This window comes from Symphalangus syndactylus, chromosome 14 (genome assembly GCF_028878055.3).
Source record: "Symphalangus syndactylus isolate Jambi chromosome 14, NHGRI_mSymSyn1-v2.1_pri, whole genome shotgun sequence".
In the NCBI taxonomy this organism is placed as follows: Eukaryota; Metazoa; Chordata; class Mammalia; order Primates; family Hylobatidae; genus Symphalangus; species Symphalangus syndactylus.
The window spans coordinates 108,232,137-108,334,171 of NC_072436.2; the positions used below are offsets into that span (position 1 = coordinate 108,232,137).

Sequence of the window (102,035 nt, forward strand, 5' to 3'; positions counted from 1 at the left end):
TACTATGTTTGTAAACTTTGTGATATTTTTCATAATATCCTCAGGAGATATTACTCCTAATGTTACAGTGGGTGTACACCACGTGTTTACATTCTGTGATACTATTCATAATATCCTACGGTGAAATAACTTCTAAGATCATAGTGGGTGCACAACATGTGTGTATACCCTGTGATATTATTTGTAATATCCTAGAAAGATATTATTCCTAAAAGCACAGTGGGTGTACACCCTGTGATGTTATTTGTAATATCCTAGACAGATATTACTCCTAATATCATAGTAGGTGTACACCCTGTGATATTATTCATAATATCCTCCAGAGATATTACTCCTATCACAGTGGGTATACACCATGTGTGTACACTTTGTGATATTATTTGTAATGTCCTTGGGAGATACTATGCCTAATACTACAGTGTGTGTACACCATGTGTGTACTCCTTGTGATATTATTCGTGATACCCTAGAGTGATATTACTCCTAATATAACAGTGGGTGTGCACTGTGTGTATATCCTGTGATATTATTTGTAATATCCTAGGGAGATATTACTCCTAATAGCACATGGGGTATGCACAGTGTGATATTATTTGTAATATCCTAGGGAGATATTATCCCTTATATCATAGTGGGTGTACACCTTGTGATGTTATTCTGAATATCGAGAGATATTACTCATAATATCACAGTGGGTGTACACCCTTTGATATTATTCATTATATGCTTGGGACACATTACTCCTAATATCACAGTGTGTGTACATCCTGTGATATTATTTGTAATATCCTAGGGGGATATTACTCCTAGTATCACAGTGGGTGTACATTATGTGTGTGTCCCCTGTGATATTATTTGTGATAATATTACTCCAATTATCGTGACATGTACACCACATGAAATATTATCTTACCTGTAGGCTCATTTATTTCACTAACAGCAGTAATATTAATAATTTTTATAATCTGAGAAGGAAAGTTCTAACAATTAAACAATTATCTACCAATCTAGAGTGACTTTACGGCTGTCCACCACCTCATTATACACTTGAAGAACCAGCTTGCGTAAAAACCTAAATGAAAAAGGAAGGAATCGAATCTCCAGAGACTGCTTTCAAGCCAATCCCATAACCTCTATGACTTTCTCGATAAGATATTAGTAAAATCATTACATAACTTTGTCAAAGTTAAGTTATAGGTTAATACCTGTGTATCTTAATGGCTCATCTAGTTCAGTTAGGCCTTCAAGATGCTTCATCCCCTATTATAGAAGAACTGCTCACTTTCCATGATCACGCTCTTATAATTATTTTCCTAATTAGTTCCCTGGTCCTATATATTATTTCCCCAATACTCAAAACAAAACTAACTCATACTAGCACCATAGATGCCCAAGAAATTAAGACTGTTTGAACTATCTTACCTGCTATTATCTTAGTTTTAATTGTCCTCCCATCCCTAAGTATTCTATATTTAACAGATGAAATTAACAATCCTTCACTTACCATTAAAACTATTGGCCATCAATGATATTGAAGCTATGAATATATAGACTGCAAAGAATTAGCCTTCGATTCTTATATAGTCTCAACAGCTGACTTAAAACCGGGGGTTTTCGACTCCTCACAGTCGATAACCAAACAATTCTCCCAGCAGAGATTCCCATCCATATATTAATTACATCTGTAGACGTCCTGACCTCATGAACTATCCCCTCGTTACGTCTCAAAAGAGACGCAATCTCCGGACACCTAAATCAATCTGCCTTAACTGCCACACCATCAGGCCTTTACTACGGACAGTGTTCAGAAATTTGTGATTCTAATCAGAGTTTTATACCTATTGTCCTAGAACTAGTTCCCTTAAAAGACTTCGAAATCTGATCTACATCCACACTATAGTAATCACTGTAAAGCTGCCTAAGCTGCCTTGCATTAACTTTTTTTTTTTTGGGGGGAGGGGTGGGGGACTGACTCTAGCTCTGTCACCCAGGCTGGAATGCAATGGTATGATCTTGGCTCACTGTAACCTCCGCCTCCCGGGTTCAAGCAATTCTCCTGCCTCAGCCTCCTCAGTGGCTGGGACTACAGGTGCGTGCCACCACACCTGGCTAATTTTTTTTGTGTATTTTTAGTAAAGACGGGGTTTCACCGTGTTAGCCAGGATGGTCTCGATCTCCTGACCTCGTGATCTGCCACCTCGGCCTCCCAAAGTGCTGAGATTACAGGCGTGAGCCACTGTGTGCGGCCTGCATTAACCTTTTAAGTTAAAGATTGAGAGGATCTATGCCTCTCTAAGGTGAATGCCACAACTGCATACTTCCACATGATTCACTGTTATCCTGTCAATAATTATAACTTTATTCTCCATCATTCGGTTAAAATTATCAAGTTTCATTTATTATATATTCCCTACACCAAAAATAATCAAAACGCAAAAGCATAAAACCCCCTGAGAATTAAAGTGAATGAAAATCTATTCACCTTTTTTACTACCCCGACAATCGTATGTCTACTCGTAGTAGTGTTAATTATTTTATTTCCCACCATGCTATTTCCAACCTCAAATCACCTAATCAGTAATCGATTGATTTCCATCCAACAATGATTAGTTCGACTTGTACCAAAACAAATAACAATGACCCATAACATTAAAGGACAAACCTGATCCCTTATGCTGATATCCCTAATTCTCTTTATTGCTTCAACCAGTCTCCTCAGACTTCTACCCCATTCATTTACACCAACTACACAACTATAAATAAATCTAGGTATAACAATCCCCTTATGAGCAGAAACAGTAATCACTTGCTTTCACTTTAAAACCAAAATATCCTTAGCTCACTTTTTACCACAAGGCACAGCTATGCCGCTTATCTCTATATTAGTCTTCATTGAAACTATTAGCCTATTTATTCAACAAATAGCGTTGGCTGTGCGATTAACAGCCAACATTACAGCTGGTCACCTACTAATACACTTAATAGGAGATGCCACACTAGTACTGTCAACTATTAGTGTCCCCACAGCTTCAATATCTCTCATTATTCTAATCCTACTGAGTATTCTCGAGTTTGCCGTAGCCCTTATTCAGGCTTATGTCTTCACACTACTAGTAAGCCTTTATTTATATGATAACACGTAATGACCCACCAAACACATGCCTACCATATAGTTAATCTCAGCCTCTGACCACTAACAGGAGCTCTCTTGGGTCTCCTAATAACATCTGGCCTGGCCATATGATTTCACTTTAATTCTATTACTCTTTTAACCCTAAACCTAGTAACCGGCACACTAACTATATATCAATGATGACGTGGTGTTGTCCGAGAAAGTACATTTCAACGCCACCACATGACAATTGTCCAAAAAGGCCTCTGATATGGAATGCTTCTATTTATTATCTCAGAGGTGTTTTTCTTTGCCGGTCTTTTCTGGGCATTCTACCACTCTAGCTTAGCACCAACTCCAGAATTAGGGGGACGTTGACCTCCAACAGACATTCTTCCCCTTAATCCTTTAGAAGTACCTCTCCTCAGTGCATCTGTGTTTACTTGCATCTTACTTGCATCCGGAGTTTCAATTACTTGAGTTCACCACAGCCTGACAGAAGGTAGTCGAAAGCAAATAATTCAAGCATTATCCGTCATGATTACCTTAGGTAGCTGCTTCACCCCTCTACAAATCTCAGAATATTTCGAGACCTCTTTTACTATTTCCGATGGAATTTATGGCTTAACATTCTTTATAGCCACAGGCTTCCACGGACTTCACATTATTATTGGATCAACATTTCTCACTATCTACCTCCTCCGCCAATTAAAATATCACTTTACATCCAACCATCACTTTGACTTTGAAGCCGCCACCTGATATCGACACTTCGTAGATGTACTGTGATTATTCTTATATGTCTCTATCTACTGATGAGGGTCCTACTCTTTTAGTATAAGCAGTAGTACCATTGACTTCCAATCAATTAGTTTCGATAAGATCTGAAAAAGAGTATTAACCTGACACTAGCCCTAGCAACCAACACTTTACTGGCCCTATTACTAATAATAGTTACATTTTGACTTTCACAACTTAATATTTATATAGAAAAATCCAGCCCTTATGAATGTGGATTTGATCCACTAGCCTCTGCTCACCCCTCCTTCTCCATAAAATTCTTCCTAGTAGCCATCACATTTCTCCTGTTCGGCTTAGAAGTCACTGTACTACTAGCCCTGCCATTGAGCCCTTCAAACAAACAACCTAACACTAATAATTAGTACAGCCCTTGTATTAGTTATCATTTTAATCCTAGGCTTAATTTATGAATGAATCCAAAAAGGATTAGATTGAGTTGAATTGATAAATAGTTTAAGTTAAAATAAATGATTTTGACTCATTAGATTATGATAGACCATATTTACTAAATGCCTTTTATTTATATTAACATATTAGCATATACCATAGCACTGCTGGGAATATTAATCTATTGATCCCACTTAATATCATCCTTATTATGCTTAGAAGGCATAATATTATCAATATTTATCATAAGTACTCTTGTAACTTTAAATATACATTTTTTTCTAGCATCCATAATGCCCATTATCCTCCTAGTATTTACTGCCTGCGAAGCCGCAGTTGGCCTTGCCTTACTAGTTTCAATCTCCAACACACACGGCCTAGATTACATACAAAAGTTAAATTTACTCTAATGCTAAAAGTTATTATTCCAACAATTATACTGTTACCAATAACATGACTCTCAGAAAACTCTATAATCTGAATTAACGTAACTATTCAGAGTATATTCATCAGCCTCATTACTCTACTATTTTTTAACCAGTTAAACAATAATTCATCTAACTTCTTATTAACCTTCTCTCCTGACCCGCTAACGTTACCCCTTCTGATCTTAACAGCCTGACTATTATATCTTATAATGCTAGCAAGCCAATATCACATGTCCAATGAATCACTTCTACGAAAAAAACTCTACATTTCCATATTAATTTCCCTATAAATTTTTTAATTATAGCATTCACAGCCACAGAACTAATTATATTTTATATCCTCTTTGAAACTATACTTATTCCTACCCTAATTATTATCACCTGCTGAGGTAACCAAACAGAACTCCTCAATGCAAGCTCATGTTTCTTATTCTATACACTAGTGGGATGCCTTCCCCTACTTGTCACACTTATCTATACTCAAAATGTCTCAGGTTCACCAAGTATGCTAATAATGATGTTTACCACCGAAGAACTATTAAATGCCTGATCTAATAACATTATATGACTAGCATGTATCTTGGCTTTTATAGTAAAAATAGCTCTATATGGACTTCACCTATGACTTCCCAAAGCCCACGCAGAAGCTCCTATTGCCGCCTCAATAGTACTTGCAGCGGTACTCCTAAAACTAGGCGGCTACAGTATCATATGGCTTACCCTTATCCTCAGCCTTCTAACAGAATATATAGCCTACCCTTTCCTCATATTATCCTTATGAGGGATAGTCATGACAAGCTCAATATCTCTACCACAAACCGATTTAAAATCACTTATCACTTACTCCTTCATAAGCCATATAGCACTTGTTATTACAGCTATCCTCATTCAAACCTCTTGAAGCTTTACAGGTGCAGTCACCCTTATAATTACCCATGGACTCACTTCATCCTTACTATTCTGCCTAGCAAACTGGAACTATGAACGAGTCCATAGCCGAATTATACTACTTACCCAAGGCCTTCAAAGATTGCTTCCACTAATAGCTCCCTGATGACTTCTAGCAAATCTTACTAACCTTGCCTTACCCCTGAATATTAATCTAGTAGGAGAACTCTTCATCACTATGGTTTCATTCTCCTGATCAAACATCACCATTATGCTTATAGGGCTTACTATGCTAATCACAGCCCTTTTACTCCCTGTGTGTGCTAACCACGACACAATGAGAAACACTTGCATTTTACATTAACAGTATTAAACCCTCCTTTACACGAGAAAATACACTAATACTTATACACCTTGCACCTATTTTCGTATTATACTTAAACTCTAAAATTATTATGGGATTTGCATGCTGTAAATATAGTTTAACCAAAACATTAGACTATGAATCTAACAATAGAAGCCCGCAACTTCTTATCTACCGAGAAAGTATGCAAGAACTGCTAACTCATTCCCTGGGTCTAACAACATGGCTTTCTCAACTTTTAAAGGATAAGAGTTATCCATTGGTCTCAGGAACCAAAAACATGGGTGCAACTCCAAACAAAAGTAATAAACATGTACTTTTCCACTAGAATTAAGGGAATTCTAATTCCCTTAATCTTACCAATTATTATTACCTTAGCCAACTCCTGCAAAAAAGATTCATACCCATACTATGTAAAAATATCTATTGCATGTGCCTTCATCATTAGCCTCATCCCTACGGCAATATTTATATAAACAGACCATGAAATAATGATCTCAAACTGACATTGAATAACAATCCAAACTCTTAAACTCTCACTAAGCTTCAAACTAGGTTACTTAGCCACAATCTTTCTCCCTGTAGCAGTATTTGTTACTTGATCTATTATAGAATTCTCAATATGATAAACTCAGACCCTAACATTAATCAATTTTTCAAATACTCATTTTCCTCATCACAATATTAATTCTAGTTACTGCCAATAACCTCTTTCAACTTTTTATCGGATGATAAGTTATAGAAATCATGTCCTTCTTATTAATTGGCTGATGATATGGCCGAGCAGATAGTAATACAGCAACCCTCCAAGCAGTTCTGTATAACCACATCGATGACATTGGCTTCATTTTAGCTATAGCATGATTCCTCTTGTCCTCCCACACATGGGAGCTTCAACAAGCATTTATTATAGATTCTGCCTCCAATTCCCTTCCGTTAATTAGTCTTCTCCTAGCAGCAGTAGGAAAGTCAGCTCAATTCAGCCTTCATCCCTGACTTCCTTCTGCCATGGAAGGCCCAACCCCACTCTCAGCCCTACTCCACTCCAGCACTATAGTGTAGCAGGACTTTCCCTGCTCATCTGCTTCTACCCTTTAATAGAAAATAAACTATTAGTGCAAACCTTCACATTAGGCTTAGGGGCTATGACCACCTTATTTACAGCAATCTGTGCTCCAACACAAAATGGCATCAAAAAAAGCGTAGTGTTCTCCACCTCAAGCCAACTAGGCCTTATAATAGTCACAGTTGGCATTAATCAACCACACCTAGCATTTCTTCACATCTGCACCCATGCCTTTTTTTTAAAGCTGTATTATTTATATGTTCAGGATCCATGATCCATAACCTTATTGATGAACAAGACATCCGAAAAACAGGAGATCTATTCAAGACTTTACTCCTCACTTCCTCCTCCCTAATTATTGGTAGCCTCACACTTACAGATATGCCTTTCCTCAGAGGCTTTTATTCTAAAGATCTTATTATCAAAACCGCAAACACATCATATACCAATGGCTGAGCCCTCTGTGTTACTCTTATTGCAACCTCCCTAACAGCTGTCTATAGTATCCGAATTATTTTCTTCGCTCTGGTAGGACAACCCCGCTTTACAACCCTGATCATTATTAACGAAAATAACCCCTTCCTAATTAACTCAGTTAAATGCCTAGTAATTGGCAGTATCTTCGCTGGATTCCTTATCACCAACAGTATTATTCGTACTTCATTCCCCCAGACAACTGTACTGTGTCACCTAAAACTGACAGCACTAGGTGTAACCACCCAAATAAATTGAAAACACTATTAACCCCACGAAAGCCCCACGAAAGTTCAGCACAATACGACAACCTACAGCACCACTAACAATTAACCCTAAACCCCCATAAATAGGAGAAGGTTTCAAAGAAAAACCTACAAACACTATAACCAAAAGAATACTTAATGAAAATAAAGCATATGCCATTATTCCTACATGGACTGTAACGATGACTAATGGTATGAAAAACTGTCATTGTACTTCAACTATAAAAACACTAATGACCAAAATACACAAAACACACCCACTAATAAAAATTATTAACCATTCATTCATTGATTCCCCATACCATCCAACATTTCCACATGAGGAAACTTGGGCTCACTTCTTGGTGCCTGGCTAATTCTCCAGATTATCATGGGATTATTTCTAGCCATACACTATACATCAGATACCTCAACTGCTTTCTCTTCAGTCGCCCACATCAGCCGAGATGTAAATTATGGTTGAATAATCCGCTATTTTCATGCTAATGGCGCCTCAATATTCTTCATCTGCCTCTTCCTACACATTGGCCGAGGCTTATACTATGGTTCATTTATATTTCTAGAAACCTGAAATATTGGTATTATCCTCCTACTCACAACCATAGCAACAGCATTTCTAAGCTACATACTTCCATGAGGCCAAATATCATTCTGAGGTGCTACAGTAATTACAAACCTAATATCAGCCGTTTCATGTATTGGAACTGACCTTGTACAATTAATCTGAGGTGGATTCTCAGTTGACAAAGCCACCGTTACATGATTTTTCGCCTTCCATTTCATCTTACCTTTCATCATTACAGCTCTAGCAACTGTTTACCGTTTATTCTTACATGAAACAGGATCTAACAACCCTTCAGGAGTCTCATCAGACCCAGACAAAATCACTTTCCACCCCTACTGCACGATCAAAGATATTCTAGGTTTAATTTTTCTCCTCTTCCTCCTAGTAACTCTAACACTATTTTCACCTGACCTTCTAAGCAACCCAGGTAATTACACTTTGGCCAACCCCCTAAATATCCCACCCCACATTAAGCCAGAGTGACATTTTTTGTTTGCATATGCAATTCTACGATCCATCCCTAACAAACCAGGAGGTGTACTAGGCCTTATATCCTCCCTTCTCATTCTAGCAATTATCCCATACTTCACACGTCTAAACAACAAAGCATAATATTCCGTCCATTAAGTCAATGCCTATTCTGAATCTTAGTAGCTGACCTGCTCACCCTCACATGAATCGGAGGACAGCCAGTCCACTACCGTTTCATTATTATTGGACAATGAGCATCCATTATGTATTTCTCCACTCTACTCACCCTTATGCCACTCACTGCCCTAATTGAAAATAAGCTACTTAAATTAAACTACCGTTGCAGTATAATTCAATACTCTGGTCTTGTAAACCAGAAATGGAGAATTCCCTCCACAGGACAACTCAGGGAAAAAGCATTCCCACTTCACCGTCAACACCTAAAGCTGAAATTATAATTAAACTATTCCATGTACCTTTCTCAGCACACATTTTAGCTACCATGTCAGTATTAATAAACTAGCACTAATACATTAGTGCTTCTATGTACTTCGTGCATTACTGTTAGTCCCCAAGAATAATATATTGTACTATACATGCTTAATCGCACATAGTACATTCATATATTAAAATATATAAAAAAGTTAGCCCACATACATATAAACACGTATCAAAATTTCTTAATCAACTATAGAGCTTATATTATTAACTGTACAATAAGATCTCGCCAACACGAATATTCATCCATATGAAAAACCCTTAATATTACATAGGAATATTACCCCATGATATGGTTTGCAATATCCAGGAGGTAAGGGGGGGTGATATTACTCCTCATATTGGGGGAGGTGTTCACCCACCCGCCATATGGTTCGTAATATCCAGAGGCGGAGGTGGGGAGATATTACTCCCCATATCACAGGAGGGTGGTCATCACCCCATGATATGGTTTGTAATATCCAGGGGGGGAGGGGGTGATATTACTCCCCATATCACAGAGGGTGTGATATGTTTCATAATATCCAGGGGTGGGGAGAGGAGGGTGATATTACTGTCCATATCATGGGGGGTGTGATACAGTTCGAAATATCCAGGGAGGGAGAGGGGGGTGATATTACTCCCCACATCACAGAAAGTGTTCACCCCTCTGCGATGTGGTTGGTAATATCTTGGGGAAAGGGGGAGAGGGCGGTGATATTACTCCCCATATCGCAGGGGGTGTGATATGGTTCATAATATTCAGGGGGGGAGAGGGTGATATTACTCCCCATATAGCAGGGGGTACACCTTCTTGTGATGTTTGTAGTATCCAGGATGAGAGATGATAATATTACTCCCCATATTGCCTGGATGTACAATGTCTTGTGATATGGCTTTTAATATCCAGAGGGGGAGGGGATGGCAGTTCTCACCATAGCGCAGGATGTACACTTTCATGTGATATGGTTCATAATATCCAGGGGCGGAAAGGATGATGTTGCTACTCATATCATAGGGGGTGTACCCCTCTCGCAATATTGTCCATAACATTCAGGAGGGAAGAGGATAATGTTACTCTCCATATCGCAGTAGGTGTACAGTCCCCTACAATATTGTCTGTAATATCCAGGGTGGAAGAATGTATTGCAGAATATATACACCCCCTTGTGACATATTTCATAATATCCAGGGGTGAAGAGGGTGATATTACTCCCCATACTGCAAGGGATATACACCCCCCTGTGCCACTGTTCATAACATCCATGGAGGGAGAGGATGATATTACACCCGATATCGCAGAAAGTATACACCTTGCTGTGATATATTTCATAATATCCAGGGGTGAAGAGGATGATATTACTCCCCATACCGCAGGGGTTGTACACTCTCCTGTGTTATTTTTCATAATGTCAAGGGAGAAAGAGGATAATATTACTCCCAGTATCGCAGGGGATGTACACTCCCCTGTGATATTGTTCGTAAAATCCAGGAAGGGAGAAGATGATATTATTCCCCATATCACAGTAGGTGAACACCCCCCTGCGATATGTTCATAATATCCAGGGGGTGAGTGGATGATATTACTCTGCATATCGCAGGGGATGTACACCCCTAGCGATATTATCCGTAGTATCCAGGTGAAGAAAGGATAATGTTACTCCCCATATCGCAGGGGGTGTCTGCGATATAGTCCCTAATAGCCAGCATAGCCAGCAAGGAAAAGGATGATGTTACTCCCCATATCGCAGGGAAATACTATTCTCCTGATATCACAGTGGATGTACATACCATGCGTACACCCAGAAATATTATTCGTAATATTCTGGGAAGATATTACTCTCCTAATAACACAGGGAGTGTACAGTGTGTGTGTACACCTTGGGGTTTTATTCGTAATATCCTGAGGAAATATCCTGAGGAAATTCATAATATCCTGTGTACACCCACTGTGATATTATTCATAATATCTGAGAGAGATATTACTGCTAATACTACAGCTGGTGTACACCATATGTATACATCCTGTGATATTAGGAGTAAAATCCTAGGGAGATATTACTCCTAACATCACAGTAAATGTACATCATGTGCATACACTCTGTGATATTATTTGTAATATCCTGGGGAGATATTACTCCTACTAGCACAGTGTGTGTACAACATGTATGTACACTGTGCAATATAATTCATAATATCCTTCAAAGATATTACTCTATATATCACAGTGGGTGCACACCCTGTGATATTATTCATAATATTCATAATATATGGTGATATATTACTTGTAATATCACCATGAGTGTATACCCTGTGATATTCATAATATCCTCAGGAGATATTACTTTTAATATCCCAGTGGGTGTACACCATGTGTGTATGCTCTGTGATATTATTCATAATATCCTGTGGAGATATTACTCTAAATATAAAAGTGAGTGTACACAGTGTGTGTACACTCTGCACTACTATTTGTAATATCCTTGGGAGATATTTAATATCGCAATGGGTGTACACCATGTGTGTACACTCTGCGATATAATTCGTAATATCCTCCAATGATATTACTGCAAATATCATAATGGGTGTATACCATGTGTGTGCACACCGTGATATTACTTGTAATATCGTCGGGAGATGATATTACTCCTAATATCATAGTGAGTGGCGTGTAAAGCCTGTGATATTATTGATAATATCCTCAGGAGATATTACTTCCAATATCACAGTGAGTGTACACCCTGTGATATTCTTCGTGGTATCCTAAGGAGATATTACCCCTAATATCACAGTGGGTGTACACCATATTTGTGTATTATTTATAATATTATTCATAATATCCTCAGAAGATTTACTTTTAATGTTACAGTGGGTGTACACAATGTGTGTACACCCTGTGATAGTATTTGTAATATCCTAGGGTGATATTACTCTTAATATCAAAGTGAGTGTACAACATATGTGTATACCCTGTGATATTATTTGTAATATCCTAGGGAGTTATTACTCCTAATAGGTCAGTAGTTGTACACTTTGTGATATTATTTATAATATCTAGAAAGATATTACTCCTAATATCAAAGTGGGTGTACAGTGTGTGATATTATTCATAATATCCTAGCGAGATATTACTCCCAATATCCAGGTGGGTGTACACCCTGTGATACTGATTGTAACATCCAAGGGAAATATTACTCCTAATATCACTGTGGTTGTACACCCTAGGATATTATTTGTAATATCCTAGGGAGATCTTCCCTTTAATATCACAGTGGGTGTACACCATGTGTCTACACCCACTGTGATATTACTGGTAACATCCTAGGGTGATATTACTCCTAATATCACAGTGGGTGTACACCCAGTGATATTATTTGTAATATACTAGGAAGATATTACTCCTAATAGCACAGTGGGTGTACACCTTGTGATATTATTCATAATATCCTAGGCAGATATTACTCCTAATATCACAGTGGGTGTGCACCATGTGTGAACACCCTGTGATATTATTAATAATATCCTAGGGAGATATTACTCCTAATATTACAGTATGTGGACAGCCTGTGATAATATTATTCATATTATCCTAGGGAGATATTACTCCTAGTATCATGGTGGGTGTACATTCTTTGATATTATTCATAATATCTTAGGCAGATATTAATCCTAATATCACAGAGGGTGTACACCCTGTGTTATTATTTGTAATATCCTAGGGAAATGTTATTCATCATATCTTGGGGAGATATTACTCCTAATATTACAGTAGAGGTACACCCTGTGATATTATTCATGATATCTCAGGGATGTATAATTTCTACGATCATGGTGAGTGTACATTCTGTGATATAATTTGTTATACCTTAGAAAGGTATTACTCCTAATATTACATTGGGTGTAAACCTGTGATATTATTCATGGTATCTTAGAGGGATATTACTTTTAACATCATAGTGGGTGTACAACCTTTTACAGTATTTGTGATATCTTAGGGAGATATTACTATAAATATCACAGTGAATGTACACCCCATCATATTATTCATGCTATGTTAGGAAGATATTACTCCTAATATCACAGGGGGTGTACGCCCTTTGAAAAGATTCGTGATATCTTAAGGATATATTACTCCTAATACCATGATGGGTTTAATCGCTGTGATATTATTTGTGATATCTGCGGGAGATATTACACTTAATATCACTGTGAGTGTACACCTAGTGATATTATTCATGATGTCTTAGGCATATATTACTTTGAATTTCACAGTGGGTGTATACCTTGTAATATTGTTTGTAATATCTTAGAGAGATATTACTCCTAATATCACAGTGGATGTTTACTCTGTAATATTCCTGATATCTTAGAGATATATTATGGCTAATATCACAGTAGGTGTACACCATGTGTGTACACCCTGTAATGCCATTCATAATATCTTAGGAAAATATTACTCCTAGTATCACAGTGAGTGTACATTATCAGCCTGTGATATTATTTGTAACATCTTAGGGAGATTATACTCCTGCTATCACAGTGGGTGAATACAATGTGTGTACACCATGTGATATTCAAAATATCTTAGGAAGATATTTCTCCTAATATCATAGTGGGTGAACACCATGTGTGTACACCTGTGATATTATTCGTAATGTCTTAGGGAGATATTACACCTAATATCACAGTGGGTGTACACCCTGTGATATTATTCGTAGTAGCTTAGAGAGATATTATTACTCATATCATAGTGGGTGTACACCATATGATATTATTCGTAGTATAATGGGGAGATGTTACTCCTAATATCAAAGTGGATGCACACCCTGTGATATTATTTGTAGTGTCTTAGGGAGATATTACTTCTAATATCACAGTGGGTGTATACCTTGTGATATTATTTGTAGTATCTTAGGGAGCTATTCCTCCTAATATCACAGTGCATGTACACCCTGTGATATTATTCATAGTATGTTATGGAGATATTACTCCTAATATTACAGTGGGTATACACCCTGTGATAGTATTCATAGTACTTTAGAAAGATATTATTCCTAATATCACAGTGGGTAGACAGCCTGTGATATTATTCATAGTATCTTAGAAAGATATTACTCATAATATCACAGTGGGCGTACAGCCTGTGATATTATTTGTAGTATCTTAGGGAGAAAGTACTTGTAATATCACAGTCGGTGTGCAGCCTAGGATATTATTTGTAGTATCTAAGAAAGATATTACTCCTTATATCACAATGGCTGTACACCCTGTGTCATTATTTGTAATATCCTAGGGAGATATTACTCTTAATATCACAGTGGATGTACACCCTGTGATAGTATTCGTAATATGATTACGAATATTAGGACAATATTAGTAATATCCTAAGGAGATATTACTCCTGATTTCACAGTGAGTGTACACCCTGTGATATTATTTGTTGTATCTAAGAAAGATATAACTCCTAATATCACAGTAGGTGTTCATCTTTGACATTATTTGTAATATTTTAGGTAGATATTGCTCCTAATATCACAGTGGGTGTACACCACTTCTGTGAAATTGTTCCTAATATTCAAAGGTGAAGAGGATAATATTTTTCCCAATATCACAGGGGGGTGTACCCCCTGTGATATTGTTCCTAATATTTAAAGAATAGAGGCTGAAATTACTCCCAATATCACAGGGGGTGTACACTTTCCCTGTAATATTGTTCATAATATCTAGTAAGGAGAGGATGATATTACTTGTAATATCACAGGGGGTGTGCACTCCCCCTGTGATATTATTTATATCCGGGGGAGAGAAGATGATATTACTCCCAATATGGCAGGGAGTATACACTTTCCCTGTAATATTGTTCATAATATTCAGGGAGAAAGAGGACGATGTTACTTACAATATCACAGAGAGTGTACACCTTCTCGTGATATTGTTCCGAATATCCAGGAAGGGAGAGGATGCTATTACTCACAGAATTGCGGGGGGTGTACGCCCCTTCTGTGATATTGGTCCTAATATCCACGGGGAGAGAGGATGATATTACTGTCAATATTGGATGGGGTATATGCCCCCCGATGGTATTATTTCTCATATCCAGTGGCAGAGAGTATGACATTACTCCCAATATCACAGGAGGTGTACACCCGCCCTTGTAATATTGTTTCTAATATCTAGGCATGGGGAGAGGATGTTATTACTCCCAATATCGCAGATAGTGCACACCACCCCTGTGATATTGTTTATAATATTTAGGGAGTGAGAGGGTGATATTACTTCCAATTTTGCAGGAGGATGTTCACATTTTCTGTGATATTATTCTTAATATCCACGGGAGGAAAGGATGGTCTTACTCCCAATATCGCAGGGGGTGTAGGCCTCCCTGCTGACATTGTTTCTTATATCCAGGGGAGCAGAGGATGATATTGCTCACAATGTCGCAGTGGGTGTACGCCCCTGCTGCGATACTGTTTTTAATATCCAAGGGAGAGAGGATAATAGTACTCCCAATACCGCAAGGAATGTACACCCCCCTGTGATATTGTTCCTAATATCCAGGAAGGGAGGGTGATATTGCTCCCAATATCACAGCACGTGTACACCCTCCCCCTTTGATATTGTTTATAATATCCGGAGGGGAGAGGATGATATTACCTCTAATATCTCAGGGGGTGTACACTCCCTCTGTGATATTGTAATATCCTAATATCCAGTTGAAAAGAGGATGATATTACTCCCAATATTGTAGGGTGTGTGCACCCCCCATGATATTGCTTTTTTGTTTGTTTGTTTGTTTTGTTTTAAGACAAGAGTTCCGCTCTGTCACCCAGGCTGGAGTGCAGTGGCGCTATCTCAGCTCACTGCAAGCTCCGCCTCCTGGGTTCATGCCGTTCCCCTGCCTCAGCCTCCCAAGTAGCTGGGACTACAGACACCCGCCACCACACCCGGCTAATTTTTTTTTTTTTTTTTTTTTTTTTTTTTTTTTTTAGTAGTGACAGGGTTTCACCGCGTTAGCCAGGGTGATCTCGATCTCCTGACCTCGCAATCCACCCATCTCAACCTCCCAAAGTGCTGGGATTACAGGCATGAGCCACTGTGCCTGGCCGATATTGTTCTTAATATCCAGAGGGCGAGAGGATGATATGACTCCCAACATCGCAGCTGGTGTGCATCTTTCCTGAGACATTGTTCCCAATATCTAGGCGGGGAGGGAGAGGATAATATTACTTTCAATATCTCGGGGGTGTATACCCCCTTGTGATATAGTTTCTAATATCCAGGGAGGAAAGGGATAATATTACTGCCAATGTTGTAGAGGGTGTACACACCCTCTTTTGATATTGTTCCTAATATTCAGGGAAAAAGAGGATAATATTACTCCCAATATCTTAGAGGGTATACACCCCTGTGTGATATTGTCACTTATATCCAGTGGAGGGGAGGGTGATGTGTCTCCCAATACCGCAAGGGGTGTACACACTCCCTGTGATATTGTTTATAATATCCAAAGATATGAGAGGATGATATTACTCCCCAAATCGCTGGAGGTGTACACCCTCCCTATGATATTGTTCCTAACATCCAGGGGTGGGAAAGGATGATATAACTCTTAATATCCAGGTGGTGTACACCCCCCCCGTCATATTGTTTATAAAATCCAGGGATGGAGAGAATAATATTATGCCCGATATCGCTGGGGTTGTACATTCCCTTGTGATATTGTTCATGATAATAACCCATTATTATTATTGTGATATTCAGTGGGTGACAGGATGATACTACTTTGAATATCGCGGAAAGTGTACACCCCTCTGTAATATTATTTTTAATATCCAAGGAAATGAAGATGATATTACTCCCAATATAGAGGGAGTTGTACAACAGCCTGATATACTGTATGTAATATCCAGGGAGAGAGAGGATGATGTGACTCCCACTATCGTAGGGGGTGTACTTCCCCCTGTGATATTGTTCGTAATATTCAGGGGAAAGAAAATGATATTTTTCAAAAAATTGCATGGGGTGTACATCCCCCTGTGATATGGTTCGTAATATCCAGAAGGGGAGAAAATGGTATTACTTTCAATATCTCAGGGGGTGTACACTCTCTGTGATATTGTTTGTAATATTTAGAAGGGCAGAGGATGATAGTATTCCCACTATTTCAGGAGGTGTACACCCCTCCATAGTATGTTTCTAATATCCAAGGGGGAAGAGGATACTGTTACTTTCCGTATCTCAGAAGGGTGTACACTACCCCCTCCCCGTGATATTGTTTCTCATATCCAGGGGGTGAGTGGATGATATTAGTCCCAATATTGCAGGGAAAATGTACACCCCTTCTGTAATATTGTTCCTAATATCCGGGGAGGGGGGAAGGATGATATTACTCCCAATATCGCAGGCTGTGTACACACCCCTGTGACATTATTCATAATATGCAGTGTAAATAGGAAGATATTACCACCAATATCGCAGGAAGTGTGCAGGATTTCTGTGATATAGTTCCTAATATCCAAAGGTGGAGAGAATAACATTACTCCTAATTTCGCAGGGGTTGTACACCTCCCCTGTGATATTGTTCTCAATATCCAGGGAAGGAGAATATGATATTACTTCCCTTACTGCAGGGAGTGTAGAGCTGCCTGTGATATTCTTCCTATATCCAGGAAGGGAGAGGATATTACTCACAGTATTGCAGGAAGTATACACCCCTCCTGTGACATGGTTCCTAATTTCCAGGGGAGAGGAAGGTGATATTAGTGTCAATATTGCAGGAGTTTATACACCCCTGTGATGTGGTTCCTACTATGCAAAGAAGGAAAGGATGATATTACTCTCAAAATCGCAGGGCATGTACACACACCTGTGACATTGTTCATAACGTCCAGGGTGGAGAGGAAGATATTACAACCAATATCCCAGAAAGTGTACAGCACTTCTGTGATATTGTTCCTAATTTCCAGGGGAGGAGAAGGTGATATGACTGTCAAAATTGCAGGAAGGGTATACCTCTCTGTGATGTGGTTCCTAATATCCAAGAGTGGAAAAAAAGATATTATTTCCATTATCTCAGGGGGTGTAAACCCCCTCCTGGTGATATTGTTCATAATATCCAGTGAGGGAAAAATGATATTAAACCCAGTATCGCAAGAGGTATATACGCCCCTGTGATATTGCTACTAACACCCAGGAAAGAAGAGGGTGATATTACTCCTAATACCTCAGCTGGTGTACAAATCCTTGTGTTATTCTTCCTAATATCCAGAAAGGAGAGAATGATACCTCCCTTTATATCGCAGGGGGTGCAGACTCCTCTGTTATATGGGCCATAATACACATGGAAGAGATTATATTTCTTCCAATGTCGAAAACACGGTGAACGAGAGGGGCAAACAGCCATGGCTCCTAACAGCCAGGAGGGGAGGGGAGAGGGGGGTGCTGTTAGTCCCCATATCGCAGGGGTCGTTTGCCCCTCTGCAATGTGGTTTGTAATATCCAAGAAGAAACTGTGTAATATTACTCTTTGTGTCGTGCGGGCTGTACACCCTCGTGATATGACTGATCATATTCGGTTTGGATTTGGTGATGTTACTCCCCATATCGCTGTTCACCCCCCTGTGATATAATTTATAATTTCCAGGGTTGGATAGGGTGATACTACTTTTTATATTGCGGTGGATGTTCCATCCTCTGTGATGTGGTCCTTAATATCCAAGAGGAAAATATATACTACTACTCCTTATATTGCGCGGTATGTACACCTTTTCTGTGACATTGTTCATAATATCCGGTGGGGAATTAGTGATAGTACTCCCCATATCATTCACCTGTGATATGGTTCGTCACATCCATAGAGGGAGATGGTGATATTTACTACCCATATAGCGGGGGGTGTACATTCACCTGTGATGTGGTTCGTCACATACAGAAGGGGAGAGGGTGGTATTTACTACCCGTATAGCGGGGGGTGTACACTTTTTTATGATGTTGTTTTTAATATCCAGGACGAGAGACGATACTATTGCTCTCCGTATCGCTGGGGGTATAAAACGTCCTGTGATATGGTTTTTTAATATTCAGAGGGGTCGTGGATGATATTTCTCACCATACCTCATGGTGTACACCTTCATATGATATTGTTCATAATATCCAGGGGTGGAGAGGCTGATGTTGCTACCCATATTACAGGGGGTGTAACCTCCTTGCGATATTGTTGGTAATATTCGGGTGGAGAGAATGTTACTCCCCACATTGCAGTGGGTGTACAACATCCTGCTATATTATCCTTAACATCCAGGGAACAGAGGATGATGTCACTCACCATATCATAGGAGGTGTACACCCCCCTGCGATATTGTCTGTAATATCCAGGGTGGAAGAGGTGATATTTCTCCCAATATCACAGAAAGTATACACCCCATTGTGCTATATTTCATAATATCCAGGAGTGAAGAGAATGATATTACTCCCCATACCGCAGGGTGTGTACACCTCCCTGTGCTATTGTTCATAACATCCAGGGAGGGAGAGGATGATGTTACACCCAATATCGCAGGAAGTATACACCTTGCTATGACATATTTCATAATATGCAGGGATGAAGAAGATGATATTACTCCCCCTACCGCAGGGGGCGTACACCCCCCGTTTTATTTTTCATAATATCCAGGAAGGGAGAGGATGATATTATTACCAATATCTCAGGGGATGTACACCCCACTGTGATGTTGTTCCCAATATCCAGGAAGACAGAAGATGATATTACTCCCCATATCACAGTAGGTGAACACCCCCCTGTGATATTGTTGATAATATCCAGGAGGTGAGTGGATGATATTACTCTGCATATTGCAGGGGTTGTACACCCCCCTGAGATATTGTTCAGAGTATCCAGGTGAAGAAAGGATAATATTACTTCCCATATCACAGGGGGTGTATATATTCCCTAATATCCAGCGGGGAAAAGGATGATGTTACACCCCATATCACAGGGAAATATTATTCTCCTAATATCACAAGGGTGTACACATGGTGTGTACACCCAGAAATATCCATAATATCCTAAGGAGATATTACTCTCCTAATAACTTAGTGGGTGTACACCATATGTGTACACCTTAAGATTATATTTGTAATATCCTGAGGAAATATTACACTTCTAATATCACAGTGAGTGTATGCCATGTTTGCCCACCCTGGGATATTATTCATGATATCCTGGGAAAATATTTCTCTTCGAAAATCACAGTGGGTGTACACCACGTGTGTGCACCCTCTGATATTATTCATAATATCCGAGGGAGATATTACTCCTAATACCACAGTGGGTGTACACCCACTGTGATATTATTTGTAATATCATAGGAAGATATTACAGCTAATATCACAGTAAATGTACACCATGTGTGTACACCCTGTGATATTATTAATAATATCCTAGGGAAATATTACCCCTAATAGCACAGTGTGTGTACGCCATGTATGTATAGCCTGTGATATTATTTGTAATATCCTAGAGAGATATTTCTCCTAGTAGCACAGTGTGTGCACCCCTTGTGATAATATTTGTAATATCCTAGGGAGATATTACTCCTAATATCTCATTGAATGTACACCCTTTGATATTATTCATAATATCTTTTGAATATATTACTTGTAATATCACAGTGAGTGTACACCTTGTGATATTATTTGTAATATCCTCTGGAGATATTACTTTTATATTACAGTGGGTGTACACCATGTGTGTACACTCTGCAATATTATTCATATTATCCTCCAAAGATATTACTCCAAATATCAAAGTGGGTGTATACCATGTGTGTACACTCTGAGATATTATTTGTAATATCCTTGGGAGATATTTCTCTTAATATCACAGTGGGTGTACACCATGTGTGTACACTCTGCACTATTATTCATAATACTCTTGGGCAATGTTATTCCTAATACCACAGTGGGCATACAGCATATGTGTGCACCCTGGGACAGTATTTGTAATATCCTTGAAAGATATTACTCCTAATATCAAAGTCTGTGTTCAACCTGTGTATACCTCCTGGGATTGAATTCATAATATGATGCAGAGATACTACTTACAGTATCACAGTGGGTGTACAGCATGTGTGTACACCCTGGGATAGCATTGGTAATATCCTGGAAAATATTACTCCTAATATCACAGTGACTTGGGGAGATATTACTCCTAATATCACAGTGCGTGTACTCCATGTGTGTACACACTGGTATAGTATTCATAACGTCCTGGGGGATATTACCCTTAATATCACAGTGGGTGTACACCATGTGTATATATCCTGTTATTGTATTCTTAATATTTTGAGGAGATATTACTCTAAATATCACAGTGGTTGTACACCATTTGTGTACACCCTGTGATAGTATTCATAATATCCTAAGAAGATATTTCTCCTAATATCACGGTGGGTGTACACGATGTGTGGGATAGTATTTGTAACATTTTCTGGAGTTACTACTCTTAATATCACACTGGGATATTATTCATAATATCCTGTTGAGATATTACTCCTAATATCACAGTGGTTGTACACCATGTGTGTACACCCTAGGATAGTATTCATAATATCCTGGGGAGATATTGCTGTTACTAGCACTGTGGGTGTACACCATGTGTGCACACCCTGGGACAGTATTTGTAATATTTTGGGGAGATATTACTTTTAGTATCATGGAATATTATTCATAAAATCCTGGGGAGATATTGCTACTAATGTCACTGTGGATGTACACCGTGTGTTTAAACCCTGAGATAGCATTCATAATATCCTGTGGAGATATTAGTTTTAATATCACAGTTAGTGTACACCATGTGTGTACACCCTTGGGAAGTGTTTGTAATATCCTGGAGCGATATTTCTACTAAAATCACAGTGAGTGTACACCATGTGTGTACACCCTGTGATAGTATAGTATTTGTAATATCCTGGGGAGCTATTACTTCTAATGTCACGGTGGGTGTACATCATGTGTGTACACCATTAGATAGTGTTTTTAATATACTGGAGAGATATTACTCGTAATATCACAGTGGTTGTACACCATATGTATAGAGCCTGGTGTAGCATTCATAATAACATTGGGTGGTATTACTGATGATATCACAGTAGTTGTGCAATATGTGTGTACATCCTGAGATAGTATTCATAATATTCTGAGGAAATATACTCCTAATATCACATACATGGTGTACACCCTGTGACAGTATCCGTAATATCCTAAACGGATATTACCCCTAATATTATGGTGGGTGTAAACCATGTGTGTGCACCCTGGGATACTATTCATAATATCCTGGAAAGATATTACTCCTAATATCACAGTGGGTGTACACCAGGTGCTTACAACCTGGGATAGTGTTCATAATATTCTGGGGATATATTACTTATAATATCACAGTGGGTGTATGTTATGTGTGTACACCATCAGGTAGTATTCATAGTATTCTTGGGTGATATTTCTTCCTTTTTCTTTTTTTTTTTTTTTTTTTTTTGAGACGGAGTCTCGCTCTGTCGCCCGGGCTGTAGTGCAGTGGCGCAATCTCGGCTCACTGCAAGCTCCGCCTCCCGGGTTCATGCCATTCTCCTGCCTCAGCCTCTCCAAGTAGCTGGGACTACAGGCACCTGTCACCATGCCCAGCTAATTTTTTGTATTTTTAGTAGAGACGGGGTTTCACTGTGGTCTCGATCTCCTGACCTCGTGATCCGCCCACCTCGGCCTCCTAAAGTGCTGGGATTACAAGCGTGAGCCACCGTGCCCTGCCGGGTGATATTTCTTCTAATATGACACTATGTATGTCTATTATTTCTTCTAATATGACACTATATGTGTACACCAGGGATAGTATTCATAATATCCTGGGCAGCTATTACTCCTAATATCACAGTGGTTGTACACCATGTGTGTACACCCTGTTTTAGTATCTATAATATTTTGGGGAGATATTCCTCCTAATATCACAGTGGGTATACATCATGTGTGTACACCCTGTACACCCTCGTATAGTATTCATAATATCCTGGGAAGATATTACTCCTAATATCATGGTGGGTGTACACGATGTGTTGGATAGTACTCAAAATGTCCTCAAGGGATACTACTCCTAATATCACAGTGGGTGTACACCATGTGTCTATACCTTGTAATAGTATTCGTAATATCCTTGGGAGATACTACTCCAAATATCACAGTGGTTGTACACCATGTGGGTACACCCTGGGAGAGTATTCGTAATATCCTGGGAAGATATTACACTTAATATCATAGTGGGTGTACACCCTAGGATAGTATTAGTAGTATCATGGGGAGATAATACTCCTAATATCTCAGTGGGTATACACACATGGTGTATACATTATTCGTAATATGCTGGGCAGATATTTCTCCTGACATCACAGTTGGTTTACATGATGTGTGTACACCCTGGGACATTATTCATAATATCCTAAAAAGATATTACTCCTAATATCACAGTTGTTGTGCACCACGTGTGTACACCCTGGGACATTATTTGTAATATCCTGGGGAGATATTACTCCTAATATCACAGTGGGTGTACCCCATGTCTGTACACCCTAGGAAATTATTGTAATATCCTGGGAAGATATTACTCCTAATATCAAAGTGGGGGTAGGTGCACCATGTGTGTACACCCTGTTATATTATTAGTAGTATCTGGGGTGATATTACTCCTAATATAACAAAGAGTGTACACCATGTGTCTACACCCTGGGATAGTAATCAAAATATCCTGGGGAGATACTACTTATAATATCACAGTTGGTGTACACCATGTGTGTATACACTGGCATAGTATTCATAATATCCTGGGGAATATTACTCTTAATATCACAGTGGGTGTCCACTATGTGTGTACACTCTGGGATAGTATTTGTAATATCCAGGGGAGATATTACTCCTAATATTACAGTGGGTGTACATGATGTGTGTACACCCTGGGATACTATTATTAATATCCTGGGGATATACTACTTTTAATATCATAGTGTGTGTACACCATGTGTGTTCACACTGGTATAGCATTTGTAATATCTTGGGGAGATATTACTCCTAATATCACAATGCTTTTACACCATGTGTGTACACCCTGGAATAGTATTAGCAATATCCTCGCAATATATTACTCCTAATATCACAGTGGGTGTACACCAGGTGTGTATACCCTGAGATAGCATTCGTAATTTCCGGGGAGATATTACTTTTAATATCACAGATGGTGTACACCATGTGTGAACACACTGGGATATTATTTGTAATATCCTGGGGATATATTATTTCTAATATCACAGTGGATGGACACCCTGGGATATTATTTGTAGTATCCTGCAGAGATATTACTCTTAATATCACAGCAGAGTGTACACCATGCGTGTACACCCTAGAACATTGTTCATAATATCCTGGGGAGATACTACTCCTAATATCACAGTGGGTGCACACCATATGTGTACACCCTGGGACAATATTCATAATATCCTGGAGAGATATTACTCCTAATATCACAGAGGATGTACATCAAGTGTGTACACCACAGGAAATTATTTGTAATATTCTGGGGAGATATTACTTCTAATATCACAGTTGGTGTATACGATGTGTGTACACCCTGGGACATTATTGGTAATATCCTGAAAAGATATTACTCCTAATATCACAGTGGGTGTACACCATGTGTATTCACCCTGGGACATTATTTGTAATATCCTGAGAAGATATTACTCCTAATATCACAGTGGGAGTACACTGTGTGCGTACACCCTGAGATATTATTAGTAATATTCTGGGGAGATATTACTCCTAATATCACAATGGGTGTACACCATGCATCTACACCCTTGTATAGTCTTCATAATATCCTATGGAGATACTACTTATAATATGACAGTGGGTGTACACTGTGTGTGTACATGCTGGTATAGTATTTGTAATATTCTGGGGTATGTTAACTTTTTTTTTTTTGAGACAGAGTCTTGCTCTATCGCCCAGGCAGTGGTGTGAACTGGGCTCACTGCAAGCTCCACCTCCTAGGTTCACGCTATTCTCCTGCCTCAGCCTCCCGAGTAGCTGGGACTACAGGCGCCCACCACCATGCCCGGCTAATTTTTTTATATTTTTATTAGAGATGGGGTTTCGCCATGTTAGCCAGGATGGTCTCGATCTCATGACCTCGTGATCCACCTGCCTCGGCCTCCCAAAGTGCTGGGATTACAGGCGTGAGCCACTGCACCGAGCCTTAATCTTAATATGACAGTGGGTGTACACCATGTGTGTACTGTTTGGGATATTACTTGTAATATCCAGAGCAGATATTGTGCCTAATATCACTGTGGGTGTGCAGGATGTGTGTTCACCCTGAGATAGCATTCGTAATAGCTTGGGGAGATATTACATCTAATAACATAGTAGGTGTACACCATGTGTGTACACCCTGGTATAGTATTCATAATATCTTGGGGAGATATTACTCCTAATATCACAGTGGGTGTACAACATGAGTGTAAACTCTGAAATAGTATTTGTAATATTCTGAGGAGATATTATTTTTAATATTACAGTGAGTGTACACCATGTGTGCAGACACTGGGATATTATTAGTAATATCCTGGAAAGATACTACCCTTAACATCACAGTGAGTGTACACCATGTGTGTACACTCTGGGATATTATTTGAAATGTCCTGAAGAGATATTTCTTCTAATATCACAGTGGGTGTACACTCTGGGAAATTATTTGTAATATCATAGAGAGACATTACTCTTAATATCACCATGGGTGTATGCCATGTGTACACCCTGGGACATTATTCATAATATTCTAAGGAGATATTACTCCAAATATCACAGTGGGTGTACACCGTGTGTGTGCACTCTGGGACATTATTTGTAATATTGTGGGGAGATATTATCATTAATGTCATAGTGAGTATACACTGTGTGTGTACACCCTGGGACATTATTCATAATACACTAGGGAGATATTACTTCTAATATCACATTGAATGAACATCCTGTGTGTACGTACTGAGACATTATTTGTAATATCCTGAGGAGTTATTACTCTTAATATCCCAGTGGATGTATACCATGTGTACATGCTGGGACATTATTCGTGATACCCAGAAAAATATAACTTTTAATATCAGAGTGGGTGTACACCATGTGTGTACACCCCGGGACATTATTTGTAATATTTTTGGGAGATATTACTGCTAATATTACAGTGGTGTGCACCGTGTGTGTACACCCTGGGAAATTATTTATAATAACATGGGGAGATATTACTCCTAATATCACAGTGGGTGTACACCCTGTGTGTACACCCTAGGACATTACCCGTAATTCCCCAGGGAGATATTACTCCTAATTTCACAGTGGGTTTGCATCGTGTGTGTACACTCTGGGACATTATTCATTATATTCTGGGGAGATATTTCTCCTAATATCACAGTGGGTGCACACCATGTGTGGTCACCCACTGTGACATTAGGAGTAATATCTACTGTGATATTATTTGTAATATCCTAGGAGGATGTTATTTCTAATGTCACAGGTTGTGTACCCCTTTTTGATACTTTCAGTAACATTTTAGGGATATGTTACTCCTAATATCATAGGGGGTGTACACCCTTTGATATTATTCTTAATATCCCAGGGGATGTTACTCCTAATGTTACAGGGTGTGTATACCCTGTTATATTATTTGTAATATTTTAGGGTGATGTTACTTCTAATATCACAGGGGATGTATACCCTGTGATATTGTTCATAATATTATAGGGGAATTTTAATCCTAATATTACAGGGGGTGTACACCCTGTGATATTATTTGTAATCTCCTAGGGGGATGTTACTCCTAACGTCACAGGGCGTGTAAACCTGTGATATTATTCTTCATATCTTAGGGGGATGTTAATTCTAATGTCACAGAGGATGTACACCCTGTGGTATTATTCCTAATATTCTAAAGAGATGTATTCCTAATTTCACAGGGGGTGTCCACCATGTGTGTACATTCCCTGTGATATTATTCCTAATATCCTCTGGGGATTTTACTCCTAGGATGTTACTCACAGGATGTACACTCTGTGGTATTATTGGTCATGTTCTAGAGAAATGTTACCCCTAATGTCACAGTGGTTGTACACCATGTGTGTACACCTTGTGATATTATTCGGCATGCCCTGGGGTATGTTACTTCTAATGTCACAGTGGGTGTACAGCACGTGTGTACTTCTTGTGATAGTATTCATAATATCCTAGGGTAGTATTACTTCTCTTGTCACAGTGGGAGTACACCATGTGATATTATTCGTAATATCTTAGGGTGATGTTACTCCTAATTTCACAATGGATGTGCATCCTGTGATATTATTATTATTATTATTTATTTTTTATTTTGAGATGGCATCTCGCTCTGTTACGCGGGCTGGGGTACAGTGGCACAATCTCAGCTCACTGCAAGTTCCACCTCCCAGGTTCACACCATTCTGCTGCCTCAGCTTCCCGAGTAGCAGGGATTACAGGCACCCACCACCATGCCTGGCTAAGTTTTTTGTGTTTTTAGTAGAGACGGGGTTTCACTGTGTTAGCCAGGATGGTATCGATCGCCTGCCCTCGTGATCCGCCCACTTAGCCTCCCAAAGTGCTGGGATTACAGGCGTAAGCCACCACACCCAGCCTGTGATATCATTTTTAATATATTAGGGAGATATTACTCCTAATGTCACACTGGGTATACACCTTGTGATATTATTCATAGTATCCTAGAAGGATATTAATCCTAATATCACAGGGGGTGTACACACTGTGACATCACTTGTAGTATTCTAGGGGGATATTACTTCTAACTTCACAGGGGATGTACACCCTGTGATATTATTTGTAATATCCTATGGAGATATTACTCCTAATGTCACAGAGGGTGTACACCGTGTGTACACCCTGTGATATTATTCCTAATATCCTAGGGAGATATCACTGCTAATGTCACAGGGGGTTTACACCATGTGTGTACACCCTGTGATATTATTCTTAATATCCTAGTGAGATATTACTCTTAATGTCACAGGGAGTGCGATATTATGGATATTTCATTAATATCCTAGTGTGTTAACACTAGATATTATAAATATCATGGATACTTTCTTAATGGCATAGTGTGTTAGCACCCTGTGATAACATCAGATTTTATGAATATCATAGATATATTATTAGTATCACATGTGTTAATACTAGATAGTATAAATATCATGGATATTTTATTAATACCATAGTGTGTTAACATTGGATATTTTATTAATGTCATAGTGTGTTAACACTAGATATTATAAATATGGAAATTTTATTAATGTCATAGTGTGTTAACACTGTGTGTAAACAGTAGATATTATAAATGTCATAGATATTTTATTAATATCATAGCATTTTAACACTAGATATTATACATATCATAGATATTTTATTAATATCATAGTGTGTTAACACTAAATATTACAAGTGCCATAGATATTTTATTAATATTATAGTGTTTTAGCACTAGATATTATAAACATCTTGGATAGTTTATTAATATACTGTGTTACCTCTAGATATTATAATTATCATGGCTATCTTAGTAATATCCATTATATTAATTTCTGAATATTATATTATGCATATTTTATTAATATCATTGTTTTACACTAGATATTATAAATATGGATATTTTATTAATAGCATAGTGTGTTAACATTTGATATTATTAATACCATGTATATTTTATTAGTATCATACTGTGTTAACACTAAATATTATAAATGTTGTAGATATTTTATTAATAGCATAGTGTGTTAACCCTGTGTGTTAAGACTATGTGTTATAAATATCATGGATATTTTATTAATATCATAGTGTGTTAACAGTGTGTATTAACACTAGCTACTATAAATATCATAGATATTTTATTAATATCTTAATGTTTTAACACTAGATATTTTCAATATCAGATATTTTTAATATTATAGATATTTAATATAGATATTATAAATATCATAGATATTTTATTAATCATTGTGTGTTTACATTAGTTATTATAAATATTGTAGATGTTTTATGAATATTATAGAGTGTTAGCACAGTGTGCTAACTTTAGATATTATAAATATCAGATATGTTATTAATATCATAATGTATTAACCCTGTGTGTTAACACTAGATATTATATTTATCATAGCTATTTTATGAATATCATAGTGTGTTTACACTGTATGTTAACACAAGATCATGTAAAAATCATACATATTTTCTTAATATCACAGTGTGTTATGACTAGATGTGATAAATATAAAGATATTTTCTTAATATCATGGTGTGTTAACACTGTAAACACTAGATATTATAAATATAGATAGTTTGTTAATATCATAGTGTGTTAACACTAGATATTATAAATATATAGATTTTATTAATATAATTGTGTGTTACACCATGTGTTAGCACTAGATATTATAAATATAGATATTTTATTAATATCACAGTGTGTTAACACTAGAATTTGTAGATGAGTTAGTTTACTAATATCACATTGTGTTAACACTAGATATTATAAATATCATGGATATTTGTTAACATCATAGTGTGGTAACACTGTGTGTTAACACTTGATACTATTATAAATATTTTAGAGATTTTATTAATATCATAGTGTGTTATATATGATACTATCTAGATATATGCTATATATGTATGAATTATCTCTGGAAAAATCTGATAATACTAGTTATATCTGAGGAAGCTACAAGAAGCCAAGGATGATGAGAAACCCTAAATTTCACTTTATACTTGTCGATGTTACACAAAAAACCTTTTTTCCCCTCGCCTCCCCCTACACTTCCTCCAAAATAATATTTTACCATAACCATTTAGTGCTTTAAAAAATACGCGAATCTTTTTCGTCCATTTCTTGGCTGCCTTCTGTGTGCAGGCCCCTCCTGTATGTGACATCTCATCTTAGAAGATCCTGAGAGGTAAGGGTTGTGAACGTCGGGAGGACCAGGGCCTACTTGCTTTTCTGATCCCACACTAGAAGATGTGGGTGTGAAGCCTTCCTTAAAGGTTTTCTGTGGAAATGAAATAAATGAGTGTATATAAAGCACAAGAACATTGAAGGTGCTTACTAAATGTTATTTATCTTCACTTTTGCTGCCTTGGTCCTCTCATACCCACTCCTGATTTTAGGCGATTGGGGGAAAATTGCTATTGAACATCACACTCTGCTAACAAAGACCATTTGAGAGTTAGATTCATCTCTTTCCCAGTTCAACAGCAGAAAGAGGCCCCACAAATCAAGCACTCGTCTTGTTCTGTACCTTGTCACTTTGTTGCTACTCTCACCAGCCAAAGAGGATGGAAAATTTCTTGGTGTAATTAGAATATTGTTATAGGCTGAGTGGTGGTGGTAGGGTGGGGGTGGGGGGCTTATGCCTGTAATCCCAGCGCTTTGGGAGGCCAAGACAGGAGGATCGCTTGAGGCCAGGAGTTTGAGACCAGGCTGGGCAACATAGAGAGACCCCCATCTCTACAAAAAAAAAAAAAAAAATTAGCCAGGCATGAAGGCATGCATCTGTAGTCACAGTTACTCAGGAGGCTGAGGCAGGAGGATCACTTGAGCCCAAGGGTTTCAGGCTGCAGTAAGCTACGATCATGCAACTGCACTCCAGCCTGGGCAACAGAGCAAGACTGTCTCTCTGAAAACAAAAAATTGTTATAGAATATAGAGTTAATAACTTTTCTGGAACAAGAAAGCTCTCATTTTAGATACCCATTCATTCACTCATTCAATAGTGTGCTGGATGCCAGGAATTTAATGATGAGCAAAATAGACATGGTCTCTGCCTCCTGATGCTCAAGATCCCTCCCTCTATTTTTAAAAATCAGGTTTACTGAAGTATAATTGATGTACAGTAAATTTTACTCTTTTTAGTGGGAACTTCTATGGTTTTCCACTAAATGTGCAACCAACACAATTAAGATCTAGAACATACTTTCTCGCCCCTCCCAATTTTCTTGTGCTCCTTTGGAGTCAACGACTCTCCCCCAACCTCTAGACCCTGGCAACCACTGGCCTGTCCTCTGTCCATATGGATTTGTCTTTTCCAGAATGTCATATACATGGACTAATACACAGTGTCATCTTTTGAGCCTAGCTGCTTCCACATAGCTTAAAATTTGAGATTCATTTGTGCTGTTTTGAGTAGTATTGCTGAGTGGTATTCCATGGTACCAATGAACCTTCTTTTTTTATTGGAGACAGTCTTGCTCTGCCACCCAGGCTGGAGTGTAGTGGTGCGATCACAGCTCACTGCAGCCTCCACCTCCTGGACTCAAGCCATCCTCCTGCATCAGCCTCCTGAGTAGCTGGGACCACAGGTGCCAGCCACTGTGCCCAGCTTGTTTTAAAATTCTTTTGTAGAGATGGGGTCTCAATAAGTTGCCCAGGCTAGTCTCCTATACTAGTAACTCCTATACTTGAGTGATCCTCTGGCCACAGCCTTCCAAATTGCTGAGATGACAGGCATGAGCTACCATGCCTCACCTCAGATGGACCGTTTTGATGCCATGTTGGGGACAAAGAAAGAAAGAAAACAACTCGCTTTGACCAAATTGTCCCTAAGCTGATTGAATTCACTGGCTAAACTACATTAATTTTCCTCCCTCCCAGTTGTAATAGGAAGATAAAATGTCACTTCTTGCAACCGAATCTGTGGATTATGAAACTCACATTCACTTTGCCAATTATTGTTTTTGTCTTTTTGTTTTGGACAATATGGCCCCAGCTGGCCTATAAGTGAGCAAAGGCCCCGCTAAGAGTCCCTCTCCCCAGGCTTTATGACACAAGTGCTGAGTCATAGAGGTTCTGCTAGTCCCCAAGAGAAGCACTTTCACCTTTCCTGGTGATGCCTTGGGCTCCTTGAGCAGAGTTTTGCCCAAGTGGGGTTCATGAGGGAGGATGGAGTTTCTTGGGACCACTCAGACCACCAGTTACTGTGGTCCCAAGAAATGCTGTGGTTTGACCTCACTGCCAGCTGTACAGGCGCCAGTGATCCAGGAGTGCTGTCAGCCCTACCACCTGCCCGGGTACCACTACCTCAATTCTCAGAGGCCTAGCCTCTTCTACAAGACAGCCAATGTCCAGACCTGCCCGGACGAGAGCACCAGTACCCTGCGGCCGCCCACCGTCCTGCCCGCGCTGCGCTCAGCACTCTTCTCTCGCTATAGCACCCACGACTGGGACCAGTCCAACCAGCTGCAGGTGCGTGGGGCCGAGGACTCCCGGCTGTGGGCCAGCCGGCTGATGGACGACTCCATGAGGCTCTTGCAGGAGAAGGACCAGCTGACGCACCAGATGCAGGAGGGCACCTCCTGGAACCTGGGCCAGAGGCTGTCAGACATCGGCTTCTGGAAGTCGGAGCTGAGCTATGAGCTGGACAGGCTTCTTACTGAGAACCAGAACTTGGAGACAGTCAAGAGGCGGCTGGAGTGCGCGGCCGGTGAGGTGAACTGCCCATTGCAGGTGAGTACAGGGGTGGTGACAGGGCTGTGGCTGTGTGATGGGGATACTGCACCCTCATTCCACTCCCCTTGACTGACGATCAAGGTGGCAGGCACCTTGCAGGTCGGTTTGAGCTGCACCATCGAATACGATCAGTAATACAGTCTTAGTCAATTCAGGATAATCCCAGTCAAATCAGGGTTTCTTGGACTGAATAGAACTTCCTTTTCACCTTGAAGCTACATCAAAGTTGCAGGGGTTTCATGAAAATATTGTGTGCATACATATGCATGCCTGAGCATGTGTGTATTCTGGTCCTTAAGGCACATACTTAAAATAACTGCCTTATTTATTTATTTATTTTTTACCCAGAGTCTCCCTCTGTCACTGAGGCTGGAGTGCAGTGGCTCGATCTTGGCTCCCTGCAACTTCTGCCTCCTGGGTTCAAGCGACTCTCGTGCCTCAGCCTCCCGAGGAGCTGGGATTACAGGCGCCCACCACCATGGCCAGCTAATTTTTGTATTTTTATTAAAGACAGGGTTTCGCTACGTTGGCCAGGCTGGTCTCGATCTGATCTGCTCGCCTTGACCTCCTAGAGTGCTGGGATTGCTGGCGTGGGCCACCGCGCCTGGCCCATAACTGCCTTATTCTTCCCCATAATACTTATCCTTAACATGCTCTATACTTGATTGAATATTAGAATACAGGACAGTCTCCATCAAGGCAGAGATTTTTGCCTGCTTTGTCACTGATGTGTTCAAGACTGCTATTCAGTGCAGGGCACCTGTATGTCTGTGTGGGTCTGTAGTGACCAATGTTGGTGCTGATTGGTCTTGTTTACACTAACGTTTTGAATGTATTCCCAGCCTAGGACAGGGCGAAGCACAGAGTAGGCATTCAATAAATACATGCTGAATAAATAAGTAAATATCGAAATGTGACTGGGCACAGTGGCTCACGCCTGTAATCCCAGCACTTTGTGAGGCTGGGGCAGGTGGATCACCTGAGGTCAGGAGTTCGAGACCAGCCTGGTCAACATGATGAAACCCCATTTCTACTAAAAATACAAAATTAGCTGGGTATGGTAGCACATGCCTGCAATCCCAGCTACTTGGGAGGCTGAAGCAGGAGAATCTCTTGAACCCAGGAGGCGGAGGTCGCAGTGAGCTGAGATCACGCCACTGCACTCCAGCCTGTGCCACAAAGCAAGACTCCATATCAAAAAACAAAACAAATAAACAAAAACTAAGTGTGGACATTCTTAACACTTCCTTGGTCTCCTTGCCTCCGGTCATCTCCCTGCTCAGTTAGGATAGCTTTTGGCTGCAAGTAACAAATACTCCACAATAGTGGTTTAGCCAAACAGGAATTTATTTTTCTGTCATAAGGAAAATTCCAGAGAGAGACAGATCAGGCGGCTGCAGCCTCAACTTGGTGCCAGAAGGGACCCAGACTCCTCTCTTTCTGCTCTGCCACCCACAGCATGTGGTTTTTGTCCTCCTGTTCCCAAGGAGGTTTCGTGTTTTATACTGCAAGTTCCTGCATGCCAGGGGCCTCTTGATATTCTCATTCGAGGCAGGAAGGCAAGGGTAGAACAAAGAGCAGACGCATCAATGGGTGCCATTGCTTTTTATCAGGTAATGTCTTTTCTAGAAGGTCCGTTGTCTGTTTCCATTTTTAGCCTATTAGCCAGCACTCACACGGACTCTCTGGATGCAAAGGGGTCTGGATAAGCGAATGTTTCTCACCACATCCAGGAGAAAATCATGGAAAGGGTTGAGTGGACACTGGGTGAGGAACCAGCAGCACCTATGGAAACTGACTTTGGCCACCTAGGAAGATGATCGGCTGCTGCCTGGAGTGTGTGGGGAGCTCAGGACCTCTTGCCTGGAAGCCTCCTGCAGCTACAGGGGTTTCTGTAGGATAGATCCTGCCTCTGGATCCCCGTGGGAGACATGGCATAGGTTTCCATCACTCTAGGATGTCCAAACCCATGGAATGCAGGGAGCAATTCCATACAACCCCAGATTCTCCCTGGGAAGGAGGATGGGCAGGGAGGCTTTTCAGAGCCCTACAGCAGCATCCCAAAACTACTGCTGTCCTCCCACTCTCTTCTCACTCCCCCATCCTGTCTGGAAAGTCCAGCTCTGCCTGGTCACATCTGGTTTTCTCTGATCAGCCATGTGGTGGCAGGGGGCCATCGACATCTCAATTCCATCTCCCAGGCTGCCCCCACAGTCCAGGCAACCTCTCCCTGCGCATTGTAAGCCACCTTCTTCCTGGTCTCCCAATTCCTGCTCCCTTCCAAACCGTTGTCCTCACAGCAGCCACTGGTTCCCTTGATGGCCTACCAGAAATTAACACCTTTTTTTTTTTTTTGAGACGGAGTCTTGCTCTGTCACCAAGGCTGGAGTGCAGTGGCGTGATCTCGGCTCACTGCAAGCTCCACCTCCCGGGTCCACACCGTTCTCCTGCCTCAGCCTCCCAAGTAGCTGGGACTGCAGGCATCCGCCACCATGCCCGGCTAATTTTTTGTATTTTTAGTAGAGATGGGGTTTTACTGTGTTAGCCAGGATGGTCTTGATCTCCTGACCCTGTGATCCACCCACCTCGACCTCCCAAAGTGCTGGGATTACAGGCGTGAGCCACCGCATCTGGCCCCCCAGAAATTAACATCTTAATTCCCGAATTCCTCCACCCCTCCCCATAACCCCTGTCCCCGATATTGCTCCAGCCTCACTTCCTCTAATCCAGTGCCAATGGCTTTCTGTCTGTTTCTCTGCTGACCTCAGGGCCTTTGCACCTGCTGTTTTCCCTTCTGGTGCATTCCTACCCAGCTCTGCATCTCTGCTTCTCATGACACAGTCCTTCTCCTCCTTAGAAAATTCTTCCCTGACCACTCCACTGGTTACTCCTCACCCACTCACCTTGCCCTGAATATTTTCCTCTTGGCCCTTCACAAGGTTGGAAATGATTGAGTTCCTGGCTTGTTAATGTTGTTTGAGACAGGGTCTTGCTCTGTTGCCCAGGCTGGAGTGCAGTGGCATGATTTTGACTCATTAGTTGACCTCTTGGAGTTAAGAGATCCTTCGACCTCAGCCTCCTGAGGAGCTGGGACTATAGGCTTGCACCACCATGGCTGGCTAATTTTTAAATTTTTTGTATAGATGGGGTCTCACTATGCTGCCCAGGCTGAGCTCAAGTAATCCTCCCACCTTGGCTTCCCAAAGTGTTGAGATTACAGGCATAAGGGAGGCACTGCACCCAGCCTGACTGAATTTCTTATGGGTGTTCTCTCCCTTAGTAGAACACAGGCTGTGTGACAGCAGGGACTCTCAGCCTGGTTCACTGTGCTATCTCCAGCACCTCAGCAGAGCATGACTCACAGAAGAGGCTCCGGAAATCCGTGTGGCACGGGTCAGTGACCCCCTCCATTTCTGAGTTCTCACATACATTTGCATCCTGACATCCAGACTTTGACGTCCTGCTTCCTTCTGCTCCTGGGCCCTTTGTGACATCACGGGCTGGTTTGCCAATCACTGCTGTTCGTCAGCTTCCTATCGTGGAGGGCCCCTGAAAAGCCCCTTGTCCTGTCCTCTCTTCTGCTCTGCCCAGGTCTGCATGAGAGTTGTAAGGCCCAGGGCTAGGTGGCAGGGTTGTCCTGACCACGTCCCCAGAATGTCCCTCCACTGGGAGATCTACAAAGAGGGGCTTTCGTGCATATTCACAGGTAATATTTATGGGCAGTGTTCTCAGTGATTTACACTTGTCAAGTCGACTTCACCTGCACAAGGAACCTGCGAGATAGGCACCAGTATGGCACCCATCTGCAGAGGAGGAAAGCATCAGAGAGGTTAAGCAGTTTGCCCAAATGCACACAATAGGAAGTGGTCAAGCCCCAATTGAAGTCAGAAGAAAAGCTACATGGAGGATGGCAGCCAACACTGTCTTATCTGAAATTTTTTTTTTTTTTTTTTTTTTTTTTTGAGACGGAGTCTCGCTCTGTCACCCAGGCTGGAGTGCAGTGGCGTGATCTTGGCTCACTGCAAGCTCCAGCTTCCGGGTTCACACCATTCTCCTGCTTCAGCCTCCCAAGTAGCTGGGACTACAGGCACCCGCCACCATGCCCGGCTAATTTTTTGTATTTTTAGTAGAGACAGGGTTTCACCGTGTTAGCCAGGATGGTCTCGATCTCCTGTCCTTGTGATCCGCCCACCTCGGCCTCCCAAAGTGCTGGGATTACAGGCGTGAGCCACTGCGCCTGGCCCTTATCTGAAATTATTATGAAGTGTTACTCTATGTATTACTGTATTTTGGGAAGGCTTGGGGCTGCTGATGCAATTATGGGAATCAAAATTGGTTCTCGCGATGCGACTTTATCCTGGTTTCTCTACATGGACCTTGCATCTCCGGACGCATTGATCATATGGCAACCCACAGCTCTCATCCGGGGAGAAGGGGAGACAGAAGCCCATCCAGTGCCCAGTAATGAGGTCACGTGAAGCACCCAGGTTTCCAGGAGAAAGAAACAGATTGTGGCAAGGGTGGATGTGAGTCCCTTCTGCTCAGGGTCTACATACAGCTGCAGGAAGAATACGCTCTTTCTGCTGGTTCCCACAGGTGGCCTTGGAGTGTCTGTACCAACGAGAGAAGAGGATGGGAATTGATTTGGTCCATGACAACGTGGAGAAAAACCTTATCCGGGTAAGGCGTCTTCTGGGTCTGCCCAGCCCCCTGAAGGAGGCAGGAAGGCCAGCAGGTCAGAGAAATTACTGAGCTACCTGTCAGAAGCAGAAGCCACACATTCACCCTGTGGAAAGCGAGGGCTCAGGAAGCATGGGTGGAGGCCTAGTTTGCAATTTAGGAAAGGGGAGAAATGGAGTTATTTGACCCTCAGTCTTTTCATCTCCAAAATGGGCATGATAATAATATACCAATAACAATAATAAAAGCTAGTATTTATTGAGCACCTACTATATGTCATAGGCTGTACCACGTCATATGCACTATTTAATGTAATGATAAAATAATCTATAAGTGAGTGCTCGGCACATAGTAGGTGCTAAATTTTCTTTTATTCTGGGAGCCTATAAAAAGAAAGTAGGGCAGAAAAAAAAGATGGAGCCTCCACAATCAACCCTTAGCTGCCTGGGCCTGGGGTCACGTGGATTGACGCAGGAGCCCCACGCTGACATTTCACGTCTTGGGATCGAGGGTGATCAGTGACAGGCGAGGGGAGAGGTCCTGGCCTGAGAGACAAGACTGTGAGGTTCTAAGAGGCACCGCTCTTTCTGACATTTTTCATTTCAGGAAGTGGATTTGCTAAAATGTTGCCAAGAACAGATGAGAAAATTAGCTCAAAGAATTGATATCCAGATGCGGTAAGGGCTTTTTTTTTTTAATTCCCTCTCCTTGGGGTTTGTTTTAGGACTCCCAGGTTTCTGGGGGACAAGCCAGATGGGCCCACTTGTCTCTGGGTGGTTCTTTTGGTCAGTGGTGTGCTGGTAAATGTTCAACAACCAGCTTTCTAGGAAAAATAAAAGAGTCCTGATCATAGGATCAGCCAGTTTCGCTGGTGTAAATGCTACCACAATGGCTGATTTTAAGCTGCTAATATGATGTTACTGAGATGTGCACAATTGACTCTCACAACGCATGCATCACTGGTTGCCCTTGTTTACAACGAGAGCCCTGGCAGGAGGCAACTGGCTTCCCTGAGGCCCCTCTTAGCCTGTGGCTTCCCCATTTGAGTTCTGAACCTTGGGAGATGACAGAGGGTGGGGGGTATCAGGTAGCAAGGCCAGTGGCTGGGCACCTCCACAAGGGAGCTGGTGGACACATTGAGCCAGGAGGCTTCAAAAGAAATCAGCTTTTTGTTCTTATAAGATTATGTAACCAGTATCCTGACAAGCCTGGGGGCCCCTTTCACAGTTAAAGGGAGACTTAAGTTTTACGGGGCTTGAGCCCCATAGTGAAGCTCTTGGCACCAGCTCCCCCTGGAAGCAGCCGCCTCACCTCCACCTGCAGCTGGCACTCACCTTTGACTGTTTCAGGGTACGCTGCTCTGCTGGTTTTTCTACTTCATTCACTCTTGACACAGAGACACAGAAAGCACGGGACAGGCTGGCAACCTGGCAGTGGCTGTCCCTCTCGCTGCCTGGTGCACATGGGCAGTTGGGGTGGATGCAGGGGGGGCGGGCAGCTTCCAAATCAGCCCTGGGAGCACACATCTTGGTTTGCTGTGCCCCAGAACCCACCTCCCCCCTCTAGGAGCTGGATGTTAGGGAGAAAGACATCTCAGGCAAGCTACCCTTAGAACAAAGAGCTTGGTCAGGGCCAGACACATTGGAGACCCCTAGAAAGACATCGGGGTGAAGGTGTACAGAGAAGATGCAAATGTAGCAGGAGGGATGCTGGCTGAAAGGACAAAAACAGAGTTGAAGTTCAATAATTTGTGTGCCCCTGCCCTAATTTCTCACAATTCCACCTATCACCGGGACTATTGTTACCTATAATTTGTCTGTAAATTGACTGGCTTAAAAAAACCTTAAGCACAATAGGGTGACTACAGTCAACAATAATTTGTTGCACATTTAAAAATAACTAAAAGAGTATAAATGGGAATGTTTGTAACACAAAGAAATGATAAATGCTGGAAGGGATGGATACCCCAGTCACCCTGATGTGATTGTTACAAATTGCATGCCTGTATCAAAAATATCTCAGGTACCCCACAAATATATACACCTACTATGTACCCGTAAAAGCTTAAAAAATAAAATAAAACTCAATTCAGTAAATAAAATCCCTTAAATGTTCATATTTATTTGTTTATTTATTTGTTTGAGACGAAGTCTCACTCTGCTGCCCAGGCTGGAAGTGCAGTGGTACGGGCTCAGCTCACTGCAACCTCCACCTCCCGGATTCATGCGTTTCTCCTGCCTCAGCCTCCCGAGTAGCTGGGATTACAGGCCCATGCCACCACACTCAGCTATTTTTTGTATTTTTAGTAGAGACAGTGTTTTGCCATGTTGGCCAGGCTGGTCTCAAACTCCTGACCTCAGGTGATCTGCTCACCTTGGGCTCCCAAAGTGCTGAGTGCTGAGATTATAGGTGTGAGTCACTGTGCCCGGCCTAAATACTTTTATTTAAACAGGCAAATTTTAACAAAGGGAGAATTGGGACAGGCCAGTGTCTTTGTTTTATTGCATTTTTCTTACACTTATTTTTTAAATTACTTATTCGTTTTTAATTGACAAAAGTGGTATAGGCTATACATATAAAACATGATGTTTTGAAATTACATGTATATTTCAAAACATGGAACTAAGTGGAACTAATTAACATATATGTTACCTCACATACTTATTTTTTGTGATGAGAACACTTAAAATCTCAGTGACTTTCAAGAACACAGTGCATTGTTATTAACTACGGTCACCAAGACTCTGGAACTTATTCCTCCTGATGAACTGAAATTTGTACCCTTTGACCAACATCTCCCCAATACCCCACCCCCAGCCTCTGGTAACCCCCATTCTACTCGGTGCTTTTATTAGTTCGCTTGTTTTAGATTCCACATGTATGTGAGATCATGAGATATTTGTCTTTCTGTGCCTGACTTATTTCACTTTACATTATGTACTATAGGCTCATCCATGTTGTCACAAATGACAGGATTTTCTTCTTTTTTTAAGGCTGAGTAGTACTCTGTTGTGTATAAATGCCACCTTTTCTTTATCCATTCATCTGTTATGAGATACTTAGGTTGATTTCATATCTTGGCTATTTTAAATTGTGCTGCAATAACTTTGCCCATTTTAAAACTGGGTTGTTTTCTTGGTATTGAGTTGTCTGAGTTCCTTACATATTTTGGATAGTAACCCCTTATCAGAAGTATAGTTTGCAAATATTTTCTCCCATGTCTTAGGTTGTCTCTTCACTCTCTTGATTGTTTCATTTGCTGTGCAGAAGCTTTTTAGTTTGATGTAATCTCATTTGTCTACTTTTGCTTTGATTTCCTGTGCTTTTGGGGTCATTGTCCAGACCAATGTCATGGAACTTTTCCCTTATGTTTTCTTCTAGTAGTTTTACAGTTTCAGGTGTTACATTTTAGTCTTTAATCTATTTTTTTTTTTTTTAAGATGGAGTCTCCCTCTGTCACCCAGGCTGGAGTGCAGTGGTGCAGTCTCGGCTCACTGCAACCTCTTCCTCCCAGGTTCAAGTGATTCTCCTGCCTCGGCCTCCTGAGTAGCTGGGGTTACATGTGCCTGCCACCATGCCCAGCTAATCTTTAATCTATTTTGAGTTGATTTTTGTCTATGGTGTGAGATAGGGCTCTAACTTAATCTTCAGCATGTACATTTCCACTTGCGTCAATACCATTTATTGAAGAGGCTGTCCTTTCTCCCTTGTATGTTCTTGGCATCTTTGCTGAAAATCAATTGACTGTAAATGCTGGATTTATTTCTGGGCTCTCTATTCTGTTCTTTCTTCTAGTTATTTTTGTGATCCATTTATGGCAAGAGAGAATGGTTTTCCATTTGTAGCTGCCATGGGATGTGACAAACTGTGGCGCTGGTGGGGACAGGAGGGCTGACTTTTGGGAGATGGGATAGTTTGAGCCGGCAGAGTGAACCAATACCAGACTTGAAGTGGGGAGCTGGACCTCAGAGGAGAAATCCTGAGACTGGGATCAGGAGGCTGCTTGTGCAACCCCAGATGATGCAACCAGAGGTGGGGGGATCTGGGAGAACCAGGAAGACTGAGACAGATGGAGACAGTCCCAGAGACTGAGAGACACAGAGACAGAGATGAGCACTGACATCAAAAGAGACAGAGAGACATGAAGAGATAAACAGAGACAGGAATGGGAAGTAGGGAGACAGAGGGACAGAGAGGCACAGAGTCAGATATGCCAGAAATATCTGGCAAGAGATGAGATAGAGAGATGAGATAGAGGCCGGGCGCGGTGGCTCACGCTTGTAATCCCAGCACTTTGGGAGGCCGAGGCGAGCAGATCACGAGGTCAGGAGATTGAGACCACGGTGAAACCCCGTCTCTACTAAAAATACAAAAAATTAGCCGGGCGTGGTGGCGGGCGCCTGTAGTCCCAGCTACTTGGAGAGGCTGAGGCAGGAGAATGGCGTGAACCTGGGAGGCGGAGCTTGCAGTGAGCCGAGATTGAGCCACTGCACTCCAACCTGGGTGACAGAGTGAGACTCCGTCTCAAAAAAAAAAAAAAAAAAAAAGGAGATGAGATAGAGACAGAGAAAGGCAAAGAGATGGAGAGAGACAGATATGGAGAAATAGGAAAAGAGGCTGGGCGCGGCGGCTCATGCCTGTAATCCCAGCACTTTCGGAGGCCGAGGTGGGTGGATCACTTGCGGTCAGGAGTTCGAGACCAGGCTGGCCAAAATGGTGAATCCCCCTCTCTACTAAAAATACAAAATTAGCTGGGTGGTGACACATGTCTCTAATCCTAGCACTCGGGGGGCTGAGGCAGGAGAATTCCTTGAACCCAGGAGGCAGAGGTTGCAGTGAGCCAAGATCGTGCCACTGCACTCCAGCTCAGGCCACAGAGCAAGACTGTCTCAAAAAAAAAAAAAAAAAAAAAAGAGAGAGAGAGACAGAAAGAGAGAGGGAGATGCTTGAGCTTGGATAGAGACAGAGAGAGATGAGAGCAACTGAGGCAGACAGCAAGAGAGAAAGCAAGCACAGAGTGAGTGAGGAAGAGGATGAGAGCAGGTCAGGGCAGCGTTTCACTTTGTGGAGACTGGAGGCTGAGCCACCCTGGATGGAGGCTGTTTGTCGCTGGGCAGTGGCTGTGTGTCAGTTGACTCCTGCCATCTCACCACTTGTGCTGCCAGAGGGATTGGGATGATACTAATTAACCGAGAGCCAGCCAGAGCCTCATTAGCCAGGCAGAGTCTGGTGTGTCCTCACCCCCTGGGGGAAGCTCCGCTGCTGACCTGCTCAGGTGGCCAACACCAGGCTGTTGGCTCATGGTTTTCTGCGAAGCCTGAGGCCTGCATCTGGGCAGGGCGGTGTCCTCGCCTCACCAGGTGAGAAAAGGCTCTTCCTGACAGAGAAGGAGCCACGTTTGGGCTTTTCCTGGTGGGCTGACAGCAGGGTGAGCTTGGCACTGGTCTGGCCCTTGGTTATGGGCCAAGTAGGGAGGACAGGACTGCCTCCTCTTTCCCCAGGCCTCATGACAAGGGCCAGGAAGCTGGACACGCAGGACTCTGAGGCCCCCAGGTTTCCCTCTAATTCTCTGACATGTTACTTTCCACATCCTGGCCTGGCTTCACCTTCCAGCTATTAGGCAGGACAGGGCCCATTTCTCCAGGTCTCTGTCAATTTGGAAACGCCAAGGGCCCCAGGACAGGGGTTCCTCCTGCTCTGACATGACCCGAGCTTCCCGACAGGTGGGAACCCCCACCACTGTGAGGATTTCACTTCCTGGCTCCTGGCCTGCTGGAAACCCCTCACCCGCAACCAACATCCACAGCAGGAAAAAAAAAAAAAAAAAAGATACAGATGGAGAGGAGGGAGGGAGAGACCCAGAGACACACAGAGGCTTAGACAGAGAGAAACCAAGAAAGAGACAAAGGTTAGAGAGCCAGAGACACAGACACAAGAAGGGAGGGAGAGAGAGAGAAAGACAGAGAGACAGATAGAGAACAGATAGAGACACTCGGTTTAGCTGGTGTCTGACATACCGTCACTTAACGGAAGTTACTCCCTTCTCTACTCTTAACAATTTTTCTAAACACCCCAAGGCAAAAGTTTCAGCCGCTGCTTATGTGTCTGTAACATCAACTGATCTCTCTTTTTTCAGCCAACAGGGAAACAGAAAAAGGTCCAGGCTTAGAACCTTCTGGAAGAAATAGATTCTAGCTAGGATTTAGTGAACGCCTAGTTAGTATTAATATTTAGGTCTGAGGTGACCTTCTATTAATGGAAAGGGTGATGGGTTTTTCTTTAAAAACAGGGATGTAAATTCTCCTTTTATCATACGTTTATTTACATTTATAAAGTGATTTTAGGCCAGGTGCCGTGGCTCACGCCTATAATTCCAGCACTTTGGGAGGCCAAGGCAGGCGGATCGCCTGAGGTCAGGAGTTCAAGACCAGCCTGGCCAACGTGATGAAACCCCGTCTCTACTAAAAAAATACAAATTTCAGCCAGGAGTGGTGGCGGGTGCCTGTAATCCCAGCTACTAGGGAGACTGAAGTAGGAGAACCCCTTGAACCCAGGAGGCGGAGGTTGCAGTGAGCTGAGATCATGCCACTGCACTCCAGCCTAGGCGACAAGAGGGAAACTCCGTCTCAAAAAAAATTAATTAATTAAATAAAAGTGATTTTAAAAAGGAAAAATAAGTAAATAGTAGAGTTTGGTATTTAACAAGAATCATGGAAGTGGTTCTCAAATGTCTGGAATTTGGCAGTAATCTTTAAGTCTAAGCTTCTTAGCCAAGATACCAACCAGCCCTCCTGGCTTAAGCCCTGGCCCTGATCCATTGTCCTCTCTTTACCTCAGCCCAGTCTCTGACCCCACCCAGCCCCAACCCTACCCAATTCCTGTCTTCACCTAGCCCCCGAGCCCACCCAGTCCGTGAACCCCCCCAATCCCTGTCTTCACCTAGCCCCTGACTCTACCCAGTTCCTGATCCTGAGGTCCCTAAACATCTGGTGTTTCTAGCTTCTCTGTGTTGGCACGTGTGATGTTCTCGGTTTGGAATTCTCATTCCCCCAGCAGCAATTCCCCCCATAAGGTCTACTCCTATTTATTGTGAAAACCCAGCTCAGACACCTCCTTGGAAAGCCTTCCCTGACCACCCTCTCACCCTCAGTTAATGGTTTCCTTCTCTGTGTTATTTCATATTTTCAAACCTGCACAATGCCTTTACCATTCTGTTCTGCATATATATATATATATATATATATATATACACATATATATATATACACACACATATATATATATATATATTTTGTATTTGTTCACACAAATCTGTGAGCAACTTGAAGGCAGTGACTAGATCGTCTTATTCGCGTCTCATCCCTTGGTGCCCAGCATAGGGTCAGACACAATGATTGATTTACAAAGTGATTTGACTTGTATCAGGCTTTGTCCAAAGTGTGGGTTGATATCTTCAAAAGTAGGTCAGCAAGCTATAGCTGGAGGGACAAATCTGGCCCACCATCTGTTTTTGTAAATAAAGTTTTATTGAGATGAAGCCACATCCATTTTTACATATCTGTCACTGCTCTCATGCACAGTTGAGTAATTACAACAGAGACCATATGACCCACAAAGCCTAAAATATTTATCATGCAACCCTTTACAGTAAATACTTACCCATCCTTCTTCTAAAGGACAACAGGGGCCAGGTGTGGTGGCTTAATGCCTATAATCTCAACACTTTGGGAAACTGAGGCAGGAGGATCACTTGAGCCTAGGAGTTCAAGACCAGCCTGCGCAACACAGCAAGACCATGTCTACAAAATATTTAAAAAGTTAGTTGGGCTTGGTGGCCTGTGCCTGTAGTCCCAGCTACTCAGGAGGCTGAGGTGGGAAGAGTGCTTGAGCCTGGGAGGTCAAGGCTGCAGTGAGCCATGACTGCACCACTGCACTCCAACCTGGGTGACAGAGTGAGACTCTGTCTGAAAAAAAAGAAAGAAAGAAAGAATAAAGGACAAATCTGTTTGGATTGGGGGGAGCCTCTGGGTATGTGGTGGGGCACCGAGGTGGGAAGAGGACTGAGAAGCTACTGGGTGGCTTCCTGGGAGTCCAGGGCTTGCAACACACACCTGCTGTGTGGCCCAGGCTGGGAACTCTGGGCAGTTGCACAGTCCAGGAATGACTCCTTTCTCCCTGCAGAGATAACCGAGATGCTCAGCACGCACTGGAGAAGGACCTCGAGGACAAAAGGTCGGCCCAGTGCATCGATGAGAAGTGCTTTAACCTGAGAAATACATCAGACTGCATCAGCTTCTTCCACGGCATGGAGAAAATTGATGGCACGTAAGTATCAGACTCCCCCTCCCCATCCCTGGCGTGTCCAACTGGAGCGAGGGCTTCTGCTCCTGCCAACGAATGGCGAAGGGGCATCGTGCACCAGTTAAGTAGGAAGTGGTGTGGTTGAACGGGGATCCTCTAGTGCAGGCGGCAGAATCTAATTCGAGTTAACTTAAGACAAAATGGAATTTACCGGAGGGGCTATGGGGGAGCCATGAACTCAAGGGGAAGGCTGGAAGGAAAGGTTGTGGCAGTGGGAGCTTTGTGGTCAGAGCGCCTTCATCTTCGCATCCTTGCCCCACTGTTCAAGATCCAAATTTCAGGAAGAGAGAGCATGCCATTGGCTTAGTGAGGGTCGCACAGCCACTGCCACCCAGCAGTTTCACCAAAAAAAAAAAAAAAAATTCCAAAACAAATGACAAGCTTGGCAGGGAGACCAACTGGGGTCGTCTGGTGCCGGTAGTGGTTTAACAGGGTGAATTCTTGCCTGGCCAGGCTTGGTGGCTTACCCCTGTAATCCCAGCCCTTTGGGAGGCCGAGGGAGGATTGCCTGAGGCCAGGAGTTCCAGGAGTTTTCCAGACCAGCCAGAGAGAAAGAGAGAGAGAGAGAGAGAGAGTGGAATCTGGAGCCAGGCTGCCTAGCTTCAAATCCCAGCCTCTACGCTAACACTGAGCAAGTCACTTCATTTCTTTGGGCCATTTCTGAATCTATACCACTGGGAGAAAATTAGTACCGACTTCCCAGGGCTGCTGTGAGTATGAAAAAGGAGGTGTGTGAAGTTTTAAGCACAGAGCCTAGTATAGAATAGTAACAGCCAACATTTATCAAGTGCTTACTGTGTGACCTCATTTTCTCATCACAGCAGCTGTGAGGTGGTGCCTTCTGTGAGCCTGTCATGATCGTGGGCATATCACAGCATTGTGAGATTTTATGCAGAATGAAAACATGCTTCCCAGTTGGTAGTATGAGGTCTGAGAGATGCTCAGGATGAGAAAGAGGGTGGAGTCTATCTTAGTTCCGCCTTCTTCTGTTAAAAAAAAAAAATCCCTAGCACATAGAATTGTGCTTGGCACATGTTGGTATGCAATAAATTTTTATTGAATAAAAGAATGAATGAAAGGGGGAAGGGAGGGAAAGAGGAAGCACAGGAAGGGAGGAAGGGAAGCGAGAAGGAAAGTGTTCCTTGGCAGTCTCCTTGGCCCAAGCCTGGGGTCACCTTCTGGATCTTACAAATGTCGAAGTGCTGAGGTGACCCTTTGGGATTTCAGGTAATGACAACTCCTGGGGACTTTCCTCCTCTTCCTCACAAGGTGCCCTCCTCCATGGCACTGGCAAGGTGAGCAGGACTTTGGGGGCTTGGCCCCCCTCATCTGCACAGGGAGTCCAGAGGGTCTCTCTTCCCAAACAGATTCCTCTCCAGAAACCTGGCAGCCCTGGAGCCTCCAATTTCCACACCCAGGAGGGACCCGCTACTTAAAGTCCCCCATCTAGAGACTCCATCTGGAGAAGAGAGCTGCCGCTTGTGGCAACTAGTGGCTCCCCAGATGTGCGAGCTTGGGGCTTTGCATTTGTGGTTTTCTTATTTATTTATTTATTTGAGACGGAGTTTCGCTCTTGTTGCCCAGGCTGGAGGGCAATTGTGCGAACTCGGCTCACCACAGCCTCCATCTCCTGAGTTCAAGCGATGTTCCTGCCTCAGTCTCCCGAGTAGCTGGGATTACAGGCATGTGCCACCACGCCCAGCTAAATTTTTTGTATTTTTAGTAGAGATGGGGTTTCTGCATGTTGGTCAGGCTGGTCTCAAACTCCTGACCTTAGGTGATACACACGCCTCGGCCTCCCAAAGTGCTGGGATTACAGTTCTCGTTACCATGGATTAACAATGATGATGATGGCAGTAGACACCTTTTTTTTTTTTTTTTTTTTTTTTTAGACAGAGTCTCCCTCTGTCACCAGGCCAGAGTGTAGTGGCATGATCTCGGCTCACTGCAACTTCTGCCTCCCAGGTTCAAGTGATTCTCCTGCCTCAGCCTCCCGAGTAACTGGGACTGCAGGCGCATGCCACCATGCCCAGCTAATTTTTGTATTTTTAGTAGAGACGAGGTTTCACCATGTTGGCCAGGAAGAGACACCTTTTACCTGGTGTTTGCTATGTGCTAGATATTGTGCTAACAGCTTCATATGCAACATCTCATGAATAATAAACATTTTTGGGGCGCTGACTCTGTCCAGTGCCATGATAAGGACTTCACATTTAAACACTCAGCAACCCTGGGGGTTGGTCCATTATTATCTCCATTTTACAATGAGGAAACTAAGACTCGGAGAGGTATGTGGATTGGCTCAAGCTCACACAGCAAGTGGCAGAGCTGTGATTCTGAATCTACATTGAATACTGAGCCTGTGTGTTTTACCAATGGTGCCTTCCTGCCTTTCCAGCAAAGCCAGCTGTCCTCTCCATCTTTAGAGGACGAAGACTCCAGAAAGCACTTCCCTCTACTGAGACACACTGCCTGCTGAGGAGCAGACTGTCTTTGGCAAATTCCTCCCCAGGGAGAATGTGATTAAGCGGGTTATTTTCTCTGGGGAGCTCAGCTGTCTGCTGCAGGGGAGGACAAGGGCTTAGAGGTTGCTGTTTATGACGTTGACACTGTCCCCCCATTCAGAGGCAACAGAGACACTCAAAGTAAATCTGCATGTTTCTCTCTGCTGTCCTTATCATCTCCTCTTTCTTCACTGTCCTGGGATGGGGTGTTGTCGTGCGGCCTTGAACAACATGCTTCACTCTCTGAGCCTCAGGTCTCGGTTGGATGAAAGCTCCGAACCTGACTTAGTGCCACTCCTATCTCCAGAAGCCCGAGATGCCTGTTTATTGCTTGATTTTTAATTCCTGCAAAAGCCAGGCAAAACAATCACACACACTATATGATTTTTAAAACTTTCTATGCACCATGCAACCTCAGTGTGCTTTAAAATGTCTGAAAAGAGGCCAAGCGCGGTGGCCCAGGGCCATAATTCCAGCACTTTGGGAGGCCGAGGTGGGCGAATCACGAGGTCAAGAGATCCAGACCATCCTGGCCAATATGGTGAAACCCCGTCTCTACTAAAGATACAAAAATTAGCCAAGCGTGGTGGTGCTCGCCTGTAGTCCCAGCTCCGTAGGAGGCTGAGGCAGGAGAATTGCTTGAACATGGGAGACAGAGGTTGCAGTGAGCCAAGATCCCGCCACTAAAGACCTTGAGAAGTTACCCAGGATCTGAAGGCAGCTCAAAGAAGTGCATGCCCTTCCTCAAAGCCTTCCCAGATGAGAAAACCCCACATGGTCCATTGGTTGCTTGTTGCAGGGATTTACATGTTCTGCCAGGAAGAAATTTACTGAGGAGTTCCTCATGTGTCACCACCTCTGAGAGGCCTTCCCTGCCTGCCTTTGCTAATGTAGCCCGTGTCCATGTCCATTGATCTCCCCAGATCCATTCTCCAGCTGCCACGCTGTGTGTCCTGCACGGCAGACTGTCCCCTGCAGACCTCCTCTCCTGGGCAGTCTGTCCTTTGGTTTCCAGATGGTTTCAGCCAGGAGGAGGGGCACAGCAGAAGACAGAGTGTGGGAGGGGAGAGGCTACGATTTCTTCTCCTGCTACCTCCCTCCCAGACACTGTGGTCGACCATGGTTCCTCCTCTTCTGGGGCTTTTGTAACACCTATTGCTTCCTTTTCTCTTGCCCTTTACAGCTGGGATAGTGACAGCTTCATGCATTTTCTTTTTACTTTTTTTGTTGGGGGGACAGGGTTTTACTCTGTTGCCCACGCTGGAGTGCAGCAGCACGATCTCAGCTCACTGCAATCTCCAACTCCCAGTTCAAGTGATTCTCCTGCCTCAGCCTTCCGAGTAGCTGGGATTACAGGTGCGTGCCACCACACCCGGCTAATTTTTGTCTTTTTAGTAGAGAGGGGATTTCACCATGTTGGCCAGACTGGTCTCGAACTCCTGACATCAAGTAATCCTCCTGCCTCGGGCTCCCAAAGTGCTGGGATTACGGCCATGAGCCATCACATTCAGCACTTCATGTATTTTCTAATCCCAGACGATCTGAACACCCTTCCGAGTATTCCATCTATTCCCGTTTACAACCCTGACCAACACATAATGACAACACTCCATTTGTCTCTTTCATCCTCCTGCTGCTGCTGCTTCTTTTGAGACAGGGTCTTGTTATGTTGCCCGGGCTGGAGTGCAGTGGTGCAATCATGGCTCACTGCAGCCCCGAACTCCTGGGCTCAAGCAATCCTCCCACCTCAGCCTCCCAAGTAGCTGGGACCACGGGCATGCACCACCACACGTAGGTACTTTTTTTTTGACATTTTTTATAGAGACGTGGGTTTCACCACATTGCCCAGGCTGGTCTGGAACTCCTGGGCTCAACTGATCTGCCTGCCTCGGCCTCCCAGCATGCTGGGATTAGAGGCATGGCTGGCCCAGTCCTCCAGTTTCTAAATCCCTTCCCAGCACATTACACAATGTGTAACTATCTCCTCACTCACTGTCAATCTCCCTCCTCTGGCACTTAACCGCCATGAGGACACGGATGTTGCCGTTCTTGTTCATGGCTATCTCTTAAGTGCCTGGAACAATGCTTGGCATGTGGTAGAAGTTGAAGAAATATTCCATGAATGAATGGCAGTGAAAGTAGCATGGCCACATTCTCATCGCAGAGTTGGGGGGTTCAGGGACCCCAATGAAGAAGCAGGCCCAAAGCCTGCTTCTTGGCTTGTCCACGTCGTGTTTCTGGTGGTGGTGGTCTGGGTGTTAGGGAAAAGAGCTCTCTGCGGGAGCCCCTCTCTTTGACCCACCCACTGAGTGCCCTTCTGCCAACCAGCTGCTCCCTTTGGGGTTCTCTTGCCTTCCCTGTAAAATGAGGGTATTGGGTCAGCACAGTGGTTCTCAGCAAGGGGTGACTACACCCTCCCATTTGGCAGGGTCATTTGGCAATGTCTGGAGCCATTTTTTGGTTGTCACAACGGGGTGGTTGGGGAGCTCCTGGCATCTAGTGGGCAGAGGCCAGAGATGCTGCTAAACATCCCAAACATCCCACAATGCACAGGACAGAGAATAATCCCGACCCAGAGGCCAAGACTGCCAAGGCGGAGAAACCGCAGATTCTGAGGTCTCCCAGGACTGCTGCAACTCACCCTTGTGCCTTTGCAGGATCTCCGTACCCGAGACCTGGGCCAAGTTCAGTAACGACAACATCAAACACTCTCAGAACATTCGGGCCAAGTCCATCCGGCTGCGGGAGGAGGCGGAGCACCTCTTTCAGACCTTGTCGGATCAGATGTGGAGGCAGTTCACAGACACCAACCTGGCCTTCAACACCCGCATCTCCGAGATGACGGATGTGAAGAATAAGCTGCAGACACAGCTGGCAAAGGTGAGCAGATCCTCCCAGGACCCCTGCCTTCTCTGCCAAGCCCTCACCCTTCTCCCGTGAATCTGAGTGTTATCTGGGCCAAGCTGGCCCTGCCCCTGGTGCCAAACCACTACCCTCCCTCCCAAGGTCTGTGGTCTTGTTCTTTCTAAAAGGGGCCAAGGGCTGAGCTTCCTGGGGGGATTTAAGCATCTATAGTCCATCCTGTCTTGCTCAGTGGAGGATGGAGCCTGGAGCTTAGCCTAGCTGTCCCCAAGAGGCTGTGACGCTCCCAGGACCCCTTATTTTCCATCTAAGACCCATGTGGCTGAGCACAACAGGTGCAGAGAACGGAGCCCGGCAGACCATTGTCTCTGCCACTCCAGCTCATCCTCTCTGCCCACAGCAGCATCTTTGGAAGTGTAATCTTTGACTTCTAAAGGCCTGAACAGTACTGTAACAGTCTAAAGGTTCCCTGCTGATGGGTGGGGTGCTTTTTGGATCTGAGGAGTCTGCAGCACTGCCCGATTCTGTCGTCTGCCTGCTATGCCCACACCAGTGTGCCCTTTAGGCGTTTTGCGTCATGCTGTTTCACACCTCCGGGTTGGCTCTTGGAGTCCTCTTTGGATGGAATTTATAGTCCCTGCTTAATGCAAATTTAGATTCCCACTGGGTGCCAGATGCTGCGCTAGGCACTAGGAATAAAATGAGGAGCCATATAAATATGGGTCCTGGCCTCTGGGGACTTGACATTCTCCTGGAAGAACAGTGGTGGCTGTGAAATTTATACACAGAAAGAACTTGGATGACGGTCAAGTCAGAGGGAACTTGCCTTGAATTTGTATTAGCAGAACAGTCCCCCTTTTTAAGGCCAGGCACAGTGGCTCACACCTGTAATCCCAGCACTTTGGGAGGCTGAGGCGGGCAGATCACTTGAGGCCAGGAATTTGAGACCAGCCTGGCCAACATGCTGAAACCCTGTCTCTACTAAAAATACAAAAAATTAGCCAGGTGTGGTGGTGCTTGCCTGTAATCCCAGCTACTTGGGGAGGCTGAGGTGGGAGAACTCACTTGAACTTGGGAGGCAGAGGCTGCAGTGAGCCAAGATCACACCACTGCACTCCAGCCTGGATGACAGAGTGAGACCCCGTATCAAAAAAAAAAAAAAAAAAAGAACTGTGCCCTTTTTTATTGTGTCTCTATCTTTGGGGGGATTAGTGGGCTGCAGGCAGGGTTTGATGGAAATTACAGGGGTAGTTTCAGCCCACCTACATCTGCCACCCTTTGGTGTGGTACTCCAAAAGAGACAATAAAATAAATAAATAAAGTTTATTTTTCTTTTCTTCTCTCTCTCTCTCTTTTTTTTTTTTCTGAGATGATCTTGCTCTGTTGCCCAGGCTGGAGCACAGTGGCACAATCACGGCTCACTGCAGCCTTGAACTCCTGGGCTCAAGCGATCCTCCCACCTCAGCCTCCCAAGTAGCTGAGACTACATGTGCGTGGCACCACACCTGGCTAAATTTTTTAGTTTTTTGTAGAGACAGGGTTTCGCTATGTTGCTTAGGCTGGTCTCAAATTCCTGGACTCAAGCAGTCCTCCCACCTCGGCCTCCCAAAGTGTTAGGATTACAGGCGTGAGCCACCATGGCTGGCCTGGAAACAGGAGTTTCCATGACATCATTGCAACACTGTTATAGGGAGAGAGCAAGGGTGGGTGAGCCAGAGATTCTCATGGGACCCACGCTGAGTGGAGCAGAGAAGCAGTGGACGTTGCCACCAAGAACAGATCAACAGGGAATTGAGCAGCCAAAAGTTGGTGGGAAGAGGATTCCGGAGAGAGCAGCAAGGGCAAAGGATGCATCCAGGATGAAGCTGGAGGAAGGGGCTGGCGGGTCTGGCTAGGCCTGGTGAAGGGTTTGGATTCCTACCTAGGAACAATGGGGAGCCTTTGAAGGTTTTAAGCAGGACGGTGTTTGGATCCAAGCTTGTCCTTTTGTTGATTTCTTTTCTGCCTGGGTGGCAGAAAGGATGCAGAGGTTAAGAATGGATGCAGGGGCCAGCCATGGTGGTTCATGCCTGTTATCCCAGCACTTTGGAAGGCAGAGGCAGGAGGATCACTTGAGGTCAGGAGTTCGAGACCAGCCTGGCCAACAAAGTGAAATTCCGTCTCTACTAAAAATACAAAAATCAGCTGGGCATAGTGGCATGCACCTGTAATCCCAGCTACTCGGGAGGATGAGGTGGGAGAATCATTTGAACCCAGGAGGCAGAGGTTGCAGTGAGCCGAGATTGCGCCACTGCACTCCAGCCTGGGGGACAGAGCAAGACTCCATCTCAAAAAAAAAAAAACCAAACAAAAAAAACTTAGCATTTTAACCACTCTTAAGTGTACAGTTCTGTGGCATTAAGTACATTCACACGTTGTGCATCCATCACCACCATCCATCTGCAGAACTTTCCCATCCTCCAAACTGAAACTCTGCACCCATTAAACACTCCCTCCCCTTTTCCATCTCCCCCCATATCCATGGTGATATGGTTTGGCTGTGTTTCCACCCAAATCTCATCTGGAACTGTAGCTCCCATAAACCCCATGTGTCAGTGGGAGGGAACTGGTGGGAGGTAATTGAATCACGGGGCAGGTTTTTCCCATGCTGTTCTTGTGATAGTGAACAAGTCTTGTGAGACCTGGTGGTTTTATCAAAGGGAGTTCCCCTGAACATTCTCTTTTGCCTGCTGCCATGTTAGACGTGCCTTTGCTCCTCCTCTGCCTTTCACCATGATTGTGAAGCCTTCCTAGCCATGTGGAACTGTGAGTCCATTAAATCTCTTTTTTGCTATAAATATCCCAGTCTTGGGTGTGTCTTTATTAGCAGCACGAGGACAGACAAATACAAGTAACTACCATTCTGCTTTCTGTCTCTGAGAATTTGACTACTCTATGGACTTCATATAAGTGGAATCATACAGTAGTTGTCCTTCTGTGACTGGTTAATTTCACTTGACATAATGTCTTCAAGGCTCATCCATGTTGTAGCATGTGTCAGAATTTCCTTCCTTTTCAAGTCAGAATAATATTCCATTGTCTGTCTATATCACATTTTCTTTATCCATTCATCCATTTATGGACACTTGCTGGCGTCCATCTTTTGGCTCTTGTGCATCTTCTTTTAATGAGGCTCTCATATGGTGGATCAAATGTAGTTCATTGTCATGTTTCATTGCCTGAAGTTTGTGGTCTGGGGATGACTTGGGAAGGCTCTTTTAGTTGGCTATTGGTACCTGGTTTCTCACTTGTGAAACAGGGATAGGAATTTCTACATGGTAACATTACTGTATTAATGAATTAATCTCTGGAGCTCTTAAAACAGTGCTTGACAAATGATAAACACTCAGTAAAAGGTAACTGTAAGTATTAATATAATTACTGATGGAGAAAGAAAGGATCTTTTGAATGGAGGTGGGGAGAGCAAAAGCTTTTCCCTTTCCAAATTCCTCTAGTGAGGATCCCTTGAGCTCAGGAGTTTGATGCTGAAGTGAGCTATGATCGCGGCACTGCACTCCAGCCTGGGTGACAGAGCAAGACCTTGTCTCTAAAAAATTAAAATTAAAATAAGTTGAAATAAATAAATAAATAATAAATAAATAAAAATAAAAATTCCTCCAGGGACGTTTTGAATTATTACTAACAACCTCATCACTGCAGACTGGAGGGTTTTTGCAACCTCATGGATTTTTATTAATAGTTATAATTTAATCACCAGCTGTTCTGCAAATAAGCTAGCACCCATCCGAAATGCACCAAACTCTAACCCTACACTATTGACATTTTCCTGAGCAAGGATTTGTCTTCTGGTTGGTGAATTTCACATGGTGTTTTTCTAAAATAATAAAGGAATTTGACGCAATGAAGATAAATATATAGCAACCATTTCACCCTTCAACAGTTTACTTTGGCTAGAGGATTTGAAATGCTGTCTTCTTTTTTCGAGATGGAGTCTCACTCTGTCACACAGGCTGCAGTGCAGTGATGAGATCTTGGCTTACTGCAACCTCTGCCTTCCAGGTTCAAGCGATTCTCCTGCCTCGGCCTCCTGAGTAGCTGGGCGGCTGCCACCATGCTCAGCTAATTTTTGTATTTTTAGTAGAGATGAGGTTTCACCATTTTGACCAGGCTGGTCTCAAACTCCTGATCCCAGGTGATCCACCCACCTTGGCCTGCCAAAGTGCTGCGATTACAGGCTTGAGCCACCGTGCCTGGACTGAAACGCTCTCTTTAAAAGTGTAACTGTTATTAGTTGAGCTCAGCCTGATTCTCCTTGGCAAAAGCCCTTTCTGGAAAATTCCAAGTGACCATCCTTACCTGTGCTGCAAGGCAGTTATTTCCCAAGTGGTCACAGGAATCCACCTTGTAAGGCCAGATCTACACGGCCCCACATGCAGACAGTGGTATGGAGCTGTACAGAAAGCCTCATCTGTTCACTGGGATGCTAGAGTTCTGTCACCTCGGCCACACCCCAAGCCTCGTAGCTTGCCCCGGGGCCTCATCCTTGCACTTTGAGGCTCCAGGTATCACTGTGTCATACTGACCACTGCTAGCAGAGGAGCTGGTGACTTCTCTGGACTAAAGAAGTTGGTGGCCACAGAGTGGGTTGCTGCCTTTGAGTGCTGATTCCTCTGAGACCCCGCGCCCTGGAAACTTCCAGAAAAACAACCCATCATTTACATGCAATTACCCAAGTGAATGTGCATTTGAGTGGGGGATCTCTTAATGTGTGGGGGGAAAAGATGCACAAATATGGTTTTTGGGGGTAGGATGTGTGGGGTCAGGGATACTTCTATGGAGAAAGTGCTTATTCTGACGTTGTGGGAACTAGACCCTGGCAGGTGAAATATTAGATGTGTTACATGGATGTAGCATTAATATCACTGAATCATACAATGAGAAGGTTATTCCTTCTTCATTGCTTCTGACCATCTCAAAAGTGCTAGTATGCCTTCCGTACCTCTCTTAACACCTGCCAATCTCCCTTTTATAATTTTTTGTTGGAGACAGGGTCTCTCTTTGTTGCCCAGGCTGGAGTGCAGTGGCGCGATCTCGGCTCACTGCAACCTCTGCCTGCCAGGTTCAAGCGATTCTCCTGCCTCGGCTTTCTGAGTAGCTGGGATTACAGGCGTGCACCACCTTGCCCAGCTATTTTTTTTTTTTGTATATTTAGTAGAGATACGGTTTAACCATGTTGGCCAGGCTGGTCTTCAGGTGATCCACCGGCCTCAGCCTCCCAAAGTGCTAGGATTACAGGAGTGAGCCACCGTGCGTGGCCTCACCTGTTGATAACCATTTGAGCTGTTTGCACTTTGGGGCTGTTACAAATAAAGCTGCTGTGAACACTCATGTACGCATAGTCGTATGCACTCTCATAGAGTTCAAAAAATATTTGGTAAAAAATGGGGATTTCACATAAACAAAATTTCAGATTTCCAGCATCTCTTGAAAAATTAGTAGCTCTAGCAATTCAGAGCTCATGTTTCTACAAGGGAACAGTGGGTAAGGGTTGAGTGGCTGCTGCCTCTCTTTGGGGTCAGGTGCTCCAATTAGCCTCAGGCCCCACCACTCCCTATTACAGCGCACTTCCCTCATTTGCATTATTTACTTGATCCTGTAGCCCTGTATTTGTGCACTCTGCTTTATATATCAGAGGAAATTCAGAGAGGCGGATAAACAAAACATCCAGGCATAGGAAGAGTTTGAACAGAACAGAGAAGGGCTATGAATTTTAACCTTGAAGGGCTTTGGTTTCATTCTGAAGTTTCTTTGGGGTTTTGACTCCCAAGCAGTCTTTGTTAGCATCAGCAAAAGCACCCCTTCCCGGGAAGGCCTGGGCAGGAAGGCCTGGCGTCTGAGGGGTGAGGGCCCCTGCTGGTGATCTGAGGCCCTGCGTGTCTACTGCCAACCCCTCCGTTTGTCCAAGGAGGTCTGGAACCCATTGTGCAGTGGGAAATGCTTTTGTGCTTTGCAGCCAATTCCTTCCAGCACTGGAGCCTGCAGCCAAGCTACTGACAGCTGGTTTCTAAAACTGGCCCAGCCCTGGGGAAGTGGAGCTGGCAGCCTGGCCCTGTGCTACCCTCCTCATGAAACACCACTGCATCCAGGGAGAAAGTCTCTCTCTTTTCTGATGGTGTCATGGGGGAAGACTCATCATGATGCCGACCTCTCTTTAACACCTATCCTTCCTTTGCCCATCTACCTTTCTAACAAAGGCATCAGGCCTCAGGCTTAGAAGCTTTGGAAAGCAATAGAACCTAGATACAATTATTAACTTCTTTTTCCAGCTGGGTTTGGTGGCTCACATCTGTAATCCCAGCACTTTGGGAAGCCGAGGCAGGCAGATCACCTGAGGTCAGGAGTTCCAGATAAGCCTGGTCAACATGGTGAAACCCCCGTCTCTACTAAAAATACAAAAATTAGCTGGGCGTGGTGGCGCATGTCTGTAGTTCCAGCTACTTGGGAGGCTGAGGCAGGAGAATGACTTGAACCTGGGAGGTGGAGGTTGCAGTGAGCCAAAAGCATGCCACTGCACTTCAGCCTGGGCGACAGAGCGAGCCTCCATCTCAAAAAAAAAAAAAAAGAATTATTAACTTATTTTTCCCATTTTCCCTATTGTTACGGTACCCTCTATTTGTGGAAAACAATAGTAGCTTTCCACTTGTGGAAATAATTTAAAGATTTCATTTCAAACACATATGTTAAAGGCTGAAACAGGCTGATTTGAAGAAAAATATTAAATGATTATGTAGATGGTATGTGGATATGGGAAATATGATGACAATGCTGCCCAGTACCTGAAATTTGGGAATGTTAAAAGAAAAACTTAAAGCAGATTAAATTTAACAGAATTTAATTGAGCAAAGAATGATTCGTGAATTGGGCAGCCCCCTGAACCAGAATGGATTCAGAGCGACCCCGAAGCTGCCAGGTGGTCGGATGATATTTACAGACGGAAAAAGGAAAGTGATGCACAGAAGACGGAAGTCAGGTACAGAAACAGCCAGATTGGTTACTGCTCATTGTTTGTTTGCCTTATTTGAACATGATTTGAAGAGTTGGCTGCCTGCGATTGGCTAAAATTCTGTGATTGGTATAGGAGTTGGTTCCAGGCTGTTCACACATCCAGTTAGGTTACAGTTCAGTGTGTACGGGAGAGACTTTTAAGATACGTAAGGAAGGAAGCCAGGCGTGGTGGCTCATGCCTGTAATCCCAGCACTTTTGGAGGCTGAGGTGGGAGGATAGCTTGAGCCCAGGAGTTTGAGACCAGCCTGGGCAACATAGTAAGATCTCGTCTCTACAAAAAACATAAAAATTAGCTGGGCATGGTGGCGTGCGCCTGTAGTCCCAGCTACTTGGGAGGCTGAAGTGGGAGGATCGCTTGAGCCCAGGAGGCTGAGGCATCGGTGAGCTGTGATTGTGCCACTGCACTCCAGCCTGTGTGACAGAGCGAGACCCTGTCTCAAAAAAAAAAAAAATAGTAAGGAGCCAGTGTTAGGCTGAATGAAGTTTAGTTCATTTCATCGGAATCCCTGGCAGAATAGTTACCCCTGCATCAATGTAGATAGTTCATATGGGCAATTGTGCCATGAAAGTGACTGCCGTGTTTTAGGAAAGCACACCCACATCAGTATTCAACTAAGGAAACAGCCGTATGTCCTGATGGAGGGATGACCAGGTTTCAAGGGCACTTTTGACCAGACACATTTTTCATGCCTTGTATTGACTTCAGAACAACACCCCATCCCTGGCTTCATAAGATGATCCGCCCATGCAGACACTCAGTAGGCAACGGCTGCTGTTCATTCCTGTGCAGGCGTTCCCCTCTCTCTGCAGTCTGCATTTTCATGTGGCCTGAGTAATTCTTCAATGCAGTGGTTGTCAGCTGAAGGCAGTTGTGTCCCCCAGAGGACACTTGAAATGTTCGGAGGCATTTTTGGTTGCTATAGTTGGGTGAGGGGGTGCTGCTGGCATCTACTGGGTAGAGGCCAGGGATACTGCTAAACATCCCTCACGCCGCAGGACAGCCCCCCACAGCAAAGAATGATTGGGCCTGAATGTCAGTAGTGCTGAGGCTGAGAAACCTTGTTTTAAAGGAATTCCAGGCACCACTGAGGAACAGGAGGGGAGGGTCTGAGGAGGTAGAAGACCTCCAGAATTCTTCAGATCTACGTGAGTCCTGAACTCACGGACTGTTGCCTGAAGAGGCCAATTGCCCTCTTATAAACTACAAGATTCCAGAAGATAGGAAGAATCTGGGTGTATAAAACCTGGACTGTGCCTACTCCCCGTGGCTTGGTGAACAGGGTGGTTCTTCAGGGCATCCACACCCTTGTATGGCTGTGCACCACCATGCCCAGCTAATGTTTGTATTTTTAGTAGAAACAAGGTTTCACCGTGTTGGCCAGGCTGGTCTCAAACTCCGAGGTCCACCAGCCTCGGCCTCCCAAAGTGCTGGGATTACAGGCCTGAGCAATCGCGCCCGGCCCCCTGTTCTGTTTAAGACTACATTCCTGTAGGTCCTGGGCTTGGTGTGAATGTGGCTTTCAGAGGCTCTGCTATCTATGGGTTTCCGGCTATCTCAGGCTGTAGCTCTCAGGAAAAGTCTCAGGGCCATATGCGTGCATAGGTAGGTCTCTACCTGATGCCCACCTTAAAACCAGGAGGAATCAAAAGTCCTTCCAGTGTCACGTGGGCTCAGGTCTCATCATAGTACGCGGGTGGTGTGTGCCTGGACGGACCCAGCATGAGGGGTCCCTGGGAGCTCAGACATGGGAAATTCTGAGAGCTGTGCCAAAAGGTGGGCTGGTCACGGGGACTGTGTCACTGGTTATCAGTTCATGGGAACACTCTGCCAAATGGGAGAGGAGCTGCTGGAATCAGGAAGGTGGAGCCAAGGTCCAGTCTGGGGAGGTAGGCGACAGATGCAGGAAGTTGGAGGGACCATGCAGGAGATGCAGAGCATGAACACGGGAGAGGGTAGCACAAATGAGGCTGTTTCTAGCTCATTTTGTGAACACCACCTATGCTCAGGGACGCTAGTACTTCCTTCTTCCCATGGCTGGCTTCAAATGGTGACAGCCAATCATATGCTTTGCCTGGAAGCCCTGGGCAGGGCAATCACTGGGATTGGTTCCTGGTGAGATGAGAAGAATATAAGGTGCAGCCTGGCTAAGGCAGAGGGTTGCGGTGGCATCTCCCGGGTAACGTTATGCCCCAGCAGTCCCCTAATTTTTTCCAAGTCATGACTGGTCCACCTTTGTGTCTTTGTCTGCTTGCTAGCATGGGACCTACTGGCTAGCCTCACCTACTCTGCAGCTTTGACATCTGCTGGCCTCCTCCTTGGTCCAGCCTCCCCTTCCATCTCCACCTTCTGTGTCCCCACAGGTAAGACCCATGGTGTATTGCAGAGGGCTGAGATCAATTCTGGTTCCAGCACTTCCTGGCTGTGTGACCAAAGTCAGGTTGCCCTACCTCTCTGTGCCTCAGTTTTTTCCTCTGTCAAATGGGAGTAATGATGATTGATAAGCAGTTGTGAGAATAACAGCAGCTATGCCCATCCCTTAGTGATCAATGACTATTAGCTATAAAAATAGTACAAAGCTATGGTCTGCTTTCTGATCTGCTGAAGTGGGAGGGACAACAAAGTAACTGAAAGAACCTGGCACCTGGTTTGAATTTTGGTATGAGTAAGAGGTCTTGAGGCAGTAACTAACCCTTCTGAATCTGTTTCCTAATCTATAAGAAAGGAACAATCCTACCAGCTGTGAGGAACAAGTGAGAAGGTGCAGGTGAGCCGCTCTCAGCCTTAGTGCCACATTGGAATCTCCCAGATGCCTGGGCCTCACTTTAGGGATTCTGATTTAATTGGCCAGGGTGTGGCCTGCAGCAGATCGTTTTAAAGCTCCCCAGGTGACTCTAATGCACAGCCCAGGACTGAGGACCAAAAGTTAGGTCTGCAGACCAGTGGTTCTTAAAGTGTGGTCCTTGCATTACCTGGGAATTTGTTAGAAATGCACGTTCTCAGGCTCCATCCAGGACGCACTGAATCAGAAAGTCTGCAAACGGGGTCTAGCAATCTGAGTTTTAACAAGCCCTCTAGGTATATCTTCCAGGTGTAGACATGCAACAATTATCTGTTGTTCCCTCCCTCCTTCTTCCTTCCCTCCCTGCAGCAAATATGTGCTTAGCCCATCCTATGTGCTAGACTGAGTTAGGCGCTGGGGATTCAACAGTGAACAACAGACAAGATCCCAGCCCTCAGGGGGCTTACATTCTAGAGGGGGAAATAGAGTTAAAAAAAAATAAGCAGACACACAATTAATTAAAAATGGTAATAAGTGTTAAGAAGGAGGCCCTCAAAGGCCTGAAATGATGAATTAACATGAATTTTTTAAGAGCATATTGGTCTCAGGCAAGAAAGCTTCTACCCATTTCTAACCTCATTCAGGACTTTCAGGACCTCTGACCTCAGACAGCCTCTCAACAGCTGATGCATGTGCTGGCCTGACATTTTCCGAAAGCAGCCGGGCCACCACTTGACAGAAACAGCTGTGAGCAGGACCTGCTCAACATTTATCTCCTGGAGTAGTGGTTCCCAACCAGGGTGAATTTGCACCCCACTGGCATTTGCCAATGTCTGGAGACATTTTTTGTTGTTGCAATGTCTGGGAGTGGAGAATGCTACTAACATCTAGTGGGTAGAGACAAGGGATGCTGTGCTAAACAGCCCCCAATGCACAGGACAGCCCCCACAGCTGAGACATATCTGGGCTCAAATGTCAAGAGTGCCAAGGGTTGAGAGTCCCAGCTCTGGGGCGTTCATGTTCTGAATCCCTGGCCGGGTCCCTGCGGAGCGCTCCTCTCCTCTTTCTCTCTCTCCTTGCTCCTGAATTTGGCTGAACTTGAAAATCTTCCACCATTTGACCAGAAAAGGATTTCAAGCTGCCTTTCCCTTTCCTGAGCCGGGGATCTGCACTGAGCCAAGCATCTCCTTGGAAACTCCTTGGCTTCATGCAATTTGGAAAACAATAAATTTGCAAGGTTGCACAAAACATCCAGAAGCCTAAAGCTGGCTGGAACTGCTAAATCCATTTTTTTCCTTCCACATCAAAAATAATTTCTTGGCGTTAGAGGCTTTCTTCACTGTCACAAGACACAGGCAGATAGTTTTACATGGTGAACAACCCTGCCAAACATATCTCTGCTTTCAGAGCTGTTGGGTGGATTTCTAGTCCAGCCAGGAATATCAGCACACTTTTCCACTGAGCCAAGGTTGGTTTTATCTGAGGCAGACCTGATAATTGCCTTTCACACCCCATGCATGGCCAGAGACCATTCCCAGTGCTGACCTCAACCCTTTCCACATTCTGGGTGCAGGGTTGAGGGTGAGTGGGTGGGTGGAGTGGAGATTTGCTTTCGGCTTCTCCTCTGCAGGGGGTGAGACTGGGTGATCGTAATTGAGTTTTCCATCCTGCTGCAAGCAGAAGGAGAAAGAAAATAATAACTTACTGTAACAACAAAAGACACATTAGCCTTACTGAGAGCTTTACTTAGGTGAGCTTATCTTTCCCTCCCACGAACAAGGGGTTATTATTAGACTTATTTTACAGATGCGGAAACTGAGGACTCATTACAAAAAGTGATTTGCCTAAAGTCCCCACCGCTAACCACTCCAGCTAGGAAATGGCAGAGCTGTGATTTTACTCCAGGTGGTGCTGTCATGGGTGCAACTGGCAGGGGCCAGTGTTGCGGATGGTAAAAGAATTTGCCAAGATAGTCATGGGTAAAGAAAGGCAGATGTATTGGAGAAAGTACAAGGATACGTTGCAAGAAGGCAATGGGCAGCACAGCACAGAAGGGGCTGCCTGCAAAGAGGCAGGAGCTGAAAGGAAGTTTTATAGGGTGGTGCTGCCAGGGCTACGTGCAGAACAAAGTATTTGGGAACAGAATGCTGTGCAAGTGAGTTGTTTGTGGCTAACCATCTCTCAGAACAATTGTTCTCCCCAACCTGGGGCCCCCTCCTTGTTGTTGCTAACTTATTAGGACTCCACAAGTCCTGCTCTAGATTCTGGGCTTCAGGTTAATAGGGACACTTCCCCCTCCTCCACCCAGCCTTATGACAGCAGTAATAGGTCAACATCTAAAGCAGTGGTTCTCAAACACGGTGATTTTGCCCGCATTTCCCCCAGGGGCATTTGGCAATGTCTGAAGACATTTAGTTGTCACAAATGGGGGTGCCTGCTACTGATGATTGGCATCCAGTGAGTAGATGCCAGAGATGCTGCCAAACATCCCACAGTGCACAGGACAGTCCCCACCCCCCACCATGGAGAATCACCCAGCCTCAAATGTCAATAGTGCCGAGGCTAAGAAACCCTGATCTGCTAGCATGAAGGTTTAATTTAAAAAGAGAGAAAGGAAAAAAGATAGCAGATAGGTAGATGGCTAGGCAGATGGTAGGATAGATAATGTGGAGGCTGAGGGACCCAGGGCTCTGGAAGGCTTACTATGTGCTGGCCGCAGTGCTGAACACATTACACGGGTTACCTAAATCCATCCTGGAAGTCACCTTCTGGGATAGATGCTATTATCATCTTCTTTATACATGTGGGGAAACTGAGGCTCAGAGAGGTTTGGTGATTTGCCAAGGCCACATGCTTGGCAGTGGCTGGTGGTTCCCCAACCTCTCTTCTAGAAGGTTCCTCTGGATTGTAGTGAGGTGGGCACACTGGAATCCGAATACCACTGGCCTCTCCTCACTGCACACATTCCATAAGTTCTCAAGTCCTTCCTACTTCACCTTTTGGATACTTTGGTGACCTCATTTCTTTTGCAGGTGTCCACACTACCCGGGTGTGAGTCCTCCTATCTCTCAGCTTGTCCAGATTGTCCCCTCTGTCTATCCTCCAAATGGCAGCCCGAGAGATCTGCATAAAACTACAAACATAATCATGTCTTTCTCTTGCTTTAAAGCTTTCATATGCATATGAATAGCTTGGGAGTTTGTAAAAATGTAGATTCTGTGCTGAGATCTGGGGTGGGGCCTGGGTTTCTAACAAGCTCTTCAAGTCCAAAGATGCTGGTCCAGGGACCACACTTTGAGTAGCGAGGCCCTGGAGAAATTCTTCTCTGAACACAGAAACCCCAGAGGAGCAGCAGACTTATATGAGATGGGCAGCTCTGGGGGACTGTGATTTCCCCTGGAATAGTTTGTAACAGGGGTTGCAAACTCACAGCCCCAAGGGCCAAATCCCCGACCCTCAACCTATTTTTGTAAATAGTTTTATTGGAGCACAGCCATGCCCAATACATTTTCATGTTGTCTGTGGCTGCTTTTGTGCTACAGTGGCCAGGTTGAGTAGTTTCAACAGAGATCATAAAGCTGTATATTGAGACTTGCAGCAATTTAAAGAGGATGGACTTGAAGAAGTAAAAACAAAACACAGCCGGGCATGGTGGCTCATGTCTGTATCCCAACACTTTGGGAGGCCAAGGTGGGCAGATCACTTGAGGTTAGGAGTTCGAGACCAGCCTGGCCAACATGGCAAAACCACATCTCTACTAAAAATACAAAAATTAGCTGTGCATGGTGGTGTAGGCCTGTAATCCCAGCTACTCAGGAGGCTGAGGCAGGAGAATCTCTTGAACCCAGGAGGTGGAGGTTATAGTGAGCCGAGATCATGCCACTGCACTCCAGCCTGGGCAACAGAGCAAGACTCTGTCTTCAAAAAAATAAATAAATACATGCATACATACGTACAAACTACACACACACACACACACACACACACACACACACACACAGAGCCTTGCACTCCTGCTGGTAACATTCTCAGACTGGCTTTTGAAGGAAGTGGCTCCGGGCATGTGTGGGGGTTTGAAGGTGGAATTCAAAGAGAATGCTACCTGGCCAGTCTCTATTTCCCGGATGAGGAGATAGCGGCTCAGAGCAGTCAGGGGTTCTGAGTGGGGGTCTGGGCCCCACAGTTGGTTTGTATTAGGGCTGAGATGGGAACCTGGGCCTCCTGACTTCCTACCTAGGGTTTCTACCTCCAGGACACCCTGCACAGAATTCTGCCAGCAGGTGGGAGTGGGGTGGGGGGAGTTACTTAACATGAAAACCTTTGGTCAGCCAAACGTGGGGGCATGTGGCCCAAAGAGCCACCTGCCACCTGCCTTGGGCAGGCTCTTTTTCTGAGCCACATTCCAAAGACTGAGGAGAGCCCTTTTCTATCACACAGGCAATCCCTGCCTTGACCCCTTACACTGTAGTAAGTGGGTTGATGGAGGTTGGAGGGTGGGGGACATTAAATTGGAGCCCATACTGGAGGTCTGGGGATCTGCCTCTCTCCAGCTGTGACCTCATCACGTTGCCTAATGTCTCAGAATGTTGCCTGTGATATCTAGGGAATTGGATTAAATGCTTCTGAAGGTGGATTCCTTTTAAATTAAAATAGTAATAGGCATTGGGGGTGGTGGAGACAAAAAGGAGTTATTTCCTTTATTAAGGTGAAATTCACATAACATAAAATTAACTACTTTAAAGTGAACAATTCACTGCCGTTTAATATTGATAATATTGTACAACCACCACCTCTACCCAGTTCCATTTCCGTCACCCCAAAACAAAACCCTGTCCCCATTGAAATCTATCCTCCCCAAACTTCACCCATTCACCTTTCACCTTTAAGCTATTGTAACGCTAATAATAAGCATACAGGCCTTTCGTGGTTTTCTTATTTTGAATGTGAATACATTGATTTGTTTTATCTGCAGTTGCCTTATTAAAACTTTTTTTGAAGTGAGGTATTGCCGGGCGTGGTGGCTCACACCTATAATCCCAGCACTTTGGGAGGTCGAGGTGAGCAGATCACAAGGTCAGACTAACATGGTGAAACCCCATCTCTACTAAAAATACAAAAAATTAGCCGAGTGTGGTGGTGGGCACCTGTAGTCCCAGCTACTCCGGAGGCTGTGGCAGAAGAATGGTGTGAACCCGGGAGGCGGAGCTTGCAGTGAGCCGAGATCCCACCACTGCACTCCAGCCTGGGCGACAAAGCGAGACTCCATCTCAAAATCAACAAACAAACAAACAAAGGTATAACACAGCAAAGAACACAACTGTATTAATCTTCAAATTTTTAAAAATGTTTTGTTATTATGGAGACATAATAGTCGTACATATTCATCAGGTACATGGGATATTTGACTGTATTAATCTGGGTACAGCTTGAATTTGATGTTTACGTGTGTGTGCACATGTGTGACCAGTACCTAGTTCAGTGGCTCTCAGTCATGGGGTGATTATGCCCCTCAGGGGATATTTCGCAATGTGGTTGTCACACCTTGCGGGATGGATGCTACTGGCATTTAGTGGGTAGAGGCCAGGGATGCTACTAAGCATCCTTCATTGCACAGGACAGATGCCACACACAAAATTATCTGGTCCCAGACCAGGTACCGTGGCTCACGTCTGTAATCCTAGCACTTTGGGAGACCGAGGTGGGTAGATCACTTGAGGCCGGGAGTTCGAGACCAGCCTGACCAACATGGTGAAACCCCATCTCTACTAAAAATACAAAAATTAACCAGGTGTGGTGGCGCATGCCTGTAATCCCAGGGACTCAGGGGGCTGAGGTATAAGAATTGCTTGAACCCGGGAGGCGGAGGTTGCAGTGAGCTGAGATGGCACCACTGCACTCCAGCCTAGGCGAGAGAGTGAGACTCTGTCTCAAAAAAGAAAAAAAAAAAAAGAAATATCTGGTCCTAAATGTCAGTAGGTGATGAGGTTAAGAAACCCTGTTCCAGATCAAAGCCTAGGACATTCCTAGTTCCAGTAGCCCCCCTCATACCCCCTCCCAGTCTACACCCCCTCCCCAAAGGCACCATCATTCTTACTTCTATCACCAGCCGTTAGATTTGCCTGGTCTTGAAATTCATAATGATGGAATCATGCAGTATGTTCTTTTCTTGGGCTTGGCTGCTTCCACTCAATATAATATCGCTGAGGTTCATCCATTGTATTGTTGTGTGTGTGTTAGAAGTTCCTTTTTACTGCTGGATGGTAGTCTATTGTGGGACTTTTCCACAATTGATCCATCCTCCTGTTGGTAGATGTTTAAGTTGTTATGAACATTCTAGCACAAGTCTTTTGGTGGACATACGGACTCCTTTCTCATGGGCGTTCCCAGGAACGGAATCCCTGGCTTACAGAGTGGGTGTATCTTCAGCTTCAGTAGGTTATGTCAAACGGCTTTCTAGAGGTTGACAAAAATTGACTTCCACCAGCCGCATATAAGTGGTCCAGTTTCTCTGCATCGTAGTCAACACTTAGAATTGTCATCTCTTTCATTTAGATTAGAAGACAATAATCAGATTGAAAGACAGGGGATACAAAGTTTCTTTTGTGGGTGAGTAATGAAAATGTTCTAAATTAGATTATAGTGATGGCTGAACAATTGTAACTATACTGAAAACCACAGTACATTTTAAGTGGGTGAACTTTTTGGTAAATTGTATGTCAATAAAGGTGTTGGAAAAAATTGAAAGGGGAGGCCAGGTGCGGTGGTTCATGCCTATAATCCCAGCACTTTGGGAGGCCGAGACGGGCAGATCACAAGGTCAGGAGATCGAGACCATCCTGGCTAACACGGGAAAACCCCGTCTCTACTAAAAATACAAAAAAAAAAAAAAAAATTAGCCGGGCGTAGTGGCGGGCGCCTGTAGTCCCAGCCCTGAGGCAGGAGAATGGCATGAACCCAGGAGGCGGAGCTTGCAGTGAGCTGAGATTGCACCAGTGCACTCCAGCCTGGGCAACTGAGCAAGAGTCCATCTCAGGAAAAAAAAAAAATATTGAAAGGGGAATGACTTTTCTACAATGTGACTTAATGTTATCATTTACCACTTAAAATCACTTTGGAAGTCATTGGTTATAGCATTTGATTCACTCCTATTTCTCTACTGTCTTATCCTCTTGATTCCTATCCTAAATACAGTTGTTTAAAAGCAGCTCTAGGGCAGGCATGGTGGCTCACGCCTGTAATCCTAGCACTTTGGAAGGCCGAGGCGGGTGGATCACCTGAGATCGGGAGTTCGAGACCAGGCTGGCCAATATGGTGAAACCCCGTTTCTACTAAATACACAAAAAAATTAGCTGTTCATGGTGGTGCACGCCTGTAATCCCAGCTACTCAGAAGGCTGAGGCAGGAGAATTGCTTGAACCTGGCAAGTGGAGGTTGCAGTGAGCTGAGATCACACCATTGCACTCCAGCCTGGGCAACAAGAGTGAAAAACCCTGTCTCAAAAAAAAAAAAAAAAAGGCAGCCCTAATTTTTGGCTTTATATACAACTAATTGTCCATGAATCTGAGTCTAGGCTTGAATTTTAAGCCAAAAATGTAGGCTGGGCGCAATGACTCACACCTGTAATCCCCGCACTTTGGGAGGCTGAGGTGGGAGGATCACTTGAGCCCAGGAGTTCAAGACCAGCTTGGGCAATCTAGCAAGACCGCATCTCTACACAAAATAATAAATTAGCCAGGCATGGTGGTGTGCATCTGTAGTCCCGGCTACTCAGGAGGCCAAGGCAGGAGGGTCACTTGAGCCCAGGAGATCAAAGCTGTGGTGAGGAGTGACTGCACCATTGCACTCCAGCCTGGACAACAAAGCAAGACCCTGTTTCAAAAACCAAACAAAGAATAGTTTGCATGTACCCAGTTGAATACTTTTCTGGAGAAATCTGTATAACCCAAATGTTTGTGCCTTTGATTATCTTTTCCTCTTGATATCAGTTTATTATATCTCAGGTGTTTGTATTCATTTCTAGGGGTTTACTTCTATAGGCCTTACCTCTTCGGCTTCCTAATTTTTCAACAAATAAATCACGATGGCTGGGCATGGTGGCTCACAGCTGTCATCCCAGCACTTTGGGAGGCCAAGACGGGTGGATCACTTGAGCCCAGGAGTTTGAGGCCAGCCTGGATAACATGGTGAGACCCTGTCTCTACAAAAAATAAAAATAATTAGCTGGGCGTGGTGGCACATGCCTGTAGTCCCAGGTACTCAGGAGGCTGAGGTGGGAGAATCGCTTGAGCCCAGGAGGCATAGATTGCAGGGAGCTGAGATCACGCCACTGTACTCCAGCCTAGGTGATGAGCAAGACTCTCAAAAAAATAAAAATAAAAATAAATCAAGAGCAGTGGTTCTCAACCTGGGGCAATTTTTTCCTCTAGGGGGTAGTTGGCAATATCTGGAGATAATTTTGGTTGTCACACTGGAAGTGAGTGCTACTGGCATCTAGTGGGTAGAGCCCAGGGATGCTGCTAACTAAGCATCCTTCAATGCACAGGACGGCCTCCTCCACAAATGTTATCCAAGAGTCTATCAAAATGTCAGTAGTGCTGAGGTCAAGATACCCTCATCACGGATGATTTGCTATGAACTCTTTGGTTATATATGACAACTCATTTGGGATTAGGTTCAGCCACATGTAATAAAAGACCCCAAATAACCCCAGTTTAAGTAAGTTAGAAGTCCACTTTCCTCTCACATAAAATAAATCTTGGGTTGCAAGATGGCTTCATGGTATCATCAGACGCCCAGGCTGCTATTTTTCTGCTTCACCATCCAAACATTTATTTTTCACACTTAGACCTCATGGTCCAAGGAGGCTGCTGGAGCTCCACCATCACATCTTAAGTTTGAGCTAGCAGGAAGATACCTGAGAAAGAGAAGGGTACAACCACCTCCTTTTAAAAGAGACTTCCCAAGGGTCCCAAACAACATTTTGATTCCTTTCCACTGGCTAGAATTAGTCATATGGCCTGGAGCTACAAGGGAGCCTGGGAAATGTAGTCTTTTATAGTGTTTCACAGGTTAAGAGGAAATGGGTATTAATATTGCCGTTTCTATTTGTCAAGTAGCCGCAATGCCACCCACATATAGACATATATAATCTTACATAACCCTCACAATAATCCTATATGGCAGAACTTAAAAATATTATTTCATAATTTAAAAAAAAAAAACTGAGGTTTAGAGAGATGAGGTAATTTGTACAAGGTTGAATAGGGGGTAAGTAGCGGAACTGGGATTGGAAAGACAAATTGTTTCAAGTGAATCTGAATTTTTTATTGTCTTACATTAAAAAAAACAAAAACAAAAAAAAACAATGATCCCAAGTGAAAAATCTCATCACAGACTGTGGGGGGTGGGGGAGGGGAGGGTGGGGAGACAGGACAGTCCATGGCATGCTGGCAGACACTGGACTAAGCAATTTACACACTGTTTTAGGGGTCTCCAGAGAAACAGAAGCAATAGGATGTATAGAAATGGATCTGAGAGGAGATGTGTTGTAGGAATTGGCTTGTGAGGTTATGGAGGCTGAGAAGTCCCACAGCCTCTGGTCTGCATGCTGGAGACCCAGGAAACTTGATGGTGTAATTCAGTTCCAGTCCTAAGGTCTAAGAGTCAGGGGCTGAGGCTGTAAGCCTCTGTCAGAGTCTGAACCAGCAACTCTGATGTCCAAGGGTAGGAGAAGATGGATGTCCCAGCTAAAGCAGAGAGAGTGAATTCACCCTTCCGCTACCTTTTTGTTCTATTCGGACCCTCAGTGGGTTGGGTGATGCCTGCCCACATTGGACATGACCGCAGAGTTCATCAATTCAAATATTAGTTTCTTCCAGAAACACCTTCACAGACACACCTCAAAATAATGGTTTACCAGCTATCTGGGTATTCTTTTAAATTAACATATACAATTAACCCAGTCAAGCCAGTCAAATTGACATTTAAAATTAACCACTGGCTGTGTGCAGTGGCTCATATCTGTAATCCCAGCACTTTGGGAGGCTGAGGTGGGTGGATTGCTTGAGCCCAGGAGTTTGAGATCAGGCTGGCCAACATGGCAAAACCTCATCTCTATGAAAAACACAAAAATTAGCTGGGTGTGGTAGCATACGCCTATAGTTCCAGCAACTCGGGAGGCTGAAGTGGGAGGATCCCTTGAGCCTGGGATGTTGAGGCTGCAGTGAGCCATAATAGTGCCACTGCACTTCAGCCTGGACAACAGGGTGAGAACCTCTCTTAAAAAAATGATAGAGCAGCTACCACACACACACGCATGTGCACACACACACACGTCCACACACACACACAATTTTACTTAGTCCCCCCAATAACCTTGTGGGCAAGTGTTTTTTTTTGTTTTGTTTTTCTTTTTGAGACAGAGTTTCACTCTTATTGCCCAGGTTGGAGTGCAATGGCTCAGTCTCGGCTCACTGCAAATTTTGCCTCCCAGGTTCAAGTGACTCTCCTGCCTCAGCCTCCCAAATAGCTGAGATTACAGGCACCTGCCACCACACCTGGCTAATTTTTGTATTTTTAGTAGAGACTGGGTTTCACCATTTGGCCAGGCTGGTCTCGAACTCCTAACCTCAGGTGATCTGCCCGTCTTGGCCTCCCAAAGTGTTTGGGTTACAAGCGTGGGCCACCACGCCTGGCCTGGCAAGTTATTATTAAGCCAGTTTTTACAGACAAAAGAACAAGTGCCCTACACAGTGTGTGGCAGCTAGAAAGGGCTCAATCGATGTTGAGTGCAGATTGCATGAGGCACAGAGAGGTTGTGATCCATGCAAGGTCACACAGCAGGAGGTGGAATTGAACCTACATCTGTGCAACTATAGAGAGGCTCAGGAAGGTGAAGTAACCTGTCCGCAGGTGTACAGCACGTGGGAGGCATAGGACTCCTGCTCCCCAGTCTCGCCTCATCTCCACTGGCAGGCAGCCTACTGTATGCAGAGCACAGAGTTTGGGCGGGAAAGGGAGTGAGGTGAACCCTCTACGCCATCACTCTCTTCCCACCAGAGTTCCAGCTCCCAGGCAGGCCTGGGCGGGGAAGGCAGGGCTGGCTGCCAGACAGACCCAGGATGCCAGGACTCCTCCCATGGGGTGACCCCCTGAGCCAATCCCCAGCAGCCTCGCCCAGCCACTAGGATATGCTAGGCTGTGCCCCAGAAGCCTCTTTTCCCCAGATTCTTCCAACTTCATGGGAACGGGAAGGTTAACATCCCTGGGGAGGGGGCCTGCAGTGGGGATTCTGGGAAAGCACCTCAGAGCTTGGGGGATGGGCAGAGAGATGCCAGCTCTGTCTGTGCATGTGTGTGTCTCTGCCTGTGTATATAAGGGATCATTCTACCCGACCTGGAGAGGGTGGGGTGTGTGTGCGTCTCTGCCTGTGTATATAAGGGATCGTTCTACCTGACCTGGAGGATGTGTGTGTTTGTGTCTGCCTGCCTGTGTATATAAGGGATCGCTCTACCTGACCTGGAGGGTGTGTGTGTTTATGTATGTGTGTGTGTGTGTGTGTCTGCCTATGTATATAAGGGATCGTTCTACGTGGCCTGGAGGGTGTGTATGTATGTTTGTGTGTGTGTGTGTGTGTGTGTGTGTGTGTCTGCCTGTGTATATAAGGGATCGTTCTACCTGGCCTGGAGAGAGTGGGAGGGCAGGTGGGGAGAGGAGCAGGACTTTCCTTTGGCATTTTTCAGAATGTGTGGGAGAAAAGCATGCACTGTGGGAAGAGCTAGGCATGCCACCTTTGCTCTGTGACCAGAAAGGTGTCTGCGTCTGCCAGCTCTGTGTGCTGAGGCAGTGAAGGGTTTCCATACTTGCTAAGGTTTTTAAGAGTTCCTTCTCCCAGACCCTGTGCTAATCACATTGCTGGATTGTCTCACTAAACCTCACCTCCAGCCCATGGACTAGGAAGGATTATAATCCCTGTTATAGTGGAAAGGCTCAGAGAGGGTAGGACATTGGCCCAAGGCCACCCAGCTTGGATGTGCTGGAGCTGGGATTTAGATAGTCTGGTGCCAATGCTTGTCCTCTTGTCTTTTTTATTTTTTTGAGATGGAGTCTTGCTCTGTTGTCCAGGCTGGAGTGCAGTAGTGCCATCTTGGCTCACTGCAACCTCTGCCTCCCAGGTTCAAGTGATTCTCCTGCCTCAGCCTCTCAAGGAGCTTGGATTACAGGCGCCCACCACCACACCTGGCTAATTTTTTTGTATTTTTAGTAGAGACGGGGTTTCGCCATGTTGGTCAGGCTAGTCTCAAGCCCCTGATCTCAGGTGATCCTCCCGCCTCGGCCTCCCAAAGTGCTAGGATTACAGGTGTGAGCCACCGCACCCGGCCGTGTACTCTTGTCTTAAACGCACACCCCATGGTGTGTATTTATCCATCCAGGGAGCCAGTGTTCACTGAGTACCTACTAATTAATTAATATATGCAAAGCCCTTGGAAAAGTGCCTGGCACACAATAGCAGTATGCTAAGTGTTGCATATTATTGTTATCATCATCATTATTATTTACTGTGCTCCAAACATTGATCCCATGTAGGTACTGGGAATTCAGAAGTGAGCAAAACAGACCAAAATCCCTCCCCAGAGGAAAAGCTTGCTTTTGGGTTAGGGGAATTAACAACAAAATTAATGAGTAAAACATACAGTATGCCAAGGATGAGGGCTAGAGAGAAAATGAAGCAGGGAAGCAGGTGATTGGGGGTGCTGGCTGGTTTAGGGCTGTGATTTAAACTGGGATGGTCAGGGAAGGCCTTCATGGCTTTTTAGCCATAGCCTGAAGGAAGTGAGAGAATGAGGCATGTGGATACCTGGGGAGGTACATCCCAGGTCGGGGGGAAGCTCCCCGATTTGATCTTGTTGCCTTGGATTGCCCTGCAGGAAGACCGTGTCACTAAACTGTCCCTGGAGCTCGGGATGAAGGTCCCCTGGGCTTCCTCCTCAGCATGAAGCTTCAGGCTGCTCTGTCTCCAGCCCCTGCCCCTGGCCAGCCCATGCAGCCGTCTGCCTCTCTGGCATTGGGATTCCCATTCTTCAAACTTCTGGAAGCTGTCATGGTGCCCCAGCGTTTCTAGTGCACAAGCAGGGGCTGCCCCCCAGATGGAGAGTTTGTGGCTTGTTTTATTTTTTATTTTATTTTTTTTAGATGGAGTCTTACTCTGTCGCCCAGGCTGAAATGCAATGCCATAATCTCGGCTCACTGTAACCTCCGCCTCCCAGGCACAAGCGATTCTTGTGCCTCAGCCTCCTGAGTAGCTGGGATTACAGGCACACACCACCACGCCTGGCTAATTTCTGTATTTTTAGTAGAGACGGGGTATCACCATGTTGGCCAGGCTGGTCTCAAACTCCTGACTCAGGTGATCTGCCTGGCTTGGCATCCCAAAGTGCTGAGATTATAGGCGCAAGTCACCCACCTGGCCAGATGTGGCTTTTTTCCTCTCTTATAATGAAGATGACCTTGGTCTTGAATGACAGAGTCTGGTTAAGATGTTAAGAGGCGTGTTTTTTGGCGGAGCGCACACCCACGTGGGCAGATTTGCCTTGGGTATGAGTCATCGATAGGTTCTAGGGAAGCCAATTCTAGAAAACCTGCAGACAGGCCCCGTAAAGATATGGGAGGGGGACCGGGCACAGTGGCTCACGCCTGTAATCCCAGCACTTTGGGAGGCCAAGGTGGGCAGATCACCTGAGGTCAGGAGTTCGAGACCTGCTTGGCCAACATGGTGAAGCCCTGTCTCCACTAAATATACAAAAATCAGCTGGGCCTTGTGGCACACACCTGTAATCCCAGCTACTGGGGAGTCAGAGGCGGGAGAATTGCTTGAACCCGGGATGCGGAGGTTGCAGTGAGCTGATATTGCGCCACTGCACTCCAGCATGGGCAACAGAGCAAGACTTTGTCTCAAGAAAAATAATAAAAATAAAAATAAAAAAAGAAATTGCAGGGGGAGTGGGAGGGGACAACAGGGGGAGGAAGAAAGTGGAATGGGGTTGGGGTGGTGGAGAAACAGGCAGCTGTCAGTGCCAGTCTCCAACCTGGGAAGGGTATGGGGTAGGAACAGCCTCCGCAGTGGTCCCTGCCCCTCAGTGTCCTCCTCCTAGGTCTGCTTCAGTTCTCTCTCACCTGTATTATCTATGTACCAAGTGCAGGAGGGCCATGTTCTCAGTTTTACCATATTCATGTGCCACTTGGACCGTTACTGATTTTGTATTTCTATTTAAACTGAGTCACCTAAAAATTTCAAAAAATAGGCCGAGTATGGTGGCTCATACTTGTAATCCTGGCACTTTAGGAGGCTGGTGTGGGAGGATCACTGGAACCCCAGAGTCCAAGACTAGCCTGGGCAACATGGCGAGATCCAGTCTCTACAAAAACATACAAAAACTAGCTGAGCATGGTGGTGTACGTCTGTAGTCCTAGCTACTCAGGAGGCTGAGGTGGGAGGATCACTTGATGCCTGGAAAGTCGAGGCTGCAGTGAGGAGAAATTGTGCCACTGCACTCCAGCCTGGGTGACAGAGAGAGATCCTATGTTAAAAAGAAAAAGAAAATTTAAAAAATAATAATTTAAAAGAGACACAGCTGAGTGCATTGGCTCATGCCTGTAATCCCAGAACTTTGGGAGGCTGAGGCAGGAGGATGGCTTGAGGCTAGGAGTTCAAGACCAGCCCAGGCAACATAGCAAGACCCCATCTCTACAACAAATTAGCCAGGCATAGTGGCCCACACTTGTAATGCCAGCTACATAGGAGACTGGGTTGGGAACATCACTTGAGCCCAGGAGTTCTAGGCTGCAGTGAGATATGATAGTGCCACTGCACTCCAGCCTAGGCAACATAGTGAGATCCAATTTCTACAAACAAAATAAAAATTTTAAAAAATAGCCAGGTATGGTGGCATGTACCTGTAGTACCAGTTACTCAGGAGGCTGAGGCAGGACAATCACTTGAGCCCAGGAGTTTAAGGTTGCAGTGAGCCATGATCATGCCATTGCACTTCAGCCTGGGCAACAGAGAGACGCCTTGCCTCTAAAAATAAATAAAATTAAAAATGAAAATAAAAGAGAAACTTGAGGTCACTTTAATAAATGGAAAACCGTCAGCACTTGCTGTAAGCAGAGGGTAGCTAGAAAATAAATATAAGGGAAGCAGAGCGAACCATTCAAATGCAGTCTGAGCCTGTGGCCTGCAGAAACTGCTCAATGCTGAAGCTGCTTTTTGTGAACCATGCAAAATGGCCAAGGACTAGAGAGACAAAGATAGGCTGGCACCACCTGGGGCCTCATGCCTGGAAATGGTCAGCGGGTTTGAAAGAGAATTGACAAGGAGGTAACTGTCTCATTTCTCTCATCTAAAAACCAGGGAATGCAGGCAGGGCGCGGTGGCTCATGCCTGTAATCCCAGCACTTTGGGAGGCCGAGATAGGCTGATCACTTGAGGCCGGGAGTTCAAGACCAGCCTGGCCACATGGCAAAACCCTGTCTCTACTAAAAAAATAAATAAATAAATACAAAAATTAGCCAGATGTGGTAGCACACGCCTGTGTCCCAGCTACTCAGGAGGCTGAGGCAGGAGAGTCACTTAAACCTGGGAGGCGGAGGTTGCAGTGAGCCGAGATGACGCCACTGCATTCCAGCCTGGGTGACACAGCAAGACTCTGTCTCAAAAAAAAAAAGATAAAATAAAAATAAAAGCCAGGGAATGTTGCTAGAACCTTCTGCATAGGATTGGTATGGTCCTATAATGAGATGATTCATGTAAGAGTCTTGGCACAGGACCCGGCCTGGAGTAAACACTTGATAAATGGTCGTGTGTGGCTGTGCCCTTGTTCCTCTGCTTACACAGGAATTCCAGGAGAACTAACATGGTGTCTTTTTTTGTGGCCCTGTCCCCCACCCATGTGCTGTCCATCAAAGGCATCTAATAAACATTTTTAACAGGAGGTGGAAGGGACTTGAGTTCCTGTGATGCTGACAGTGACCATTTGTCTCACTTGTAGTGAGTACTCGTATGTGCTCAACAAGTGTGTGTTGTGTAAAAAAGCAAACAACAGAGTGTAAAGTCCACCAGAATGTCCACTCCACAAGGACAGGCTTTTCCAGCTGTTCTGCTTACTGCTGGATCCACCGCCTAGAACAGTGCTTGGCACTAAGTAGGTGCTCAACGAATATTTGTTGCGTCGACACATGAATCAATGACTCTGTGGATGAATGAATGAATGAAGAAAGGATTGAGCTTATGAATGAATATTAGATCTTCCTTTCCCAGACCCAGGAGACAGGCCTTTTGTAAAGTTTCAGGTCCCCATCACAGGCTGACTGAGCCCTAAGCATGGTGACCAGGGAGTGGAGAAAGTGAACAAAGAAAGAGACAAGGTGGGCTCAGGTCTCTGGCCTGAGGCATCTCTAGATTTCCCTAGCAACAGCGCCTACTGGTGGAGAGGAGCATTCTGGGAGCTGCCCTGGATGGGCTCAGGGTGGGGCAGGGATGGCGTGTACCACAGGCGGCTGCTGCTTTTTTTTTTTTTTTTTTTGAGACAGGGTCCCACTCTGTCACCCAGGCCGGAGTGCGGTGGTGTCATCACAGCTCGCTGCAGCGTCGGCATGCCAGGCTTAAGCGATCCTCCTGCCTCAGCCTCCTGAGTAGCTGGGACTACAAGTGTGCACCACCACACCCGGCTTATTTTTTTTTTTTTAATTTTTTGTAGAGACAGGGTCTCACCATACTACCCAAGCTGGTCGAATTCCTGGGCTCAAGCAATCTGCCTGCCTCAGCCTCCCAAAGTGCTGGGACCACAGTTGTGAGCCACCGCGTCCAGCCCACTGTCAGCTTCTTATCACCTGCTGAACCCTCAGTAATGCCACCTCCACCCCAGCAATAGGCTCTTCAAGTAGGGACGCCTAGATGGTAGGGGCTGTTTTCCATGACAGGGCAAACACTGGGCAAAGTGGCACCACGAAGCATTTTTCATCTATATAAGGACTTTATTTTCTTCTATGCTGGGCTGAAGTGGTGCATTCTAAGGGTTGTACATCCCACCCACTGCCCCCACCAAGGGGAGGTTTCTGAAGAAAATCCCCAGGGCTTCCAAGAGAGGTGTTCCCCCATTGAGTGTTTATATGCCACTCACACGCTGGGCACAGAACATTCTTAAGGGATAATGTTTAACCAGCGTGTGGGCTGAGTTGCTGTGGCTCACGGAGGACCAGGTGAAGGGCTGGCCTCCTTCCTAGGTGGGCTCTGGAGAAGGCTGGGCCCCTCTGCCCTCCCATAACTCAGGTTCCCGTCTTGACTCCACCAGTAGGAAACAGGCATCCTTTTGTCCTCTTCAGGGAGCAAACTGTTATCTGGATTTTTTCTTAAGCTAATACAGAAGCCAGGACTTTGATTCTTTGAAAAAAATTCTGTTTTAAGCAATTTATTGGTGTCCATAGGGTATGGGCCCAACCTCACTAAAATAGTCATTCCTTGCATATTAAGATGTGTGAATGTTTTACAGCTTACGAGAAAGGAAAAGAACAAAGTGATTGTAAAATCCTTGAAGGCAGAGACTGGGTGTTATACTTGCAATCCCACCTCGGTCAGGAGCAATTTACTATGTACTCAGTTTTCCCCTATCTTAAAATATGAGATGGACAGGACTCTATAATTTGTACAGCAGGTTGTTCCCAAATTTTAATGTGCACAAGAGTCACTGGGGGGAAGCTGGTTAAAAAGCTAGACTTCCAGATCCCACTGTGATTCATTCATTCAATTGATGTTTATTGAGCTACTACCATAAGTAGGGTTTCCGGATTTAGCAAAGACAAATACAGGATGTCCATTTAAACTTGAATGTCAGATCAACAAATTTTTTTTTGTTTTTGAGACAGAGTCTTACTCTGTTGCCCAGGCTAGAATGCAGTACAGTGTTGTGATCATAGCTCAGTGCAACCTCGACCTTCTGGGCTCAAGCAGTCCTTCCTCAGCCTCCCAAGTAGCTGGGACTACAGATGTGCACTATATGCCTGGCCAATTTTTCTTTTTTTATGTAGAGATGAGGTCTCACTATATTGCCCAGGCTGGTCTCAAACTCCTGGGCTCAAGCGATCCTCCTACCTCAATGCCCCGCAAAGTGCTGGAATTACAGGCACTAAGACATTATGGCCGGCCAACAAATTTTATGTTTTTATTTCATTTATTTTTTGAGACAGGGTTTCACTCTTGTTGCCCAGCCTTGTAGCCCAGTGCAATGGTGTGATCTTGGCTCCCTGCAACCTCCGCCTCCCAGGTTCAAGCGATTTTCCTGTCTCAGCCTCCCAGTAGCTGGAATTACAGGTGCCTGCAACCATGCTTGGCCAATTTTTGTATTTTTAGTAGAAACGGGGTTTTACCATGTTGGCCAGGCTGGCTTTGAACTCCTGACCTCAGGTGATCTGCCTGCCTTGGCCTCCCAAAGTGCTGGGATTACAGGCGTGAGCCACTGCGCCTGGCCAAATTATTATTATTTTTTGAGATAGGATCTTGCTCTGCTGCCCAGGCTAGAGTGCAGTGGTGCATCACAGCTCACTGCAGCCTTCACCTCCTGGGGTTAGGCAATCCCCCCACCTCAGCCTCCTGAGTAGCTGAGACCATAGATACATACCACCACACCTGACTAATTTTTTTGTATTTTTTGTAGAGATGGGCTTTCACCATGTTGCCCAGGCTGGTCTCGAACTCCTGGGCTTAAGCAATCCTCCCACCTCGGCCTCCCAAAGTGTTAGGCTTATAGGTGTGAGCCATTGTGCGTGACCTACAAATCATGTTTTAACATCAGCATGTCTCATGCAATAATGGGCTTGCCTCCGTGCATTCATGCTACTATAACCAAGTACCACCACAGGCTAGGTGACTTGTAAACAACAAAATTTATTTGTCACAGTTCTGGAGGCTAAAAGTCCAAGGTCAGGGTGCCAGCATGATCAGGTTCTGGTGAGGGCCCTCTTCCGGGTTGTAGATAGCCTTTGTTTTTTCTTCACCTGGCAGAAAGACAGTAAAGTAGCTCTCTGGCATCTTCTTATAGAGGCGCTAATTCCGTTCACGAGAACTCCACTTCATCACCTAATCGCCTCTCAGAGGCCTCACCTCCAACACGCTGGGACAGACAAAGCTTTCAATATAGGAATTTTGGGGGAACACAAACATTCATGCAGTCCATTATGGAACATATACGAGAAAGTGCTTTGTTGTTTATATGAAATTCAAATTTAACTGGGAGTCCTGTCGTTTAACTGGTAACCCTAATGCTGCACCAAACACTGTTCTAGGTGATGGGAGAACAGCGTGAACAAAACACAGCCCCTAATTTCTGATAGCTTATGTTCTAGTGAGGAAGCCATTTCCTGGTGCCGCCATAGGGTCTGGCGACAAATCGATCCATGCAGACAAATAGATCCAGGAAGGAAGGGGGAAGCCAGGAGAGGGGTGGAGTGATGGAGGTGGCTGTCCATTCTGAATAGAGTAGATAGGGAGGCTCTTTCTTTGGAGGTGACATTTATTTATTTATTTATTTTTGACATGGGTCACTTACCTTAATAACAATACTTATACCATGTTATCGCCATGGAATGTAAATTCAGATTAGACAAGAGAATTTCACAAGTGTAATAGCTGTCTGTATAGTATATAAAAGTTTGGGTACACTGTCTGGCCAAACCAGCTTGCTCGTAAGTCATTAATCAAATCCATTATAGGTAATTTGTTCAGTTCAATGTTTACAATTCTTATGGAAAAAATAAGCAACACACACATTTAAAAACTGTTCATTTACTTTTGCATGAGTGCTTAAAATACATATTTCTGTTTCAAGGTGATATTTAAAAATTATTCTAATATATCAGCAGCAAAAATATAATTTGCAATTACAAAAAACTAAACTAGAATCCTTAAGTTATTCTGTTTACAATTGTGATTCTTTAATAAATACTACTATTATGCAGCTCTATTGTTTAAGCTTTCTGGATTTGGTTTAAACACATGCACATATATTGTCAATTGTGGGAAGCTTTACAAGTTATATTCCATGCACTTTCTGGACAGAGTTCTAACAGAGCCAGCCAGTCCACAAAACAGGCAGATAAAAGTTGAATTAACTGGGGCAAATAGGACTCTTAAACAACATCCAAAATATGTGATATTCTGCAGCAAACTGGGAGTACCTTCAGGATTGGCCTGTTATCTTCTTTAGAACTGAGTTCATCTTAAAAATTTAAGAAGGTGGACATTTCAACACCATCAAGTGCATTTAGGTGACATGTTTAAGTTAACCTGACTTCCTTGAGTGACCTAGTTAGTAAACTAGTCACTAGTAATTCGGTCACCAGGCAAATCAAGCCTGCAAGAAAGGAAGCCAATATTCAAAATGCCATGTTACCATCTAAACGCATACAAATTAGTTTATTTCCAACAATAATAGGTAACTTCAATAATGAGATGTCTAACTAAAGCAAGCTCCTGCAACAAGACCAAGACAGCATCTCTTCTTCTAAGGCTTAGGTTTTGCCCAGAATTCCCGATACATGGAATAGCCCATACCAACAGTTATTGCTCCTATAACAAAGCCTTGGGCTGCCGCACGCATGTGGATCAGATGAATGGACATTTTAGTATTTCCCCTGCTCTTCAGTTTGTATAATCCATATGCAACGATTGCTGCAAAACCTGCTATTCCAACGGGTACGAATGGTGCCTCTTTAGCTTTTTGAATAAGTTTGGATCCCTGATCTTCCTCATATGAAGGAAGGGAAACACCTGTGTCTGTTGACATAGTGATTGCTTGAAGAATCTCCCTAGAGCGAGAAAACCTCCCACCCACCAACCAGCTTCTGATCCCTGCACGCGCACCCAGTCCTCCTGGCTTCTCCTCACCCACAGTCGTGCCAGCCAGTCCTGGAGGTGATATTTAAACAAGGATCTGTGGAGGTGAGATTTGGATGCAGCAAGCGTGGAGGGTGCAAGGATCCACATAGATAGTAAGCCCTTCTGGAAGAATCCGATGTGGGGGTCTGTGAATGCCACTTTGAGAAAAATGACTTTAGGCTTTCAAGCCTCATGTCCACCTCTGATGATGCACTTAGCTGTTTACAGCCCCTCTCTGAGCCTCAGTTGATTTCATATGTTCAGTGGGAATAGTAGTCACTGACTCGCTTTCTCACAGGGCTGTTGTGTGTATCAAATGACGTAAAAGATGGGAAAGGACTTCGGAAACTGACAAGTGCTCAGCGGGGCCTCGACTAGCGCTCTCCAATAGGAATACAATGCAAGCCCCTTGTGTAACTTCAAAGTGTCTAGTAGCTGCTTGAAAAAGCAAAAAATGCGAAATTTATTTTATTTTATTTCTTGAGACAGAGTTTTGCTCTTGTTGCCCAGTCTGGAGTGCAGTGGCGTGACCTCGGCTCACTGCAACCTCCTCCTCCCAGGTTCAAGTGATTCTCCTGCCTCAGCCTCCCGAGTAGTTGGGATTACAGGCGCCTGCCACCACGCCCGGCTAATTTTTTTCTATTTTTAGTATAGATGGGGTTTCACAATGTGGTCCAGGCTGGTCTCGAACTTCTGACCTCAGGGATCCACCTGTCTCGACCTCCCAGAGTGCTGGTAAAACAGGCGTGAGCCACTCTGCCTGGCACGAAATTGATTTTAATAATATGTTTTATGTAATGCATAATACTTTGGTAATAATATACCAAAGTGTTATTTTTACATGTTGTCAATATAAAAATTACTACAGAGCTATTTTATAACATTTTTCTTGTGCTAAGTCTGGTGCATGTTATGTGCTTACTTACGGCTCATCTTAATTTGCACTAGCCACATACAAGTGCCTAACAGCCGTATGTGGCCCGCGGCCTCATGTTGGACAGCACAGGCTGTATCATGAATATTATGTGAAGAGCTGGCCTCATTGTTTTAAAACACAGTGTGTTAGTGGAAATTTTGAGGTATAATCATACAGTAATTTTTTTTATATTTATATTTTACTTTTACTTTTTTTTTTTTTAAGAGACGGAGTCTCACTCTGTCGCCCAGCCTGCAGTGCAGTGGTGCCATCACAGCTCACTAGAGCCTCAAACTCACAGGCTCAAGCCATCCTCTCACCTCAGCCTTCTCACTAGCTAGGACTATAGACATGAGCTACCAGGCCCAGATAATTCTTTTTTAGAGATGGGGTCTCACTGTGTTGTCCAGGCTGGTCTCAAACTCCTGGCCTCAAGTGATTCTCCTGCCTTGGCATCCCAAAGTGCTGGGATTACAAGCATGAGCCACTGTGCCCAGCCTTTATTTTATTTTTTAAATTGACACAGTAATTGTGTGTATGTTTCGATGCACACCATGTGTAGTGATCAGGGTAACTTGCATTTCTGTCATCTCAAACATCATTTCTTCATGTTGGGAATAGCCACTATCCTCATTCTAGCTATTTGGAACTTACGTTGTAGTCATCCTACAGTGGCATAAAGCTCTGGAACTTATTCCTCCCACCTCGCTGTAACTTTGTATCCTTTAAGAACTCCCTCTCTATCCCCCGCCCTTTCCCTTCCCCTTCCCAGCCTGTAGTATCCTCTGTTCTACTGTTTGCTTCTATGAGATCAACACTTTAGCTTCTGCATATGAGTGAGAGCATGTGGTGTTTAACTTTCTGTCCCTGGTTTACTTCCAAGGTGGAATATTGAACAGTAAAGTGAAATAGACCAGTGACACAACAATATGAATGATTCTTACAACAGGCTAAGTAAAAGAAGCCAGACTAAGGGCAACAGATCAACAGATGATCACCATCGAAAAGATAGTTCCCAAGAAGAGGGGGCATTCCACACCATGGGGGTCCACAGGGGGAGCACTGGGGTGGCTCAGGAAGGAGGGAGGGAGGGGGAGAAATGTGGGCGGGAGCCTTTGGTTATGGTTTCTGTGGGAAGGACAGAGTGGGACAGGGTAAGAGGCTTAGAAATGGCTAATTAGGATCATTTCAGTGGGCTCTGGGGGATAGGGACTGTCCCTAGTTGAATAGTACCTGGCCTGGGGTGATTACAGCAGGTGTATTGTGGCCTGCTGGACAGTGAATGCCCAGTAAAGGAGGTGGTTGGACTATGGGCTCTAGGTTGCTTGCTTTGCATTTGAAGAGTGTGCTCCAGGGCGACTTGCCTGCTTATCGCTAGGTTATCACTGGCTAACCCTGGGAGGGCCAGTGCCTGTAGGTCAGCAAGGCCTCGGATATCAAAGCTCCAGAACACAAAAGATAAGACATGTGTCATGTACTCATACTGCAAGAGGTTTGGCCAGGGGCACGGCACGGCAATCCAGATTGGTTTGGGTGAATGTCAGTAGCTCTGTCATTTCTCAGCCCTACCAGCCTGCGGCCAGCCCCTTAGCTTTTAACAGGAAAAGAGATTACAAGGAATTGCCTGAGCTGAGCTTCTTCAGAGCTTGTTGCTCTCTGCGACTGTTCTTTGGAGCTAGTCTTGTGCTAGAAGTTGTGAAGGCTTTGCCTAATTCCAGTTGAGATGTTCAAGGGAAAGAGTCCCTTTCCCCTCCTTTCATGTGATTATTTATTTATTGTTTAGACAGTGTGTCACTCTGTCACCCAGGCTGGGGTGCAGCGCATGATCTCACTGCAGCCTCGACCTCCCACGCTCAAGTGATGCTCCTGCCTCAGCCTCCCTTGTAGCTGGGACTACAGGCACGCATCACCATGCCTGGCTAATTTTGTCTATTTTTCGTAGAGACGAGGTCTCACTATGTTGCCCAGGCTGGTCTCAAACTCCTGGACTCAAACGATCCTCCCACCTCATCCTCCCAAAGTGCTGCGATTACAGGCATCAGCTACCACGCCAGGCCTCTATGTGATATTAATGCCCAACTCCAAACCCGGTAGGGTCTGGGGGAATTTAGGGGTGTCTAGTGCCTGCTGATAATCACCTAAGTGTATTGAGAGATGAGGAGTGGTATTTTCCCCTCCCTTGGAAATGCCAGGCCCCTCTTGGCTGTAACGTCTCAGTGGCTGGTGCTTGTGGACCATGGGAGGAGAGTGTGGGGAAAGGAGCCTCTTTTGGTTAATAGCATCTCTGATGATCACCCCTCAGGCCCCACCCCAACCCGCCTGCCCACCTGTACCACCTGGGCTAATCCACATGCTTCTCTGAAGACCTGCTCTTCAAAGAGACAAGTACAATGCAAATTAAAACCATAATATACCACTACATATTCATGAGAATGGCTGAAATTAAAAAGACTGACCTCACTAAGTGCTGGCGAAGGTGTGGAGCAACTGGCACTCTTGAATACCGCTGGTGAGAATGAAAACTGGAAACTTGGGGGAAAACTTTGACGGTTTCTAAGAAAGTGAAACATTGACCTATTCTATGATCCAGCTATTCCACTCCTAGGCATTTACCCAAAAGAAATAAAGTATACATCTCCCCAAAGACTCAAATACAAATGTTCATAGCAGCTCTTATTTGTAATAGCCCCAAAGTGGAAACAACCCACATGTCCATCAACAGGTGGCTAGATGAAAATTGTGGTCTAGCTATATGGTGGAATATTGTGCAATGAAATGAAACAGATCACTGATACACACAACAACATGAATAATTCTCAGAATAATTATGTTGAGTGAAAGAAGCCAGATCCGCCCCCCTCCAAAAACAAATACATATATACCGTCAGATTCTGATGCTAGAAAGGCAAACTAATGCATTGTGACAGAAGTGTTTATCTGTGATCATGGTTGCCTAGGGTAGGCGGAGGCAGGAGGGAGGGATTATAAAGAGGTATACAGAAACTTTTGGGAGTGATGGATTCATTCACTATCTTGATTATGGTGATGATTTCATGGGTATATACATAAGTTAAACCTCGGCTAATTGTAAACGTTAAACATATGTAATTTATTGTATATCAACTATGCCTCAACAAAGCTATAAAGCTTAAAATATCTGTTTTTTAAAAAGTCATGTACAGGCCAGTCATGGTGGCTCACGTGCTTGTATTCTCAGTGCTTCAAGAGGTTGAGGCGGCAGGATCACTTTAGGTCAGGAGTTTGAGAGCAGCCTGGGCAACAGAAAGTTAGCTGAGTGTGGTGGCAGGCACCTGTAGTTCCAGCTACTAAGGAAGCTGAGGTGAGAGGATCACTGGAGCCCGGGAGGCAGAGGTTGCAGTGAGCCATGATCCTGCCACTGCTCTTCAGTCTGAGCAACAGAGACCCTGTCCCACGGAGGAGGAGGAGGGGAAGAAGGGGGGAGGAGGAAGGGGGAAGGAGGGAGGGAGGGAAGGAAGGAAGGAAGGAAGGAAAGAAGGAAGGAAGGAAGGAAGGAAGGAAGGAAGGAAGGAAGGAAGGAAGGAAGGAGAAGAAGGAGAAAGAAAAAGGAGGAGGAGGAAGAGAAAGAAGGAGAATGGGAAGAGAAAGACTGAGAAGGAGGAAGAGGAAGAACAAAAAGAAGAAAGAAGAAGCATGCATAAGCTTTTGGGGGTGGGCTGGCAGGAGATCAGACTGTGAGGCAGTGCCAGCCTCCAGTCCTAAGGCGGATCTGGGAGCAGGCGCTAGGATGCAGAGGGGACACAAAAGGGGACAGGTGGGCCTGGACCCTCCCCAGGAGTGGCTCGCACCCTGATTGGGGCACCCAACCTACCCTGCTGTGAACCAGTCTATCTGAGGTGTGTTAGTGGAGACACAAACCTTTGCTTATGCCAGAGATGTGATTTGTTTCAACTGGGAAGATGGGATGAGGCTTCTTGGAAACAATGGTATTTGAATGTATTGGTCTCTTACTTGAAAAATAGAGTGTGATCATTGGAATAGCTGACCTCTGATGAGCACTTAGTATGTGCTAGGGACTCTTGGAAAGCTGCACATGCAGTATTCCATTTTATTCTTGTCACATACTTGCTGGGCGGGCACTTTTATCACCTCCATTTAAGGACATGGATGCCCAAGGTCTTATAGTATAGGTCTTATAGGTATAGTGGTGATACCAAGATTTGGCCCCTGGTCGTCTAATTTCCAGTTCAGCACTCCTATTATTCCCAATCTGTCTCTGGTGTGTGGGTGTGTGGATGGAGAATATATTGGAATGTACAACTGTTTGGGTTTTTTTTGTTGTTTTTTGGAGATAGGGTCTTGCTCTGTCACCCAGGCTGGAGTGCAGTGGTGCAATCATAGCTCACTGCAACCTTGAACTCCTAGGCTCAGACGGTCCTCCAGCCTCAGCCTCCCAAGTAGCTGGGACTACAGATGTGCGCCACCATGCCTGGCTAACTTTTACAATTATTTTGTAGAGATAAGGTCTTGCTATGTTGCCCAGGCTGGTCTCAAACTCCTGGGCTTAAGCGATTCTGCCACTTTGGCCTCCCAAAACGTTGGGATTACAGGTATGAGCCAGTGCACCCGAATTTGAGTATGATTTGAAGATGCCTTTGGGACCCTTCTGTTGTAAATCATTGTCACTTATCACTAGTCTAAAATGGAAAAGGTAAACAGTATTGAACAAATGTTGAATTAATTACCCCCATCACTTGCAGATAGTACTTTTTGTTTTACATCATAATCTTGTCTATCTCTTTCCCCACACCTCCATGGTTTTGATGATGAACCTTTCAAGTAAGGCTTCACTGGTTGTTTCTTTGAATTATCCTCTTCATTAATTACGTGAACAGGGTAGAAATGGTCAAAGATGTTGACTCACTGTGGTCTTATATCAAGGTAGCAGTCACACTCACAAGGCAGATGCCATTGTATGGAAGAGCAGGTGCATGTCCAGCAGTGACCCCATGGAGACGTTCCTGGTGGAGCTGATGAATGGCTTCTTTAGGTAGTATGGAGTCTCTGGGCAAATGAAATCGAACTCTTCATGGTCATGAGTTGCACTGGCACATCTTTCTGATCGCTGGAGACCATCATGATAGGACATCATTGTATCATTTCTAGGCTTCTCAGAGACTGAGCACATGCAACCTCGCCATTGTGTCCTGCTGAGTCTGGGGAGGGGTGTCAGGACAGCCTGTCCTCAAAGGGCCTTGTCACAGGAGAGGGACACCGTGACCAGCAGAACTGCTCACAGGTCGAGGGCCACTGGGTGACAAGAGGGTAGAGAGTGGATGTTTCAGTCACGGTGAGGTGACATCGTTTCGTGCCAGTGTCCAGTTGCCGGTGTGTTTGTGGTTGGCCAAATGCAGGGACAGCTTCCTTCTGGAATAAATGCATAGGCTTTTGAGCCCATTCTTTGTTCATTCTCTCATTCTTTTAGTTTTTGTTGTGGAAAGTTTCAAACACACAGAAGTAGAGAGAATCATATAAAAGACTCCCACCAGGTGCTGTGGGTCACACCTGTAATCCCAGCACTTTGGGAGGCTGAGGCATGATGGTTGCTTGAGCCCAGGAGTTTGAGACCAGTCTGAGCAACATAGCAAGTCCTAATCTCTTGAAAAAAATTAAACAATTAGCCAGGTGTGGTGATGTGTGACTGTAGTCCCTGCCACTTGCGAGGCTGAGGCGGGAAGATCATTTGAGCCCCGGAGGTCGAGGCTGTGGTGAGCTGCGATTGTGCAACTGCACTCCAGCCTGAGTGACAGAGCAAGACCCTGTCTCAAAAAAATAAAATAAATGAAAGACGTTCATGTACCCAGCACAAATGTTGACATTTCACCAATCGTGCCTTGTATTTGACTTTTTCTGATTTTCTTTTTTTTTGTATAATGTAATGTGTTTTTTATTTTAATATTTAATTACTTTCATTTATTTATTATTTTTATTTTATTATTATACTTTAGGTTTTAGGGTACATGTGCACAATGTGCAGGTTTGTTACAAACACTTCTGATTCTAATTCTATTTTCTGTTGAGGCATAACAGTCAGTAAAGCTCACAGCTTGATGGATTTTGAAGATGAATTTTCATCTATGTTTATATCTGTGAAACCTTCAGATCAAGATGTAGAACATTCTCAGACCTCAGCAGGCTCTTGCCTGCCCATCCCTGAGATCTGCACTTTCATAAATTGTAGGGTACAATGGTGACATCATATTGGGAAAGATATTTTGACAGATAAAAAATTTTATCTTGGCCGGGTGTGGTGGCTCACGCTTGTAATCCCAGCACTTTGGGAGGCCGAGGTGGGTGGATCATGAGGTCAGGAGATAGAGACCACAGTGAAACCCCGTCTCTACTAAAAATACAAAAAATTAGCCGGGCCTGGTGGCGGGCGCCTGTAGTCCCAGCTACTCGGAGAGGCTGAGGCAGGAGAATGGCGTGAACCTGGGAGGCGGAGCTTGCAGTGAGCCGAGACTGGGCCACTGCACTCCACCCTGGGCGACAGAGCAAGACTCTGTCTCAAAAAAAAAAAAAAAAAAAAATTTTGTCTTCCTTCTTGCCTTCCTGCCTTCCTTTCTCCCTCCCCTCCCCTCCCTCCCTCCTTCCATTCTTATTTCCTTCCCTTCTTCCTTCTTCATTCACTGATCTACTTACTGAGAGAGTAAACTCTGGATTTGTTTAAAAAAAAAAATGGGCCGGGCGCAGTGGCTCACGCCTGTAATCCCAGTACTTTGGGAGGCCGAGGCAGGTGAATCACTTGAGGTCAGGAGTTTGAGACAAGCCTGGCCAACATGGCAAAACCCCATCTGTACTAAAAATATAAAAATCAGCCAGGTGAGGCAGCAGGTGCCTGTAATCCCAGCTACTTGGGAGACTGAGGCAGGAGAATCACTTGAACTTGGGGGGTGGAGTTTGCAGTGAGCACAGATCATGCCACTGCACTCCAGCCTGGGCGACAGAGCGAGACTCCGTGTCAAAATAATAATAATAATAATAATAATAATAATGGAAAATACATACAGATGCAGAGTTTACCTTCTCAGTAATTAAGAAGGTAATTGCTGAGAAAGTAAACTCTGAGTCTATATGGAAAAACCCAGATGAAGTGAAACTGGCTTAGAGATTGGCTTAGAGATTATTTCAGATTAACAGTCTCTGTCAATCTCTGTCAATCTGCCTTCCTTCTTCCCTTCCTCTCCCTCTTCCTCACCCTCTCTGCCTTCCTTTGCTTTCTTCCTGCTGAGCACTGACTGGCAACTCTAATGGCTATTGGAGATTCAGAACAAAACCAACCATGGTACTGGCCGGTCTTCCATGTCCACAGTGCCCTGGTAACAAGAAGGTACCTGAAGTGGCTTCTCAGGGTTTCTAACCCTTTTTTTTTTTTTTTTTTTTTGAGATGAAGTCTCACTCTTGTCTCCCAGGCTGGAGTGCGATGGTGCAATCTCGGCTCACTGCAACCTCCGCCTCCCAGGATCAAGCGATTCTCCCGCCTTGGCCCCCTGAGTAGCTGGGATTACAGGCGCCTGCAACCACACCCGGCTAGGTTTTGTATTTTTAGCAGAGACGGAGTTTCACCATGTTGGCCAGGTTGGTCTAGAACTCCTGACCTCAGGTGATCCATCCACCTCAGCCTCCCAAAGTGCTGGGATTACAGGCATGAGCCACTGTGCCCAGCCTCAGGGTTTCTTAGGAAGGGTGAGCTTCCTGCCTCAAAGGCGCTCAAGGCTGGGGAAGGGGTATCTTAAGTGCCTGGCTGGAGGCTGACCTGTTGACTTAAGCTCCCCCCAGACCCCCAGTCAGAGGAGGTCAAAAGGGCCTGGTGGGTGGTGACACCTCTGTGTTCCCTCGCAGACGCTGCAGGAGATCTTCCAGGCCGAGAACACCATCATGCTGCTGGAAAGATCCATCAAGGCCAAGGAGGGCCCATTGAAGGTGGCCCAGACGAGGCTGGAGTGCCGGACCTGGCGCCCCAACATGGAGCTGTGCAGGGACATCCCACAGTTCAAGTAAGCGAGGGAGGCCAGAGGAGGTGGGAGAACCCCTGGGAATCCAGGAAGGGGGAGGGGTGGGTCTCAGGAGCTCCCAGGTGCACTGGGTCTGAAAAATGGACCCTCCCTCAATCAGGACATCCAGTCCTACAACTCAACAGAGTGCAGGGTGCGGGTGGAGTTCGGAGATGCAGCTCAGGCTGTACCACTGCGTGGCTTCCTCATCACTGAGAGTCCCACCTTGTGTACCGTGGTCTTCTCACTTGCCTAAACGAGGGGTCGCTTTGTAACTGCGTTGTGCTCTAGAAACCCTCCTGTTTCCCTTGAAAGCCAAGGCAATGAATGGTAGCCCCCCAGGCAGTGGCTTTACCTTCTCTCTCCAGGCTCCCATGAAAGAGGCAACCATTCCTCACTCACTTCCCACCTCCCTCTTTGTAAAGTTCTCACCGGGAAGCCCTGGAAGAGCCTCATGAGCTCCTGGCTGATGGATCGCACCCATCCTGCTGTGCTAAGGAGGCTGGCATCTGTTGACGAAGGGCTTTCTCACAGGACAGGGGTCAAAAGCTTATGCCAACCCAGAAAGGATGTTTGTGGGGGGCAGGGGCGGGGATTGTAATAGGATGATGGCCAGGCCAAGAAGGAATAACTCAGCAGACATGGGGATTATTTCCCATGAACGCGCTGTTTGACTTGGGGCAAACCACTTGGCCACTCTGTTCTTGCCATGCTAGGGGCATTATCTTAGTTGTCTATTGCTGTGTAATAAATTACCCCAAAAGGTAGTGACTTGAAAGAACCACATTTGTTATCTCAGTTTCTGTGGGTTAGGAATTGGGCTAGGTTCCTTGCTAGGTTCCACATGTCAGGGTCTTCCACAGGTTGCAATCAAGGTGTCAGCTGGGGCTGTGGTCTTATCTCAAGGCTGGACTGGGGAAGGTTCCACATCCAAGCTCACTCCCATGCTTGTTGGCAGAACTCAGTTCTTTGCTGGCTGTTGGCTGGCAGCCACCCTCATTCACCCATGGGTCTCTCCAGCATGGTGGCTTGCTTCAACAAAGCATGCAAGCCAGAAGGACAATGACAGTACCAGCAGCAAGGACGTCACTGTCTTCTGTAACCTAACCATGGAAGTGACAGCCCATCACTCTTTCTGCATGCTCTTCGTTAGAAGCAAGTCTCTAGGTCCACACTCAAGGGTGTGATACAAGGAGGTGGGGATCATTGAGGGTCATCCTTGAAACATCCTTCTATGGACACTAACAGAGTTTCTGGTGGAGTGGCAAGAGACTGAGTCCGGCCCCATTTCAGCTGCTCATTTGCTCCATAAACCTTATTCTGCATTCTCTGTGCCCAGGGCTGTGCTCACCGGGTTGCATAGCAGTACTTCTTTTGACAACGTACTGAGTTGATATCCCCCAAGAGAAAAAGATGGAAAGGACCATCCTCAGGCTTCCTTGGGCACATTATTTCAGCCCTGGCCTACAGCAAGGGAAGTTCACCCTGATGTCTAACTAACTGCAATCCCTTGAGCTTCTTTCGAGTTCTTTCCCCCCTAGTCTTACTCCTAGGGGAGTTGGGAAGTCAGTTACTCCTACTGTTGTCAAATGGGAAGATAAATTGAGGTCCAGAGCGGTTGAAAAAGCTGTCCCAGTCACACAGCACTAAGCCAGGGCTTTACTGGGCAGGGAATGCAGGTCTTGGTCCAGTGATGGACCCTGCTCCCTCCGTCCTGGTGTGGAGACCCCACTGCTAGATGTGAAAAGATGTCAAGAAGAGAGCTATCAGTTAGGAGAAGGAGGATAGATAATCAAGAAAAAGTGTTGGGTGGTGCCAAAGCAATGATTTTTGCACAGCCTCAGTTACTGCCTAAGTAACCATTTAGGAAATGGAAAAAGCAGGGTATGTGTTGGGGTGGGGTGGAGGGGCAGGCAAATTGATCCAAGGCTTTGAACTTGAGGGCCTGGGGTCCGTCCCACTTTGGAAGGCCGAGGCAGGAGGATCACTTGAGGCCAGGAGTTTGAGACCAGTCTGGACAACATAGCAAGACACTATCTCTAAAAAAAAATACAAAACTTAGCCAGGCATCGTGGCATGTACCTGTAGTCCTAGCTACTCAGGAGGCTGAGGCAGAAGGATTGCTTAAGCCCAGGAGTTGGAGGCTGCAGTGAGCTATGACTGTGCCATTGCACTCCACCCTGGGCAACACAGCAACACCCAGTAGACCTGCTGCTGGCTTGCTAGGTCTTCAGCCCTGGAAGTGAGATGGATAGGGTCTAGGTCCTGGGTGCAGGAGAGTGGGGGCTGGGCTCTGCTGACCTCTCTTCCATCTGCCCCTGCTTCTTCGATGCTCAGGCTGAACCCCAGTACCTCCTGGAGTGGAGGGCTCAGATGATACCTTTGCTTCCCCAACGAGACTTTTTTTTTAATTGAGCCTTGCTCTGTTGCCCAGGCTGGAGTGCAGTGGCACGATCTTGGCTCACTGCAACCTCCACCTCCCAGGTTCAAGAGATTCTCCTGCCTTAGTCTCCCGAGTAGCTGGGATTACACTCGCCTGCCACCATGCTCGGCTAATTTTTGTATTTTTAGTAGAGGCAGGGTTTCACCACGTTGGCCAGGCTGGTCTCAAACTCCTAACCTCAAGTGATCCAGCCACCTCGGCATCCCAAAGTGCGGGGATTACAGGCGTGAGCCACAGTGCCCGGCCCCGCCAGGGGACTTCTACAGAACAGGGCTTCTGGGGGAGTTGCCTGGAGGACCTACTGCTTTGGGACAAGCTCTCTGCCTTCCCGTTTCCCGTTCAACAGTCATACCACTGAGGAGGACAGACAGAAAGCAAGGAGGTGGAGCATGTTTGGTTCAGGAGCCGGGCCGTGTGTGTGTGTGTGTGTGTGTGTGTGTGTGTGTGCATCTGTGTATGTTGTGTTTTCGTTTGTATGCATGGCTGTCTTGGGAATTGAGCAGATTATAGGATTCAGGCTGTCTCCCTTCTCCAGTGGCTAAATTGTGCCATGTGTGCATGATCTTCCTTGTCCCCATCCTCTCCATTCCTGCCTTTGGGCCATCTTTTTCCTTTTCCTCCTACAAGTGGTCTCTCTTCTCCTGACCTACTCCAATCACTAGGGTCCCATCCATGTCTATCCCCCAGAAAGAAAGGCCAATTAAAATTGAACTTTAAAGGCTAGGTGTGGTGGTTCAGACCTGTAACCCCAGCACTTTGGGAGGCTGAGGTAGGAGGATCGCATGAGGCCAGGAGTTCAAGACCAGCCTGGACAATATAGCAAGACCCCATCTCTACAAAAAATACAAAAATTAGCCAGGCATGGTGGCGTCCCTATAGTACAAGCTACTTAGGAGACTGAAGCGGGAGGATTGCTTAAGCACAGAAGTTGGAGGCTGCAGTGAGCTATAATCTTGCCACTGTACTCTATCCTGGGCAACAAAGCAACACCTTGTTAAAAAAAAAAAAAAAAAAACCCAAAAACTAAATTTTAATTAAAATTAAATAAAGTTAAAAATTAAATTCCTTATTCACACTAACCACATTTCAAGGGCTCAGTATCCACATGTGGCTAGGGTCCACCATATCAGACAACATAGCACAGAACATCTCCCTTGCTCTAGAAAGTTCTATTGGACAGTGCTGGTGGAAGTTTCCAGGCTGCTTCTGTCACTTCGCTTTGCTTCTCTCTAGCCCAGGCTTACCATGGGGAAGTTCACCCAGCTTCATATCCTCCAGTTCTGAGCACAGTTTCATTGTCTCTTCTCCCCAGAGGTGGGATCCCCAGCACAGTCCCACAACCAAGCCACCGTCACAGCTCACCTTGCTGCATTCGTTTCCCAGGGCTGCTATCACAAATTACTACAAACTGGGTGGCTATAGACACAGTTTATTCCCTCACAGCTTTGGGGGCCGGAAGTCCCAAATCAAGGTTGCTCTTCCTGGAGGCTCTGAGAGAGGCTCTGTTCCCTGCCGCTCTCCCAGCTCCGGGAGGCTGTCAGCAATCCTTGGCGTCCTTCAGCTTGTAGCCGCATCGCTTGCATCTCTGCCTTTGTCTCCACATCACCTTCTCCCCTGCATGTCTCTGTCTCAGACCTCCCTCTCCTTTCTCTTATAAGAAGATCAGTCATTGGATTTAGATGTCACCCTAAATCCAGGATGATCTCATCTTAAGATCCTAACTTCATTACATCTGCAAAGACCCTATTTCCTAATAACATTACACACACCAGGGCTTGGGATTTCAACATATCTTTCTGAGGAACACCATCCAGTCCACTCTGTGTGGATTCACAATAACCTCCTAACCTTTCTCCTGCCTCTACTCTTGCCCACTTCCAATCTCATCTTACACAGCTGCCTGGAGGTTATCCCGAAACTCGAGTCAGCATGCCATTCCCCTGTTTCAACCCCCCGGCCCCACCCCATGGCTTCCCACAGCACTGAGAACAAACCCAAGCCCTTTAATTTTGCATGCGCTTTTCTCTTTTTTTTTTTTTTTTTTTTTTTGAGATGGAGTCTTGCTCTATTGCCTAGGCTAGAGTGTAGTGGTGTGATCTCAGCCTACTGCAACCTCTGCCTCCTGGGTTCAAGCAATTCTCCTGCGTTAGCCTCCCGAATAGCTGGGATAACAGGCACCTGCCACCACACTTGGCTAATTTTTGTGTGTATGTATGTGTATATATATATATATATATATATATATATATATATATATTTTTTTTTTTTTTTTTTTTTTTTTTTTTTAAGTCAGGACCGGGTTTCACCATGTTGGCCAGGCTGGTCTCAAACTCTCGACCTCAAGTGATCTGCCCACTTCAGCCCCCCAAAGTGCTGGGATGACAGGCTGCAACCTCTGCCTCCTGGGTCAGCCTCCCAAGTAGCTGGGATTACAGGTGTGCACCACGACACCTGGCTAATTCTTTGTATTTTTAGTAGAGATGGCGTTTTGCCACCATGTTGACCAGGCTGGTCTTGAACCCCTGACCTCAAGTGATCTGCCTGCCTCAGCCTCCCAAAGTGCTGGGATTACAAGTGTGAGTCACCACACCCATCCAAAATTTAAATTTTAAATTAAAGTAATACAACTAAAATTCAGCTTCTCAACTGCATGGCCACATTCAAGTGTTCATTAGCCCCGTGGGGCTGGTGGGTACCATACTGGATGTTGCAGATATAGACCTTTCCATCTTCACAGAAAGTTCTATTCCACGGCACTGCTGCAGCATACTTTCCCTCTTGGCCTTCACATGTCCAGCTAAGTCTCATCTTTCTTCTCTGCTCAAAGTCCTCTCCTGGGAGGCAGAGGGAGGAGGATCACTTGAGCCCAGGAGTTTGAGACCAACCTGGAAGCAAAAAAAGAAACCCCATCTCTATGAAAACTTTTTTCTTTAATTAGCCAGGTGTGGTGGTGCATGCCTGTAGCCTCAGCTATTTGGGAGGCTGAGACAGGAGGATCTCTTGAACCCAGAGTTTTGAGGCTGCAGTAAGCTATGGTGGCACCACTGCACTCCAGCCTAGGTGATAGAGGGAGACCTTGTCTAAAAACAAAAAAAAAAAATTAAAATCAGCTAGGTGCGGTGGCTCATGCCTGTAATCTCAGCATTTTGGGAGTCTGAGTCGGGCAGATTGCTTGAGCCTGGGAGTTTGAGACCAGCCTGGGCAACATGGTGAAACCCTGTCTCTACAAAAAATGTAAAATCAGCCGAGTGCAGTTTTGCACGCCTGTGGACCCAGCTACTTGGGAGGCTGAGGCTGAAGGAACGCTTAAGCCAAGCAAGTTGAGGCTGCAGTGAGCTATGACTACACCACTGTACTCTGGCCTAGACAGAGTTAGACTCTGTCTCAAAAAGAAAAAAGAAAAAAAAAAGTCCTCTCCTCGGAAAGTTCTAGAAAAGCAAAGCCTCAGAAGGAGAGGGGTGGGGAAGTAGTATGGGGCAGCCCAGTCCCAGCTGATCCTGCAAGGGGCTCCAGACCGTGAAGTGCATCACAGGCATGTCTGCACCAGAGGCCCTTTGTACCTGAGTCAGCCAGCCATTGCCTGTGGCCGCTGGCAGGGACTCTCCTCCCAGGTGAGATAGCTCCGATTGGCTGAGCGACATAATTCTCTGGAGAAGTGCAGACCTGTGGGCCATTAGCAGCCAACATTCACTCGTAGCAGCTAGGGATGCTGCCCTGGCCAGTAAGGAAGACCTGAGTGAGGCTCTTATCTAGACAAGGCTAGCCCTGTTATCCTGTTTATTAAAAAATTATAGGGCCAGGCGTGGTGGCTCATGCCTGTAATCCCAGCACTTTGGGAGGCTGAGACTGGCGGATTGCCTGAGCTTAGGAGTTCGAGACCAGCCTGGGCAACACGGTGAAACCCTGTCTCTACTAAAACACGAAAAATTAGCTGGGTGTGGCGGCATGCGCCTGTAATCCCAGCTACTTGGGACACTGAGGCAGGAGAATTGCTTGAACCCAGGAGGTGGAGGTTGCCATGAGCCGAGATTGCACCACTGCACTCCAGCCTGGACGACAGGGCGAGACTCCATCTCAAAAAAAAAAAAAAAAAAAAAAAAAAAAAAAATTGTGATAAAGTACACATAACACAACATTTACCATCAGTGATATTTGGTAAATTCACGATGTTGTGCAACCCTCACCGGTCTCTAGTTCTATGATGTTTTCATCAACCCAAAAGGAAACCCCATACCCATTAAGCAATCTTCTACATTCTCCCCACCGCCTGACCTCTGGAAGCCACCAGTTAACTTTCTGTCCGTATGGCTTTGCCTCTTTTGGACATTTCCTGTGCTTGCAGTCATGCAGTATTTGTCCTTTTGTGTCTGGCTTCCTTTGTTTAGCATCATGTTTTACAAGGTTCATTCATGTTGTCACAGGTATTAGTATTTCATTCCTTTTTTTTTGAGACGGAGTTTCACTCAGGTGCCCAGGCTGGAGTGCAACGATGTGATCTCAGCTCACTGCAACCTCTGCCTCCCGGGTTCAAGAGCTTCTCCCACCTCAGCCTCTCGAGTAGCTGGGATTACAGGCACCCACCATCATGCCCGGCTAATTTTTTGTATTTTCAGTAGAGATGGGGTTTCACCATGTTGGCTAGGCTGGTCCTGAACTCCTGACCTCAGGTGATCCACCTGTCTCGGCCTCCCAAAGTGCTGGGATTACAGGCGGGAGCCACCATACCCAGCTGTATTTCATTCCTTTTTATTATAGGTGAATAATCTCCCATTTTGTGGCTCGATTACACTGTGCTTATCCACTCATCCATCCATCCATGGACATTTGAGCTGCTTCCACCTTTTGGCTATTGTCAATAGGGCTGCTGTGAACATTCATGTACACATTTTGGTTTGAACAACTGTTTTCCGTTCTTTTGGGTACATACCCAGGAGCAGAACTGCTGGACTGTATGGTAAGTCTACGTCTAACTTATCGAGGAATCTCCGGATTGGTCTCCTGTCCTGTTTTACTGTCCTGTCTTATTTCTTCCTTTGTGTACATTACCCTCGACAGTTCTCTTGTGTGTTTACTTGTCTACCTGTTCTGCCTCTGCCTTCCCCTGGAGGGCTGAGCCTTGCCTGTCTTGCTCGCTGCTGCCTCTCAGTGCCAGGCACAGTTCCCAGTGCACAGTGAGTGCATCTACCTTGAACCGAATAACCTGTGCCAGGCCGGGCACTGTGGCTCACACTTGTAATCCCAGCACTTTGGGAGGCCAAGGCAGGTGGATCACCTGAGGTCAGGAGTTCTTGACCAGCCTGACCAACATGGTGAAACCCCGTCTCTACTAAAAAAAAATACAAAAGTTAGCTGGGCGTTGTGGTGCACGCCTGTAATCCCAGCTACTCAGGAGGCTGAGGCAGAATTGCTTGAGCCCGGGAGGCAGAGGCTGCAGTGAGCCGAGATCGTGCCACTGCACTCCAGCCTGGGTGACAGAGTGAGACTCTGTCTCAAAAAGTAAACAAATAAAAATAAATGAATAACCCGTGCCATCTCCTCTGCCCTCACCCCAGGCTGGTGAACGAGGTGTTCACCATCGACGACACCCTGCAGACCCTCAAGCTGCGGCTGCGGGAGACGCAGGACACACTGCAGCTGCTGGTCATGACCAAGTGCCGGCTGGAGCACGAGCTCGCCATCAAAGCCAACACCCTCTTCATTGACAAGGAGAAGTGCATGGGCATGCGTAAGACCTTCCCCTGCACCCCGCGCCTGGTGGGCCACACCTGAGCACCGCCCTGGTGCCTCGTTCCACGCTGGCGTAAAATTGGAAAAGGCTGAGAAACAAAGTAAAGCGGTATTTTGTTTGAAAGGGCCGAATTTCTTTTTTTAACTTACCTGTTTCTTCTCTGCCTTTTCTTTCTTTCTTTCCTTCTTGCTTCCTTCCTTCTTTCTTTCTTTCCTTTCTTTCTTTCCTTTCTTTCCTTCTTTTTCTTTCTTTCCTTTCTTCTCTCTCTCTCTCTCTCTCACCTGTTTGTCACCTTAGGAGCACAGTGTAGACCATGGTGTTTTAAGATTAGACTTGGCAGCTCAAAATCTAGAGCCCAGCTCTGTCACTTAGGAGCTGTGTGGCCTTGAACAAGCTTCTAACCTGTGGTCTTCATCTATGGAATGAGGGTAGTCCGAGGTGCAGGGGACTGTCAGCAGTGTGGCGCAGAGAAAAAAACAAAAATAACCAGGATTTGCAATCAGAAGTTCTAGGTTTGAATGCCAACCTTGGTAGATGGAGTATTTATTTATTTATTTGAGATGGAGTTTCGCTCTGTCACCCAGGCTGGAGTGCAATGGTGCAATCTCGGCTCACTGCAACCTCCACCTCCTGGGTTCAAGCAATTCTCCTGCCTCAGCCTCCCAAGTAGCTGAGATTACAGGCGTACAGCACCACGCCCGGCTAATTTTTTGTGTTTTTAGTAGAGAGATAGGTTTTCACCATGTTGGCCAGGCTGATCTCAAACTCCTGACCTCAGGCGATCCTCCCAAAGTGCTGGGACTACAGGCATGAGCCACCGTGTCTGGCTGATGGAGTGTTTTAGAAATAGCTATGGGAGGCCAGGTGTGGTGGCTCACGCCTGTAATCCCAGCAGTTTGGGAAGCTGAGGTGGGCGGATCACGAGGTCAGGAGATCGAGACCATCCTGGCTAACATGGTGAAACCCCATCTCTACTAAAAATACAAAATATTAGCCGGGTGTGGTGGCGGGTGTCTGTAGTCCCAGTTACTTGGGAGGCTGAGGCAGGAGAATGGCGTGAACCTGCGAGGCGAAGCTTGCAGTGAGCTGAGATTGTGCCATTGCACTCCAGCCTGGGCGACAGAGCCAGACTCAGTCTTAAAAAAAAAAAAAAAAAAAAGAAAGAAAAAAGAAAAATAGCTATGGGAGGCCAGGTGTGGTGGCTCACGCCTGTAATCCCAGCACTTTGGGAGGCCGAGGTGGGTGGATCACTTGAGGCCAGGAGTTCTACACAAGCCTGGCCAATGTGGGGAAACCACATCTCTACTAAAAATCCAAAAATTTGCCAGGTGTGTTGGCGCAAACCTGTAATCCCAGCTACTGGGGAGGCTAAGGTGGGAGAAGCGCTTGAACCTGGGAGATGGAGGTTTCAGTGAGCCGAGATTATGCCACTGCACTCCTCAAAAAGTAGTTAAACATAAAACTGCCCTATGACTCAGCAATTTCACTCCTAGGTGTTTACCCAAGAGAAGTGAAAACGATCCTCAAATACTCGTACACGAATGTTCAGAGCAGCACTGATCACATTAGTCAAAGGGTGGAATGACCCAAATGTCTATCCATGGTTGGATGGGAAAATAAAATGTGCTGAATCCGTACAACGGAGTCTGATTCAACCATAAAACGGAATGAAGCACTGATCCATGGTACAACGTGGATGAACCTTGAAAACAGGATGCTAAGTGAAAAAAGCGACACAAATCTCACATAGTGTAGGATTCCATTTATATGAAATGTTCAGAATAGGCAAATCCAAAGAAATAGATGTGATTGCTGGGAGAGGGTAACGGGAGTGACTGCTTATTGAGTGCAGGGTTTTACTTTGGAGAGATGAAAATGTTTTGGAACTAGAGAGAGGTGGTTGCACAGCATTGTGAATACACTAAATGACATAGAATTGTTGCACTGCAGCCAGGCTGGAGTGCAGTGGTGGAATCTTGGCTCACTGCAACCTCTGCCTCCTGGGTTCAAGCGATTCTCCTGCCTCAGCTTCCCAAGTAGCTGGGACTACAGGTGCCCGCCACCACGCCTGGCTAATTTTTTGTATTTTTAGTAGAGACAGGGTTTCACTATGTTAACCAGGATGGTCTCGATCTCCTGACCTCAAGATCCGCTTGCCTCGGCCTCCCAAAGTGCTAGATTACAGCCATGATCCACTGCACCCAGCCAGGCCTCTGTTTCTTAACGTACCTATTCCATAGGGGATTTCACTCCTTCTCCTCTTTTTTTTTTTCCTTCTTTTTTGAGATGGGGTTTCTCTCTTGTCACTCAGGCTGGAGTGCAATGGCGTAATCTCAGCTCACTGCAACCTCTGCCTCCCTGGGTTCAAGTGATTCTCCTGCCTCAGCCTCCCGAGTAGCTGGAACTACAGGCGCACACCACTGTGCCCAGCTCATTTTTTGTATTTTTAGCAGAGAGAGGGTTTCACCATGTTGGCCAGGCTGGTCTCGAACTCCTGATTTCAGGCTATCCGCCCACCTCGGCCTCCTAAAGTGCTGGGATTACAGGCATGAGCCCAGCATGCCTTCCCCTCCTTTTAATCCCATTCATCCCCCCACTGACACCCAAATTTCTGGCTTCTAAATCCAGACTCCTGAACTCAGCTCATGATGACATTTCTAGCTTTACCTGCCCAGCTCCAGGCCACCTTCTGTTCCTCCCTAAGTAAATGCCGCACTAGCCGATCCCCAACCTTGGAGTCATCCTTGATTCCTCTCTTTCTCCCACACCCCACATTTAATTCATCAGCAAGTCATGTGCATACTACCTTCCTAATCTTTCCTG

At 44.9% G+C, this 102,035-nt stretch overlaps 2 protein-coding genes and 1 long non-coding RNA gene across 5 annotated transcripts; 1 reads left to right on the forward strand and 2 right to left on the reverse strand.

Moving 5' to 3' along the window:
* Positions 1 to 30,215: 30,215 nt before the first annotated feature.
* Positions 30,216 to 36,385, reverse strand: LOC129462530 (uncharacterized). The gene is made up of 3 exons (XR_008650876.2): positions 36,276 to 36,385; positions 35,817 to 35,919; positions 30,216 to 30,457 (listed from the first exon to the last, which is right to left on the reverse strand). It is a non-coding gene; the product is annotated as an uncharacterized lncRNA (long non-coding RNA).
* Positions 32,290 to 99,335, forward strand: TEKT5 (tektin 5). Of its 3 annotated transcripts, XR_010115779.1 has the most exons (8): positions 32,301 to 32,910; positions 37,510 to 37,593; positions 38,200 to 38,270; positions 45,775 to 45,918; positions 51,116 to 51,338; positions 90,890 to 91,044; positions 98,240 to 98,438; positions 99,037 to 99,177. XR_010115779.1 is itself a non-coding variant. In XM_055242574.1 (7 exons), the coding sequence occupies exons 1-7, from the start codon at positions 32,347 to 32,349 to the stop codon at positions 99,251 to 99,253; spliced, it is 1,458 nt and encodes a 485-aa protein (XP_055098549.1). In that variant the 5' UTR covers positions 32,290 to 32,346; the 3' UTR covers positions 99,254 to 99,335. The 3 variants fall into 3 exon arrangements, 2 of the variants coding, with proteins under 2 accessions (XP_055098549.1, XP_055098551.1); XM_055242574.1 differs by lacking the exon at positions 98,240 to 98,438 and having other exon boundaries at positions 32,290 to 32,910; positions 99,037 to 99,335; XM_055242576.2 differs by lacking the exons at positions 98,240 to 98,438; positions 99,037 to 99,177 and adding an exon at positions 91,410 to 91,434.
* LOC129462529 (HIG1 domain family member 1A, mitochondrial-like) lies at positions 80,826 to 82,106 on the reverse strand. The gene has a single exon (XM_055242592.2). It carries the CDS (start codon positions 81,998 to 82,000, stop codon positions 81,719 to 81,721), a length of 282 nt encoding a protein of 93 aa, XP_055098567.1. The 5' UTR covers positions 82,001 to 82,106; the 3' UTR covers positions 80,826 to 81,718.
* Positions 99,336 to 102,035: the final 2,700 nt, after the last annotated feature.

Bases quoted from the DNA above. Each gene is read 5' to 3' on its own strand.
- TEKT5 (XM_055242574.1), top strand. From the start codon at position 32,347: ATGGAGTTTCTTGGGACCACTCAGACCACCAGTTACTGTGGTCCCAAG. The intron at 37,594-38,199 runs GTAAGGCGTCTT...TTTTCATTTCAG, and splicing joins TGGAGAAAAACCTTATCCGG to GAAGTGGATTTGCTAAAATG. The intron at 38,271-45,774 runs GTAAGGGCTTTT...TTCTCCCTGCAG, and splicing joins AGAATTGATATCCAGATGCG to AGATAACCGAGATGCTCAGC.
- LOC129462529 (XM_055242592.2), bottom strand. From the start codon at position 82,000: ATGTCAACAGACACAGGTGTTTCCCTTCCTTCATATGAGGAAGATCAG.